Genomic DNA, 124,102 nt, shown 5'->3' with positions numbered 1-124,102 from the left:
CTAGGGGAAACAAATTGGACCAGGTGTTACTAACTGTTGAAGTTGAGTGACGATTACACATAATGGTTCATTAAACATTTTCTCAACTTTTGTGTATGTTAAAAATTTCCCATAATGTAAAGTTTTAAAAACGGACAAAAAGCACTGTCCAGTATTCTCTAAAGCTATAAGAACCTCTGAGGAGTTGTAAGAAACCTTGATTGGGGTATGGGTGGTGGGTGGCAGGAACCAGCCAGGAACCTCTGGAGTGGGCAGATCTATGGAGGGTACCGCTGTGGGGAAGCCCTAGCTGAGTTGTGATCGAGACCTAGCTGTAGAATGTGTCTTCCTGAGCACTTCTTAGCTAGGCAAGTGTCAGAATAAATAACGTTCAAGGTCCAGTTTTTAATACTTTGCTAAACCAGTCCCCACACAAACAAATCCACCTAATTTTTCCATTTCCAGAACACTAATCCAAGTCTCGACCATCCTACAAGAACCAGTTCAAGTCTGTTTCTTTTTGGGGGGGGTGGGGGGCACCTAGCGCAGCTTGTGGGACCCCTTGGCAGTGAAAGCACAGGGTCCTAAGCACTGGACTGCCAGGGTTTTCCCTAACCCTTTCTTAACTGAGTGATCTCCCTATTTCTACCGTCTTATCACTCCTTTTGGCTTCTCTTTTGTTCCCTCATATTGTTAGTGGCTCCCTGATACCTCTTTTCCCAACCTCAGTGTATGCTCCTAAAACCAGGGGCCATGACATACTTAAAAAACTCTCTCGGGCTTCCCTGGTGGCGCAGTGGTTGAGAGTCCGCCTGCCGATGCAGGGGACACGGGTTCGTGCCCCGGTCCGGGAGGATCCCACATTCCGCGGAGCGGCTGGGCCCGTGAGCCATGGCCGCTGAGCCTGCGCGTCCGGAGCCTGTGCTCTGCAACGGGAGAGGCCACAACAGTGAGAGGCCTGCGTACTGCAAAAAAAAAAAAAAACAGGGCTTCCCTGGTGGCGCAGTGGTTGAGAGTCCGCCTGCCGATGCAGGGGACACGGGTTCGTGCCCCGGTGTGGGAGGATCCCACATGCCGCGGAGCGGCTGGGCCCGTGAGCCATGGCCACTGAGCCTGCGCGTCCGGAGCCTGTTGCTCCGCAACGGGAGAGGCCACAGCAGTGAGAGGCCCGCGTACCGCAAAAAAAAAAAAAAAAAAAAAAAAAACAACAAAAAACTCAGCCCCAAAAATAATACTATTCACAAAGTCGGAGCTCAATTAACACTTGAATAAATAAAAGCTTTGAAGAGGTCCAAAAGTAAATGATCTAATGGTTTATTGAGCAAAGCAGTCGGGGTCGGGGGGTGGGGGGGAGAGGATGGGATCTTGATCCCTCTATCCAGGTAGTTTTAAAAACCTCACATCCACAGCACTTCTATTCCTGTTATGAAGCTGTTGGATACTTTGACCACTTTGAGCATGTGAGCAAATACCAGTGCATCTAGCACTGCATAGGAGCATGAAATTTTAAAATTATTATTATTTTTTTCGCCTGCGTTGGGTCTTCGTTGCGGTGTGCAGGCTTCTCCTTGCAGTGGCTTCTCTTGTTCCAGAGCACAGGCTCTAGGTGCACGGGTTTCTGTAGTTGTGGCACGTGGGCTCAGTAGTTGTGGCTCATAGGCTCTAGAGTGCAGGTTCAGTAGGTGTGGCACATGGGCTTAGTTGCTCTTCAGCATGTGGGATCCTCCTGGGCCAGGTCTCGAACCCGTGTCCCCTGCATTGGCAGGGGGAATCTTAACCACTGTGCCACCAGGGAAGTCCCAAGCCTGAAATTTTGAAAATTGGGATTTAAATCAATGAGTGTTTTCCCCGTGGTTTGTAGTTACTACACGCAGTTTAGGCCCCGGCTCTTCACTCGCGCGTCCAGCAGGCAATGCTGTGCGTTCACTAAGTGAACACACCTGCGACGCTCGTGCGTGCACAGCACAGGCCGCTTCAGATTTTCAGCAAACATTCCCACAGCACAGGCAGCTTCAGATTTTCAGCAAACATTCCGCTGTATACCTGGAATAGCAAAGTGAAATGGAGCGGAGACTCAGGATCTATAGTAACGCTGCTATGAACTCTGATTCTAAGGCAGCGCAAGCTTACACTTTCAGATTTAGTGATTAAGATAGAACGATTCATCCCCACGAAAGAACAGACTTTACACAAAGATATGCCAGAGCAAAGCATCTGGGTGAACACTCTTGTTTGAAAACATTACACGGAAAACAAAAGGCTGAACCGTATATGTTTTTCACCTTGGGGGCTCTGGTCCTCACGGGTTACCGCCACCATCGAACCCAGCGCGCTGGTGCGGGCGACTGAAGGAGAGGGAGTCCCACTGCAGCACAGAGCGGATGCCCGGGGCCGCTGCCTAGCCTCCAGGCGCGGTTGAGCTCCGGCAGGAACCACCGAGCGCGGACCTCCGGCGCTTCCTAGAGCGGCCTCACGTGGGCACGGCCGGCGGCGCACTTCCGCCCGCGCGCGTCGTGTCCCCGTGGACGGCTGGCCCTCGCTGCGGGCCTGCGCCTCCCTCGGCTCTTGCCGCGGGTCTCGGGGAGTGGGTGAGTGGGGCAGGGTGCGCCGGAGGGGGGCGGGCCAGGGTCTGAGCCGCTGAGGCCCCCCACGCGCCCGCCGAGGTGGCTGAGGGCGCGCTTCCTGCGGACTCGCGGGCCGGGACCGGAGCAGAGGACCCAGGCCCGGGAGCGCCGGGGAAGAGCACGCGCCTTGTCCACCTCCACCCCCAGACGGGGGCCTCAGTTGCCCGGCGCTCCTGCCGACGCCCACCCCTCCTTTTGCTACACTGATGCTGAATTGGAGGAGAGGCTTGGCTGGCCAACGGTTGGAGACCTGGCCTCTGGCCCTGGCTCTGCCTTGGCCGCTCACTCATCTCGGGGGTCACGCTTTTTTCATCTCTAAAATGGAGGCTGGCAGTATCTGCCCTACCTGCACCACTGGGTGATGGCAGGGTTGGCACTGCCTGCCTAGAAACTCGTTCTGAACCCGGCAGCCTTTAGAATCTTCTGGGAAGCCTTCCAAGTGCTGAGGCCCCAGAATCACCAGGTGTTCGTGATATGGAGCCGGGACTGAGAACCACTGGCCCAGAGTGTCAAGTGACAGTTCTGCGATCGATCGTGTGCTGTGTTCTCGCCCGGAATGTGCACTTCCTCCAAAGTGGTTCTTAGTCATGAAAAAGCAAGCGGCTGGGTTTTTTTGGGTTTTTTTGTCCAAAAAGACAGGGATCAAAATCTGGTTTGGTCACTTATTTCCTAGTGCTTAGAATGGTGCATGTCACAAAACATGCACCATTGATTAAATAAATTAACTTCTGATTACTTCCGACCTAGTGGAAGAGTTGATTATTTGGCTTGTTTTTCAACTTTTTATTATGGAAACTTTCAAATATATACAAAAATAGAATCATGTACTGAATGTACCAACTCACAGTCAGTTTCATCTGGTACCTTCACCCCCACTGGATTATTTTAAAGTAAATCTAAATGTACCGTTTCATCCATTAAATACTTGTTTATAGAACACAGTAACTCCTTAAATATAAAACCATCATCAATCTCATAAGAATTTCATGTTAACCCTCTATCCAGTGAAAGTTTACATATCCCCTGTTGTCTCTTTTTTTTTCTCCCATTGTCCAAATCAGGAGTCAAACAAGCTACACATGCTACACTTGGTTGACGGCTCATATCTCTTCATCTCCTCCCTTTTTTTTTTTTTTTTTTTTTTTTTTGCTGTATGCGGGCCTCTCACTGTTGCGGCCTCTCCCATTGCGGAGCATAGGCTCCGGATGCGCAGGCTCAGCGGCCATGGCTCACGGGCCCAGCCGCTCCGCAGCATGTGGGATCCTCCCAGACCGGGGCACGAATCTGTGTCCCCTGCATCGGCAGGCGGACTCTCAACCACTGCGCCACCAGGGAAGCCCCTTCCTCCCTCTTTATTATTGTTTTTCCTTGTATTTCATTTGTTGAAGAAGCCAAGTCATTTGTCCTGTAATGTTTCATACATACTGAATTTTGCTTTTTCCGTCCCTGTGGTGTCCTTTAATAAACTGGTATTGAGATAACAGCTTTTCCAGATGCAGGTTATACTTTTTGGCAAGAAAACCTCCTAAATTACTGTGTACTTCATATTACATCGCATCAGGAGTTGGATTAGGTCTTGTCTCTCTTTGTGGTGTCAAGATTGATCACTGGACCTTTTCCGTACAAATTGGGTGACTAGTTGATCAGGGAATTACTAAAGGATGATAGCTAATAACTACAGAAGGAATGAGAGAATATCAGCTAATGAAATAATTGGTCCTGGAAATGATCATTAGTGGCTGTTAACGTCAGAAAAAGAGAGACAGCCAGACAGCATGTGCTCCCTGATGGAAGTACCCAATAATACCACTTGTCAAGTATTCTTAGACGATGGGTGAGGGATAAAGATGAAACAGGATTGACCGTGAGTTGATAATTGTTGAAGCTCGGTGATGGGTATGTGACAGTGCATTATATTAATCTGTGTTTGAAATTTTTCCTAACAAAAGTTTTTTTTAAAAAAGATTGACTAGTGAGCTCACGTCAGCCCGATCCATCCATTATAGTTCTCCATTAGCCTTTCACTAAGTGATTCTCAAAACTGACTGCATGTTAGAATCACAGGGGAAGAATTTTTTTTTTTTAATTCTAATACACACGTTTTTTGCAGAATTTCCTGTTTAATTGTTCTGGGATGGAGCCCAATCATTGATATGTTTTAAAAGCTCTCTAGGTGATTCTAATACTCTCATACTCTCCAGGGTTCTGTACCACTGGCTTAGATCTATTATTTGTTACACATGCAAAGTGATTATATTCTATTATACTTTCTGCATTTATTACTTTAAATTTTCAACTTTCTACATTCTGTGTATTCTTCCGCCTCTTGCAAACTGCAATCCAATGAGAAAGCCTCTGCAAATATTATCAGAGGAAGTCTTGATCTTGGAAGTGAAAATGTGGAGTGACACATGGAAAGGACACTAGCAGTAACCTCTAGGCTTGTGTGGGGGGTGGAGAGATGTACCACCCACCTGATGTGTGAGGTGACTGTATCCCCAAATGGAAAGGGAGATCAGGTGATATGTAGTTAGAAGAGCATGTTCAGCATTATGACACATTTCTTAAAAATCATCAATATTAAGTAAATTAAATATAAAATAAATTAAAATCAAATAAATAAATGAAATGCTGCTTATTGCAACCAAAAACAATTCAAAGATTTAAAAGAAAAGTTAATCTCCACTATCACCACCATCATTTTAATCACCCCTGAGATAACCAATATTAGCAATATGGTGTATATTCTTCCTCACCAGACTGTCTTGTATAATGTAGGGGTTTGGGCATTGTTATAAAAATGAGATTATGCCATAGCCATCTGTAACTTTTCTCACTGTCTTCCCTTCAGGACAAGAGTTACAGACCTGACTGAACTGTAGAATAAATAGTTCATGAAATGAATATACAATAAAATATTCAGTTGTTTCCCTATTGAGATATATATATATATATGTTCAGATGGTTTCCAAATTTTAGCCACCTTAAAAGTAGCACAATAAACATCATTGTACCCAGATCCTTTATTTCTGTAAGGTCGATTTCCAAAACTGGGATTGCTGGGTTAAAGTATATTGCTATTAGCAGCATCATTATTACTGGTAATATATATTGCCAGATTACTCTCCCAGAACATAATAGCAATTCATACTAAACACCACTAGTAAAATGCAGGTACCCATTTTCCCTTGTCTTGGTTAGCACTGGATAGCATTAATATTTGCCAGCTGATGTGTGGAAAATAATGTCTCTTTTCCTTTAATTTGCATTTCTTCTGACTACAGGGTGACTGAGCACTTTTCATGCTTATTGGCTGTTTGGATTTCTGCTGTGAATTTCCTGTGTATATTCATTGCTTATTTTTCTATTTTATCAGTTTTTTTTGTTCTTATTAATGCACTTACTTGGACCATTTCTTAGGGGCATTAACCCTTTATCATACAATACAGTTTTCTCCAGGTGTTTTTTTTGGTCCTTTGACTTTAAGAATCTTGATATATGAAAGTTTTTATGTAGTAAAAATGTCGTTTTAAAAAATTTCTGGGTTTCATGTCAGTAAGGACTTTCTCATCCCCAAAGTTATATACATATTTTCCTAATTTTTTGAGCATATTTTTTGGACCTTTCACATTTATATTTCTAAACCATATGGAATATATTTTTATATACAATGCAAAATAAGAATCTTGCTTTACTTTCTTCTGCAGAAGTAGCCAATTATGTCAGTGCTGTTCATTAAAAAAGCCACCCTTTTTATACTTTTGTTGTATATTGATCTCTGTACGTACCTGAGTTTATTTCTGGACTGTCCCTTCTCTGTCACTTCTATTTTTGTGCCAATATTATTCTGTTTTCTTTATGCCTGATTAGTAAGTGTTAATATCTAGAAAAGTTAAGTCACTACTCAATGCTTTGTGTACTTTTCTTGCCCATTCTCAGACATGTATTTTTTCTTCCATGTGATCTTTGGGTTGCTTTTGTTCCAAGATAAATCCCACTGGAAATCTGATAGAATTTACATTAAATATATATACATTAATTATGAAAAGGTAGACATTTCTGTGATAGTATATCTTCCTATCAGGGAAGCGAATGTGTATCTCTTTGGGTCTTTTAGGGTCTATTCCTTTCCTATTAACTTTCTAGTTATTTTATAAGGCTTAGTTTTCTCTTGTGAGTGAGGGGTTTATTCCTTATTTTTATTTTTATCTGGCTATTGCTAGGACTGAGAAAAGTTTTTGATAGATTTTTTTCCCCTATAGATGATATATTTATCCAGCTCGCTGCCAAATTTTCTTGTTTTAGTAGTTTTTCTTAAACTTAATATGTTTGTTTTCTTCCCTGCCATCAATGTGGATGCTCTATAATTGGTTATACTGATATATAAGTTTGAGTTTGTGCTTATTTTATTTGATGCATATCTCCTATCACAGAAGTATATGAGAGATAGATGTGCCCAAAAGTAGTAAAAGGAAAAAGAGATCTCAGGAGTTGGCAGAAATCTACACACTCAACAGGTTATTGCTGATCACTTATAAGATCAGAAGCCCAGGTGCTAACCCCTCATGGACTCTATTATTATGGGAATGAGCCGTTCACTCAGCATTACTGTGTGGTATTAGCATTACTGTAGAGTGTTGTAGAGCATTGCTGTGGTTTATGATGTTTCAGAGAAAGGGCTGCTCACCACGGGCACCAGAGATATCACTTAGTGAGCATAATTAAATTCCAGCTCTTGCCCAGAATCTCACTAGAGTTGTTTATTTATTAGAAAGACTTTTTAAAAAAATTAATAAGCAGAAAGTACAGAGTTCTTATATACCCACTCCTTCCCCCAATTTCCACTAATATTAACATCTTACATTAGTGTGGTAGTGATGAGCCAATATTGATACATTATTTTTTTTTAATATTTACTTATTTATTTATTTGGTTGCACTGGGTCTAAGTTGCGGCAGGCAGGCTCCTTAGTTGCAGCTCGTGGGCTCCTTAGTTGCGGCATGCATGTGGGATCCGGTTCCCTGATACATTATTATTAACTAAAGTTTACATTAGGGTTCATTCACTCTTTGTGTTGTATATTCTATGGGTTTTGACCAATGTACAATGACGTGTGTCTGTCTTTACTGTATCATACAGAATAGTTTTGCTAAAAAATCCCATGTGCTAAATCCCATGTCCTAAAAATCCCGTGTGCTCCACCTATTCATCCCTCCCTCCCTTCCCCCAAACCACTGTCCTTTTTTTTTTAACAACAGAAATTTATTTTTGTACAATTCTAGAGGCTAGACATCTGAAACTAAGGTGTCGCCTGGACCTTTGTTATGGATAATGAAGCTACAACATAAGGAATGCTTAAGACAGAAGGTGACATGATAGAGTTGCCCTGGAGCTAGTGTCCTGGCGTCTGAATCCTAGCTCTGCCACTTACTAGCCGTGGGACCCTAGGCAAGTCATTACCTCTCTGTGCCTCAGCCTCCCCATCTCTAAAATGGGGATGATGGGGCTTCCCTGGTGGCGCAGTGGTTGAGAGTCTGCCTGCCGATGAAGGGGACACGGGTTTGTGCCCCGGTCCTGGAAGATCCCACATGCTGCGGAGCAGCTGGGCCCATGAGCCACGGCCGCTGGGCCTGCGCGTCGGGAGCCTGTGCTCCGCGAGCCTGTGCTCCGCAGCAGGAGAGGCCACAACAGTGAGAGGCCCGCATACCGCAAAAATAAATAAATAAAATAAAATAAAATGGGGATGATGATATAGTACCCACCTTGTAGAGTCAAACCACTGTGTTTTTACCATTCCCGTAGTTTGGCCTTTACCAGAATGTCATATAGTTGGAATTCAATTATAGTTATTAATTGACTGGGTTTGGCTTTTTTAACATTTATTTTTGTTTGTGTGAGCAGTCATACAAGGTTTGGTAATTTGTGGTTTTAACTGATTAAGAGTTACTAAAATCTTTCTTTGGATTTCTGTGGAAAACTATTAGAGAACAGGAATCCAAGCTATTCTTAATAACCAAAACATAGGTAATAGTAAAACTCACAAGAACCTGTTTTTGGTGATTTTGAGCAGCGATGTGTAATAATCCCTAAGGGCTCTTCTCGTTCCAGGGTGGAAGATGTCTATGGATGTGACATTTCTGGGGACAGGCGCAGCATACCCATCCCCAACCCGGGGTGCCTCTGCTCTGGTCCTTCGGTGTGAAGGCGAGTGCTGGCTCTTTGACTGTGGGGAGGGAACCCAGACACAGCTTATGAAAAGCCAACTTAAAGCAGGTCAGTGTGCATTCAGCTCTCTCATTAAGGCTGTCTCTTGTTCTGCTTCATTTTCTTGGCTCTCCTTGGGCCTTTTGCTTAGAAAAGCCCTGACAGTTGCACTCCATTTCAGTGCTGGAGCCCTGGCAATACTTGGAAGGTGCTGAGGTATCTGGCCACACCCACTAAACTATCTTCCTTCCTTCCTTCCTTCCTTCCTTCCTTCCTTCCTTCCTTCCTTCCTTCCTCCCTCCCTTCCTTCCTTCCCTCCTCCCTCCCTCCCTTCCTTCCTTCCTTCCTTATTTATGTATTTACTTTTCATTCTTCCTGTAAATGTTGAGAGCAAGGATTTCTATAGGCTTAGGGCATGGAGGATGGAGTGGGTTACATCAGACATATTAAATAAACACTGCCCAAGCAAAGGAACATACTTATTTCCACCAGGAGATAGGTATAAGTATCATGAGAGAATACAAAGGGTGGTAGATGTTCTGGGGAGTGAAATGTTCTTTTCCACTTGGGGTCATTCTCAGAGAAGGTGACCTGTGAGTTGTTAAAGGAGGAGGAAGGGTTCCCTGGGCTGGGGAGAAGAAGGGCATTCCAGCCATAGGGAACAGAGTGAGCTTAGCACCAGGCAGACTGAAGAGTACCATGTTCACCAGAGCCTTGGCCCAGAGTCAGGCAGACCAGGGTTCCAGTCCCAGCGGTGTCTTGGCTTATTACCTGAGCAGGTCAGCCAATTAAGCTTTACTTTGCTCACCTTTCAAATGGGCTTAAAAACTCAACTTAGAAGGGGTTGTGAGAATTGTATACAATAATCCCTTCTCTGTGTGGTTGTCTCCTTCTCATCAGTTAAATCTTAGCTCAAATGCTGTCTTCTCAAAGGCTGAACCTCTGGGGTTAAGTAATTTCTCCTCACCCCAGGCATTCTACTATTTTGTGCTGTTTTTATTGACTTCTTAGCATCATCAATATCTAAAATTATGTTATTTAAATAGTTGTTTCTGTGGTCACTGTTTATTTCCCTGTACAATAAAGTAAACTCAGTGATCACTTACATACCTAGTAGATGCCTAGTAATATCTGTTCAGTTAATGCATGAATAAGATGTTCAACACTTAGCACAGTGCCTCTCACTTGTTAGGTCTTGATAAATGGTAGTTACTGAAATTCCTACCACTCATCACAGTACCTAGCATTTGATGACTAAAGGAAGTATAGTTCTATCATCCAAGGATTCCTTGGTCTAGTGATGAAAACTGACATGCAAACAGTCATGGTGTAATTTGCTAAGTAAGAATAATGGAGGTGTTTTCTAACTACTTTTGAAGCACTAAGGAGGGGGGGCACTAACTGTATCTGTGTGTTCAGGGAAAGCAACCTAGAGATGGTAACAGTTGAGCTAGGATGTAAGAGATGAATAGAAGTTTCTCTGGGGAGAGAAGTAGGGATGGACCTTCAAGGAACAGACAACAAAGTGAGCAAGAGTTTCTAGGAGAGAAATGACATGTTTGGGGAATATTAAGCTATCCAGAACTTTGAGTACTTGGCTGGATAGATGAGAGATAAGAATGCTTAAGGAAGTAAGTAAGGGCAGACTATGAGGACTCCTGTGGTATTCTAAGGTATCTGCACCTTATTCTATTGGCAGCAAAGAATCATTAAAACATTTTAAGCCGAAAAAAAAAAAGAATTAAGCTGAGCAATGACACGGTCTGATTTGTGTTTTAGGACAGTTTTCCAATGGCAAATATATTGGGAGAGAGAGATTGGCATCAGGAGACCAGTTCCAAGGCAGTGGCATTCACCTGAGAGAGAGAGAGAAGATGAAGATGTTGAAGCAGGAAGTAGGGATAAGGATGAAGATGAGAGACTCAAAGAGATACTTATAGAGCCATCAGCAGGTGGTGACTGAGTAAATTCCTAGTCTGTGAAGAAGTGAAGAATTATTACAAGTTACAGGTGATGATGTCCCAGACCAAGATTGGGAGTTAGGAAAAGAGCTGTTGGAAGAAGGAACTAATGCACTTGGGACACGTGGCCTTGAGGTGTACACAGTTCAACCCTGATTATATACTGTCTTATGTTGAAACCCTGAGGTCAGAGCAGGTATTGTGCTTTACTTCCCTTGGATCACACAGGGGTTCCTTTCACGAGAACATGCCTCCACATGCCAGAGTGGAGGCTGCAATATTTAACAGTTTAGAGAGTAGGGGTTAAGGTGGCAGGGTGATTAAAATAGAAACAAGTAACTGTTGTGTTAAGAGGTTTGGGTGTAGGGTAAGTCTTCACTTTTTATTTAGTACCTGTATCAGTTATGTAATGCTGCATAGCAGATTATAAATTTAGTGGGTTATTTGCATTTATTATCTCATCGTTTCTGTGGGTCAGGGAGTTCGGGCCTGGCTTAGCTGGATTCTCTGCTTCAGGGTCTCACTAGGCTGCAATCCAGGTCTTGGCCAGGGCTGCGGTCTCATCAGAGTCTCCACTAGGGGAAGAATCTGTTTTCAGTGCTCACTCAGGTTGTCAGCAGAATCCTTGTAGTTGTAGGACTGAGGCTGCCTGCGGCAACTAGAGGCCTCCTGTAGTTCCTCGTCATGGGGGTTTCTGCTTCAGGGTGGCTTGCTCGATTACTGCCAGCAAGGGAGAGAGATTCCAGAGCAAGTCTGCCAGCAAGATGGAGTCTTGTAAATGACATAATCGTATTGCATCCTTGTGCCATATTTTACTGGTTAGGAGTAAGTCCCCAGTCCCACCCACACTCAAGGGGAAGGAATTATAGAAGGATATGAACAGCAGGAGGCAGGGGCCATGGTGGTACCCATGTACCACCTTAACTCTATCTGCCACAATGCCTTTCTCTAGTGTTTTATATTTTACAGCTATTTAATATATTTTTTTAAACAATGCACAAAGCTCGAGCTTTTTAAAATAAAAGTTTGGCAAAAAATAATAATAAAATAAAATCTAAGGGAACCTTTAGTTTACAAAATTTTGTTGACTTAAGAAAAAATTTTCTGGCTTCAGAGAGGAGGGTGATATGGTAATCCCAGAACATTAGCTGAGACACTCTAGCGCTTCAAAAGCCCCTGTCTCAACCTGGAATGCATCACCCTCAAAACATCTTGGTTTCTCTCAATAACCCAATATGGACCTATCGCTATTGGAGCCATTGAAGCCCTTTTAGCTTATACTACCTCCTGGGGTAATGGGTTTCATAAGGAAGTATTTTCTGTTTCTCTAGATATACTTCTTGCAAGTTTCCTTGGTCCTAATATGCAAGCATCTGATTAAAAAGTGTAGGTTTGGGCTTCCCTGGTGGCGCAGTGGTTGAGAGTTCGCCTGCTGACGTGGGGGACGTGGGTTCGTGCCCCGGTCTGGGAGGATCCCATGTGCCGCGGAGCGGCTGGGCCCGTGAGCCGTGGCCGCTGGGCCTGCGCGTCCGGAGTCTGTGCTCCGCAACGGGAGAGGCCACAACAGTGAGGAGCCCGCGTACCAAAAAAAAAAAAAAAAAAAAGTGTAGGTTTGCCATAGCTACTTTTTTCATAATTTTAAAGAGTGAGCTTAAGCCTTTTTTTCCTCTAAAATGATTACAAAAAGTATTATAAAAGATAAGCTTAAAAATGATTATAATAAGTATACATGCTCGTTGTAAAAGTTCAAACAAAGCAGAAAAATATAAATAAGAAGCCTAAATCCCCCTCTCTTTGGTGAATTTTCTATACATGTAGATATGGTAATGGTGTAGGTATATTTGTGTGTGTGTATAATTTTGCATAAATGGAATCAAACTATACTTGGTGTGACCTGCTTTTTTTCAACTGAATATTACGTATGAACGATGTATTGCAGACATTTTCCTACGGCACTAAATATCACTGCATTATCCCTTAGAGGATGCTTAGTATTCTGCTCCTATATGGATGACATTTTCCCTGGTAACTTTCGTGATCTTAAGTGAAAGGGAACTCATGCATTTTTCTCTTTTCATTTGATAGCTTCCTCTTACCTTTGATAATTGTGGTTGCCATTCCTTCTCCCTCTGAAATCAACTTTCTTGAAAAATGAAATGTTTGTCTTCCCTGAAACTGTGATATCTGTGGGAAGTACCTTTTCTTACTTAATTTATCTCACTTGCTTTGAGTTCACAGATTGTTTTGGTGTTCAGTTTTGGCTGTGTTTTGCAGTAGATAGGGAGAGGCCCAGAAAGTCTGATTTGGCAGTTTTGAGGTCAGCGTGAGACTCAACAACTGTTGTAGTTCTTTTGTCTCTTGAGTCCTCAGGTCACACTTGGGGGCGTGTTGGCAGCCCAGACAGCAGGAAGGGGGCAAGGAAAGGGTTCCAGAAGTCAAAAAACTGCAAAAACGAGGACTAAAAAGAGAAAACAAAAAGGAGTATGTTGAGGAAACTTCTAGCGTGCCTCCTGGCGATTTTCAAGGTTCAAGATCAGCCTCTGCCCAGTCTGTTCTCTGCCACAGGGGCCTGGCTTGGTGTAGTAACACTGGGAACACTCGCTTGGAGAACACTGTTACCTAGATGTCACAGGACAAATCCCATCACAATAAACTATTCCTGTTCTTTTATGGCATTGATAAACTGTTCCTGTTCTTTTATGGTTTCAAATGTTTGAAATGGGTGGGCCATGAGCTAGGACTGGAAGCCACTGTTATACTAAAAATGTGTTAATTGTGATTGTTGCTTTTAAAAGGCCTTGTGGTGCATCTGAGAAAAATGTTGATGTGGCATCCTGCCACATACCAGGAGTAAATTCAGTTTACCAATGGCTAAATCAAGTTACAACCTAAGTCAGTATGCACTGGAAAAGCTGTTGTATTAGTTCAGATTGAGAGAAAGGGAGGGGCCCACATGCCTTTACGTAGCACCGTGGGGGATCTACCCTCTAAACTGCACTCTGCATCTATTGCCCACTTCCTCCCCCTCGGTTCTTCACCCCACTCCCTTTCCACCTCCCTCCTTCTCCCTCCTTCCTTTCCTCTCCCTCCCTCATCCCCCTTCCTTTTTCTCCTTCTTCGGCCTCACCCAGACAAGCAGGCTCTGGCTTGGTTAGTTAATCTCTGTCCAGTGTGGAGTCCTTAAAAGGCAATTTTGAATTCAGGCACTGGTCCAGTCCGTTGGAGCCAGGGGAACATTTTTATGCTGGAAGTACTGTTCATATTTGCTGTTCTCAGAGGGAGCAGTAGGGGACAGTGTAACTGCCAGATGTTTTTAACACTTGTGGCCTATCTGGTAACTTATGTGAATCATTTTGGTACACTTTATCCTTTTTTTTTTTTTTTTCCCCAGTAAGAGGATGTGTAGGAAAGTACTCTTAAAACTGTAACACTGTGTAATTTGAAGATGTTTTATGAAAAAAAGTTATATCTTATTAAAACCATCTAGTGAAATAATACCTGTCTTTCTTGCTTCTAGAATCATGTAGAAGAATATAAAGAAATAAGTTTATGGTGATAAGTAGAACTTCTAAATTCATTTTATTGCTTTCTATGTAAGTTGTTATGCATGTTTCAAGTAGCTTTGTATGGGTTTTGTTTCTGAAAAATTCCCAAATTTATTTCTCTGCCTCAATCAAAAGGGAGAATTACTAAGATCTTCATCACGCATCTTCATGGAGACCATTTCTTTGGCCTTCCTGGCCTCCTCTGCACAATCAGCCTGCAGAGTGGCTCCATGGTCACCAAACAGCCAATCGAAATCTATGGCCCTGCGGGGCTTCGGGACTTCATCTGGCAAACCATGGAACTTTCTCACACGGAGTTGGTCTTCCCTTATGTGGTCCATGAGCTGGTGCCTACAGCGGATCAGTGTCCTACAGAAGAACTGAAAGAATTTGTACACGTGAATAAAGCAGACAACCCTCCCAAAGACGGACAGGGAAGAACTATCGTGTTAGACTCAGAAGAAAACTCATACCTCCTGGTTGATGATGAACAGTTTGTTGTGAAAGCATTTCGCCTCTTTCATCGAATACCCTCCTTTGGATTTTCAGTTGTGGAGAAGAAACGCCCAGGTAAACTCAATGCACAGAAACTGAAAGATCTTGGTAAGTGTTTTTTTTCCTTTCTCGTCAATCGAGTTGTTGTTAACCAGAGCAGTTAGAAGTGTCATAGAAACCTTCTTTTCTTGTCTCCCAGGCCTAAAACTGACATTTTCTCTACTTCCTTTGCCCAAAGTTTATTTATTAAGGGAAATTCTTGAGGCCAAAATATGCTATACAGAGCAAAAACCAAGTATCTATTTGAATTCTCTCTTCAGCTCCCTAGATGCACATTCTTGATCTGTCTTATCTTCAGCTTTTACTATCTTGGTTGGTGGAGTAGACCTGTTGTCTCAGGTCTAGGCTTTTATTTTTTCATGTCATGTTTTTGAAATATGTTTTCAGTGACATCTTTGGCCAGAGACTTTTTGCCATAGTTCTTAACCTTGCAACTCCAACCAACTGCTTTCTGGGTTTTCCTTCTTTATTGACTTTGCCTAGTCAATCAACCTTGATTAAGTTAATTTGGTGTTTAGAACACTGCCTTAACCAGTTTTACATACCTGGGTTCATCACACTCGGAAGCAAGCATCCAATGATTGGCTTGGGGCCCATCAAAGGCTTCATACCTCCTCCATGCTAGGCCATCATGTGCGAGAGTTCTTCAGCGCCTCTCCCAAAGCAGTGTCCGGGTACATCATTCCTCTAGCATACCACCTTCCTTGGCATGGCTACAACAGAGCCTGTGAAAACATGGTGATGGTGATGGTTTTTTTGTGTGTCTTTTCTTTACTTACGCAATGTCTTCTTTCTTTTCCAACTAAAACAAAATGCTAAGTAATGAGGAAAAGTGCCTTAGGCCAAAGGTATTTTTATTATCTAAAAACCTGTGAAAATACTGTTGTATTGGGAAACTTTAAACATGATCTATGTTAGAATTAGTGAACACATTCTGTTTGTTTGTATGTGTTGCCCAGAGTGATGATTAGGTGTTATTCTCGATTAATATGAGATTTAAGCCCAGTTTGGTAAACATGGAACTGCCCCTGTCTACAAAGAAGATTGATTATTTATAACTGCCTGAAATTCTGCTTGATCTTGTGATCCAGACAATCCCCTCTAACAGTTTTTTTTTATGATGTTAGTTTGTTGGTACCTTGTCATTTAAATGGGCTCTTTAATTTTACCCAAAGATGAGCTTATTAAATACAGCACTCTCAAATAATGTTATTCCCATGCACAGCAGAGAATCAAGGCTGATATCTTGACTGTAATAAGGTTTTAGTGGGACTTAAGAGCTTAAAACTCATCTGACACGTGCGCTTGGAAATGTTTTAAGCACTCGGGCATTGCTAATATCAATAGCCAACAGTGAACTTTTAAAAATGTATAAATATTCCAGTTTTCCACAAGTAATAAAATATTTATAACAATTATGAAAAGAATTGGATGCCTTTTCCACTTGCTATTTGCTGTGCTGTTGAAACAGACTCTCTTAACAAGTCATAAATGCCATTCCCATGACGTGATGTTATCTGCCTCTGTCATTAGGTGTTCCGCCAGGTCCTGCCTATGGGAAGCTGAAAAATGGAATTTCTGTTGTTCTGGAAAATGGAGTTACAATTTCTCCCCAAGATGTCTTAAAAAAGCCTATTGTTGGAAGAAAAATCTGCATTTTGGGTGACTGTTCTGGGGTTGTGGATGATGGAGGAGTGAAGCTGTGCTTTGAAGCAGACCTGTTGATCCATGAAGCAACCCTGGATGACACCCAGATGGACAAAGCAAAAGAACACGGCCACAGCACGCCACACATGGCAGCAGCATTTGCAAAGCTGTGCCAAGCAAAGAGGCTTGTTCTGACTCACTTCAGTCAGAGGTACAAACCAGTTGCCTTGGCCAGAGAAGGAGAAACAGATGGGATCGTAGAGCTTAAAAAGCAAGCTGAATCAGTGTTAGATCTCCAAGAAGTGACTCTAGCAGAAGATTTTATGGTGATTGGCATTCCAATCAAGAAATGAAGCCAGTGTTCCTGAATGCATTCTGGTGTGTCTGTGAATATGTTACTGAATGAACAGTCAAGTTTGTTTTGTTGTCGTCGTCGTCGTTTTGGTCTAAAATTATTTGGGTCCTAACAATCCTAACAAGGATGGAGCTGCATTGCTGAACTGACTCAGCATTGAGAAGGGAGCAAGCTTTGTGATAATAGGTCACTTTAAAAAGAATAAAGCCAGAATCCTTCTTCGAGTCCACACTTGACAAAATGATAGACTGCTCAGGTGTACACGTTTTGTGGCTGCTGCCTCAGAGGGTAGCCAGTATGCCATGCAATCCTGGGCTTAGCTTCTGCCCGGCTTTATTGCTGTTGTTGGCAAAGCAGTAGCAGGGCTTGGCCCTCCTGGCTAAAAATGGTATTTTGGCATTTTGTGTTGAATCTGTTCATGTTATTAACAGAATAGAGAGAAATGTAATGAGACATTGGATATGAAGGATTGAAGCTGGCACGTTAAGTCTTGAATTCTTTGCTTGAATACTGAGTGCAGAGTCAGGCTAGGTGTTTATCCTCCAATTAATATTTTATTGAACTTTCCAGTTTGCTTTAAACCTGTGGTTCTCAGTTGGAGGTGATACTCTCCCTTAGATGGAGTTTTGAAATTGTGGGGATGTCTCTTGTCAAAACTAGGGGTGGTTACTACTGGTATTTAGTCAGTAGGGGCCAGGATGCTAGATCCTACAAAGTTCGGTCAGTCCTAAACAGTGAAGAATTATCTCATCCCAAAATGCATATTGCAGGCCTGTTGAGATACAGCAAGTTAAAACTTATACTCCCACTGTGAATATACTTTATAAAAATTAGTGACATACTGAACTGAACTACGAGGTAAGTCAAATTCTACAACAAATCCTAAAAAGCTAGCTAAGGGAATATGTTGGAATTGGAACATCTTATCAAATATTATTTGTCATAAATGAGCTATGAGCTGGAGCTTATGAATCTGGAGGTTAAAAAATGATACCTGTCCAACTTGCGTTTACGCTTTCCAATAAATAATTCTTTGAGCACAGTTTTAGTAAATGTTCTTTCTAGAATAGCTTTTCTTCCTGAGTTGCCTTCCACCTCCCTTCTGTCTTTCATGGGGTATCTCGGACTCATTTTCCCACAGTATTTCTCAAAATGTGTCAATGGAGAGGTAGTCTCAAGTACTGATTCAGTCAAAAGGCTTCCCTCATCAAATCAGTTTGGGAAACCCTGTATGCTATGTGTCCCTCCGGCAGAGTTCTGGTTCCCATAAGTACATTAAAAACAGCACTGCTTCAGGGATCACCAGCCAGTCTTTGGTGCCAGAAGGACCTGGTTCCAGAGTCCCATTCTTTACCTCATGATGGTCCTGTGTGCTCTGGAGCAGATGACTTACTCTCTGAGCTTTAGCTGCTCATCTCTAAAAATGGGAAAAATAAGAATAAGACAGTGAGAAATTGTCACTGAAAAATAAGGCAGGGAAAAACTTAAATAAGACAGTGTATAAAAGGAGCATAGGGCTTCCCTGGTGGCGCAGTGGTTGGGAGTCCGCCTGCCGGTGCAGGGGACACGGGTTCGTGCCCCGGTCCGGGAAGATCCCGCATGCCGCGGAGCGGCTGGGCCCGTGAGCCATGGCCGCTGAGCCTGCGTGTCCGGAGCCTGTGCTCCGCAACGGGAGAGGCCACAGCAGTGAGAGGCCCGCATACCGCAAAAAAAAAAAAAAAAAAAAAAAGGAGCATAGCACATTGCTTCAGGGCATAAAGTACAGAGGCCTGTCAACTCTACTGAACCCCTTTCTGAGTCATATTTCACCGTATACTATCTATTAACATCTCAAGAACCTCTGAGTTTATTGTACACTTATTCAGAAAGACTGTCATGGTGTATACTGTTAAACTTCTTTGGGTCCTGGAGCTTTTCTAGTAAAAATTGACTCCTGGATGGGTCTGGAATCCCTAGAGTAGTGATAATCAAGATGGGTCTAGTTACTCAATATCTCAGTCATTCTGAAGCAGTCTCCAGAGTGGTCTGACTCAGCCCTGCTCTAGGCTCCCGGCCTGCCAAGTACCAAAGTTGACCAGACCTAAAGTGTATCTTGACTTCTGAACTCAATTCAAACAAGCATTTATTAGATACCAGCGGTGTGCCAAAACCTGTACAGGAGGGAATGGCTAGTACTAGTACCTCTAATGCCTGGAGCTCTTGTGGGTAAAGATTGTATCTTAGTCACCTCTGCATTTTTGGAAATACCCACCTGTAGTAGGCACTCAGAAATATTTATTGAATGAAATGAGGCCTTGATGTCATGAATGCACAAAATTTATGACCTAAAGTTTAGAACCTGTGCCTAGCCCATTTTATGACTGTATTTGTCCAAACATTTTAGCTGCCTGATTGGTGGTACCCCGTTCACTGCGTTGGGAGTACATAAATGAATATAAGGCAGAATTTCAAGCTCACTGTGTAAGTGCTGAAGACTGATAGGTAAATATCAGTAAATATGCAGTTCCTTCAAGTGTTTCTGATTTTATAGCCTACCACTCCATTTTGCTGTTCCTGAGCATTCCTTGAGAGCTGACTTGAGCTCAAGCCCTTAGAATCAGGCTCTATTACTATGTGTGGGCTAAGCCCTCAGAGAACATGATGTGGAACGAATTGATATGTTGGATTAAGTGTAGGGTATCAGTTCATGGTGAGAGTTCTTTCTTGGACTCTCTTCTGGCCTAGAATTTGTTCTTAATGGTAGAACACATTCTAAGAATTTGTGGAGCTAGAATTAAGAGTGAATCTTAAATTGGATTTCCTAGAGCTTGTAATTTGTTCATGGTTATGTGACTCCAGATGGAATTAGAATATGTGGTGTTCCCCAAATTTATTTGATCACTGAATCCTCTTTTGCCAAGGAGCATCTTGGAACACTGAGAAATGCTGTTTCTTAATACTTCTGAAAAGTATTATATTTATAATTTTTACCTGGACAATTTATTGAAGTAATAAGTTCCATATCTACACCGAGTATAGTATTTTCTTTGTCTTAAACTGACTTTCCAGTTGTCAGGAATTCATAGGTTCCTGCTTATTTTAAATAAATATGCACTTTCTGTTTCTCTAAAGGTATTTAGACTTGCCCAAATATACCCCAAATCATCTTTGTTTTCAAATACCCATGCCTCATTAATATACTTTTAATAAACTTTTAAACATAAAAGCAGCATATGCTCAGTAGTTAATTTTTTTTAAAGGTTCAAGAAAAGAAGATGATTACTCATAATTCCACCATCCAGAGAGCTACCGCCTTGGTCCAGTGATCCTCAAACTGAGATGTGAGTCAGTATAACTCAAGGTAGTACATAGGTGGACAAGGGTGCGTAGGTAGCCAGAGATCCTTGGGCTCTGATTCCAAAGACTCTAATTCAGTAGGTCTGGGGTGGAACCCAAGAATCTGCATTTTTAAAAAACCACCCCCAGGTGATTCTGAAGTATATGAGTGGTAGAACACATGAGGAGAAAAAGCTGTCTTTATTTATGCACTTTGAAAAATTGAGGTGTGTATAAATATTTTATGTATATTTAAACATGCTTATAGATCTATGTATATTACACACATGCATATTTTTACATGTAGGTTGACCTCAACTATTTTTCTCATTTAACATGAACATTTCCTCACAGTATTAACTGTTCTTTGAAAGCATGAATTTAATGGTTTTATATTATTCCCTTCTATAGAGGTAATATAATTTATCTGTTTTCCTACTTTTGGGGCATTGAGATTGTTTTCCATTATTATAAATAATACTATCATGAATATTCTTGGGCATAAATCTTTGTATCTCTGAGTATTTCCTTAGGATTGATTTCTCTGAAGGTCAAAACATCTGACTTACTGTTTTGGACTCTGGGTAAGAATCTCCCACTTGTTTTCCAACTCAAACCGCAGTAGCATGAGAGAGGCCTGTTTCACTACTCCATTGACAGATGATATTGAATATCATCAATTAATGACTTTTCTAACACTTCTCTTCCAAGACATTTGTCTTATAAAGATAATTTTTGCCTTCTAGTGAAAATAACTTTATTATGTCTTTCAACCACCACATATAATTCAACTGTGATTTCCTTGAATATTTTTATGCCACCTTAAAATCTGACCGTTCTTTCTTAAAGGGGTAAACATCCTTCCTGCTTCAAATATGTTCATGACAGATGTAACAGTGAAGGTAACTTTTGTCTTCACAAAGATATAAATTTATGGTGAAATGTACTGATTCTGTCCTTACTTACCGATGGATTTTTTAGGTACTGAAGGAGTCAAGAGTTATTTTGTTTGTTTTTATGGGGAGAATAAAAAGGAAACGCTGGTGATGTTCACTCTTTGGCAGGATAAGAATAGAGTTTAAGGTGGGGTGCGGTGGGACATGGGGTAAGATTGAGAAATTCTTTTCTTCCATAGTACGAAGTAAAAAATAAAGAGTACTTTAACCATATTATGTTTTTTAAAAAGGGGCAGGTGGCAGTAAATACTGGGTGAATAAGAGTGGAGGATCCTTAGCGAAAGGTGCAAGGGATGTGGGGAGGGACAGGCAGAGGACTGTTTTATATAAGCCTAAGAGCCCTAGTACTATTTGGTATTTGGAACTACTTATGTGTGTATGTGTGTGTCCTTTAGTTTAAAAGTTACATCAAAACACATAAACATAGATAAGACCCTGCTCCAAATAATTGTCAGTTGGTGTCTCCAGATGGGTGCCCCAGGCAGCTAACAGTTCCTTTCAAGACTTTTTAACATTCCGATCCATCCTCCATACCACAGAGAGATTTTTTTCAAAATGCAGATCAGATTTTATGCGCGCAGATTTTAACGTTCTTGCCTTGCCCTCCCTTCCCAGCTAACCTTACTGAACGGCGCCACTCGTTTGTGCGGCCCCAGCCACGTGGGCCTTCAGTCCTTTGTCAGAGGCTCCTGTTGTTGCTCAGTCTTGGCATGGACTGCTCCCTCAGCCTGGAGCGCTCTTCCTCCTCTCCCCAAGTTAACCCTTGCTGGGCCTTCTGCTCACAGCTCTGCAGTCACATGCTCCTGGAAGCCTTCCCAGACTTCCCCACTAGGTCGCATGTGACTCTCAACAGTACCGGCACCCCACATTCCTGTTGCCTGTCACTTCATATTTTCAATTTGTTCCTGTGAATATTCTGTTGATGCTTCTCTTTCCCACTAGCACTGTAAGCTTCACAGGAGCAGAACTGTGTCTGACTTTGTTTCCCTTTGTGCCCTAGCGCCTAGCTCAGCCCCTGGAACAAATTAGGCATTCAATAAGTAGTGGTGACTGGTTCAAGTTTCCTTGCCATCCTGTTATTCTATAAGATGCAATACCTTGTTCTCCTAGGGATTTTTCCTGATTAATATTAAAAGCAAAAAAAAGCAAAAATCCCTACCCTTAATCTCTGAACTAAAAATAGAGAGGAAGACAGTGGTTGCCTATGACCTTAAAATGAGGCAAATCTTTATAAATACTAATTCTAAAGCTTTAGCTTGGTGTCCTAAGATATGCAGACAGATAACCTAGAGTCGGGAAAGGGCTGGAAAAAGGAGTTTCTCTGCCTGAGAAAGTGGGATGTTGGCCTTCGCTATGCATAGGAAACTCAGAACAAAGGTATAAAGAATGAGGGGAGAAGGCCAAGCCCCATGCGGGAGTCTGGGGCCCCATGCAGGGTAGGGAAACGGTGGAAGAACCTTAAGAACACAGAGGACTGATGTTCAATTTTATGGTGGCTGCGTTGCGTTAAAGTAAGTCCCTCCATTTCCCGCAGACTTTCTTTGAAGTCTGCTGGACACATAGGATTTGGGGATCTCTCCTCAACACTTCACACCACCAAACTAGAACACGTTCTGAATTCCATGACTGGGTTGACCTGGGTGGGAAAAGGACAGCAGGAGTGAAAGAATGAGACAATCCCAAACTAATACAGTTCAGAAGGAGCACAGTCAGAGGTGTGACCACCAGAACCTTCTCCCAGGAATTTTCAGAAGGTGGTAAGGAGGGCACTGACCTTTACATAACCCATGGAATGGGGAGGTAATAGAGGGTTGAGCCAATTTCACGTATACCTTAAAGGACAGGGTAGCTCTAGCTGACACCTGGACACAGATATTTAGGTGCCCTCGACAGACATTTTTTTTTTTTTTTTTTTTTTTGCGGTACACGGGCCTCTCACTGTCGTGGCCTCTCCCGTTGCGGAGCACAGGCTCCAGACGCGCAGGCTCAGCGGCCATGGCTCACGGGCCCAGCCGCTCCGCGGCATGTGGGATCTTCCCGGACAGGGGCACGAACCCATGTCCCCTGCATCGGCAGGCGGACTCTCAACCACTGCGCCACCAGGGAAGCCCGACAGACATATTTTTAAGGATTAAAAAGCTGTCACATCGAGGATAAGGAAGTTGAAGGGGGTGCCTAAGTTTATCCAAAGTAAAGAATATTTCTGCTCCTAAATAAAGCTAGCTGAGAAACACTGTGGCTCTGATGTCAGCATGCTAACCATACAGCAGGTACAAAGACTAAATTCGCCCACAAAAAAGTAAAAGGGGAAAGGCGAAGGATCAAGTTTCCCGGCTATATAAATCCCCCTGTAACTGCCAGAAACTCTTCAGGCAGACTCAGGTAGAGCTAAGCAACACTGAGTTCAGTGTCACGAAATGTAACCAAGGCTATTTTGTCTAGGTTGTTCTCCTCATTGTTGTGGCTTCCAGATCATAGGCTTGTCTGAATGACACCATATCTCCATCAAACATCCTGGACTGGAGTTGACCTTGTAGACATATCCATGTCTGGGGCATCTGGGGCAGCAATCCAAGTGTTGCTCCTAACTGGCTTACAAAGGGTCTTGCGTGGAACACATCTTCACACAGCTAGTAGCTACTGGAATGTCATCGATTTTCTCCCCCATACACCTACACTGAAAGGTAGTATAGCCTACTGCAAGTGGTCTTCAAACTAGGGTATCTGTACCCCTGGAGATATGCAAAAACTTTTCTAAGGGTATACAGGCATGCTTTCATATGAAATATTTCCTAAAATCAATCTTTCTGAGAACTAGCATAGGCAAAGTGTCTTACTGGGTCAATTGTACAATGCTCCAGGATACCAAAGAAGGGGATAATTGAATTATTGGTATTGGGGTGAAAACATGAATGACTGGGTAACACATTCTTTTCAAGTTGGGTAGTTTCCAGTGTGTTGCTTTGAATAAAACTGAAGGAGGATCTAACCAAGTTCAGATCAAGGAGTAGCTAATCTGTCCAATGATAGATTTTAATTGCTTTATTGAGATATAATTCACATACCATACAATTCAGTGGGTTTTCATATATTCATGGGGTCGTGCAACTATCACCACTATCAATTTTAGAACTTTTCAGTTATCCCCAGAAGAAACTCTGTACCCTTTGGTAGTCACTCTCACTTTCTTCCCAAACCCCATGGCCCTAAGCTACTTTCTACCACTAATCTACTTTTACCTACTAATCTACTTTCTGTCTCAATAGATTTGTCTATTCTGGACATTTCATACAAGTTGAATCATATAATATGTGGTCCTTTGTGACTGGCTTTTTTCACTTAGCTTAATGTTCTCAAGATGTAATCCATGTTGTAGCTTATATCACTACTTCATCCTTTTTATGGCCAAATAATATTTTATTGTGGAGACATACCACATTTTATTTATCCATTCATCAGTTATCCAATGATAGATTATTAAAAGTATTTTTTACAATATACTTATATCAGGAATGCAAAATGAGACATGGCTACAGATCTTTTAATAAGTTAAAAGAAGATGATATAAATAACTTTAATTTTAAAGTAAATTACTAAAACAGCTTCCTTAAAAAACACAATTTGCTAGAACTGACACAAGAAAAAACATAGGACGATTCACTTTTCTATTTATTAAGGAAACTGAATTTGTGATTAAACCCTTCTTATAAAAAAACAAAACTCCAGGCCCAGATGGTTTTGCTAGTGAATCATTCTAAACAATTAAGGAAAAAATATACCTTTCTTCCACAGACACTTGCAGGAAACAGAAAATGAGTTAGGAAATGTTCCCTCTTTTTCTGTTACTTTTTCTAAGTAACCTTGATACCACAACTTAAGGACATCAAAAGACAGGAAAATTACAGGCTAATTTCTCTCACAAAAACTCTTAAAATAATTAGCTAATTGAATCCAGTGACATGTAAAAAGAATAAGACATTTGACAAAGGGAGTTTATTTAAGAATGCCAGTTTTGTTTAACATTTAAAAATCAATATTATTCACCACATTAACAAAAACTACTGGGCATATACCCAGAGAAAACCATAATTCAAAAAGACACATGCACCCCAATGTTCATTGCAGCACTGTTTACAATAGCCATAACGTGGAAGCAACCTAAATGTCCATCGACAGATGAATGGATAAAGAAGATGTGGCACATATATACAATGGAATATTACTCAGCCATAAAAAGAAACGAAATTGAGTTATTTGTAATGAGGTGGATGGACCTAAAATCTGTCATACAGAGTGAAGTAAGTCAGAAAGAGAAAAACAAATATTGTATATTAACGCATATATGTGGAATCTAGAAAACAGGACTTCAGTCCTACAGCTGCAAGGAGCTTAATTCTCCCAACAGCAAGAATGAAACATGCTTCCCCAGAGCCTCCAGATAAGAGCCCAGCCCCTGTTAACACCTTAATTTTGGGATTGTGAGACCCTAAGCAGAAAACTCAGTCAACAACTACAAACCCCCTCCCTCACAATGGACTTCTCATCTACAAAATTGTGAGATAATAAATATATGGTATTTTAAGCTGCTAATTTTGTTGGTATTTTGTTATGCAACAATAGAAAATGAATATAGTCACTATGTAATTTTCAAACACGGTTTTATTGAGATATAATTTACATACCTCACAATTTATTCAAGTGTACAATTCAATGAATTTCAGTATATTCACAGAGTTGTACAATCACCATCATTAATTTTGGAACATTTTCATCACTCAGAAAAGAAACCCCTTATTCTTTAACTATCACCCCTCAGCTTCCCATCCCCCTAGCCCTAGGCAAGCACCAATTTACTTTCTGTCTCTGTGGATTTGCCTATTCTGGACATTTCATATAAATGGAATCATACAATACATGATCTTCTGGTTTCTTTCACTTAGCATAATGTTTCAAGGTTCATCCAAGTTTATGTCCATGTATCAGAACGTCATTCCTTTTTATGGCTGAATAATAAATAGTCCGTTGTGTGGATATACCATATTTTGTTTAGCTGTTCATCAGTTGATGGATCAGGCTTGACTCTTTTTTTCTGTAATTGTGGTTAAAAAACCCCACAAAAAACCCACATAATATAAATTTACCCTAACAATTTTCAAGTGTATATTACAGTATTGTTAACTATATACATATTGTTGTACAGTGGATCTCAAGTACTTCTTCATCTTGCATGACTGAAACTTTATACCCATTGAACAACAACCCCCTGCTTCCCCGTCCCCCCAGCCTCTGGCAATCACCAATTGCTATGTAATTTTGGGTACACAATTTGGACAGGGTTCGAAAACTTGAGTAACATTATTATTACAAAGTTATTTTCATCCCCATTTACTCACTTATAAAACAAGATTCTCAGGGCTCACATCTATAAAAATGAAAACTAGAGATAGTATGGGTACTGAACCTGGTCATGCTTTAGCGTTAAGTAATATTTATCAATGGTCTTGGGCTGCACTACACAGGCCTACAAGGCCTGTGCTTGCCCAGCTTCAAGACCAATAAAAGAGCCCGGAGTCAGCAACAGAGACATCAGTGGTTTAATGGATGGAGCTTACACGTCTGAAGCAAGGTCCTGGAGCGACACCCCATCCTGTGTGGTGGCCAGCAGTCAGGACATGGTGGCTGTCTTCGTCTCTGGGGGAAGGGGAGATTACCAGTTATAGGGGAATTAATGTCAGGTGGACTCATTAGTTACCAGGGAACCCAGTAGAGGGGCATGCCCCTCACTGTGCCTTTGATAAGAACAATCACCAGCTGGGGCCTGGACCAAATACATAGAAAGGTCAGTCATGTGCGTAGGGTTTTGGTAAAGCAGGCATTGATCTAGCACAGGATGTACAACAGCCATCTTAAGTGGCCTGACCATAAAAATGGGCACAGAACTGATTGTAAAAAAAGGAAAAAAAAAAGACTCATTGATCTCACTTAAGAAATGTATTTCCGGGGCTTCCCTGATGGTGCAGTGGTTAGGAATCCGCCTGCCAATGCAGGGGACACGAGTTTGAGCCCTGTTTCAGAAGATCCCACATGCTGCAGAGCAGCTAGGCCCGTGCGCCACAACTACTGAGCCTGTGCTCTAGAGCCCGCGCACCCAGAGCTGGTGCTCCAAGACGAGAGAGGCCACCGCAATGAGAGGCCCGCGCACGGCAATGAAGAGTAGCCCCCGCTCACCGCAACTAAAAAGGAAGCCCACACACAGCACAGAAGACCCAACGCAGCCAAAAATAAATTAAAAAAAAAAGAAATGTATTTCCAATAAAATTTAACTTTTCATATTAGTAACTTGTAATTAGGTTATTTTGATAAATTATAACTACTTATAATTTTAATGATAAGTCAATCCATAAGAAATTTTTTGGCCACAAGAAATATAAAAAAATTGTTTTCAATATATTCAGATTTTTGTTACAGAAAAATATGATAGAGTGATCAATAAAAGTATGCAAAAAAGTATAAAAGGGCTTCCCTGGTGGTGCAGTGGTTGGGAGTCCGCCTGCCGATGCAGGGGACACAGGTTCGTGCCCCGGTCCGGAAGGATCCCACGTGCCGCGGAGCGGCTGGGCCCGTGAGCCATGGCCACTGAGCGTGCGCGTCCGGAGCCTGTGCTCCGCAACTGGAGAGGCCACAATGGTGAGAGGCCCTCGTACCGCAAAAAAAAAAAAAAAAAAAAAAAAAAGCATAAGAATACTATTAATAAAGGTAAGTAGAATGGAGCACAATCAAAAGGAGAACAGGAATGATGAAATATTTTACCAGGAGGACCACTGGTGTAGTAGATGGGAGCACAGACTCTGAAGTAAAACTGCAGTGTGGTCTTGAATAAATTATTTCATCTCTCTTTTGCCTTAGTTTCTTCATCTGTAAATCTGGAATGGTAATAGGATTGCCATGAATAAACTGTTATGAAGATTAAATGATTTAACGTAGATAAACAATTAAAACCGAAAGTACTATATACAAGTTAGACATTATCATTGTCAAACCTCAGATCTGAGCCCAGGGTGTTCCCTCATCATTCACTTCAGCTTTAACTCCCATGGAGTTTGGAAACTGCCCTCAGAGCACTCCACCAGCCCAGAGGGTGGGTAGGGAGTACCCACACCCCCCCAGTTTAGGAAGGTTGGGTCCAGGACACATTGCTTTGAATCTGTTTAGGCCACTAGCCACATGGGCTACTGAGCATCTGAAATGTGACTAGTCCAAACCAAGATGTACTATAAGTGGAAAATATTCCCTGGATTTCACACAATATGAGAAAAAGAATATAAAATATTTCAATCATTTTTTACACTGATTATGTGTTGAAATGATATTTTGGACATATTATGTTAAATAAAATGTATCATTAAAATTAATCTCACCTGTCACTTGACTTTTTTAATGTGCCTACCAAACAATTTAAAATGACATATGTGGTTCTCCTTGTATTTCAACTGTACAGTTCTTCTTTACACAGTCCGCCTCAAGGTCAGCAGTCAGAGTGATCCTTTAGAAAGATAATTAAGGTCACATCACTACCCTGCTCAAAATTCCCCAGTAATATTGCGTCTCACTCAAGAGTAAAGGTCAAAATCCCAACCAAGTTCTACCAGGTCCTAAATGATCAGCCCTATCCAATGCCACCTCCAATCTCCCTGGTCTAGGGTGGGACCCAGATTTTGCCAAACCTGAGGCTTACACCATAGGTGAACAGGAGGGAAAGGAAAGAGGAACGTGGTTCCTTGCTAAGGAAAAGAATGCAAACTACAAATATAAAATTAGTTACAGAATTGATGTTAATTTAGAATTAGAAAATAAATCTCAACAATTTAATTCAAATCCCTTTCTTCTGATATCACTTTAGGCAATTTGTCAGACGTGCTTACACAGAGATTCTTCCAGATTGCAGCCTGGCTCCACCACCCCATCTAGAACTCTCCACAACTCCCAAAATTCCCCTCAGGAACAGAGGTCCAGGCAAGTGTCATTGGCTTCGTGGTAAATCTCACTCTGCTCCAATCTCATCTCCTATCACCCTCTGCTCTTTCTGTCACCTCGCTGTTCCTCACACCAAGCGTGTGCCCACCTTAGGGCTTTTCTACTTACTGTTTCCTGAGTTTGAAACATTCCATCCCCAGCTACATTCATAGCTCGCCCTCTCATTTCCTTCGGGTCTCTGCTCAAATGTCATCTCATCAGAGCAGCCTGACCTAGATAGACACTCAAAAACCTCTGTTGAATGAATGAATGTATATAAACTGAATGACAGGGAGACCCTATCAGTTTTCAATATGATATCATTTCTTCAAGGAAATAATTCACTCTGTACCCCCAGCCCATATCCTCATAGTAAATATGAAGTGAAGTCATAGGACATTCTATTCCTTTCTATCTATGTCTTTCTAGAAGAGCAGTTTAGCATGGTGGCTAAGAGTGCGATGTTTGAAATCCTAGCTCTGTCAGTAGCATGTGACCTTGGGCAAGGTCACTTAGTTTCTATGAGATTCAGTGTCTTCCTCTGTAAACTGGATAATATAACAGTATCTATCTCACAGGGGTGTTGGGAGGATTAAATGGGTTAATATGAGTAAAACACTAAAAATAGTGCCTGGCATATAGTAAGTTCTCAAAAAATGTTGGTAAACAATAGCATATGTAAATTATATAGACTATAAACTCCTCAAAAGCAGGAGCCCTGCATTCTTTGTAGCTCAGCTAACATGTAGAGCCCACTCAAGATTTTTCTCCTGGTTTGGCTCAGCGGTATTAATTTATTAACACATGCAGGCATTGTCTTGCTTGCTGGTTTCTCCATCTGCTCTAAATTTAGTACTAAATAAAGACAGTTGTGGGGTGGAGGAGATTTTAGAGATCTCTGGTCCAAATCCATTGGGCTTTTGTTTTGTTCAAAAGCTGTAATCTAGACAGAATTTAGAAATATCTGCTGAAGACTGTTTTTAGGCATGTGTTGCAGAAATTTGTAGCATCTATTTACGTTGTTATGTGTATCCATACTTTGAATCTTCAACCATTTGCATATGGCAATATCCTGATATTCCAAATTTGATGTTACTCTGTATATGAGCCCACATAATTCCTAACTCATTATAATGTATGGCTATTAAATAAATTGATTTATGAGAAGCAATCCACTTTTTCAATCTTAGAAGTAGAATAGTCACAATTCTACAATCCCAGGTTTAAATAAAGATGTCTAGGAGTAGGGTTCCATTATTAAATTTTACATTTGTTTTAGTGCATAATAATACCTTATGTCTGTATACCTTATTTAATGTTTACAATCACCCAGTAAGGTAGGCAGGTAGGGAAGTATCATGAATCTCATTTTATAGATGAAGAAATTAGAACCAAGAGGTGTTAACTGACTTGCCTAAGTTTACTAAGTGGTAATAAATGGCAGAGCCAAGACTATATTCAGTTTTCTGACTATTAGCCAGTGTCCTTTTCCACTCTTCGGGCAGAGGGAAAAGTTAGGAATTCTTCCACCAAGTTTTACAGCCAGACTGTATGAAGGACCTGACAGTACTCACCAACGGTGGTCTGTGTGTAAAGGCTCCTTTGGTCAGTCCCAGTTTGTAATGCTATAGGCCCATCCCCTTGGCAATGAAGATTTATACCAGGAAAATGTTGCAGATAACCGTGTTTAACTGCATCTGCTAGAACTGAGAAACTTTGGGATTGAAAGATCAAAAACAATCATTGAAGAACTAACTTGAATAGTGGCGGGGAATCTTCCAATCAAGTACTCAACCTCTTTGCTCCTTACTTCAAGCTAAAGATGCCTATGAAACCCCACATAATGTGGCAGCAGACGATATTTTTGTAGACAGAACTTTGAATAAAAGCAATCATAGTTTTGAAGAGTCTGTTTTCACTGGAAGAGAGCCACCACCCCAGAATTTCTTGTCACTAAATAGTTAGGAGGGAACAGGATCAGAAGTAGAAAGAGAAGTAGCCTGAACATACAGCTGATGGGGACGGACTCTACTTGGTTTATGATGTAAAGGAGTTAGCGTGAGTGGTAGAGACAGAATGACTAAAATCTCCATGCAGTTAGCGTATATATTCTGATCAGATGAGTGTAAACTGGCATAGACAAGTATGAAACATTTGATGTTGGACACAGAAAGGGGTGAAGAGAAAGCCAGACAATGTAAGGGATCTATTCCACATAACACTCCAGTATGATAGCTAGGAGCCTTTATATTTCAGAGGACTGAATACCCATTCAATGAGCTTGAACAATAACAGAATTTATCGGTTTCTGATAAGTCCAAAGAACAGGGATGGTACCAGCATCAGATGCAACTGGTTCCAGAGCTCAGAGGAATCAGAGTTTTCCCTCTCTCTCCTTCTAACTTTTAACTCTGCTCTCCTCTGTTTGTTATCCCCTTTCCTACTGCAGATGGGCTTCCTCCGTGTAGTCAGAGATGGTTGCCAGCAAAGGCAGGCCAATGATCCATCCTAGCATAGCCATCCCAGCACAAAGAAAAAGCACGGCTTCCATGTATAAATTCACAGAGAAGGATTGTGATTGGCCAGTGTGAGCCATATATCCACCCATGGATCAGTCTCAAACACTCAGGTGAGTTCCAGGATTCATCAATCCTTGGTCATGTCTCCACATGCAAATCAAAGCAAGCAGATGGGGTCTGTCCCCAGAAAATTGGTGATGAGGAATTTGGCTGGGCTATCACAATCCACTATAGTAGTAGTTCCAAAATTTGTCTGAAGGTAAAAATCACCTGGACCTTTGTTAGAAAACAGATTCCTGGGCTTCCCACTCAGACCAATGGAATCAGAATTTACAGGGGAGAAGAATGGTAATTTGTACATTTAACAAATAACCCAGGTGTATTAGTTTACTACTGCTGCTGTAACTAATTACCAAAATCCTTAGTGACTTAAAACAACTTAAATTTATGTTACAGCTCTGGAGATGAGAAGTCCAGAATCAGTTTCAATGGATGAATGTCAGAGTGTGGAAAGGACGGGTTTCTTCAGTAGACTCTGAGGGGAAAATTAATTTTTTGCCTTTTTCAGCTCCTAGTGGCTTTCTAACAACAAGGCTTTTTTTTTTTTTTTTTTTCCTTTTTATCTTTGGCTGCGTTGGGTCTTTGTTGCTGCATGTGGGCTTTCTCTAGCTGCGGCGAGCAGGGGCTACTCTTCGTTGCGGTGTGCGGGCTTCTCATTGTGGTGGCTTCTCGTTGCGGAGCATGGGCTCTAGGCCCACGGGCTTCAGTAGATGTGGCATGTGGGCTCAGTAGTTGTGGCTCACGGGCTCTAGAGCGCAGGCTCAGTAGTTGTGGCACACAGGCTTAGTTACTCTGCGGCATGTGGGATCTTCCTGGACTAGGGATCAAACCTGTGTGCCCTGCATTGGCAGGCAGATTCTTAACCACTGCGCCACCAGGGAAGTCCCTCATAGTGGCTTTCTAGTGATATTCCTTGCCTTGTGGCTCCATTTTCCATCTTCAAAGTGCACCACTTCAACTTCTGGTTGCAACGTCACATTGCTTTCCCTTTGACTCCAAATCCTCCTGTGTCTCATTAGTCAGGATTATTATGATTACATAAGGCCCACCCAGATAATCCAGGATAATCTCTCCACCTCAATATCCTAATTTAATCACATCCGAAAAGTCCCTTTTGCCATATAAGGTAATATTCATAGGTTCCAGAGATTAGGACATGGACACAGTTGGGCCATCATTCAGTCTATTGCACCAGGTAATTCTTATTATCAGGCAAGGCTGAGAAATACCACAAGGAATGGTTAGTTAACATAAGAACTGCAACATAAATATTCCAAACTATAAATACTGTAGAAGAATAACTAATTATTTAACTGTATATAATATATAGATGCCCAAATTGGGCATCCCAACCACCATGTTTTGGCAGGTACCAATAATTCATGATATTTTATTGTTGTATAGTGGATCATTGAATGAATTTACCACAATCTGTTTGTACATTCACCTGTGGATGGACATTTGGGTTATTTCCAGTTTTTGGCTATTTTGAATAAAGATGCTATGAATATTTGTGTACAGGTCCTTGTGAAGATATATATTTTCAACTTGGGGCAGTGGGATAAACATCTAAGAGTGGAATTTCTGGGTCATATGGTAAATGTATATTTAATTTTTTTTTTTTTTTTTTTTGTGGTACGCGGGCCTCTCACTGTTGTGGCCCCTCCCATTGTGGAGCACAGGCTCCGGATGCGCAGGCTCAGCGGCCGTGGCTCACGGGCCCAGCCGCTCCGCGGTATGTGGGATCTTCCCGGACCGGGGCATGAACCCGTGTCCCCTGCATCGGCAGGCGGACTCTCAACCACTGCGCCACCAGGGAAACCCTATATTTAATTTTTTAAGATACTGCCAAACTGCTTTCCAAAGTGACTGTCCCATTTTACACACCTACCAGCATTCCAGGCACTCCACACCCTTGTTAGCTCTTGGCATGGCAAGTCATTTTAATTTTATCTACCCTAGTAGGCATAAAGAGGTGTCTCACTGTAGTTTTAATTTGCATTTCACTGATGACTATTACTATTGAGCCTCTTTTCAATAGTATATTTTTGCCATTTGTACATTTTCTTTAGGCATTTTGTTTTCTTTGTCTTATTTCTCTCCCATCACTCTTTCCTGATTTTTTTTTTTTTTTTTAAGATCCTGCTAATGCAAATGCCCTTAAAGTAGCAGTGGTGGCTTCATCCGTGGTGGTTTCTGCTAAGTGAGGCCTTGGAAGGAAGTGATGATGGTAGATGAGATTGAGGAGGTGGGTCTGGTGTGGTCAATGCTGAGGGCAGAGTGGGGAGGAGCTGTGAGCGGTTACAGATCAGGAAAAGCTAGGACAAGAGCAGCTGTAGTTTGGGCAGAAATGAAAGCCTTCCCCATCACCTTAGGGCTTTCCTCCCTCAGTTGTTCCTGTCGAAGTTTTATTATTTGCAACCAAAAGAGTAGTAACTAATATAACCTAACAGGTCACTGTGCTCCCTAGCCATCTGATCCAATATAAATCCTGACAATCCTGAGTAGTAGCTATGAGACTTCTTTGGATTTTTATCTTCTGAGCCTTTGTTTCCTTATCTATAAAAAAAAGAGTTAATGGCCATCATCAAAAAGTCTACAAATAAATGCTGGAGAGGGCGTGGAGAAAAGGGAACCCTCCTACACTGTTGGTGGGAATGTAGATTGGTGCAGCCACTGTGGAGAACAGTATGAAGGTTCCTTAAAAAACTAAAAATAGAACTACCATGTGATCCTGCAATACCACTCCTGGGCATATATCCGGAAAAGAAGAAAACTCTAATTCGAAAAGATACACGCACCCCAATGTTCATAGAGGCACTATTTACAAAAGCCAGCCTAAGTGTCCATTGACAGATGAATGGATAAAGAAGATGTGGTATATATATATATACAGTGGAATATTACTAAGCCATAGAAAATAATGAAATAATGCCATTTGCAGCAACACAAATGGATGTAGAGATGATCATACTAAGTGAAGTCAGACAAAGACAAATATTATATGATATCACTTATATGTGGAATATAAAAATTAGTACAAATGAACCTATTTATAAAACAGAAACAGACTTACAGACATAGAAAACAAACTTATGGTTACCAAAGGGGAAGGGGCAGGGATAAATTGGGAGTATGGGATTAACAGATGCACACTACCATATATAAAAGAGGTAAACAGGGCTTCCCTGGTGGCGCAGTGGTTGGGAGTCCGCCTGCTGATGCAGGGAACACGGGTTCGTGCCCTGGTCCGGGAAGATCCCACATGCCGTGGAGCGGCTGGGCCCGTGAGCCATGGCCGCTGAGCCTGCATGCCCAGAGCCTGTGCTCCGCAATGGGAGAGGCCACAATAGTGAGAGGCCTGCGTACCACACACACAAAAAAAAGATAAACAACAATAATTTACTGTATAGCACAGGGACCTATATTCAGTATCTTGTAATAAACTGTAATGGAAAATAATACAGATATATACATATATAAGCATAACCGAATCACTTTGCTGTACACCTGCAACTAATAAAATATTGTAAATCAACTATATTTCAATTAAAAAAAATTTTTTTTTATTTAATAAATTAATTTAAAATGTTAATGGCACCTTCCTCACAGAATTATTGAATAGCTGACATGAGATCACACGTGCAAAAATGCTTAGCAAATTTTTAAGTGCCCAAAGGGTGTAAAGTGTTGTTGCTCCTATGATTGTTAACCAGGAAGTGACTGACAAGTGCTGGCAATCAGTCATCTTGTGAAAGGGTATTCCCTTTCTAGTTCCCTTTTGCCAACTTCATTACGTACATCCAGGTGAAAAAGTCTGAGGGCCACTTGGAAATAAGAGTTTGCCAAAAAGGGATGGGGCAAAAGAACTAATCTTTGATTCCTGAATGTAGCTCATTTGATTCTCACAACAACCTTAAGTTTCTTTTGAGGATAAGCGCAGGAGTGGAACTGCTGGGGTTTAGGGCTACCCAGCCTTATCCTCACGCAGTAATGCCCAGGGCTCTCCTGAATGACCACGCCAGGAGCAGTCACTTACAGTCTCATCGGGAGCACCTTAAGCGTCCTGTCACTCCACCCACTGCCAGCAGTTAATGGCATCTGATTTCCTTTTCTCCAATCTGAGAGGTGTAAAATGGTATTTAGTTTTGATTTACATTTCACTGATTACTAATGAGGTTAAACATCTCTTAGTAGACTTATTAGTCATTCAGGTTTCTCCTGTGAATTGCCTCTTCGTATCCTATGCTCATTTAGTTTTCTGTCAGATTCCCTGTCTTTTCCTTAAAGCTATCTTTATACTTACCAGGTGTTTTTTTGGTTTTTGTTTTTTTTTTCGGTACACGGGCCTCTCACTGTTGTGGCCTCTCCCGTTGCGGAGCACAGGCTCCGGACACACAGGCTCAGTGGCCATGGCTCAGGGCCTAGCCGCTCCGTGGCATGTGGGATCTTCCCAGACCGGGGCACGAACCCACGTCCCCTGCATCGGCAGGCAGACTCTCAACCACTGCGCCACCAGGGAAGCCCTTCCTTAAAGCTATCTTAAAGGAATTTTTTTGAATATTATAAGTATTTATTTTGTGTTAATTTTGAATATTACAAATAACTTTTCCCAATTGACCACTTGTCTGTTAGTTCCATTTATGATGGCCTCCATAGGACAGAAATGTTTAATTTTGATTTCATCAAGTCTATGGATTTTTTTCCCCTTAAAATTTGTGCATTTGGCCTCTTTTTAAATTTTATTTTATTTATTTTTGGCTGTGTTGGGTCTTCGTTACTGTGCATGGGCTTTTTTCTCTAGCTGCGGCAAGCCGGGGCTACTCTTTCATTGTGGTGCACGGGCTTCTCATTGCAGTGGCTTCTCTTGTTGCGGAGCACGGACTCTAGGCGCACAGGCTTCAGTAGTTGTGGCACGGGGGCTCAGTAGTTGTGGCTCACAGGGGCTCAGTAGTTGTGGCTCACGGGCTCTAGAGCGCAGGCTCAGTAGTTGTGGTGCACGGGCTTAGTTGCTCTGCAGCATGTGGGATCTTCCCGGACCAGGGCTCGAACCCGTGTCCCCTGCAATGGCAGGTGGATTCTTAACCACTGTGCCACCAGGGAAGCCCCACATACTTTCAATTCAAGTTCAGAAGTATGTAACCTCATCCATCTTACATGTATATCTCCTTTCTGCCATGTCAAAATCTCAGTTCTCAATGACACCAATATGCTCATTTCCTTTATCCTTCTTTTCAACAAATTATTTTTTGATTTTGCTATTCATATTTATTGCTTTTCTTTCCTCTCCCCCACCATCATCAAATATCATTGATTTTTGCCCTTATCTTTATGGGCTTTTGCACTGAACGCTTAGCTCCTTTGGTTTCAATATTTCTTGTTTGTTAAGTAAATGCATACGGCACTATAAATCCCTTTTAAGGACTACCTTACATATACTTTGACACGTGGTGTTTCATTTTTATGTAATTTTCCTTATTTTAATATCTTTATTCTGGTATTTAATAGTATTTTTTGCATTTTCAGATTTTTAGGAATTTTAAGCTATCCTTTTGTTATTGATTTCTAAATTTATTGCATTCTTCATTAGAGAACATGGGCTGTATGATGTTAACTCTTTGGAATTTATTGAGGTGCGTGACTAGTACATGACTGATCTTTGAGACTATTCCATATATTCTTGGAAAGAATATATATCCTTTATTTGTTGAGTATAAAGCTCTCTATTAGACTGAGCTTACTAATTGAGTCATTAAAATATGTTTTACAGGGGCTTCCCTGGTGGTGCAGTAGTTAAAAATCCACCTGCCAATGCAGGGGACACAGTTTTGAGCCCTGTTCCGGGAAGGTCACACACGCCATGGAGCAACTAAGCCCGTGCGCCACAACTACTGAGCCTGCTCTCTAAAACCCGCAAGCCACAACTACTGACCCCGTGCGCCTAGAGCCAGTGCTCCGCAACATGAGAAGCCACCTCAATGAGAAGCCAATGCACCACAACGAAGACCCAACGCAGCCAAAAATAAATAAGTAAATAAATAAAATAAATTTATTTTAAAAAAATATATATTTTTTATCTTCACTTAAAAAAAAAAACTATTTGATCTATCAGTTTCTAAGGTAATACACACAGTCCCTGACCTATGATGGTTCAGCTTAAGATTTTTCAAATATACGATGATGGGAAAGCTATACAGTTTCAGTAGAAACTGTACTTTGAATTTTGAACTTTGATCTTTTCCTGGGCTATCGACATGCAGTACAATACTCTCTCCTGATGCTGGGCAGTGGCAGCGAATCATAGTTCCCAGTCAGCCACAAGATCACCAGGGTGAACAACTGATACATATACAACCATTCTGTACCCATACAACCACTTTGTTTTTCACTTTCAGTATGGTATTCAATAAATTACATGAAATATTCAACACTTTATTATATAAAATAGGCTTTGTGTTAGATAATTTGACCCAACTGTTGGCTAATGTTAAGTGTTCTGAACTTGCTTAAGGTAGGCTAGGCTAAGCTATGATCAATAGTTTAGGTGTATTAAACGTGTTTTCAACTTTTTATCAGGATATAACCCCATAGTAAGCTAAGGAAGAGCTCTATATTAAATGTCCAAGTACGGTTGTTGATTCTTCTATCAGTTGTTGCTTTATATTTTTTTGAAGTGATATTGTTAGGTGCATATAGTTTATAATCTTTATAGCTTCTCAGTCTATACTGCATATGAAGTCCTCTTTGTCCCTTATGATGTTTTCTACTTTTAGGTCTATATTGAGTGATATTAAATGGAGTTCTTTTGGTTCATATTTACCCTGTATCTCTTTTTCCATCTCTTAATATTCAAATAACGATTCACTGGGCACTTCCCTAAGCAGTGTTGTATAATAGCATGGCAAGCATCAGGATGCCCCTGAGTCCAAGTTCAGCTCCTAAGGTTGCAATCCTGCACTGCACCCTGCTCATTTTCTTATTATTTTTCTCTCCCACGACTGTCTTGTTCATTATTATATCCCTATCTTGGAGCACTGTAGCTGACACCTAGTAGGCACTCAGTAAATATTTGTTCAATATGAATGCCCTCAACAGCATACAGCCTTAATAGGAAAATGAGATCCCTTCAAGAATAATTTATGGAGCACTTACTACATGCTAAATCTTTCCCACACGTATTACCTCTTTGATCTTATCTCCATCCTTGCTCCTCTCTCTTACCCTGTCCTATCTGCACTGATCCTACTGTTGTTACATTAACACACTAGGCTCATTTCTACTTCAGGATCTTTATACCTGCTCTCCCCAGATTTTTGCATAGCTCACTCCTTTACACCTCAGGTCTGCTCAGATGTCACCTCTTCAGACAACCTTCCCTAATCACCCTATTTAAAATACTACTCCACCCTCTCTCCAAATCTGGTTATTCTCTATGCTCTTTTTGAAAAAAAAAATCACTATTTAATATTATATTATTTGTTTGGCTACATGTTTACTGTCTGTAGAATGTAAGCACTTTAAAGACAGAATTTGTCTTATACACCACTACATCCCCATCTAGAGCAGTGCCTGGCAAACAGTAGACACAAAAAATTTTTGTTGGAGAGAATTTTCAGTTAATTCTCAGGGAAAAAATGTTAAAGAAGTATGATGATACTTATTTTTACAGATGAAGTAACTAAAGCTGAGAAGATTCAGTAACTTGCCTAGGAACACAGTGATGGAGAAGGATTTGAACATAGGTCCCTTTGACTCCAAAGCTCATCCATAATGCCCACCGCTATTTTATTGTCTCCTAATGAAGGAGAATGCAAACACACAAGATGGTAGGAAATCAGGTGCCAGTTGGGGGCTTGTGGTTTTTTGGATGAGATCAGCTGAGACAGAGTCACTGGTAGACAAAGGGTTGGGCCCTACGGATGACTGAGCGTTGGAAAAGTGGGGAAGGGAGGGAGGCAAACCCTAGGCCTGGCCTGTGATTGCCCACTGTGGCTTTTTCCTTTGCTGAAGAATCAGTTCTGATTTGCTCCCTGGGGGAGCAGTTAGGGCAGGCTGTAGGGGAGGAGGGCATGAGCCTGCCTTCCAGGGCCTTTGGGTCAAACCCTCCAACAAAGAACCCTATCCCAGGGGACTTTGTGGACTGTGGTTAGGATAGGATTTAGGACCTGCATTCTAACTAACTGGCGTAGCCTCAGGCAAGTTCAGACCAGAAAGCCCCCCTGCAAAGCCATTTATCTATGTGCTGGGGAGGGCAGATGGGCATCCAGGCTGGAGGGGGCTTCTGAGCCAGGGCATCTTTTTTAGAGAGGATAGGTGTTATTGTTGAACCAGGTAGGAGCTGACCTGATAACCAGCATCCCTGAAAAGGAGAGAGAGGAAACAGCTCTGACCACCAGTGGCTTCCAGGGCCTTCTCATTTCCTTGGCGATTAAAGATACGTATACGGATATGCAGGTACCCAGCAATGGATGAGTCTTGCGCGGCCTCAGAAAGGGCTGTGCCCACTCTGGAGAACAGTATGGTGGTTCCTTGAAAATCTAAAAACAGAGCTACCAAGCTACAGACCTACTAGAGAATGGACTTGAGGATGTGGAGAGGGGGAAGGGTAAGCTGGGACAAAGTGAGAGAGTGGCATGGACATATATACACTACCAAACGTAAAATACATAGCTAGTGGGAAGCAGCTGCATGGCACAGGGAGATCAGCTCGGTGCTTTGTGACCACCTAGAGGGGCGGGATAGGGAGGGTGGGAGGGAGGGAGACGCAAGAGGGAAGAGGTATGGGAACATATGTATATGTATAACTGATTCACTTTGTTATAAAGCAGAAACTAACACACCATTGTAAAGCAATTATACTCCAATAAAGATGTTAAAAAAATAAAAAAATAAAAAAATAAAAAAAAAGAAAGGGCTGTGCCCCCCTCGCAACTTAGGAGCAGACCCTGGATCCTGCAGTGCTTCTCCACCAGGTTCACCTTGCAGGCCAGGCTCCGGCAAGCTCTGGGTAGCCATAGGCAGGGAGGGAGTGGAGGGCAGGAAGTGTGGGGACAGTTAAAAGGTAGCAGCTGAGCTGCATGAGCTGCTTGTATATTTTGGAGAAAACCATAATTCAAAAAGTCATGTACCACAATGTTCATTGTAGCTCTACTTACAATAGCCAGGACATGGAAGCAACCTAAGTGTCCATCAACAGGTGAATGGATAAAGAAGATGTGGCACATATATACAATGCAATATTACTCAGCCATAAAAGGAAACAAAATTGAGTTATTTGTAATGAGGTAGATGGGCCTAGAGACTGTCATACAGAGTGAAGTAAGTCAGAAAGAAAAACCAATACCATATGCTAACACATATATATGGAATCTAAAAAAAAAAAAGGTTCTGAAGAACCTAGGAGCAGGACAGGAATAAAGATGCAGCCGTAGATAATGGACTTGAGGACACGGGGAGGGGGAAGGGTAAGCTGGGACGAAGTGAGAGAGTGGCATGGACATATATACACTACCAAATGTAAAATAGCTAGCTAGTGGGAAGCAGCCACATAGCACAGGGAGATCAGCTTGGTGCTTTGTGACCACCTAGAGGGGTGGGATAGGGAGGGTGGGAGGAAGACACAAGAGCACGGGGAAACGGGGATATATGTATATGTATAGCTGATTCACTTTATGATACAGCAGAAACTAACGCACCATTGTAAAGCAATTATACTCCAATAAAGATGTTAAAAAAAAAAAAAAAAAAGGCAGCAGCTGGGTGCAGCTTAGCAGAAGTGCCAGGGAAGTGAAAGTCAGCCAGGCAAAGGAAAGGGGAAGAAGCAAAAGCAGAGAGGCAGCAGCTGCCACTGGGAAAAAGGGAAAGAAAACGCTCAGAGCGTGGCAAGTGTTCTGGGAGCCTCAGAGAGGTGAGGGCTCTGCCGGCCTTCTTTTCTTGGAAGAGGGGGACTGAAGGGCTGAGTCTTGGAACCAGGTGTCCTTACCCTTCACACGGCTCCTTCCTGAGGGTTAGCTGTGGGGTGTGTGCTGCTGAGATGCTCACAGCATCCTTCTTCTCCTTCAAGTACCTCCCCTCTAAAAGGTGCCACTTGATTATCCTCAAATCGCTAAGAAAATAGTAACTGTAGTTTTGGTTCAAGGTAAAGCTAATGATTTTCCTCAAGGTTGTCTCCCAGGAAAAATGCTTCAAAAATAAAAGACGTTGGCGATGTTAAGGTATAACAGTTTCCCCCTTAGAGCTGAAAGCTACAATCCCTTTGTACAAATATTCATTATAAAATTCTTACATCCCTAAAATGATACCATAGCACAAATGCCAACTCTTTTTTTGTTTGTTTGTTTTTGCTTTTGATGATATCATCGTTTCTAGCACTCCCTGCCTGCAATGTTCCCTCTTGTGCCTGTGACTTGAGGACATGGGGAGGGGGAAGGGTAAGCTGGGACGAAGTGAGAGAGTGGCATGGACATATATATACTACCGAATGTAAAACAGATAGCTAGTGGGAAGCAGCTGCATAGCACAGGGAGATCAGCTCGGTGCTTTGTGAGACTGTTAGATGCCAAGTTCACTTGTTGGACTAAAAACTGTCTAGATTTAAGGCTGATTTGGAGTCTCCTAGGGAAGGGGAAAGACTGGATAAATTATAACCCTTTCAGTTAATGTTCATCACCATTCAATTCCTTACTCTGAAGTATGGCATCCAGTAGGCTCACTCTGCATGTACATTGAATGAAAGGATGTTTGAAAAAAGAAAGCTGACCTTATGATTGAAAACCATTTGAAGTGCATAGAATCACAACTGCGGACTGTCTCCTAAATGTTCCTTACCATTATTCCCCTCCCCAATAAAATTTGCATTTTATTTTATTTTATTATTATTTTATTTATTTATTTATTTAGCGGTACGCAGGCCTCTCACTGTTGTGGCCTCTCCCGTTGCGGAGCACAGGCTCCAGACGCACAGGCTCAGCGGCCACGGCTCACGGGCCCAGCCGCTCCGCGGCATGTGGGATCTTCCCGGACCGGGGCACGAACCTGTGTCCCCTGCGTCAGCAGGTGCACTCCCAACCACTGCACCACCAGGGAAGCCCTAAAATTTGCATTTTAGACCCTATAGTTCTGGGCCCTAGAGTCTACCTTGCCTCTGGAACTCTGATCCAGGGAGCAGCAGTATCAGCCTCACCTGGGAACTTGTTAGAAATGTAGACACTCCAGCCCCACCTGGGATCCACTGAATCAGAATTTGCACTATCACAAGATCCCCAAGTGATTTGTGTGCATGTTAAAAGTTGGAGAAACACTGCTCTAAAGCACCTGGGCCACCTTCTTCCTAAGGCACCTGGTCAGGAGGCCCTCCGAGGCCCTGGCTTCAGCTTATAACTATAAGGGTCACCGGGCAGCTCCATACAGTACAGTGTGTGGCAGGCTGGAGGCTACAGAGGGTTCAAATTCCAGCTCTGCTGCTAAAGGAACTTTATCACATGGGCAAGTGGCTTAAAAAATTCAACTTACAGAAAACTTGCAAGAATAGTACAAAGAACTTCTGTATACCTTTATCCCTATTCACCAATTATAATGTTAACATTTTGCCACATATACTTTAATATTTTCTCTCTCTACCTATATAAATATTATTAATGTTTCTGAACTCTTGGAGGGTTAGTTGCATACATTGGTATGCCTTCCCCCTTAATACTTCAGTGTGTACTTCCTAAGAACAAGGACATTCTCTTACATCATCACAACACCAGGTCCAGATCCAGGGGGAGGCAAGCAAGGCCTGGGAGTGAGTGATCCCAAGGGGGGCTTCCTTAAATTTTGCACCCTAGGAGCCTTGCTTGCCACACCTAGTCCTGGCCCTACACACTACAGTCATCAAAATCAGGAAATCTAACATTGATTCTGTTGCCCATATTACAATTTTGTCAATTGTCCCAATAATGTCCTCGATAGCAATTTTTTCCCCACACCCAATTCAGAATCACGCGTAGAGTTTAGCTGTCATGTCTATTGAGTCTCCTTCAATCTAGAACCGTTCTTTAGTCTGTCATGACATTGACATTTTTGAAAAATAAAGATCAGTTCTCGGGCTTCCCAGGTGGCACAGTGGTTGAGAGTCTACCTGCCGATGCAGGGGATACGGGTTCGTGTCCTGGTCTGGGAAGATCCCACATGCCGCGGAGCGGCTGGGCCCATGAGCCATAGCCACTGAGCCTGCGCATCTGGAGCCTGTGCTCCGCAAGGGGAGAGGCCACAACAGTGAGAGGCCCGCATACCACAAAAAAAAAAAAAAAAAAAAGATCAGTTCTCTTACAGAATGTCCCTCAACATGGGGACAAGTTTTTTAAATCTCCTGATGGTTCAGTTTAACCACCTGTAGATTGAGACTTGAGACAGGACAGGTGTGGGTGGATTAAAAAGTAGCTATTACGGGCTTCCCTGGTGGCGCAGTGGTTGAGAGTCCGCCTGCCGATGCAGGGGACGCGGGTTCGTGCCCCGGTCTGGGAGGATCCCACGTGCCGCGGAGCGGCTGGGCCCGCGAGCCATGGCCGCTGGGCCTGCGCGTCCGGAGCCTGTCCTCCGCAACGGGAGAGGCCACAACAGTGAGAGGCCCGCGTAACGCATAAAAAAAAAAAAAAAAAAGTAGCTATTACTGATTAGGAGCTTGTCGGTACCATGCTAAGTGCTTTACATGCATTATCTCATTAAGTCCTCCCTACAGCTCTGTGACAAAGGCTGTCTTTTTACCCCCGTTTCACAGATGAAGAAACTGAGGCTTGGAATAATTTGTCCAATGTAAGGAGTGAAATGGGGACCTGAACCAAGTCAGTCTGCCTCCAAGGACTATTTGCTTAGTAACCATGCTAGTGATGCTTACCTAAATTTATGTAACATAAAATTCACCCTTTTGGGAATTCCCTGGCTGTCCAGTGGTTAGGATTCAGCACTTCCGCTACTGGGGCCCCGGGTTCAATCCCTGGCGGGGGAACTAAGATCCCACAAGCTGCTCGGCGTGGCCAAAAAAAAAAAAAGAAAATTCACCATTTTATTTTCCCCCCACATTTACTGAGATATAATTGATATATAACATCATTTAAGTTTCAAGTGTACAAAGTGATGATTTGATACATGTATATATCACAAAATGATTACCATTATAAGGTTAATAAATCTATCATCTCACATAATTACATTGTTTTTTCTTTTGTGGTGAGAACATGTAAGATCTACTCTCTTAGCAACTTTTAAGTATACAATACAGTATTGTTAACAATAGTCAGCATATACTATTAGGTCCCCAGAACTTATTCATCTTATAATTAGAAACTGGTACTTTTGGCCAACATCTCCCTACTTCCCCTGCCTCCCAGCCCCTGTCAACCACCACTTTACTCTCTGTTTCTATGAGTTTTAATATTTTAAAGTGTACAATTCAGTGTCTTTTAGTACAGTCACAATTTTGTACAACCATCAGCACCATCTAATGCCAGAACATTTCCATCACCCCGAAAAGAAACCATATATCTCCCAATTCCCCTCTCTCCTATCCCCAGACAACCACTAATCTACTTTCTGTTTCTATGGATTTGCATATACATACAATATAATACTACTGAACAGTAAAAAGGAACTAACTACTGATACACACAATAACATTTTGGATCTCCAAAACAACTGAGTGAAAGAATCCAGATACAAAAATCTGCATACTCTTAAGATTTCATTTATATGAGATTCTAGAAAAACCAAAACCTTAGCAACAGGAGGCATGTCAGTGGTTACCTGGGGTCTGGAGTACGGAGGTGAGGATTGACTGCAGAGGGACAGAAGGGAACATTTTGGAGTGATGAAAGTGTTCTAAAACTGGATTGTGGTGGAGGTTAGACGATGTATGCGTTTACCCAAATTCATCTCTCTACCTAAAAAAGTTTGTAAATGTAAAATTATACCTCAATAAAACTGTAAAAAAAAAAAACCCAAACATACCTGTCTTCCATTGTTCAACTCATCAACATGTCTTCCTTCATAGGCTGGCCCCGAATCTATCTTCCCAGCCTCATCTCCCACCTGTCCCCTCCGTGCATTCACTCAACAAATATTCTAACATGCAAGGCCCAGTGTTAGGCACTCTGGAGGGAGTGAGAGAAGAGAACCTCTGTCCTCAGGGAACTCACAGCCTAGTCTGGGAGCAGAAAGAAAGGGTGCTCAACCTTGAAAAACATCAGGGGTCCTAGAGGATCACTGAGTCTTATAGGAGAGGAAGAAGAAGATACGTTCCAGTCGCTTTCAATTTCAAGTTGCAAACAAGTTTCAATTTAATTTTTTGAATAGGGAATACATTCACATGGTTCAAAAACAAAAGAAAGTGTACGGTGAAAACTTTCCTCCCACCCATGCCCCATCTGCCCACTTCCCACTCCATTCCACACAACCACAGCTGTCATAAATACACATTACTTTCTCTCCTTTTTAACAGAAAAGATAGCATAATATACACATTGTCCTGGGCCTTGATTTGTCATTTGGTAGTAAACCTCGGAGATCTTTCCATACAGGTATAGCAAAAAACTTTACTCTGACAGTTATACAGTGTTCCTTTGTATGGATGTGCCATAATTTATTTATCCAGCCTCCTTTTGGTAAGCATTTGCGTTATTCCCAACAGCCTGTTACGGCAAACAATGCCACAGTAAGTAACCTCTTATAAGTAGTATATTATGTTTTGTTTTGTATATGGCCAAATATATCTGTGGCTACATATTGAAATTTCTTTAAATCATTTACAAACACACCAACCACTTCCACATCTCTAGGCTGTTTTCTCTGCCTTGAAATTCCCCACTCAATCCCTTTCTACTGGCAAACTCCTGCTTTATCTCAAGATCTAGCTCAAATGTCACTGTCTTGTGAAGATTTCTGAACTCCCGCAGGCAAGATGGGGTTGCTCTTACTCTTTTCTCTCACGTATTCCATCCCCACATCACCAGAATTGTCTACTAACACTTCACTCTTCCCCCACTTGACTGGGAGGTACTCAAGGGCACGTGCTATAGTAGATTTATCTCAGAAGCCCTTAGAACTCGGTACCTGGTAGATATTGAATAAAACATTCATCGCATGAACGGTTAGGACTGACAAAGACGGCTCACATTGCTCCTGTCCCTCACTTTCAGCTGCCTCCCAGCCTCTGTTAATACTTAGAGGACTGCCACCAGACAAAGGTGGGCCGTGATTTCCCTTCCCCTCCCACCTGATTCCTTCCTTCCTGCCTTCACCCCTTTCCCGCCTCGGGAATCTGTCCACAGCTGCCCTTGTGGCCCTTGCTGGATCCAGCTATTACGGTGGGGAAGGAAGGAAGAAAGGAAGGAAGGAAGGAAGGAAGGAAGGGAGGGAGGGAGGGAGTGAGGGAGGGAGGGAGGGAAGGAGGAGGGAGGAGGGAGGGGGGAGGGAGGGAGGGAAGGAGGAGGGAGGAGGGAGGGGGGAGGGAGGGAGGGAAGGAGGAGGGAGGGAGGGAGGGGGGAGGGAGGGAGGGAAGGAAGGAAGGGGAGAAAGAAAAGAAAGCGAAAGAAAAGAAAGAGAGAGAAAAGAAAAGAAAAGGAAGGAAAAGAAAGAAAGAGCAAAAGCAAGCAAGGAACTGGAGCCTTGGCTCCACCCATCTTCTCCCTTCCTCATCAAGCCTGGCTTTGGCCGCCTCTAAAGCTAAAACAACAAATCACCTGATAGTCAAATGCACATCAGTCAGCCTCAAGCATAACTTCCTACACTTTAAGCCAGAGGAGATGACAGAGTTTACTATAGTGCTTTTAGGAATGTGGGAAACACAGTGTTCAGGTTAATCAATGTTAAGTGATCATCAAAGGCAACTTGGATAATTGTAAAAAAAAAACCAAAACACTGGGTTAACCCCAAAATGATCACGTACTACCTCTTGCCTGGGGCTGTTAATTGCTATGTCATTTCCACAAGAATACTGTATATTATTCTATTCCTTCCTAGGTGGGCAGTACAGGAGGTGAGAGCTCTCTGTCTCCATCTCTGGGATGAAAAGGTTAAAACTCTGTATTCTCCTCACCCTGGGGAAGCTCCAGTTCACCGGAGGTGGAGCCATCAAAGAAAACAAAAGGGAAAGAAAGCTTTCAAGCCTTTGCCTGCCCAGGACAGAGATGGATCTGGGAATTGAGACGTTTCACCCAGGGAGGTCTCAGGAAAGGTGGTAGCTTGGATCCTTTGGGGGCTGTGGTCTTCAAAATTTCTTGCTTACCTCCTAAAAGAAATTTGACAAACTATGTTTCTTCTTGTATTTTTAAAGGTCATATGTAAAATGTTTCATCTTAAGTTTAAATAATGGCAAAGTTTGTTATTTTTGGCATATTATAGGTACTGGTATTTAAAAATAAGATTGTTACATCATTCTTTAAGTGTATCCAAGGGAATCTAAATATCACGATGCATCTATCATCCATTTAAAAAATACATAAAAAGCATTTCTTTAAAAGAAGTTTAACATCATTCTTTATCTCTTTATCTTATATTTCCATTCCACTTGCCCCGGAACATTTTAATGTAATATTTTAGGCTGGAAAGTCTTTTATTGATCAGCCTATTTTATTTCCCTATAAAAATAAAAATTAAAAAAACTTTGAGTCTCTAAGTTTAAAACATTTATCTCAATTGTATTACCAATATAATTTTGTTATTCTTTTGGTTCAATTTTGAATATCTAATTTATCTAAATTACATACTATGAATTTTGATCAACCATTAAAGTGTAGAATATTTTTGCCAGAATAAAATAGGGTTCAGAGTCAACTCTATTTCTCATTTCCACTTGTATGGATAGAAGCATGAAACACCTTGTTCATTCATTCAACAAATATTTATTGAGCACCTCCTATATGTCAATAGGAACTCTAAGCACTTGGGATAACTTAGTAAACACTACAGATAAATCCCTGCTCTTGTGGAGCTTTCATTCTAGGGGGAGATGAGAGACAATAAGCACTAAGCATAACACATGAGTAAATAAGACAGTATGTTAGAAGATAAGAGCTATGGGAAAAGATAGAGCAGGGTAAGCGTGATCTGGGGTGTAGAATGAGGGTTCAGAATAGGTTGTGATTTCAGAAAGGTCAGGGTGGGCCTCACGGAGAAGATGACATTTGACTAAAGTAAGTGAGGGAATTAGCAATGCAGATATCTGGGGAAACGTGTGTTCCAGGCAGAGGAAACAGCTAATGCAAAGGTCCTACCTTGGGAACCTGGCTGGTGTCTTCTAGGGTCAGCTAGGAGGTCAGTAAGTCTACAGCAGAGTCACCCAGGAGAAGAGTAACAGGAGATGCGATTAGAGAGGTAATGATCAGAAGGGTTGTGACGGTGTAGATCTCATAGAACCCTGGAGACTATTTTAAGGATACAGACTTTTACTCTGAGTGAAATGAGGAGCCATTGCAGGGATTTAAGCAGAGGAATGATATGATCTGACTTGTATTTTAGGAGGATCACTCTGGCCGTTATGTTGAGAATAGACTCTAAGGGGCAAGCATGAAAGCAGGGAGAGCTTTTAGAAGACTAACCCAAGCATGAGATGATGGTGGAACAGACCAGGGGAAGCAGTGGAGGTGGTGAGGAATATTCTGACTCTGGACTAGACATGGGATGTATAAGAAAGAGGGAAGTCCAGCATGACTCCAGGGCTTTTGATCTGAGCAACTTGAAGCGTGGACTTGTCATCAACTGAGACAGGGAGGTTGTTGGGCTGAACAGATTTGAGGGAGGAGATGTGCAGTAGGCTGCTGGGTATCACAATCTGGAATTTAAATGAGAGGTCTGAGCTGAAGATATAAATTTGGGAGTTGTCATCATATATGATGATCTCATGTATCTTAGATGGTACTGAAAGTCAGGAGGCCTGATTAGATCACCAGTGAAAGGTGAGTAGAGATAGAAAAGAGAAGAAATCCAAGGAATGAGCCCTGAGTCATTACAAGGTCTGGGAGAAGAGATGGAATCAACAAAGAAGAAAGAAGTAAGGGAATGAGGGATCTGATGAAGTGACGAGGAAGAAAACCAAGAGGGTGTAGTTAAAAAAAAAAAAAAAAAGGTGAATCAAGTGGTTAGCTGTATCAGTTGTTACAAAGAGGTCAATTTAAGATGATAATTGAGAATAGGTCATTGGACTTAGGCAATGTGAAGTTCATTGTTGACCTTGACAAGAACAGTTTTGATAAAGTGATAAGGATGAAAGCATGAATGGAGTGGGTTTAAGAGAGGGTGGGAGACCCTCTCAGCTGAAGACCTAAAATATGCCACATATGTAATCTCATGTGTGTTGTTTTGATTCTATTACCTATGTATGTAGTCTTAACATATACATCATATTTGGCATGTTTTTCAACTTTATATTAAATGTATCATATGTTATGTATTTTGTTGCTCTAGAATGGGAGAAGAACTAGAGACAGCACAGAAAGCTCTTTTAGGAGTTTCGTTGCAAAGGAAGCAGAGAAATGGGCAGTTACTGCCAGTGGAAGTGGGTCAAAGAGAAGATTTCGTAGGACTGGAGAAATAACAGCTGCTTATAAAAGTTTATGGGAATCACCCAGTAGAGAGGGAAACATTGATAAGATAGAGGAGGGAGGATAATTGGTGGAGTGATGGTGACACCCTTGATTAAGCAAGATGATATTGGGGTCTATTGCCTTAGCAGAGGGACTGGCTTTAGCTGGCAGCATGGAAAATTCACCTACGTAATGGAAGGGAAGGTGGAGAAGAGGTTACAGATGCTGGTATGTGGGTATGGGTAGATGAGATGGCGAGATTCTGTGTAAGTTTTCGTGTCATTGCTTCAACTTTCTCACTGGAATAGGAAACAAGGTTATGAATCAAAAACAAGGATGAGAGGGAAGGAGGTACAGGTTGGAGGACAGAGAGGTATGACATCCAGAAGAATGGAGGAGGGAAGTAGAATTCCTGGGCAGCACTAAGGACCCACTTGAAGTTCCAGGTGATGAAATTAAAGTGAAACTAGCCAGCGTGATTGTGTTTTTCTTTAGCCACATCCAGATGTACGGGGGCTGATGTGAAGTAGATGGAGAGCTGGCTTGAATCAGCTTGTGGTTTTGCCCAGTAAGCACGGCAAAGGGGGAAGAGGAAAGGGGGTTGAGGGTGTGGTGTGCCAGGGAGTGATTGTAATGACTGACCAGGAGTGTAAGCTGGGTAAGGATGGGAGAGAGGATAAGTGGATCGCAGAGTTGTTGGAGTTCGAGTACTACAGGGAAATATGGAAATAGGAGGGGCTGTTCAGAGTGTGAGGGGTTTGAAACTGTGAAGAAGTTATTGAGTTTGATGAGGCTCTCGTGATTATGCCAAGTGAATAAGTGGCTGAGTTAGGGTAGGACAAGATCCTTGGAGGAGACGTCAAGGAACTGAGAGGGCAGGGAATGGGGATGATTATCGGGTATATATTACGACCGCTTAGGATTAAGACTGAAATGGTACTGGAGTGACTGACAAGAGCAAATGATGAAAAAATGAAGAGGAATGAGAGCAATGATGAGGGATACTGAACGACAAGATTCAAAGCTGCAGGTTAATGGGGAGGAGAGAGAGGGATGGTCTGGAAGCATTGTGGAGGAGCAAGCAGGAGGCCTACCTCACCTCCAGGCCCAGTCCATGAGGCTCATGGTTGAAAAAACAGGACCTACGACTTGAGAGGGGGAGGGGAAGCAGTGCCCCAGGGGAAAGTCAGGTTTCCCTTAAACTAGGAGGCAACGGAACCTGAAGAAATTCTGAGGAGGTTGAGCTTATAGGAATTGTCCTTTGAATAAATAAATATGGCCCCATATAATGTGGCCCCATATGATCCTGCCTCCACGTGTTCATGTCCTGTGTGGTCTCCTTCCCCTGAGTGGGGGTGGGACTTGTGATTTGCTTCTGGCCAACAGAGTACGGCAAAGTTGACAAGATGCATATGTATAGATAATTGCGAGAGATAGGAATGGAAGTTCAGATATAGCAATGTTATCAATTCTTTTAACTCCTTCTGAGGTATACTGCCAAATATCACATGTTGATCTATTATCAAATCACATAGTTAGGTTTTCCTTCAATTTTGTTGATAGCAAATAACTGAAAACCACCTGACTTGCAAGATAACTTATAACCATTCGCTTTGAGTCATTCACTTTCTCAGCACAGTCACCAATTTCTGACTTGTTCCTCTGAATTGTCCTGGAGGTTTTTTACATCTTGGATCGATGCGCCTTAGTAATGGGTGAGAGTTTTTACTTTGGTTGGATGGCGGGAGTAGAACAGTTTTGAAAGGGGGATGCTGTGTCTTCAGGTGCTTTCTCAAGCTGAGCAATTTTTTTTTTTTCTAAATCTTTGCCCGCATGTGGCATGCGGGATCTCAGTTCCCCCACCAGGGATCGAACCCGTGCCCCCTGCATTCGGAGCATGGAGTGTTAACCACTGGACTGCCAGGGAAGTCCCAAGCTGAGCAATTTTAAACTATAGTACACATTGCAGTGAGGCATCTGGAAATGAATTCCCTTAAAACTAGTCTTGGAAAGTCTTCATAAACCCCAGGGAACACCAGGTTGAAGACACAGTTTTAGAGGCTGTCGTGCAGAAGAAGAAAGAGCCCAAGCTGTGAAAGAGAGGACAGCATGGGATTAGGGTGGGGGAATAGACAGTTTCTGGGCGACAAGACTTAAGACATGACTTTAGAGCCTTCCGACAGTAATTAGTCTTGGTGGGACCCCAACAGAAATATTTCCTGGTTGGTGAAAAAATATATATGTAATTAGTATGTGTTTTCTGAAATTTTAAAAATATCAAATAAATGCATTCATCCTGTAAAATTTTCAAATAAAAGAAGTATAAAGTCAAGAGCAGAGTTTACACCTTTCCCTACCCAGCTGGTAACCTAGTTAACAGGTGTCTTGTAGGACCTTGACAGTCCCTTCCAACTCCGAGGTCTGACTAAATCTCTTCCAACAGGAACCACCGACTTTTCGTAACACCTGTCCAGGCTCTCAAATCTATGGTTCCATGATTGGCCTGCGCACCTTTTCAACCTAAGAAGGCATCTCAAGAGTTTAAACACCTTTGGATCTTGTGACCCAGGGCTGCAGTCATCCTAGTCTCTTTCCAAAGTACTAAACCGCCACAACCACCTTCTCCCCAGAGCAAGCTATTAAAGTCTAATTTTTGTGCCCACGCGGGTCCTCATAAACGAGGCCCTTTTGATCGCTATTTATAAACTTACTGGACACCCACTACACGCCGAGTTCTCCCGCGCTGCTTGGGTACTTTTTGGCAAAGGGACGCCCATTTGTCTGATGACCACTCCCCCCAAGCAGCCTTTCCCCCGACCTTTGCGGGAAGCGCCCTCGGCCAGGGCGATCCCAGGTTGGGACTCGGGGCTCCCCGCCGACTGTGCTGCCCCGCGGGCGCCTGCGCAGAACGACCCTCGTCACTCCGGCTGGAGGCGGGGGCAGCCAAGAGAAAGGAAAGCTGAGGGAGAAAAGGGCCAAACCCTGAAATTACCCGGATGTGGTCTCTGCGCGCGCATGCTCAGTGTCCTCTCGACAAGTTGGCAGCAACAACACGGCCCTGGTCGTCGTCGCCGCTGCGGTAACGGAGTGGCTCGGGTGGCGGAGCCCGCGTTCGCGGCCGCCCGCTCTCCTCCGGAGGCCCTTCCCGCCCTCCCCTCGGCTGCACGGCCGCCCAGGGAGCGGGAGCGGGTGCGGGGAGCCGGGCGCCCCGCGAGAGGGGCTCCCTGCCGCGGGGCGGCCCGGGAGCTCGAGGCGGCCCGGCCCGCGCGGGCAGCGGCGCGGCGCCGAGGAGGGGCGGCCTGGCCCGGACGCCTCAGCGCGGGGGCCGAGGAGCGCTCCGGGCCGCCGGGGGAGGGACGGGGCCGGCGCCCCCGCGGACGAGAGCGGACGCCCCTCGCCGTCGCCCGAGCCCAGGTAACGCGCCATGTCCCTCCCCTTCTCCCGACCGGGCCCGCGCACCCCGCCCGCGGCTTCCCCGCCCCGGGGCGGGCTCCCGGCGGCGGCGGCGGCGGCGTGTAGCGCGCGGGAGGCCGGCGGGCCGGCCCGGAGAACCAGCGCGGCCGCCTGACGGGCCGACGGCCCCGGCGCGGGTCGGACCGAGCCGTGGTGCCTCGCGTCCGTCGGTCTCCGGGGTCGGTCCTCCGGCCCCGAACTCCCTTCGCAGTTTGTCGCGGAATCAAGTTGAACTCGGACTGGGACTCCTGCAGCGGCCGCCGCTGCTCTTTGTTGTTCTGAGTAGTTTCAGTGTCCCTCCTGGCCGAGCGAGTCGGGTCGGAGTGTACTGCCTTAGGTCTAAATGAAAGTTGTAAATGGTTTGTCTTAATTTCTTTTCTCAAACAAATTTTTGTTTTCTCTTTGTCCCTTATTTTCTCTTCCTGGTTGAGTCATTCCAGTTATGTTTCTGGCTTTGGTTTGTGTACTTATTTTTTGAGTATTGTGGGTGATGGCGGTATGCAGGAAACATTCTTAGCAGCTGACACCCGCCCGCCGCACTCCTAATGAAAAATAAAAGACATAGTTTATCTTATTGCTAGGACTACAAGTACTGAGCGTGAAATTTGTGTGGGGTGTGTAGGGCGGTGGCTCCATCACATGCCCCAAACTGCTGTTACGATTTCTTAAGCTAGATTTTTAAAGATTTTCAAAGAAATTGGTGTGTTTTGTTAACTTGAACGGTTTTTTTTTGGGGGGGGGGAATAGAGAGGTTTAAAAAAAACCCTATTGAAAATTGATAGTTATTCCCCCCCTCGAACACCCTAGTAAAATTAAAAAATATATTTGCCTATTTTCAAATAGTTTATTTTGAATTTAGTTTCTTAACGTCTTTAGTTTTTGGACTGTAGTTTAAGGTGAAACTGCCAGTTATTTAGGAATAATAAGTATAAGATAAAGGGGAATCATTTTAATTAGCCTCAATTGGCTTTGTGAAAGCATGTTGTCTTGGCTGATTTTTAACAACATTTGAGTTTTGCAAGAATTAGCATCCTTTTAGTCCCAGTAGCAGTTTGACTATTCGGGTGTTAATTAGATTTAGAACGTTGCACTTGAATAGTTTTTATTGTAGTTTTCATAAATTGTCTTTGCTAAGTTGTTCTTAGACTATATTTCAGCTGAAATATAGCCTGGGGAGTTCTAATGTGCAGTTTTTCTTTTTCTGCTAAAGACTTATTTTCTCTTTTGCAAAGTTCTGATATGGTTAGTACGTGACATTTCAAGTTGTAAATGATTGATATAATTAACATCTTAAAATATGATTTTTTAGTTACAATGTTTCTCCCATAATGTTATGATTTTGAGTTTGTTACAGTACAAGTGTAATACAGGTAGGCCAAGCGTTTAAAATTTGGAGTATCTTTAGGTCTAAGGGTGGTGATGAATTATGTAGGTATAAGTTGTTGGAATTAAAACTAAGAGTTGTTCTAGAGAAAATTTATATAACATTTTGTGAGTCTATTAATAGAAGTGACTTTTTCTTTGCTTTCCAGGTTTTTGGGTGAGGTTGCTTTAAGGAGGTATTGCATCTTAATTTTTTTATTTTTGAAGTGGGAGTGCCTAAGTAGAAACTTCTATGTTTAGCTAAGTTTCTTCGATATGAGCGAGTGTAGAAAAAACTGCAAGCCCGTTTCAGATTTAATGAAAACTTGTGCTGAGAAAGTCACTTTGAAATTTTTCGGAGTAAGTTTTGTATGCATCATTGACCTTTTCCGAAGTGTTTGCTGCTCAAAGCAATTCTACTTATGCTAGGAAGCAGCAAATCTTATTTCTAAAAACCTATACTTCACTTTCTTAAGCTACATTTTAGTTGAGCTGTTTCACCATTTGTGTGTGAATTAATTTTTCTGCATTCCCCTTCAGATTTTCCCCCCCAAATTAAAGAGCAAGTATTAAACTAATTTATGCTGTCCAGTCACACTCCAGCTCTCTGGCTTTGAAGCTGTTTTTTCTGATTGAGCCGGTGTTATAGTAACATCATTCGACACTATTCTAATTGAGCTGTGAAGTGCTGAGGCCTCTACTAGGGCAATTAACCCTACAGGATCTGCCTCACTCATTACAATTAAAATGCATATTTAGTCTCATCTAAAATTTTGTCTCTTTTGGTGAGAACATACATTATTTTTCCTATGTTTAAGCTTTACTTATTTCAGTTCTGTTGTGTCACCTTCTAGCTTATACCTAACTTTTTTTTCATTTTTTTATTCAGTGATTTTAGAGTGAATCGTTCTTTAAACACGTTAGCCGTTTCCCTGCTCGTTGTATATGTTTGGATTTCCTTTTTTTCCCCTAGAAGATAGTGTAGTTAGGCAGAAATTTTTGTTTTGTTTCAGTAATGATTAAAGGTGAGGTGACAATCATGTATAAAAGTAATTGACTGAAATGAGTTTGATTGATTTCATTATTTTCTACACTAAAGTTAAAGGAGTTAGATCAGCATAACACAGAATTTAATACCACTTTGTCAAATTATCAAATTTTGGGTTTTTTGTTCCACAGTTGATGAAAATTCAATTGTTTTAAAAAGAGAAATTCAAACAGTTGACAAATATGTCTCGATATTATTCATTTGAGCAACCTTTAGTATGGTACTATTAGCATCATAATATGCCAAAACATATGCTTAATAATGAGTCAGATTTAGAATTTTTGGATTTTTTTTCTCATCCTAATATGTGTAATTTTGGTGATAGGAAATGTGGCTAAATTCCAGTTTCTAAAACAAGATATTTTAGGTTGTGTCACCTTGACACTATTACGTGGTGTACTTGGCATCCAGGAAAATTTGTTTTAACCATGACAGTGGATAAAAACTAGGGTAGTACTTACTTACGTAAAACTAAGATGATAGGTCATCAGAATCTTATAATTTAAGTCTTGATTTTTACTACTGCAGATTATAGGTCAGATAGCTACTAGAGATTGTAAAGAGTGCCTGTTTTTACATCTTAATTTAAAGTTGGTGATAATTGTAAATACCTTTAAGCTTAAAGACTGTACTTCATTATTTACATTTTAAATGAGAATTGTTTGCGGTTTGGAAAACTTGTAACTGTGTGGGGTTCGTCTTTTTATTGCTTTTTCACTCCCAAGGTTTAGGGCAGTGGTTCTCAACCTCGGCTACATTTTGAAATCTCTTGGGGAGCTTTACAAAATACCGATGGCTGGAACCCACCTCCAGAAATTGTGACTCAAATGGCTTGGGGTGCAGCCAGATCAGAGTTCCGAAATTGTTGAGCTATTAGGGTCCTCTAACTTCTTTTTTTTTTTTTTTTTTAACTGTTTCATTTGTGTCAGCTTTACATTCTTTAATACAGTGATATACACATGCGTGATATAATTATCTCACTTCCGACTTAATGGGTTCCTTGAAGGTATTGCTACATTTGTTTTGTTTCCAAATCTGTCCCTCTGTCTCTCTCCTCTTTGAATCTCTTTCTTCATTTTTCAATTAATTTGAATTGTCTGGTGGCAAGTTATAGGAAGCTATATCTCTCCTGATGCGAAGTTGGTTTATCATTGCTATCCCAAATAGGAAGTTGATATTTTGACATATTCTAAAATGCTTATTTGGGTTCCTTTTAAAGACTAAAGACTTTGTTTAGGTGCCAAACTTTGCATCTAAACTCCCAGTGAGAATTTGATCTTCCTAGAGGTTAATCTGCTTGGAAACCATCACATTTTCTAGGCATCAATTGACTGGTCACTTTGCTGGTTCCTGAGAAGCAGGTTGCATTGATTTAGGTTTTACTATCAGAGGTTAACTTACACACTGTGAGACAGTTGCTCAACAAGCCCAACTAGTTAGCAGTTCTTTAGAGATCATCTAGAGGGGCATGTTCAGTTCCCCCTTTATCAATGTATTACTTGAAGTAGTTCATAAGTGCTGGTCTACAAGTAGTTGCATCTGCGTCTCTGGAAGAGCTATTTAAAAAAAATAGAACAAAATATTCTTTGTCCCATTCCAAAACACACAGATTCAGGATGCGAATGGAGTGCAGGAGGCATGGGAATCTGTATTGTTAAAAAAAAAAAAGACCTCTTGATTTTAAAGCCTTTGGATATTTTAGTGTGCTTATCTTTATTGCTTCATTTGTTTTGATACAGTACAAGCTTTACTTTGCAATCATTGGTGCGCTGGAGTAATTTACTTAAAATTCATTGGGGTTCATCAAACCCCAATCTGCATGTTTAGAATGCAAATCTTATTTATGATGTCAAAAAAAAAGACTTCTACTGAATATTTTGTCTTTGGTGTGTAGTAAGGTATGATTTTTGTATCTTAATGTATGTAATTCAGGTCTTTTTCAAGTCAAAATGTATTTCTAAACGTTAAGACTGGATTAAGGTTATTTATCAGTGGTATTCACTAGTGAATTCTGGAGCATTTGATATCAGTATGTGGCCAGTCATTGAATCATCTGGTGAAAGGATTACTGTACATAAGCACACTAGGTGCATCTGTGTCATAGAGGTCTCCTATCAAAACTAGTTGAAGGAAGAATTTTATGTGTATAGTTGTTGAAATTAAGCAGCTGGCTAATAGTAAGAAAAATGGCATAACTTTTATGTAATTAATCTTTTAAATTAGTTTCATATATTCTTGACATTGCAATTTGTTTCACTATCTTTTTGGTAATTCGTAAAGTGAAGCATGTGGAGTAGCATAGACTACGTCAGTGCTTTGTAAAACTGACAACAACTCAGACTCCCAGGGTGCTTTTTAAAGGTAGGGCCCCACTCAATATATATTTAGTAGGCCTGAGCCTATTGCAGGGGGAAGTCTGATACAGCCCCTTTTGAAAGAATAAGCTAGATGACTTGATAGTCTTCTTCATTTAGAAGGTTTTATGAAATGTATTTTTCAGTTATTAAAATTCATCCTACTTCACAATCTTTTAAAACGGTATTTTCCAAAGTGTGGTCCATGGACTCTTGGGGGCCCCCATGACCCTTATCTTCTAGGGGTTCATGAAATCAAAATTATTCACATAATAAAATTGAGACATTATGTGCCCTTGTACTGTGTTGACATTTGCACTGATGGTAGGGAAGCAGTGGTGGGTAAACTGCTGGCACTTTAGCTTGAGTCAAGGCAGTGGCACCAAACACACGTTAAGCATTTGAAAAAATGCCAGTTTCAGGGGCTTCCCTGGTAGCGCAGTGGTTGAGGGTCCGCCTGCCGATGCGGGCACGTGGGTTCGTGCCCCAGTCCGGGAAGATCCCACATGCCGCGGAGCGGCTAGGCCCGTGAGCCATGGCCGCTGAGCCTGCGTGTCCGGAGCCTGTGCTCTGCGGCGGGAGAGGCCGCGACGGTGAGAGGCCCGCGTACCGCCAAAAAAAAAAAAAAAAAAAAGAAAAAATGCCAGTTTCTCTTAAGAATATCCTTGGTGAAGCAGTAAAAAGTTTTAATTTTTAAAATATCTACCCTGGTGTGCATGTCTTTTCAGTATTCGGTGTGATTAAATGGAAGTGTGCATAAAGTTCTTCTGCAATCAGCGTACAAGGTTCATCTCTAGGAAAAGCACTTGTGTGATTGAGCTGCACGCTAAACTATCTGCTTTTTTATTTTTGCTTAAAAGAATGACTGATAGGTAAACTGTAGTTACTTAGAGTTGGATATTTGGCAGACATTTCCTTGAAAATAAGTGAAGTGAGCCTGCCACTCAAGGAAAATAACTATTTGTTGCCAATGATAAAAATATGATCTTTCAAGTGAAAATTAGATTTTTGGAAAACTAGTATCTGCCACCATGGGCTTGCCAGCTTCCCAGTACTTAAAGATTTTTCTGATGAGATTGGTGATGAGATTTAGCAATGTGATTTTTAAAAATACATTGTGTAAAGAAATGTATCAACATTGGGAAGGTCCGTATAAATCATTGAACCAGTGTTTTTCCAGATGACCAATGCATGATGTTACAAATCATGCATGGGTAGGAGATCCATTCAAAGCACAATATAGACCAATGGATTTTTATATAGCAGAGCCAAGAAGTTCACTGATACAGTTTCAGATTCCACATTGCAGCTAACCTTTAGGAATTGCCATTTGTTGCATTTTGGTGTTGAATGAAAGAAGAATATCCATCATTATCTAAAAGGGCCATTAAAATAGTCTTTTCTTTTCCAATTATCTGTGTGAGGCATATTTTCTTCATAAGCGTTAACCAAAACAACGTGTATCACAATGATTGAATGCAGAAGCAGATATGAGAATTCAGCTGGCTTCTCTTAAGCTGGACGTTAAAGAAATTTGCAAAAATGGAAAACAGTGTCACTCTGAATACTGACTTTTAAAAAATTTTTATTTTATTTTTGGCTGCGTTGGGTCTTTACTGCTGTGCGTGGGCTTTCTCTAGTTCTGGTGAGCGGGAGCTACTCTTAGTTGTGATGCACGGGCTTCTCAGTGCAGTGGCCACTCCTGTTGCAGAGCACGGGCTCTAGGTGCGCGGGCTTCAGTAGTTGTGGCACGTGAGCTCAGTAGTTGTGGCTCACGTGGGCTCAGTAGTTGTGGCTCACGGGCTCTAGAGCGCAGGCTCAGTAGTTGTGGGGCACAGGCTTAGTTGCTCCATGGCATGTGGGATCTTCCTGGACCAGGGCTTGAACCCTGTCCCCTGCATTGGCAGGCAGATTCTTAACCACTGTGCCACCAGGGAAGCCCCTGAATACTGACTTTTTTATTTGTTTTAGAAAATAGTTATTTTTCATAAAATTTATTAATATGTAATCGGTTTATTTAAAATTAATTTAATAGAGTAAATAAACATTTGTTTTAATTTGTGATATGATAAATATTAATAGATGTAACTCATATAAGCAAAGGCTATTTGGAATTCTCAATAATTAAGAATGTAGGTAAGTGGACTGGAGACCAGAGAGTTTGGCAACTGCTATTTTATTTTATTTATTATTATTAATATCTTTATTGGAGTATAATTGCTTTACAATGGTGTGTTAGTTTCTGCTTTATAACAAAGTGAATCAGTTATACATATATCCCTGTATCTCTTCCCACTTGTGTCTCCCTCCCATCCCCCCTCCCTATCCAACCCGTCTAGGGGGTCATAAAACACCAAGCTGATCTCCCTGTGCTATGCGGCTGCTTCCCACTAGCTATCTATTTTACACTTGGTAGTGTATATGTCCATGCCACTCTCTCACTTTGTCCCAGCTTACCCTTCCCCCTCCCCATATCCTCAAGTCCATTCTCTAGTAGGTCTGCATTTTTATTCCCATCTTGCCCTTAGATTCTTCATGACTATTTTTTTTTGGTTTTTTAGATTCCATATATATGTGTTAGCATATGGTATTGGTTTTTCTCTTTCTGACTTACTTCACTCTGTATGACAGACTCTAGGTCCCTCCACCTCACTACAGATAACTCAATTTCGTTTCTTTTTATGGCTGAGTAATATTCCATTGTATATATGTGCCACATCTTCTTTATCCATTCATCTGTTGATGGGCCCTTAGGTTGCTTCCATGTCCTGGCTATTGTAAATAGAGCTGCAATGAACACTGTGGTACATGACACTTTCTGAATTATGATTTTCTCAGGGTATATACCCAGTAGTGAGATTGCTGGGTCATATGGTAGTTCTATTGTTAGTTTTTAAGGAACCTCCATACTGTTTTCCATAGTGGCTGTATCAGTTTACATTCCCAGCAACAGTGCAAGAGGGTTCCCATTTCTCCACACCCTCTCCAGCATTTATTGTTTGTAGATTTTTTGATGATGGCCATTCTGACTGGTGTGAGGTGATACCTCACTGTAGTTTTGATTTGCATTTCTCTAATGATTAGTGATGTTGAGCATCCTTTCATGTGTTCGTCGGCAATCTGTATATCTTCTTTGGAGAAATGTCTATTTAGGTCTTCTGACCATTTTTGGATTGGGTTGTTTGTTTCTTTGATATTGAGATACATGTAAATTTTGCAGATTAATCCTTTGTCAGTTGCTTCATTTGCAAATATTTTCTCCCACTCTGAGGGTTGTCTTTTCCTCTTGTTCATGGTTTCCTTTGTTGTGAAAAAGCTTTTAGGTTTCATCAGTTCCCATTTATTTTTGTTTTTATTTCCATTTCTCTAGGAGGTGGGTCAAAAAGGATCTTGCTGTGATTTATGTCATAGAGTGTTCTGCCTATGTTTTCCTCTAAGAGTTTTATAGTGTCTGGCCTTACAATTAGGTCTTTAATCCATTTTGAGTTTATTTTTGTGTATGGTGTAAAGGAGTGTTCTAATTTCATTCTTTTACATGTAGCTGTCCAGTTTTTCCAGCACCACTTATTGAAGAGGCTGTCTTTTCTCCACTGTATATTCTTTCCTCCTTTATCAAAGACAGGGTGACCATATGTGTGTGGGTTTATCTTGGGGCTTTCTATCCTGTTCCATTGATCTATATTTCTGTTTTTTGTGCCAGTACGATACTGTCTTGATTACTGTAGCTTTGTAGTATAGTCTGAAGTCAGGGAGCCTGACTCTTCCGGCTCCGTTTTTCTTTTTCAACATTGCTTTGGTTATTTGGGATCTCTTGTGTTTCCATACAAATTGTGAATTTGTTTCTTCTAGTTCTGAGAAAAATGCCAGTGGTAGTTTGATAGGGATTGCATTGAATCTATAGATTGCTTTGAGTAGTACAGTCATTTTCACAATGTTGATTCTTCCATTCCAAGAATATGGTATATCTCACCATCTGTTTGTATCATCTTATTATTTATTTATTTTTTTACATCTTTATTGGAGTATAATTGCTTTACAATGGTGTGTTACTTTCTGCTTTATAACAAAGTGAATCAGTTATACATATGTTCCCATATCTTTTCCCTCTTGTGTCTCCCTCCCTCCCACCCTCCCTATCCCACCCCTCTAGCAACTGCTATTTTAAAGTAACTCATTATCTGTATTATTGAGAAGATTACGGGTTGGTTCCATTGTTTATATATGTGGTTTGTATTATATTGCTGCTGTTTCTGAGAATATTAACTCAGTTTTTTAGAAATTGAAGTATATGGTTGATTTACAATGTCATGTTAGTTTTAGGTGTGCAGCACAGTGATTCAGATATGTATATATGGATGAGATATATAGATAATATATATATTCTTTTTCAGATTATTTTCCCCTTATCGGTTATTACATAATGTTGAGTGTAGTTCCTTGTGCTATACCGTAGGCCCTTGATTAGCTCAACTTTTGTTCAGTTATGTACTGGGAAATATGTAGCAGTCAAGTTAAGTAAAAAGGGAATTCATTGGCTTCGTCTGGAATCAGAGCTGGCCTCAGAGTGCTGGATCCAGGGTCACAAGAAGCCAGTATCATCAGGATTCTATCTCTTGGCTTTGCTTTGCTTTCTGTTACTTTAAGTCTCAGATAGGTTCCAGACTAACTACTCTCAGCTTCAAGTTCAAGCCCAGCAAAGAGCTCCCCCCCACCCCACCTCTGTAGTTCCAACAAAAGTCCTGGAGCTGTGTTATTAGCCTGACTTGGGTCCTCTCCCATCTTTGAAACAGCTAATGTACCTAAGAGGTAGCTCTGGTTAGTCAGGATTGGGATTGTCCCACCTGTCCAGATTGGGAGATTCTCCTTGGGAAATCAGAGTACTGTTATAGAAGGGGAATTATATGCTGGCAGACAAAAAACAGATGTCAACTAGAGGACTTTGTTGATTCTTCTTTTAACAACCTTTAATTTATTCATTCAGAAAAATGTTAATTTTTAAATAAGATTATTTAAGGTGAAATTGCTGTACCAGTATGACATTTAAATCTAATCCCAGTGGGTAAACAAGAAGCACATCTCTAAATTTGTCCCTGTAGTTCATCTTAAAAGTTACCACAAAAAAAAGTTCTTTTTGTTTCTTTGATTGTGTTATTCCCATCTCAGATCTTTATAATCATTAATACCTGCACATGTAATTCTTTATGCTCTTGGAGGTTCTCCTCCAATTGCACTTATTTTGACAAAGCTCAATCTAGGCTGTAACTTGTACTGCACGCAGTTGAACTAATCCTGTGCACCGAACCCTGCCCCCTGCCCCAGCTTGTAAGCCTATGCTTAGAATTTCTTTCTAGTGATACTCTTCACCAGGCCAGGCTTTTTTTTTTTTTCCTTGTTAAGCACTCTCAAATATTCCCTTTTTCTTTTTTTTTTTTTTGCGGTACGCGGGCCTCTCACTGCTGTGGCCTCTCCGGTTGCGGAGCACAGGCTCTGGACGCTCAGGCTCAGCGGCCATGGCTCACGGGCCTAGCTGCTCCGCAGCATGTGGGATCTTCCCTGACTGGGGCACGAACCCGCGGCCCCTGCATCGGCAGGCAGACTCTCAACCACTGCGCCACCAGGGAGGCCCAAATATTCCCATATTTGATCCTTGACCAAAGTATCTATAACTTCTAGAAAATATACCTGTTTGTTTCACATAGTGTAGTCAATAATCCAAAAGTAAACATACATCCAAGAAATTTTAAAATGTCAACATTCATTAAAGTTTATGAATTTCTGTGAGAGCCTCTCAGGTCAGTACTCAGCCTTTTTAATTTTAGAGAGTATTTGAATTATTTTGGCTTTGTAGCCCATGGAGTTGCTTTTAGACCTATGGTCAACTTCAGGTGACAGCTTATGTTTAACAGCAAGGCTAGAGACAAAACACAAAATAGGTAGATATAAGAACAGACCTCTGTTCCTTTTGCTGACTTCCTGCCTCCCGTTACCCCATCACTGTGGGATGGCTTGTTCTATTACAGCGATTTTATCTAATACCTGTGTGTTGGAGACTTTTAAGTAACCCTAACTTCTCTAATGAGCTCTTCAAACTCAGCATATTTAAAGCTGAATTTGTTACTTAATCTCTTTTAAATCTTTTTCTTCTTTCTTTATCATTCTGTTAACCTATCTAGGAAATAGGCCATCTTTTGACTCTCTTCTTTTTACTCCTTATACTTAGTTGACTAAAATATCTAGTCTGTTCTACCTAGAAACGTCTTACTGGTTCCCCTTTTGTTTCCATTGCCCATGCCCCTAATCTAGGCCCTGTTACTCTTCTGATCTGATCTGTCTCTTGACTGGTTTTCTGTTCCTCTTTGCAAAGCTCTTCTCCATGCTCTCACTATAGTTTTCTTTCTAATACAGATCTAATGCTGTTATTCCTCCCCCTCTCTACCAGAAACCTGCTCTAGACAAAACATCTGCACTCTTGTCCCTCTGCTTTTTCCTATGATTTTCCTTCAGCCTGGGAAATTCTTATTCACATGTGGTAGTTGTAAGTACTCTCCCGTCCATATTCTGATGGCTCTCTTCTGGCACGTTAATATTTACTTCTCTGTGTCCCTCCCCCACCTTGAAATTAGGCATGGTCCTGGGTTCTTAGCTTGGGCACTAGTGACATTTGGGGCCAGATCATCCTTTGTTGGAGGGGCTGTCCTGTATGTTGTAGGATGTTTAGCAGCGGCCCTGGCCTCCACCCACTAGATACCGGTGTACTGCTCTGCCTTCCACCTCCCCCTTCCAGTTGTGGCAGTCAGCATTGTCTCTAGACATTGCCAAATGTCCCTGGAGGGACAGAGTTGCCCTGGTTGAGAACCACTGGCATGGCCGTGTGACTTGGTCCATCCATTGTGAACAGAAGTGATAGTCAACGTTTAAAAGCCAGTGCATGAGTTACCTATCTTTTCCCCTGCCATTTAAGGACATATGTAGAAATGGAGACTTTGTTAGCCTAATCCATGAGAGATGACAATGAGCAGTGATGGACAGTGCTGTTATGGGCATGTATCTGTGATTGACATATAGTTTATGCAGAAAACAAATCTTTGTTTTAGGCTACTGATATTTGGGAGTTGGTTGTCACTGTGACATAGACTAGCTTAGCCTGTTACATCATGCTAAGACTTAGCTTACCTGTGGATTTTCCATGCATTCCTATTTCCAGGTCACTTTAATTCCTACCTCTTTTAGGCATCTGTTACTTAGTGTAATGATATGTTGGATCGTCTGGATCAGTGGTTCTCAGTGGAGTAAGTACTGCCTCTTTAAGAGATGTTGTGGAAGTTACTGGGAGGGGCTTTGGTGGGGGGGGGGGGGGCCCGGCTAGGGATGCCATCCTGCACGTGAGAGACTGTGAAGAATTTTTTGCATACCACAACACTTTTAAATGCCCAGAATATTCATGTAGGAGGAAAACGTATAATTAGCCTAGAACCTAACTCCATGTTAATATATATTCAGTTTTTGGGAATTAAGTTTCTCTTAATTCATTTCTTTTTAATTTTTTTTAATTATTATTATTTATTTTATTTTATTTTTTGTGGTACGCGGGCCTCTCACTGTTGTGGCCCCTCCCGTTGCAGAGCACAGGCTCTGGACACACAGGCTCAGCGGCCATGGCTCATGGGCCCAGCCGGTCCGTGGCATGTTGGATCTTCCCGGACCGGGGCACGAACCCGTGTCCCCTGCATCGGCAGGCGGACTCTCAACCACTGCACCACCAGGGAAGCCCTGTTTGTTTTTTAAATTAATTTTTATTGGCGTATAGGTGATTTACAATGTTGTATTAGTTTCTTCTGTACAGCAAAGTGAATCAGTTATACATATACATATATCCACTCTTTTTTAGATTCTTTTCCCATATAGGTCATTACAGAGTACTGAATAGAGTTTCCTGTGCTATACAATAGGTTCTTATTAGTTATCTATTTTATATATGTATAGTAGTGTGTACATGTCAATCCCATTAATTCAGTTTAATTGAAGTTTTTTTTGTTTGGCACTTTATTGACAGTTAACTATTTTGGAAAATCCACCTCACCAACTGCAATGCCATTGTGCCAAAACAACACACCTGTCTTGGAAGGTCTGAATTTGTAGTTGTCATGTTTATGGTGATTTACTGTATCAGTTCAGGCATCCAACCTCTTTATTATACTTTCTGATTTTGTTGATATGCCTGAGCATTTTTATTGAAATACACACTTCATTATATATTAATCTTTTCCCCCTTTATATTATAATTAGGGCATTGTTAAAGTTTTTAAAAAGCGTAAATAGGTTAGAACTTTGTTTCCGGAGAGCTAATGGGGTGATATAAATTATTTGTTATTAAAAATGGGGTGGGGCTTCCCTGGTGGCGCAGGGGTTGAGAGTCCGCCTGCCGATTCAGGGGACGCGGGTTCGTGCCTCGGTCCAGGAGGATCCCACGTGCCACAGAGCGGCTGGGCCCGTGAGCCATGGCCACTGAGCCTGCATGTCCGGAGCCTGTGCTCCGCAACGGGAGAGGCCACAACAGTGAGAGGCCCTCGTACCGCAAAAAAAAAAAAAAAAGGGGGTATTCTCAAAAGCAGGGGTCCCCAGCCCCCTGGGCCGCACAGCAGGAGGTAAGTGGCAGGTGAGGGTGGGTAGCTTCATCTGCCGCTCTCCATCGCCTCTCCATCGCACGCATTACAGCCTGAACCATTCCCTCCCCTCCCCCGTGCATGGAAAAATTGTTTTCCACGAAACCGGTCCCTGGTGCCAAAAAGGTTGGGGAGGGCTGCTGGGTAGCGTTGAGAACCACTTTCTGATTATGTGCTACTTGTTTTTTTATCTGTAGTGCTTTGCTCCTAGCGGATACAGTGTTTGCTGAATTGGCCAATTTATGGTCCCCAGATTGCTTTTATATCCTGTTGCATTTGATCACCATAGCCAGTCTATAAACTTGGCAAGGCAGATATTGTTTCCATTTTATAGATAAGAGAACTGAAAGAGATGTTAACTTGCCTAATCATGCTGCTAGAGCTTTGATTAGAATATATAATTTTGTTTATACCAGTCCAGTGCCCTTGTCTACTATCATTCCATACCACTCTTTACAAAATTATAATCTAGAGCTATTTAATGTAGAACAACACCTATATACCCCTGCGGGTATTATTTTTTATACAAGGAACTTTTTTTTTTATTATTACAAGGAACTTTTAAATTATGTTTCAGACACTTGTGGTCATAGGAATATTTCCACTAGTGTTCAAAGAAATGTGCAATTAAAACAGTTTCTGAGAAACTGTTAGGGCCAAAAATAGCTTAAATTTTAGAGATGATAACATCCAACAGGGAGATTGTGATGAAATAGTTACAAACACTTTAATTACGTTATAAATTGGAACAAATCTTTTGGAATATAATATCAGAAAATGATTTCAACGACATAAGCATTTGCATTCTTCAAAATTTGTTGCAAGGAAATGACACCAAATAAAAAAGCTGTAGTCAACTTGCAAGCATTTGCCTGGTATATGAAAGGAACTGTGCACTGTACTAGGAATTTTTAGATGGGAAGGTGTTGCTGTTTTCTTCTAAACTTATAGCAACAGGGTGTGAAACAAATACATAATCAAACAACTATAATATAATGTGTTGTAGTTGGGGTGTGTTTTTAATTTGATGGAGGCATCAGGTAATATACTAGGGTACACAGTAAACACACCAGGGAAGTAATTCTCCTTCAGGATTGTGGGGAGAGGAGACTGTGTTAGGGGAAACTCTTGGAGAAATTGAGACATTTAAGCTGCACTTTGAAGAATGGCTAGGACTTCACCAAGTAGATAAAATAGGACTGGATATTTTAGGCAAAAGAAATAGCCTGAGCATGAATCTGAAAACACATGTAGAAATGCATTCATTTAACAATAAGAAACAGTTATATGTCCTAGGAATTGGGCATATAATGATGACTAAGACGAGTACAGTCCCTGTCCCTGAAAGCTTTTGAAGTCTAGAAATTATAGTTCTGAGATTTCAAACTGGTGATTTTCTTGGGCCAGATGTGAGTTGAAGGTGTGTTTGGTTTGGCGTACACAGTGGTTGTTCTTTCTCCTTCCTTCCTTCCCTTTCCCTACAGGTGTGTTGCCAATACTTATTTTTGACATATAAATAGGCATTGAAGATGTGGCAGCTCAAATGCCACTTCTGCCGGAAGTGAGTAGCAGCTATTCACTTTATTTATTTATATGGCTGTGCCGGGTCTTAGTTGTGGCATTTGGGATCTTTTTTAGTTGTGGCATGTGGGATCTAGTTCCCCTGACCAGGAATTGAACCCGGGCCCCCTGCATTGATTTTTTTGTCAAATTTTCTTTGACAAATTTTAATAAGAGAAAATGCAGAAAAATACATAATGTGTTTTAGGAAAATCTCTTTTTAAAACAATTAAAATAAACATTTTAGTATTCAGAGAGTAGCTGCTTTTTACTAAACATTAATATAGATTTTTCACTTTGTATGCTCTCCTTTTAATCCATGTTCAGAGAGAATTCAAGTAACTTAATTTGTCCCACTGCTTAGTGTGAGAGCTGGGATTCTAATCCAGATCTCTTAACTCCAAAACCTACCAGGCAGGTAATCTTTGGTTATCTGGAAAGTGTACCCTCAGCATGTGGGCAAGTGGTTAAGTATTCAAAGGTATAAGAAAAACTGCTTTTTCTCTGCCTAGGGCAGGCATTTATGTAAAACAGATAACAATAGAGGGGAACACGTGTTAAATAGCAAGTGATATAAATTTAAAGGAAGCCCAAAACTACAGCAGTGTCTGGTAGAATAGAAATTGATAGAAATGACTAAGATAAAGAATCATGTAACTTTGTGAGAGAATGTAGGGGGTAGTCAAAGAAAGAGGTAGGTCAAAGATGATTTACCATGCTTTCCAACGCTGGGTAATTGAGTGGCGTTTAAGCTGTACAAGTAAAGGTCGTCAGAAGAGGAACAGGTTTTGGTAGGGACTGATGAGTTAGTTTCATTAATTTGGTCGTGGAGGGTAGGCTTTTAAAACTCAAGTAAATGGCCGAAGAAAATAAAAGCAAAATAAGCATGGAATGCAACACCATCAACAAACAAATGAAAAACAACCTGGCGTAAGTACAGCCTCCACTCCTGCTTTATCTCGTTTATTCTTAGGCTGATAGCCTTTTCTTATTCCATGTGAGATTTTGAGGTTAGATAAGTTAGTTTGTATTATGAATGTTGAATGGATTTTTAATTAATATTCATTTTCTATATTTTAATTTTTTTGAAAATAATTTACGCTGTTGCTTTTATGGGTAAAATCTTTTGAGGAATTTAGTGGTCTCTCTTTTTTAAAAATAATACCTATTGATATATAATTCACATACTATAAAATTCACTCTTTTAGAGTGTATGATTTGATGGTTTTCACTATAGCGACAGAGTTGTACAACCATCCATTTTAGAACATTTTCATCACTCCCAAAAGAAACTCCATGCCCATTAGCAGTCACTCCTCCTCTCCCCCACCAGCCTTTGGCAACCACTAATTTACTTTTTGTTTTGGTCATTTGCCTGTTCTGAATATTTTATATAAATGGGATTATACAACACGTGGCCTTTTGTGACTGGCTTCTTTCACCTAACATGTTTTCCAGGTTCATCCATGTTGAAGCAAATATCAGTACTTCATTCATTTTTATGACTGGATAATATTGCATTGTATAGACATGCTCATTTATACATCCATCAGTTGAGGGGCATTTGGGTTATATTTACTTTTTGGCTATTATAAGATACTGCTGTGAACATAGGTTTCTGGTAATTTTGGATGGAATTACTAAGGGTGGGATTGCTGGGTTATGTGGTAACTCGGTGTTTAACATTTCGAGGAATTGCCAGACTACTTTCCAAGGTGGCTGTACCATTTTGCAGTCCCACCAGAAACATATGAGGGTTCCATTTTCTCCACTTTCTGGCCAATAGTTTTTTTTTAAAAAAATATTTATTTATTGGCTGTGTTGGGTCTTAGTTGCGGCACGCGGGATCTTTCGTTGCAGTGAGTGGGCTTTTCGTTGTGGCGTGCAGGCTTCTCTCTAGCTGTGACGCGGGTTCCAGAGCGTGTGGTCTCTGTAGTTGTGGCACTTGAGCTCTCTAGTTGTGACGTGCATGCTAAGTTGCCCTGCAGCATGTGGGATCTTGGTTCCCCGACCAGGGATTGAACCGGTGTTCCCTGCATTGCAAGACGGATTCTTAACCACTGGACCACTAGGGAAGTCCCTCGCCAATACTTTTTGTCTATTCTTTTGATTTATCCAACCTAGTGGATGTGAAGTGGTATCTCTTTGTAGTTTCTATTTGCAATTCAGTAATGACTAATGATACTGAGTACCTTTCATGTGCTTATTGGCCATTCTTCTTTGGAGAAATGAGTATTAGAATCCTTTGCCCATTTAAAAATTATTCATCTTTTTATTGTTGTCAGTGGTCTCTTATAACAAAGTTGTGTGCTGTTAACTGATAAACAGTATTTGGTACCAGATGATGGTGAATTTTTCATGTGCAGTGATAGACTTAGGTTTAGCTAGTTGTTGATCAAGAATATTTTAAAGTGCTGGTCTTCATAAGTAATCTTTTTAAGAAGTTGTGTTAAGATTTTACTTTAGGGTGTAGTACAGTCGACAGGACTTGATTGAACATACTTCTATAATAATGAAAAGGCCTAACTTTAACATTTTGGGAATGTCAAAAACAGCAACGTTTTAATTAAGTCATTTAAAATGCTAAGCACCACATTTTAATTACGTCCATTCAGTCTTTGACTTAACTGGAGCAATTCCATCTTTTCCTGAGAAATTGAATCTAGTTTGTGAAATGTGTTCTAATATCTGTCTTTCTCTTTTTTTTTTTTTTAGGTTATCCTGAATACCACATGTCTAATAATTTTCATTGCAACGTTAGCCGTTGTTTTTCACTGCCTCCAAAAGATCAAAATTGCTCCGGAAATTGGAAACGTATTTGATTTAAAAGAAATAACTAACAAATGGACAATATGTCTATTACGAATACACCAACAAGTAATGATGCCTGTCTGAGCATTGTACATAGTTTGATGTGCCATAGACAAGGTGGAGAGAGTGAAACATTTGCAAAAAGAGCAATTGAAAGTTTGGTAAAGAAACTGAAGGAGAAAAAAGATGAATTGGATTCTTTAATAACAGCTATAACTACAAATGGAGCTCACCCTAGCAAATGTGTTACCATACAGAGAACATTGGATGGAAGGCTTCAGGTTAGTCTTGTTCTAGAGGCTTTTCTGTATCTTCGGTAGTGGCAGATTTTTACAAATTCTTTTTTCCTCTTAAGTTACTATGGGAAATCTAATGCTTGCTCCGTCTCTTTAGATATCATAGTACATCCTGTACCAGTACATATTATGGGAATATATGGAAGAATGTATCTTTCATACAACAGAGATATAGCTTAAAAGTTTTTATATGTTTTGACTAAAAAAAAAGTTCTGTGTAGAAAATTTGGAAAATAAAAATCAGAAGAAAAGCCACATCTTTAGTAACTTGGTATTCATCCTTGTATCTTTTTTTTTTTGGTATTATATGCACATTTTAAAAACTGAGTTACACTCAGTTCTTTTATAATTTAGAAATCTGATATTGTATGTTTGGTACTTTTCATATGAAAAGCAATCCAAGAATTCAAGCATACTTTTAACACTTGCGGGGTTAAAAACTTACGTTTACAAATTTTCTTTACCTTTTATTTTCACTGATCAGATTTTTCATATAGAACTACATAATACATCTCCTGTATTTAATAGTTTTAAAGAAACATATAGAAAGCTTATATTGTTAGATTTAAAATTTTTATTTCTAGATTTTAGGCATGGTTTCTTCTTCAAACTTGTACTTTTTTTTGCATTTTTAAAACCTGAGCATAAGCCTTGAAATCATACCTACGTTTATTGCTTTGTGACCATGGCCAAGTAAGTTATTTTGAGCTTTAGTTTTTCTCATTTAAGAAATGGGGATTATAATACTGACTCTGTAGGACTGTAAGGATTAAATGAGAACATATAAAGTGCCTTGTATAACATGTGCTGTATAACTGATGCTCAATAAATGTTCATTTATTTTTCTTAGGTGGCTGGTCGGAAAGGATTTCCTCATGTGATCTATGCCCGTCTCTGGAGGTGGCCTGATCTTCACAAAAACGAATTAAAACATGTTAAATATTGTCAGTATGCATTTGACTTAAAATGTGATAGTGTCTGTGTGAATCCATATCACTATGAACGAGTTGTATCACCTGGAATTGGTAAGTAGACTTTGCTGTTATGCTTAGAAGCACAAAGGGAAAAGATCTCAATAGTGTTTTAATTTTTCTAAGTTAAATTACAGATTTGGAGATAGCCCAGGACTTCAACTAAGGTTAAAGAATCAGACATTTTTAATGAAATACAAATACTTAAATTTGAATTCAGAACAAACTTGTATTTTGACTGCTAAAACTAAGTATGCATAGTTGATATTTTGCCCACTTAGAACATTGTTTTTGAAAAATAAGATGGAAAGCATTTATGCATTGTTAGATAGCATTTATACTACTATTCTTGAATTGAAATTGTTCATGGAATTTTTGAATCCCTGGCTTAAATTTACGTTATGTTATTTTAAATATAATGGAAATTATTTTCATGCTAATGATTAATGTTTTATTTTCTTTTCTCCTTTAAAAATTTAAGATCTCTCAGGATTAACACTGCAGAGTAATGGTAGGTAATTCGTTTCTTGTAACTTTCTCTTTTCTTTTACCCCATCCCCTTTATTCTTTATTGACCCAGAACTAGTTTGTGTGGGTGCTGGTAACATTGACAAGAAAAAAACTTACTGCTTTGGAAATGTAGATTTGGGGGGGGGCATTCATCAGCATTTAAAACTGGATTTAAATAGGCTGTTGGCTCTTTGGCTTTGAACTGCTGTTTATGACCGAAAGTAGTCTAAAAAATATGATAGGGGAACATAAAACATACAAAAGAAGAATAGTTTTTGAATTGGTAAAAACTGGCTATTTTGGAAGAAAATCTCACAGAGCCAGTTTATTTTTTTATTTTTTTGAAAATCCTCAAATATTTATTTTAATTTAAATGGGTATAAATAACCTCTGATAATTTAGAATCATGTGTAATATAGTTTAAAAACACCAAAATTGTCATTTTTCTTCATTTCAGCCCAACTTATTTTTATGAATGGTAATTTTATGAAGGACTTAAAACTGTGTACTATATTAATTTTTTTCAGTCTTGTTACATTTTGAGTAAATAAAACAAGGCTACTTTAAAGTATCTGCCAATCACAGATGTTCTAATCCTATATTTAAAAGGAAAGAGTGTTTTGAGGCGGGGAAATGTAACATATGGGAGGTGTTTTTTGTGTGTAATATTTGAGAACAGAGGTCTGTTAAAACTCTGTTTTTTTAGCTCTGTTTCTTGGAACATGTTAATGAACTGAAATTTCTGTAAGAACTAATTAATTTGCAGAGAAATTCTAATAAAAGAGCCACTGTCATCTTAGTAAGGTGTGCCATTGTTTTGAAGGCAAAGTAGTGGCTCAGCACCTCTTTTGTTGCAGAATCTTAAGAGATGGGTCAGAAATATCTGACATTAAAATTTAGGAAGAGCATGGAAGTCTACTTGTTTTTATTCTCCACTTCTCTTCCATGTCAGTAATAATAAAGGAAGACTCTAGTGCCTTTTCATACTTGTTAAGGGTTAGTTGGTTTCTGAGAACAGTGGGCTGATAAGGGAAGCTGTTGTGGTGGTCTGAGAAGGGTAGCTTTAAGATTGATTGGGTAAAACCCAGTCTCTTCACCACACAGACGTTGATATCATATCACCTCTTTTTGAAAGTAAACACCCTTCAGATTTTCACCATTCTTCATCTGTGTTTTTGGAGAATGAAAGCTTTTAGCTCAGTGGGTGTTAGGGGTTGGGCAGCTGTAGTGATAACTATATCAGAATCTTCCTAGGGGTGTGGTTGTGAGGAGATCTGATTCTGAAGACTCATTACACTGCTTCCTGTCCTAAAATACTGCTGTTAGCAGTACCTGTTATTGATGGGCTTGTATGGGTTGATAGCCCCTTTTAGTTGCTCTAGCCCTATATTCAGCCTTAGGGATCCCCCTGGTGGTGGCTATGTAAAGCTGGCTTCAGTGACTTCTTTCCTCAGAAAACAACAGGTGTTTCCCACAGGGCCTTTTAGATTTGGACAAAGAAATAATATAAGGCCAAGGTAGTTAAAAGTTAAGCAAATGGGATAATTCCTTCACTTTTGAGTTGGGATCTTGGTGGTAATCATTTCCAGCCTGTCTCATCTCTCGTGAAACTTTCCATGACCACATTGACTTGTGTGTTGATTTTAACAAATATTTAATGAGCATGTATTGCCTGGTACTGTGTTAGGTTCCAGGGATGATAAGATAAATAAGGTATGTTTTTTCCCCTTGAGGGAGCTCATAGTCTAGTGGAGGAAAGAAAAGGTAAATAAGACAGTGACAGTACCATCAGACAAGCTGTGACCTGCTTGCTGGTGCTAATAAAGAACAGAGACCTAGGATGAGCTCAGTGTCTTCAGCTTTTCTGTCTGCTATGTGTTCTTTACTCCTCACAGAACATTTTACAATCTCTGTATACACGTATGTCTGCTTTAAGGGTATGGTTAAATCATAATAGCTAACACTTTCTAAGTATTTATTTTGTGTCAAAATAATTTACAAATATTGTGTCATCATTCTCATAATACTCCTACATGGTAGATGGCATTATTTACATTTTATCAGATGTAGAGACTGGTGCCTGGAGGGGTCAAGGAACTTGCCCAAGATTAGACAGCTAGGAGGGGCTGGAGTAATTTAAACAATAGAAAAATATCATAAAAGACTGTAAGCTCTGTGAGGGCAGTGATCTTTCTTTTGTTTACTGTTGTATCCCAAGTGCTAGAACAGTACCTGGAACATAGGTGCTCAATAAATACTTTTTCAGTGAATTAATTTGTTGAATGCTAGTCCATAAAGAGAAATACTTAATAGTTTGGTGTCTGTTTCCTGGACTTTAAAAATATATACTATATGTTTTTTTCAATCTTATTTTTTTGAATAGGCAATACATGGTCCATAAATCAAAATACTATAAAAAGGTATACAGTGAAAAGAAGTGCTCCCACCCCTGTCCCCATTCCCCCCTACCTCAGGTAATCACTTTTTTTAGTTTCTGGTGTTTCCTTCCAGGGTTTATTTGTGCAAAAATACATGTATTATTTCCCTTCTTTCTTACACAAAAAGCGTATTTGTGCACTGTACTGGACCTTGCTTTTTCACTTATATGATTTTTTAAACATGAGTATGATCATAGTGTACAGTGGTGTTTTATAACCTACCTTTTTTCTCTTGGCAAAAGTATATTGCAGACATCTATCCTTGTTGATAGCCAGTTTTACCTAAGAAACTTATGTTTTAAGTTATTTGATTAAAGAGACCTGTAGACTGGTAGAAGTCCCAAACTTACACTTGGGAAGGTTTAACCAACATATTAGGCAAGAAAAAGTTATGAAGCATAACTGTTTAAAAGCAGGATTCAGTTGTTATTTTCAAATCTTTCTTTTTTTTTTTTTTGAGGGGTGTGCTGCGTCATGTGGCTTGTGGAATCTTAGTTCCCGACCAGGGATTGATTGAACCCGGGCCACAGCAGTGAAAGCACCGAGTCCTAACCACTGGACCACCAGGGAATGCCCAGAATTCAGTTGTTATGATTGCCCATTAAGCCAAAACGTCAACTGAAAAGCAGAAATAATGAGTATCAAGTTGACCAGCTATATCCTCAAATCAGTAACTTTCTCCTTATGTACTAGCAATACTGTTATCTTGGTCAAAAGATCCCAGTCGCTATAAACAGCAAAGAACCCTAAAATTTCCAAGAATCCCTAGAGATGTCAGGATCTATGTGCAGAAAATCATAGGACTTTGTTGAAGAGTATATATTTTTTTTTGAAGAGTATAATTTTTAAGAAATTGAATAAATACAGTCATACCCGCTTTATGTCTCAAATGAATTTTTCTTTGCATTTTTATAATTTGGCCAACATTAGTGGTGAGTGGTTAGATCCACTTTTTTTACTGACATATAATGATATGTTAAGCTCCTTTTGGTTATCTCTTTGTTTCCATAGAATTTTCTAAAGAGAAACTCTTTGTAGTGGAATTTATGGGTCTTAAAAATATCAGCATCTTCATTACTTTTGATGCATGAAAAAACCCTTTAAGAGATTGTATGTGGAAGTCTGAACAATAGATTATTATTACCTCTTTGAAATATTCTCAGTTTAATAAAAAAGTAGCTGTGTAACTAGTTAGTATTTATGTGTAATGGATTTTTTCAAAGATTAACATAGAGAAAGATAAGGAGCATTATATGCTGATTCTCAATGGAAAAGAGAATGTCTTTTTGTGGACTGTTAACTGCTCTAAGAAAAGAACCTAGTGTTAGAGTTCAACGGATTATAAAATTCTAGGGTAGTGTTAGTTCAGATGCAGTAAAGCGTTGTTTGCTAAAGATAAAAAGCAAACCCCAAAACTATAGCCTAAAAAGAAATGGGGAGGTTCTGGGCAAGAGAACCATTGATTATTATAAATGCAGCTTCAATTTTCCTTTTTTTCCTCACAACAAAGCCAACTAATTATTCCCTGGTTTGTTCAAGAAAAGGTGTTGTATCAGCTAGAGCCTAGCTTTGCTTATTAAGGTGTAACCACATAGGTGAAAGATGTTGTTTATCGAGTTTTTTCACACTACATATTCATCAAACATCATTATTTGGATTGGGTTTCTAGAAGGAAATTTCAGTTTGACTTACCATTTGGGATTTTTCTGCTCATTCTGATCTTTTAGGGGACATTCAGTATACTTCACTTTCAAATAATATGTTACTAAACAGTAATTCTAGATCTGGAATTGGATAGCTGTCAGATCCCACTCATATTTTTACACCGTGAAATTAGCAAAAAGATTTTAAAAAGTAATTACTTGATCTCAATTTGGTCGTCTTAACTAGGTAAATATTTTCCCCAGCCACTTGATTTTTTGTCTACTTTATTCTATGTATTTAAGGTTTTGATTACTTTTAGATTATTAATCAAGAAACTAAAAATACCTCTTTAGGACCATTGCTGGAGGTTGTTGGAATATGGTCTACCTTCAGATTTCAAGGAGTCAGTCAGATTGAGCTGATGCCACTACCTCTAAATAAATAGCTTTTGCTGATAGGATAGTATGCTTTAAAAATAGTACTGGAAAATTCTGAGTTAGACTGATATACACTATAGTTGATTTAAGGTGTTATATTAGTTATAAGATTTTTTTTTCTGGGAATAGAAGCTTATAACATTTTAAAATATGTTTGCTTTTCTGTATAGCTCCACCTAGTATGTTGGTGAAGGATGAATATGTTCATGACTTTGAGGGACAGCCATCATTATCCACTGAAGGGCATTCAATTCAAACCATCCAGCATCCACCAAGTAATCGTGCATCGACGGAGACCTACAGCACCCCAGCTCTCTTAGCCCCATCTGAGTCTAACGCTACCAGCACCACCAACTTTCCCAACATTCCTGTGGCTTCCACAAGTGAGTTGTAGAGTCAGATGTAGTCAGCAAGATGAATTTTCCTAACCATTATATATTTATAGGTAGCCACTTGGAGGAAACCTCCAAGTAAGTGAAAATTAAAAGTACTCTGGTATCTTTCATAGGTAAACAAGCATTAAATAGGTTTTTGAGTTGTCCTGGAAAAAAATGGTGTTTGTAATTTATTTAAATGTTCTTATGTTGATGTACAGTCACTTGGAATTTAAGTAATGATTTAAATTAATGGTGTAATTTGTACCTTATTACACGCAGAAGTAAGAAGTCTCTTAAGCTTTCAGATCTACTTTAGAGAAATATTTAAGTTACCGACAAGTAGTTTTGAACCAAGAGGTTTATAAAAATCTTTGTTAATGGAATTGCAAGCTTTCCTCTAATCGGTATTTTTATTTTGCTTTATCTGGCAGAATATTACTTTATAATAGTCATCTCAGTCTCCAGTTGTGCAAACTTAGAAAAAGGAATCTTGACAAATTTGTTAGTAACAAACATATAACCCTCAAGATAGATGTTAAGTATTTTAGTCAACTTTGAAATAAAGCTAAATTCTGTGTATCTAACTTTATTTTATTTTTTTTCTAACAAGTCTATTTTCAAAAGATTCTTCCCATTAAAGAGGTACTCACCTTCTCTGCCATGTCATGGAGGCAGAGTGCTATTAGGTTCAGATTTTCTTGGGGCCTGGTCAAGGAAATAATGACCTTATTTTCATAGCCACCAAAGGTTGGACAGTTTTCAACTTGGCAAGTTGAGTGGCCTTTTTTTTGTTTTTAAATTAATCACAGAACAGGATCTTCGCATTTGTATTGTGTTATTTGTACCTGCTTGCTAAGGAGATTGTATCTAAGCCCACATCAGCAGTGAATTGTTGATAGATCTGGACTGATACTTGTTAGTTGATATCAAAGGAAGCATTATTCTGTTTAATATCAGATCAGATTCAGCATAGAAAGTTGATCTTTGGAATAAATGGAGGACTGATTTCTACAATTGAATTTCAAATAAAGTATACCAAATTTCCCCCTCTTTAATTCATTTTACCTCTTCACACAATATCTTTTGGATTTGCTACATGAGATGACAGTCTCACTATAGACAGCATATTCCAAGTGGGCCATATAGGTTAAACACAAACTTGAGAACCTGAACCTTTAACCACTTGCTGCTTCTGTTATCTGTCTACTCTTTATTCACTAATTTGGGAATATAGTTGACAAACAGAGTGGGTAGGGAAGGAGAATAAAAGAAGGTACGTTACAGCCACTTGAGCATAGATTAGTGCCACTTAACCTCTGTTGATACTACCTGGAGGTTGAATTTGCATGCCTTTGTTGATGCTTGCTAAAGTGACTTCATTTTAACTGTTACGTTCCCTGGGGCTGAGTCCTATTCAAATAAAGTGATATGAATGAAATGTGGATAATTTTGTCTTGGTGTTTTTTGGATATATTTTCGCAATGAGTAATGATTACCATAAGTTTTAGAATTTGTTGCAGAATGTTTCCTTAGATCTCAAAAAGTGTATTTATAAAATTAGAAGAAAGAAAAGAAATTGGACTAAAATAGGGGAATTGGAAGACTATGTGAGCTGATTTAGTTGTTTAATTTCATTTTATGTACTTGGAATTGTGTAATGGAAATACTCAGTACAGATAACTGCAGTGGGCTTTATGTTCATTTGGTACCTGAATATCTTCAGGGTTTCTTTCTAAATATCTGTAGTAAATTAAAATAATTTAATTTCTTCTGCATAGTGACAGTTTTTGTAAGATAGCTAAAAGTATGCACCATGTACAGTCGTTAAAAAGCAAGAGTAAAAATTTAATTAACCTTTAAAGATGAAAAAATTTGAGGGGGATGAATAGGATGGGAGGTAGCTGAAAACATCCTCTTAAAAAAAAATAGGGAGTATTGAAGTAGTCTCTTTAGCTTTTAATTTTATAATCTTAGCCTTAAGGAAGAGTTGTAGAGAGGAGAAAGATGTTCCTTTTTCTTCATACTTTGAGCTGTTCATTGCATATTCGAGCAATGGTGTCATTTACTCTCTTCTATCTGATTATACTCCCACATAGATGAGAAAAGATTGAGGTAATGACAGTAACAAATAACAATTATGGAATTTCATTGCTTTCCAAGTGAGATGCACAGTTGACTTAATTAATTCTTGCTTGAAGAAATTAAGCTTTTTCTGTACAAAAAATAAAGCCTTAAAAATGTAAGCAATTTCTTAGAATGGTTTTGAATAGAATAGTTCTCCTGGTATATTACATACAGAGAGAGCAACTAATTTCTTGTGAATCCAGGAGTATGATAGTGTTCTTAGAGGCAATTCTTGATTTTTAAAAGCACATGAAAAAATTTCAAAATAGACTGATTTTTTGTTTTGTTTTGTTTTAACTAGCAGATGCTGTGTTGATTGGACAGTGGAGCTTACCTTTTTTTTTTTTTAACCTTCTCACCTTACCCATCACATTCCATTTAAAATATTTGCCTGCTCTCCTTTTCTTTGATCACCCTCTAGCATTCTGCCATTACTAGTACCCGTGCTGATAATAATGAACTTTCTAGTTTTCAACATTTTCTTGAGCCTGGACTTTTGGAGTCCTAGTCAGAAAGGTCCAGAGCTAGATGGAGTGGCTGGGAGTGAGCTGATGTGCTTCTGAAGAAGTTATTATGATAGGCTAGACCTATAGTGGGGTTTTGCTGGCATTTGAAGAATATTTGTGAAGAAATGGGCCAATAAAATTAGCTAGATATTACTTAAAGGTAGAATAATTTTGAACTTCTTCAAGTTAAGGTTTGCCTTTATAGATGACTCTAGGGTTTTTTTATTATATAGGCCATGGATGAATTCTACTTTTTGCTCATCTTTGTAATTGTGACCATCAGATATAATTGATCCTTCATTTACTGTATAAAACCATAGGATTGCCTCTATAAATGTACCATATTAATGTCTTCTTGTTCCTCTAGGTCAGCCTGCCAGTATACTGGCAGGCAGCCATAGTGAAGGATTGTTGCAGATAGCTTCAGGGCCTCAGCCAGGACAGCAGCAGAATGGATTTACTGGTCAGCCAGCTACTTACCATCATAGTATGTATATGCTTTTTAAAATCTTCTAAGTAGTTGAGAAAAAATAGGCAGAGTTTATAAAAGCAAATTAATCCATGTGGGCCTTAATTTTTAGACAGCACTACCACCTGGACTGGAAGTAGAACTGCACCATACACACCTAATTTGCCTCACCATCAAAACGGCCATCTTCAGCACCACCCGCCTATGCCGCCCCATCCCGGACATTACTGTAAGCTCTTGTTTTTGTTGTAAGGGCCTTTTCTTTTTGAGAACTTTGTTTTCTTTCTATTTTTTTAAAAATGTTTTTACATCTTTTAGTCATCTTACAATTTGGTTTCATTAAATGATTAGTGCTTTTCAGTATTTTTGGTAAACAGTTTTATTTTTCATAGTTATGTTATCATACCTTTGTTTTAGAGGATTGATATTTACAGAATACTTTTATTTCTTTGTTGCTGATATTTCATTAACACCACATTGATTGCCATTCATTTGTTTGTTTGTTTTGTGTATGTTGTTAGATCTCATGTGTATCTGTATATCCACCCTAAGTGTATTGAAACTCCATGAGTGTCAAGATCTCAAGGTTTCTCTCACCACAGAGTTCAGCATACCATAGACACTCAGATGTTGAATCTGTCATTCCTCTACTCTGTGCAGGCTTGATTGGGAGGGATACCCTACTGATAACCATAGCTTGTAGTTTCAGGCAGAACAGGAACATTGTTCATTTGGCCTAGTAAAATCAAGAGTATAAATCTTTCATATATATTAAATCCCTTTTCCTCCATTATAAGATTAATAATACCAAAGAAAACTTGGAAAATACACAGAGGAGTAAATAAGAAAATAAAAGTTATCCAGAATCCTACTACCCAGAGATATCTACTTCTAATACTTTGTCACATTTTTCCTTCCAGTCATATAGTCGGGTATATATATAAATTTGGGGGGAGGAGGACATCAGACTGTGACTATGTTGTTGTACCCTGCTTTTTTACTGTTATGTTACTATTTTTCCATGTCTTAAGAGAATGTAGTTTTTAATGGCTGCCTGGGCCAGCATAGTTGGTTGTTACGGGTTTGGACCCTTAACTGGCTGTGTGACCACTGGCAAATTATTTAACCTCCCTAAGACTTAAGGGTAGTAATAGTAGTATCTGTCTCAGGGATGTTGTAAGAAGTAAATGTAATAATTCATGTGAGGTGTTTAGCACAATGTCTTAACACATAATAATCTCTCAGTTATGTTAGCTACTGTGCCATTTTGTAAATATTCTTAATTTAATAAACGATAAACACTTGTTTTAAAATGGACCTCACAATTTGAATTATTATTATATATTACATTATGAATTGTACTGTATTACATGGATAATTTATAATTACATTAAATTTTGCATGTACAACTATCGTAAATTGTTTAACAGTTGATATACAGCTCTAAAATGTTGGCTATTAAATGGCTACAAAAGTAATTCAAGAGTATTTGCTTATTATAATTATAAAGTAAACTAAGCTTTTACATTCTTAGACATTGCATAAGCTTGATCTAAACAGTTCCTAAGGTATGATAGTTATATTTAAGGTTTATTAAAAGTTTCAGCATTGGAAAACTTTTAATAAATGAAAATGGGATTTTTATTGTCTTTTCTTTAGGGCCGCCAGTTCACAATGAGCTTGCATTCCAGCCTCCCATTTCTAACCATCCTGGTAAGTGTATTTCAAAATTAATTCCTTACATTTAGCTTTTCTTTATGGCAATTGAAACACATACACACAGAGAGATTTTAATATAACTCCAGAGTAACTTAACTTTTCAGATAAGTACAATACTCATTATGGCATTAGTTAATCAACAGTTTATGAGTAACCAATATAAGCACACATAAACTGTCCATATTTGATTTTTTTTAACTGTCTCTGAAAGAAAAGACAAGAACTGCATTTTCGGCTAAAATATAAAGTACCAAAATACCAGTTTTAAGATGCATGTAATACATAAATATGCAGTAGAAGAAACTAGGTTTCAAAATAGAACAGCTGTAAAACTGTAGCTTAAAAAGCCAGGAAGAATCTGAAGTAGATGCTGAACAGAAAAATAATACACCGTATCTGTCTTAGAAGGTAGATTCAGGAATCTCTGGTTAACTGCAATTTAGAAACTATTTGCACTAAATTATGTTCAAAAGAGTAGATGAAATAGCTAAGTAAACTATAGAAATAATAAAAGAGAAAGTTTGGAAATAAAAGAAAATATTGAAGGCTTCTTAACATAAACAGTGGATTTTGATTTGCTTTTCTTCCCTCCGTCCTATCCTATCTGTTTTTCTTAGCTTAGAAAGATGCAGCTATATAATTTCAGTTCATCACCTTAATTTTCCCCCTAGTTCTACAAAAATTTTATTATGGAGAATTTCAACATATACCAAATACAAGTACAGAAATTGTACTCATTCCTCAGTTTCAGCTATTATCAACTAATGGCCAATCTTGTTTCATTTATACCCTCACCTACTTTTCATATCCTTACCTATTATTTTGATGGAAATACTATATAATCATTTGATACATAAATATTTCAGTATATATTTCCATTGAAGATTTTTTAAAAATATAACTACAGTAACCATAATGGTCAATTTAAAGAGTAACTTATAGTTCCTCAAATAGATAAATAATTTTCTTAAACAGTGTTCTGCTATTTATTATTTATGTTGGTTCTAACTTTTCTTCTAGCTGTTAAAGAAAAATAACATTGAGGGTAAGATCTTTATGCTTATAATTCTTCTCATATTTCAGTTTCGGGAATTTGAAGAATTTCTGGATCAAAAGGCCACATTGCTTTAGTGATCACATCAGAGTATGAGAACCAGTTTTATCATGCTCACCAGCAGTAGATGTGATACTTCAATTAACTTTTACTGATTTAGGAGGCAAATATTTGTTTTGATAAGGAGAAAAATGCTGCTGGTGGGACAGAAATATTTTTTAACAATACATATTTACTAGTTACATGTTTACATTTTTTAACATATTTTTTAATCATACATATTACTAGTTAAATTATCCTCTTAAGTGGATTTTCTGTACGTCATTTGCATATTTTTGTGGTTTTAAACATTTTTTGTGGGTCAAGGGGTCTTGCCTTTCTATAAACATTTTTATTAAGAAATGTAATAAACAGAACGTACATAAAACCAGTATACATACAGTCTGATGAATAACATTAAAGCCAAAACATGTGTAACCAACACCCAGACTGAAAATTAAAACTTTGCAGCACCCTCAGAAATTTTCCCTCCCCATGCATTTTGTCTCAGTCAAAAACTTTTCATCTCCTCCTGCAGAGATAACCACTATCCTGCTTTTTATGGATTTAATTTTTTTGCTCTTTGAAAACGATGAATGCATCCCTAAACAATCCAGTAGTTTGGTTTTACTGCTTTTTGAAATTATATAAATGAAATCATTGTATCAGAATCTTAATTCATGTTAATAAGCATATTGTGATAAAAGGGGGAAATCTGGAGTCTTAAGAATGAGAATTTTGCTGGCTTCAAGGCAGCATCATTGACAATCAGTAGTGACCCCTGGCAAATTGGGGGGTGTGGTTCTCAGTGTTCATATGGCTTGGCAGAAGGTGGTCCACAGGAGTAGGGATAATCAGGGCTCTAAAGAAAGATCTACCGTGGATGAATAGTGGAGTGGGGTTGGGAATGGTGGCATTTAGCTAGTTATTTGGACTCCGTTTTGGATTCAGCAGTTGCTTTGGCCTCTTGATGGATGTAGTTCATTCTCATGGTAGAACTCATGTTGAGGCCTAACAGCTCCTGGTGGTTAGGGAATAGCATTCACTAGTTTTGAGGATATGCATCTGTAGGACCCTGCACTGGCATTAAAGCCTCTGTTTTTGAGTAGAACGGGAAGTGACTTAATGGCGAGGATGATACTGAAAGGTCTTTGTCCACGTGGTTGCGGGAGGGGTCAGCTCTGCGCCTGTACCATTAATGGAGTCAGCTTGTTGGAGCCCAGCTGGCTGTGAACTCTCTGCCTGTGAATACGGATGGGCCCCAGAAGAGTTCTACCTCACAGCTGTTCTTCATTTCTCCTCTTGCACTGGTAAGAGAATATGCTGACTGGTCTTCCTAATGGGACAGCTTCCAGTCATAGTGCCCTCCTCCCTACCATTTAATCTCTACTGCTACTCAGTATTTCTTTTAAAATTTGAATCTAGTTATGTTATTTCTCTGTTGAAGAACTTGCACTGACTTCCCTACTTATTGCTTAGCCTATAGGATAAAGTCCAGATTCCTTAGCTGGGCAGAAAAGAATCTCTGATCCGGGACCCTGCATACTTCTCTAGCTTCATCTCTTCATACCTTAACCATCCTGAACTGCTTACCCAAGCTTGCTTGACTATATCATCCCTCTGTACTTTTTTTGTGCATGGTGTTCTCTGCCAGATATGTTATATACTCTGTATTAGTTGTCTGTTGTTTGCTCTGGCTCATAGTCTCTTGAGCTTGCAGTCAAGTTGTTGGCTCAGGCTGCCACCATCTGAAAGCTTTTCTGGGGTTGGAGAATTCACTTTCATGGTGGCTTACCACTTATCTGGCAAGTTAGTGGTATTGTGGGCAGGAAGTTCCAGTTTCTTTCTGCATGGACCTCTCTGCAGAGTTTCTTGAGTGTCTTCACATGGCAGCTTGCTTCCTCCAAAGTTGAGTGATCTAGAGAAAGCAAGACAGAACCTCGGGGTCTTTTAAGACTTAACCTCATAAATCACATCTTCATTTTTTTAAGATCCTATTTTGTAGAGAGGGGACTATACAAGAATGTGAATATCAGGAGGTGAGAATCATTGGGGCCATACCTCACACCCCTACCCTCTTAAGTGTGGTGACCTCTTTTAAAGTCACACCACAGTTGTGAAGAAGCATTCCCTAATCCCTCGTGTCCCCTGTTATCTAGTGCTTTGTAAGTCCTAGCTAGTAGTTTACAAGATCTGCTATCCTTTTTGTTTCATGAACAAATAGAAAAGGAAACCAAAGTAAAAATATTTTGTATTAGGTGTATGGTTAATGCAGCCCTTTAAGGTTTGATTAAGAAATGCTAAAATATTCTACCACTGACTTAGGACTGTATAGATGGGAAATATGCATATCTGAATACGTAAAATATTTTTAATAATTAAAAATCATCAATAATATATAGTATATCTGTTTTGATAAAGTATTTTTGAATATAATTGCATGTATGTCTTAGGAAATATAAGTAATATAAATTGTTGAAAGTGAAAAAACGTTAGTATTGGTCTTTACCTTGGTATAAAAGATTTCAGACAGGACATATACTTGGTGATTTCTAGGCTTTGATAACTAAGTTGAAAAATATTTTTGGAAAAAGTTAATCATTTCATTTTTAATCATTTCTTTTTATGGACTAACACTCTTGCTTTTTTGTAAAGCTGAGATATATTCATTAAATTAAATATTGATTGCAAATTAAAGCGAAGAGTTTCCTCAGCGTCTTTGAGATTGTTTTGGTCACTGATAAATGAATACAGAATTCACAGATTTTCAAATTCAGGTTGTGTTCTAGTACTTTGGAACTAACTACCATTTAAGAGAGTACCTTTATATTTTCATGAGAGATTCTCATAGGGCATCTCATTCAGATATAAATAATAAAAGGAATAATTCATAATGAGTTATTTAGGTGCTTCAACCAAATTTCTAACTTTTTCTTGAATGACTCTTGTTTCAGAAATTAAAGATAATACCTTGGAGACTTACATTTTCTATTATAATTGAATAACAGTTTTTTGATAAAGCTGTGCTTTGTAATATGTTTTCTCATTACAAAAACTATTTAGCTGAGTTTTTATATTAAAAAAAATTCATGTTCTTAACTCGTCTTTCAAAACCTTTCCTCTGGTCCATGATGAGCAAGCAGCCCATAGACTTCATGGGACCAGTTCAACCTCACTAACTTAAGGAACAAGAAACTAAAAATAGCAACGTCAGCAAGCACATAACAATCCCACTCGCTTTCAAGTGAGTTAGGACGTTAAGAAAGCTCTCTTGGAAATGAGTAAATTCTGTCTTGCTGTTGATACTAGTTTTGAGAGGCTGCAGACTTGTCACTTATGTGGCATTTGGTCCTTGGAGCAAAAGAGCACAGAGAGACCTAGAAAGGCTTAATGAGTGTTTCCTGTTACCTTCTCCTGTTTTAAAAATAAGAATGTTCCCTCCTCGTTGTATAACAAATTTAGAGTGCACTCTAAACCTTTAGAACCATTTCTAAACCTTTAGAAAAGGTTTTCACATGGTATTTTGTATCCCAGCACCACTAACTTCTCTGGATTACCTATTAGGTTACCTCTAGCCCTGTCTCTCCTCACAGATAGTAACCCCCTTCCTTCTGCTTTCCTGGGCCTTAATAATCCTTTTAATTAGAAGGTCATTTTTCATCCCTGGTCCGTGGTGCAACTCTGATGTCACTTTCCTTTTATACTCAGCTTGCCAAATGCAGCTTTATGTAACCATCATTGTTGTATGCTGTCTGAAATATTAGGCAAACAAAAACCCCTTTGGTGACTGGGAAATAATAACATAATGTTTAAGTGTAGTTGCAGATGTTGCAATTTATGATGATAAAAGTTATTTTTCTTATTTAAACATGGAGATTATACAGCTCTCCTTTTCCCCCTCAATTGACTCTCAGAAAAAAGATTGCTTGCCATGGAACTTTACTTGTAAATAGTATTCTTCAGTATGAACTAGGAAATGCATGTACTTGGATCTCATTTTTTTAACCAGCGTTGAAAACATTCGTGACTTCAGGATATTATTTGTAACAAAATTTACTGTTTGGGCTGATTGTTAAAGACCTTATTAAAGTGCTGTTACTGTTTATTGCTGCCAAAACATTGGGTAATTGTTATCTTGTCTTAAACAACCTCTTTAGTTTTAGCTTCAACCAGTATACCTGCCTGTTATGTTGGCTGAAGCTTCTTGTCCATAGCATAATGTGATGCCTTTAATAAAGAATTTTACTATAAGGAACAGCTTCATAAATATTTCAAAACTAGCTTAAGAAGGCACTTCAGTATATTGCTAGTTTTCATGTTCTCATGGTAATAAAAATAAAATATTTATTTTTATAAATATTATATTTTATTATTATATATTATTACATATTATATATTATTTTATTATTTATATTTGATTATAAATAAAAATATTTAAAGGAGTGTTTGTGATTAGTTGGTCATTCTGTATGGCAAAACATTTGAATTATTAAGTTTTTGAATCATCCAGTTTTCAGGTGGTCTCTTTTATTAATACTTCATTGGAAAGTCCTTTTTTCCTTGACAACATTTTGAAAAGCAATTAGATACATAGACTTTACAGGATTTTTGTTTTTAATATATTTTAAGCATTAATTATACTTCATTTTAACATCTTTTGGGAGGTTTGAAGAAATGTATTTTTTTATCATTCTATCTTTTTATATTGTTGAAAATTCTAGGTCAGCCAGAGTTCATAAATGGCACAGTGAGATGCAGATAAATAATTGGTTTATCATAGAAAACTTTCAATCTCTAATAAATGGCACTGGCCTTTATTCCCCCCTTATGTCAGACCCCTTTCTGCTCTAGGGCTTTTGCATTTGCTTTCCTCTTGAGCTGTTCATTCACAGTCTCCACATAGATACATGGTCTTTCAGGTCTGACTTTTTTGGGTAGGATGTGCCCCTACTGTCTAGTCTGAAGTACCTTTCCACTCATCTTCTGTCCCATGCCCTGTTTTATTTTCTTCACCGTGTTTATCATTACCTGAGTTGTCTTGTTCATTTATTTGATTACTTGTCTGCCTCTGCACCTCCATGAAAATAGGACAATAGCTGCCTTGTTTACTGCTGTGTGTGCCTACAGTGATTCTTATGTACCCCATAAATACCTGTTATTTAAAAAAGGAAACTCAAATAATTTGCATGTATGTGGGCTCTATGTAATAACTGTATTCACACAAAAATTAGAAATACTTGATCAACGATATTTGCAAACCAAACCTAGTAGTGGCTCTCTTTTGCCCAATTATTTAAAATCATTTATTGAAGTTCAAATGAATACATTCAACACATTTTCAGAGTTAAAATTGTAGTAGTTTTGACTTATTTGTAGTGAGGTGGATGGACCTAGAGACTGTCATACAGAGTGAAGTAAGTCAGAAAGAGAAAAACAAATACCGTATGCTAACACATATATATGGAATCGAAAAAAAAAAAAGGTTCTCAAGAACCTAGGGGCAGGACAGGAATAAAGACACAAACATAGAGAATGGACTTGAGGACATGGGGAGGGGGAAGGGTAAGCTGAGATGAAGTGAGAGAGTGGCTTGGACATATGTACACTATCAAATGTAAAATAGATAGCTAGTGGGAAGCAGCTGTGTAGTACAGGGAGATCAGCTCGGTGCTTTGTGACCACCTAGAGGGGTGGGATAGGGAGAGTAGGAGGGAGACACAAGAGGGAGGAGAGATGGGGATGTATGTATATGTATAGCTGATTCACTTTGCTATACAGCAGAAACTAACACACCATTGTAAAGCAATTATACTCCAATAAAGAGGTTTAAAAACCAGTTTTAGAGAGGGCAGACAGCAGAAGCAAGAAGAACTACAATCCTGCAGCCTGTGGAATTAAAACCACGTTCACAGAAAGACAGCCCTCTGCCTTTTGATCTCGTCTATGTACCAGATGAAGGAACAAGATAAAACCCTAGAAAAACAACTAAATGAAGTAGAGTTAGGCAGCCTTCCAGAAAAGGAATTCAGATTGATGATAGTGAAGGTGATCCAGGACCTCAGAAAAAGAATGGAGGCAAAGATTGAGAAGATGTAAGAAATGTTTAACAAAGACCTAGAAGAATTAAAAAACAAACAAACAGGTGAGCAATACAGTAACTGAAGTGAAAAATACACTAGAAGGAATCAATAGCAGAATAACTGAGGCAGAATGGATAGGTGACCTGGAAGACAGAATCGTGGAATTTATGGCTGCAGAACAGAATTTTAAAAAAAAGAAAGAAAAGAAATGAAGGCAGCCTAAGAGACCTCTGGGACAATATTAAACGCAACAACATTCGCATTATAGGGGTCCCAGGAGAAGAGAGAGAGAAAGGACCTGAGAAAATATTTGAAGAGATTGTAGTCGAAAACTTCCCTAACATGGGAAAGGAAATAGCCACCCAAGTCCAGGAACCGCAGAGAGTCCCATACAGGATAAACCCAAGGAGAAACACACCAAGACACATAGTAATCAAATTGGCAAAATTTAAAGACAAAGAAAAATTATTCAAAGCAGCAAGGGAAAAACGACATATAACATACAAGGGAACTCCCATAAGGTTAACAGCTGATTTCTCAGCAGAAACTCTACAAGCCAGAAGGGAGTGGCATGACATATTTAAAGTGATGAAAGGGAAGAACCTACAACCAAGATTACACTAGCGGGCAAGGATCTCATTCAGATTTGATGGAGAAATCAGAAACTTTACAGACAAGCAAAAGCTATGGAGAAATCAAAGGCTTTACAGACAAGCAAAAGCTAAGAGAATTCAGCACCACCAAACCAGCTCTACAATAAATGCTAAAGGAACTTCTCTAAGTGGGAAACACAAGAGAAGAAAACAACCTACAAAAACAAACCCAAAACAAGAAAATGGTATTAGGAACATACATATCTATAATTACCTTAAACGTGAATGGATTAAATGCTCCAACCAAAAGACACAGGCTCGCTGAATGGATACAAGAACAAGACCCATATATATGCTGTCTACAAAAGACCCATTTAAGACCTAGGGACACATACAGACCGAAAGTGAGGGGATGGAAAAAGATACTCCATGAAAATGGAAATCAAAAGAAAGCTGGAGTAGCAATACTCATATCAGATAAAATGGACTTTAAAGTACAGAAGGTTACAAGAGACAAGGAAGGATACTGCAGAATGATCAAGGGGTCAATCCAAGAAGAAGATATAACAATTATATATGCACCCAACATAGGAGCACCTCAATACATAAGGCAACTGCTAACAGCTCTAAAAGAGGAAATCGACAGTAACACAATAATAGTGGGGGACTTTAACACCTCACTTACACCAATGGACAGATCATCCAAACAGAAGATTAATAAGGAAACACAAGCCTTAAATGACACAATAGACTAGATAGATTTAATTGATATTTATAGAACATTCCATCCCAAAACAGCATGCTGATTACGGTTTCTTCTCAGGTGCACACAGAAAGTTCTCCAGGATAGATCACATCTTGGGTCACAAATCAAGCCTCAGTAAATTTAAGAAAATTGAAATCATATCAAGCATCTTTTCTGACCACAACGCTATGAGATTAGAAATCAGTTACAGGGAAAAAAACGTAAAAAACACAAACACATGGAGGCTAAACCATACGTTACTAAATAACCAAGAGATCACTGAAGAAATCAAAGAGAAAATCAAAAAATACCTAGAGACAAATGACAATGAAAACACGACGATCCAAAACCTATGGGATGTGGCAAAAGCAGTTCTAAGAGGGAAGTTTATAGCAATACAATCCTACCTCAAGAAACAACAAACATCTCAAACAATCTAACCTTACACTTAAAGGAACTAGAGAAAGAAGAACAAACAAAACCCAAAGTTAGTAGAAGGAAAGAAATCATAAAGATCAGAGCAGAAATAGAAACAAAACTGTAGCAAAAATCAATAAAGCAAAAAGCTGGTTCTTTGAGAAGATAAAATTGATAAACCATTAGCCAGGCTCATCAAGAAGAAGAGGGAGTAGACTCAAATCAATAAAATTAGAAATGAAAAAGGAGAGGTTACAACAGACACCGCAGAAATACAAAGCATCCTAAGAGACTACTACAAGCAACTCTGCTAATAAAATGGACAAGCTGGAAGAAATGGACAAATTCTTAGAAAGGTATAACCTTCCAAGACTGAAACAGGAAGAAATAGAAAATATGAACAGACCATCGCAAGCAATGAAATTGAAACTGTGATTAAAAATCTCCCAACAAACAGAAGTCCGGGACCAGATGGCTTCACAGGTGAATTCTATCAAACATTTTGAGAAGAGCTAACACCCATCCTTCTCAAACTCTTCCAAAAAACTGCAGAGGAAGGAACACTCCCAAACTCATTCTATGAAGCCACCATCACCCTGATACCAAAACCAGACAAAGATACTACAAAAAAAGAAAATTATAGACCAATATCACTGATGAATATAGATGCAAACATCCTCAAGAAAATACTAGCAAACAGAATCCAACAACACATTAAAAGGATAATACACCATGATCAAGTGGGATTTATCCCAGGCATTCAAGGATTCTTCAATATATGCAAATCAGTGTGATAACACCATATTAACAAATTGAAGAATAAAAACCATATGATCATCTCAGTAGATGCAGAAAAAGCTTTTGACAAAATTCATCACCTATTTATGATAAAAACTCTCCAGAAAGTGGGCATAGAGGGAACCTACCTCAACAAAATTAAGGCCATATATGACAAACCCACAACAAACATTCTCAGTGGTGAAAAAGTGAATGCATTTCCTCTAAGATCAGGAACAAGACAAGGATGTCCACTCTCACCACTGTTACTCAACATAATTTTGGAAGTCCTAGCCAACTCAATCAGAGAAGAAAGAGAAGTAAAAGGAATACAGATTGGAAAAGAAGTAAAACTATCACTGTTTGCAGATGACATGATACTATACATAGAGAATCCTAAAGATGCTACCAGAAAACTACTAGAGCTAATCAATGAATTTGGTAAAGTTGCAGGATACAAAATTAATGTACAGAAATCTCTTGCATTCCTATACACTGATGATGACAAATCTGAAAGAGAAATTAAGGAAACACTCCCATTTACCACTGCAACAAAAAGAATAAATTACCTAGGAATAAACCTACCTAGAGAGACAAAAGACCTGTATACAGAAAACTATAAAACACTGATGAAAGAAATTAAAGATGATACCAACAGATGGAGAGATACATCATGTTCTTGGATTGGAAGAATCAATATTGTGAAAATGACTCTACTACCCAAAGCAATCTACAGATTCAGTGCAATCCCTATCAAATTACCAATGTCATTTTTTGCAGAACTAGAACAAAAAGTCTTAAAATTTGTATGGAATCACAAAAGACCCCGAATAGCCAAAGGACTCTTGAGGGAAAAAAGAGCTGGAGGAATCAGGCTCCCTGACTTTGGGCTATACTACAAAGGTACAGTAATCAAGACATTATGGTACTGGCACAAAAACAGAAACATAGATCAATGGAACAAGATAGAAAGCCCAGAGATAAACCCATGCACCTATGCTCAACTAATCTATGACAAAGGAGACAAGGATATACAATGGAGAAAAGACAGTCTCTTCAATAAGTGGTGCTGGGAAAACTGGACAGCTACATGTAAAAGAATGAAATTAGAACACTCCCTGACACCATACACAAAAATAAACTCAAAATGGATTAGAGACCTAAATGTAAGACCAGACACTATAAGTCTCTTAGAGGAAAACATAGGAAGAACACTCTTTGACGTAAATCACAGCAAGATCTTTTTTGGTCCACCTCCTATAGTAATGGAAATAAAAACAAAAATAAACAATTGGGACCTAACTTAACTGTAACTTAAAACTGTTTGCACAGCTAAGGAAACTACAAAGAAGACCAAAAGACAATCCTCAGAATGGGAGAAAATATTTGCAAATGAATCAACGGACAAAGGATTAATCTCCAAAATATATAAACAGCTCATGCAGCTCAATATTAAAAAAAACAACCCAATCCAAAAATGGGCAGAAAACCTAAATAGACATTTCTCCAAAGAAGACATACAGATGGCCAAGAAGCACATGAAAAGCTGCTCAACATCACTAATTATTAGAGAAATGCGAATCAAAACTACAATGAAGTATCACCTCACACCAGTTAGAATGGGCATCATCAGAAAATCTACAAACAATAAATGCTGGAGGGGATGTGGAGAAAAGGGAACCCTCTTGCACTGTTGGTGGGAATGTAAATTGATACAGCCACTATGGAGAACAGTATGAAGGTTCCTTAAAAAACTAAAAATAGAACTGCCATATGACCTAGCAATCCCACTACTGGGCATATACCCAGAGAAAACCATAATTCAAAAAGACACATGCACCGCAGTGTTCACTGCAGCACTATCTACAATAGCCAGGACACGGAAGCAACCTAAATGCCCATTGACAGATGAATGGATAAAGAAGATGTGGTATATATATATATATATATATACAGTGGAATATTGCTCAGCCATAAAAAGGAACAAATTGGGTCATTAGTAGAAACGTGGTTGGATCTAGAGACTCTCATACAGAGTGAAGTAAGTCAGAAAGAGAAAAACAAATATTGTATATTAACGCATATATGTGGAACCTAGAAAAATGGTACAGATGAACCAGTTAGCAGGGCAGAAATTGAGACGCAGATGTAGAGAACAGACGTATGGACACCAAGGGGGGAAAGCGGTTGGGGGGAGAGCAGTGTGATGAATTGGGAGATTGGGATTGACATGTCGACACTGATGTATATAAAATGGATGACTAATAACCTGCTATGTAAAAAAGTAATTTAAAAAAATTATAGTAGTTAACATGAATGGACTTCACTAAAAATACAGATGGGACAAATGACCTTTCATCCAAGAGACAACTGAAAAATCCTGCTCATAGAAACTGTGTAGTTGGAGTGTAATTAACCTTGACTCTTGTCTGTGATGTCTGACTTGGTTATGCCCTCTCTTTCATTTAGGGATCTATAAATATATACCATAGATTGATGTTATTCAAGAACACTTCTCTGAAATACGTATTAGAATCAGTGTGCTTTAAAAAAAATAAAAGTTCAGACTACATAGAAAATATTATGTGCAGTTAGATGAAACATCATGGTAAAAAAATTTATGTTTCTAATTATTTCCGGTCTTTAAATTCCCTGTTGATTGGGTACTTTCAGGTAAGAACCAAATTCCAGATTTTAAAAATGACTTTTTTTAAGTTTCAAGAATGTTAGATAGTAAGCTGAAAAGTAGAAGTCATGGCAGTGCGTACTTTATAATGCATTATAAATTCTTTTGGGTGCTCTCCCTTTCCTTCACCCTTTAAGAAAAGCTTTGTCATATGGAGTGAAAGTGAAAGCCTTAAATCTTTCTCACATGATTGGCTGTTCTCTCCCATTTATCTCCTATAGCTCCTGAGTATTGGTGTTCCATTGCTTACTTTGAAATGGATGTTCAAGTAGGAGAGACATTTAAGGTTCCTTCAAGCTGTCCTGTTGTTACTGTTGATGGTTATGTAGACCCTTCTGGAGGAGATCGCTTTTGCTTGGGTCAACTCTCCAATGTCCACAGGACAGAAGCCATTGAGAGAGCAAGGTATTGATTGTATAGATAGATAGTTAATTTTAAAAATTGAACATAATACATTGTCTTTTATTCAGAGATATCTTTCAATGTAAATTATGTTTTCAAATATAGATAAAAGAATAAAGATTGTCTTGAAAATTCAGAATTTGTAAGCATTTCATTTGAATTGTAGATGTTTGTTATTTAAAAGATGATAAAATACAGTCTTTTTTTAAAAGTTAGTGAGGTTTCTGTGTTTTGAATCGTAACTAGACCTTTTGGAACCCGGTTTGAAAACTAGTTTTTATTTCCTCTGATTGTATGATATTTCTCCAAATTTATTGAGAGGAAATACCATAAAATGAAGACATGTTTCCACAGGTGATATTTATAATGGAAGACTGATAATAAAAGGTAAATGGTTAAGTAAATTTTAATACACTTTCATTTTTATGCAGTCATTAAAATATAAAAAGTTTACATAATCAAATGTAAATACTTAAGATGAAATATTACAGGAAAGCATACACAATTTTAGGTACTGTGTGATCTCAACTCTTTAAGGAAACGTGTGTGTGCATAAGCACATAATCTTGGCTCTATCCCTAGCTGTGTGATTTTGGCAAATTATCTACTCTCTAAGCCAGTGCTGTCTAATAGAATTTTCTGTGATGAAGGAAATGGTTTATATCTGTGCTGTCCAGTATAGTAACTTCTAGCCACATGTAGCTGTTGAGCAGTTAAAATTTGGCTCATGTGATTAACTGAATTTTTAAATTAATTTAAATTGAATTGTGAAGGTTAAGTGAGAATTTATATTGAATGTTCCTGATACATAATAAGCATTATGTGAATGTTCATCATTATTACATATGAATAGGATACTAAAAAAAATAAAGAAACATACAGAAATGTTAACAGTGGCTATCTTTTGGTTATGGTGTTATATAATGTCCTTTATTCTTTAAAATTTTTCAATATTGGGTATGCTATATAATCTGAACTAAAATTTATTTTTAAATACTTATCAAAATGAAATGTGATTCACTTTTTCTTCCTAAGGTTGCACATAGGCAAAGGTGTGCAGTTGGAATGTAAAGGTGAAGGTGATGTTTGGGTCAGGTGCCTTAGTGACCATGCAGTCTTTGTACAGAGCTACTACTTAGACAGAGAAGCTGGGCGTGCACCTGGAGACGCTGTTCATAAGATCTACCCAAGTGCATATATAAAGGTTAGTTGCAATTTTACTCAAATATTTTAGACTTGGAAAGCTCTGTTTGTTGTTTAAAGAATTGAGATGGAGGTGGGAGGAGTGTAAAAATGTCTCTTTATGTATTAAATAATCAAATTATGTTTGTATATAAAACACATTTCCTGGGCACTTTTTTTTTTTTTTTTTTTTTTTGTTGTGGTACGCGGGCCTCTCACAGTTGTGGCCTCTCCCGTTGAGGAGCACAGGCTCCGGACGTGCAGGCTCAGCGGCCATGGCTCACGGGCCCAGCCGCTCCGCGGCATGTGGGATCCTCCCGGACCGGGGCACGAACCCGTATCCCCTGCATCAGCAGGCGGACTCTCAACCACTGCGCCACCAGGGAAGTCCCTCTGGGCACTTTTATTGATATGATTGGTTATTTAGTTTTGTGGATGCATTCATGCCCTATTGTTTTATTAGCAAATTTGTTAAATGTTTTAGGGTAATACACAGGCTCTTGAAAATACTGAGTGAAACCTCCAAATTTCCTTTGATATAAAATATGTAAAACTCAGACTCTGAAATTGCATCTTAGCCAACCTTTAGAATTTTATGGAAGGGAATTCTAAAAGTATAGCTTTTCACATTAAGAACTGAGAAATGAAAAATTCTTCAGTACCACTTTTTTTAAGGTTATTTTGTGCATTAAATAGTTTTATTTACTATATTATATATATACTATATATATACTATAATTTTGCAAATTAAGCCTGAGGTATTTTTCATTAATTATTACATATTCAACCTATTTTAATTTTAATTTATAACATACACTGTTTTTGAAAGTGGAAGATGGTAATTAGATACCCTAAATATATTTCTAATTTCAGATTTTTCACCGTCATCCTCAGCATGTTTAAGATTAGCTATTGTAAGTTAGTGGAATTAACTCTGCCTCATCACTTAGTCCTGGGAAATTGCTTAGCACACAAATAGAATTATCTTTATTTGTGTTTTCTAATTTTTCCACAAGGAATTTTGCTTATTTGTGCTTTGTTATTATTTTTAAGTGGTGCTGTGTTTCCTCGTACGCTTTGTAGTCTGTTTAATATTTGTTGGCAAGTTTTTCTCAAGAGATTTTTTAATTTTTTCCTTCCCGTCATTGCTTCTCCCTGTAGGGCAGTTTTGCCTTAGTCTGGCACCCTGGGATCCACATCTCAGGACCAATTCTTATATTTAGAAGGTAGAGGAATTTCTGTCCCTTGAGGAAATTGAGTTCCAATCCCCAGGTATGCTCAGGGCCTAATTTCCTGTTGCATAGATTTCTCTGATGCTTACCTATGCCATGGACAAGAATTTTATTCCTAGTTGCATTTCTGAATTAACTGTCAAACTGTTTTACCAGCACTTGATTTATGGGCAGGTGCCCAGTTGTAGCCCTCGGAGAGCCTGTTTTCTCATTCCATATCACTCTGAGAAGTCAAATTCCTGTCCTCTACACCTGTTTGGTGCTGGTACCCCAGGTACCTTCTGTCTTTCGTCCTTGCTCTCCACTGTGGATTTTGTTTATCCATCATAAGTTAATGGACATGAGTTGTGTCTACTTTTTGGCTATTATGAATAATGCTGCTATGAATAGTCATGTATAAGTTTTTAGGTAGATGTTTTTTTTCATTTTCTTGGATATATGCCTAGGAGTGGAGTTGCTGGATCATAAGATAACTCTATGTCTGACTTTTTGAGGGACTGCCAGACTGTTCTCCAGAATGGTAGTGCTGTTTTACATTTCCACCAGCAATGTATATGGAGGGTTTCTGTTTCTCTATATTCTCACCAACACTTGTTATTATCTGCCTTTTTTATTTTAGCCATCCTAGTGGATATGAAGTGGTATCTGCCTCATTGTGGTTTTGATTTGCATTTCCTTAATGGCTAATAATGTTGAACTTCTTTTTGTGTATTTATTGGCCATTTGTGTTTCTTCTTTGGAGAAATGTCTGTTCAGATCTTTTCCCATTTTTTAATTGGATTTTTTAGTCTTTTTATTATTGTTATAAGCATTCTTTATATATTCTGGGTATCAGTCCTTTATCAAATACATGATTTGCAAATATTTTCTTCCATTCTTTGGCTCGTCTTTCACTTTTTACATGATAATGATTTGCAGCACAAAAGTTTTAAAATTTAGTATAGTCTGTCTATTCTTTGGTTGCTTGTGCTTTTGGTGTCATATCTAAGAAACCATTGCCTAAGGCAAGGTCATGAAGATTTATGCCTATGTTTTCTTCTAAGTGTTTTATACTTTTAGGTCTTATATTTAGGTCTATGATCCATTTTGAGTGAATTTTTGTGTATGGTGTAGGGAAAGGATCCCACTTTGTTCTTTTGTATGAGAACCAGTTGTTCCAGCAACCATTTGTTCAAAAGTCTGTTCTTTCCCTTATTGAATTATCTTGACACCCTGTTGAAAACTCAATTGACCTTAAGTGATAAAGGTTTTTTTTCTGGGACATCAATTCTATTTCGTTGCTGTATATATCTATCCTTGTGACAGTACTACCCTTTCTTGATTGCTATAGCTTTGTAGGAAGTTTTGAAATTGGGGAGTGTGAGCTTTCCACCTTTGTAATTTTTCAGGATTATTTTGGCTATTGCCAGCCCCTTGGATTTCCACATGAATTTTATGATTGACTTGGAAGATATCTATTTTTAATAGTTTTTCTAGCCTTTGTATATGTTTGGAGCAGAGAGCAGAGGTGATTATGCATAACTATGCATCCATCTTGACTACAAGTCTCTGGATTACTTGTGCAATTAGAAGTGAATGGACAGAGGACTACAGTGTTGAATATATACTTTGTGCCAGACAGTAGTTATGAACTTAACGGATATGAGGTAGTATTTAAAACATTTAAGCTTAAAAAATGTGGAATCTTGTATAATTAATTTCTAGGATTGTCAAATAATGTAGTATCTCTATTTTGGTACAAATGGTCCTTGAAAAGCCACCCAGGTATGAGACGTGTCATCACTTGATAAACCACTGTCATGGATAGATTTTTATAGCAATCTCAGACTTTTGCCTTGAACAATAAATAACTCTCTTGTGGTACATTTTAGTGGAGTAAAAAAAATCCCATTTTTGTTATATTAACTAAGATTTAAAAATAGTTATTTCTGTTTACTAAGTATATTGTTCTTCAGAAGAGTCTTCTTATTAGCCAGAAAGAGATGCCAAATTTATCCTAAATCTAACCATTGGCCTTTTCTTCATTTACTAATTTTTTTGGCCGCAGTAACTAAAGTTTAGGTTGTCAGGTAGATTATCACCAGAGATCGTGTTACTGGGGTGAACTGCATACAGATACATGAACCCTTGGAAGGAGTGCCCTTACATTGGGGAGTCCACATGGGGGAATCCATCCCTACCCCCAATACACATACATACACACAAACACATTTTTTTCTTTTTAGTTAAAATGAGGAAAACATAGGTTTGAAGAACCATTCTTTCATTTTATAAACCAAGAAGCTAGGACTAAATTGTATTTTTTTTTCTCCTAAGATGTTGATTTTTTTTTTCCTGCTTCTCTCATGATATAGCAGTCACCTTATATTTATGAAAATCTGATGTAACAAAATGGCATTTTACAAGCTTTAAATGGAGCAAATGTTTGAATTCTGTTTGAGTGGCATTGCTCTTTTGCTTTCAAAAGTAAGATCTGTTTTGTTTGTGTTGCTTAAGCAGTAGACACTCAGGTTTTTTAAGAGCTTTTTTGAGATACTGAGATAATTCACATACCATATAATTCACCCATTAAAAGAGTACAATTGAGTGATTTTTAGTATATTCACAGAGTTGTGCAACCATCACCACAATCAATTTTAGAACATTTTCTTCACCCCAGAAAGAAACCTTGTACTCTTTAGCTGTTACCTCCCAACAACCTATTTCCGCCAGCTCTAGACAACCACTAATCTACTTTTTCTCTCTATAGATTTGCCTACTCTGAACAATTTTTATAAATGGAATCATATAATGTGGTCTTTTGTGACTTCTTTCACTAAGCATAATGTTTTCAAGCTTCATCCATGTAGCATATATCTGTACTTCATTCCTTTTAGGACTGAATAATATTTCATATACCACATTTTGTTTATCCATTCATCAGTTGATGGACATATGAGTTTCTACTTTTTGGCTATATTATGAATAATACCACTATGAACATTCACGTACAGATTTTTGTGCGAACATACGTCTTCATTTCTCTTGCATATACCAAGGAGTGGAATTGCTGGATCATAAAATAACTCTGTGTAACTTTTTAAGGGACTGCCAAACTGTTTTCCAAAGTGGCTGTAGCATTTTATATTTACAGCAGCAGTATATGAAGTTTCTGATTTCTCTACAGTCTCATGAATACTTGCTGTTATCTGTGTTTTTGATTTTAGTCATCCTAGAGGGTGTGAAGTGGTATCTCACTGTGGTGGTTTTTGATATGCATTTCTCCTGTGATGATGAGTCAGTTTGTTTTTGAACACATATATGTTAGGGGCAGGGGGCAGGCTGTGTTTCTAAACCACAGCTGGACTAGGTTGAAGGTTATTATGATCCCACTTAAGTTTATTCCCACTTACTATATATCATGATTCTTACCTCCAGGTCAGATTACTTAGCAAGTCCTTAAAGCAGTCTTATATTCAGATGCCCAGTATACCACCAACACAATTATCTGTTTCTCTTTCTGGATTACTATTTCTTGGTGTTGATTTAAACAGAGTACTGTAACTGAGCCTTATAAAGAAGAATGCCAAAATTTGACTCCTGGTTGAAAGAGAATATCCTGAAGATGTTGACAGTGATCTTTATAAGACACTCACCTTTGTTAAATAATAAGTTTGTAATAAACTTATATGAGAGTAACCACAGGAAATGTGTTTAAATAAATGAAATCAGAGGTAAATTGTTGATTAGCCCAGGGGTGGTGATGAAATATGTTTTGGATCTGAGCCAAAAAGAATATTTAAAACCTTTGGTTACTTTGAATTGTTTTTATCAACAACTCAGTCAAATTTTGAAAGGAAGATGGTTGCATTTCAATGAAAGCCTTAATTTTGCTATCCAGTATAACAGATGAGACCTGTTATGGTATAGACAGAGTATACAGTGGGGAAGCAGCCTGAGTTTTAGTTAGCAGTATAGCCAATAATATGTCTTTTGGTGTGGGTGCTGTAATTACATAAATAACCCACGTGGAAAGAAGGTTTGCTGAGGTGCTTAATGAATCATTTTTACTACATCTGCAGATAAAAGTTTTAAAATTTCATCTCTGTGGTTAATATGTGCTCCTGGTGTTAGCATAGATTTAGATTAAGACAATCGAAATTATGATTGTTTATAACATATTGTAAAGAACCTATGTGTGAATATCTCTTGGTTATTTTTAATAACTCATGGTGGAGGTGGGGATATGTTGAGAACATATTGAACCCTGGGAATTTATAAGTAAGCTGTATTCCCTCCTCCTGGGCCATACTAGGATAATGATGGTTAAAAAAAAATTTTTTTAAGTGGTTGTAAAGACCTAAATGTAAAACATAAACCTCTTAGAGGATAACATAGGAGATGACCTTGGGTATGGCAGTGACTTTTTAGATACAACATCAAAGGCAGGATCCATGAAAGAAACAGTTGATAGGCTGGACTTCATTAAAATTAAAAATGTCTGCTCTACGAAGGACAGTGTCAAGAGAATGAGATGATTAGCCACAGACTGGGAGAATATATTTACGAAAGACACATCTGTTAAAGGACTGTTATCGAAAATATAGAAAACACTTAAAACTTAACAGTAAGAAAACACCCTGATTAAAAAATGGGCAAAAGACCTGAATAGATGCTTCAGTGAAGAGGATACATTGATAGCAAGTAAGCATATGAATAGATGTTCAAGTTCATATGTCATTAGGGAATTGTGAATTAAAACAACAGTGAGATACCACTACATACTGGTAGAATGGCTAAGATCCAAAACACTGACAAAACCAAATGCTGGCCAGGATGTGGAGCAACAGGAACTCTCATTCATTACTGGTGGAAATGCAAAATGGTACAGCTACTTTGGAAGACAGTTTGGTAGTTTCTTACATAGCTAAATGTATTCTAACCATATGATCCATCAGTCACACTCCTTAATATCTACCCAAATGATTTGAAAACGTATGTCCACACGAAAACCTACACACGGATGTTTACAGCAGCTTTATTCACAGCTGCCAAAAACTTAGAAACAACCAACATGTCCTTCAGTAGGTGAATGGGTAAATAAACTGTGGTACATCCACAGAGTGGAATGTTATTCAGCACTAAAAAGAAATGAGCTATTAAGTCATGAAGAGACATGGAGGAACCTAAAATGCACATTACTAAGTGAAAGAAGCCAATCTGAAAAGGCTACATGCATGTTGTATGACTCCAACTCTGTGACATTCTGGAAAAGGTAAAACTATGGAGACGGTAAGAAGATGAGTGGTTTCCAGGGATAGAGAGGAGGGAAGAACTCATAGGCAGTGCGCATAGGATTTTTAGGGTAGTGAAAGTACTCTGTATGGCACTACAGCGTTGGATATGTGTCGTTATACATTTGTCTAAACCCATAGAATTATAAAACCAAGAGTGAACCCTAATGTAGCCTGTGATTTGGGGTGATAACAGTGTGTCAGGGTAGGTTCATCGATGTAGCAGGGGCACCACTGTGGTGCGGGGCGTTGACGGTGAGGGAGGCTGTGATTGAGTAGGGAGGCAGAGCTCACTTTACTTTTTACCCAGTTTTATCGTGAGCCTAAAACTGCTCTAAAAAATAAGGTTTGTTAGTTTCTTTCTTTAAAAAAAAGTGGTTGTAGAGCTATTTGGCATTTCAAATATTTGAGTCCCACTTTGTACTGTGCTAGGTGATGCCTTCTAAGAGGTCAGAGAGCCCAGTGGAAAATTTCAGAATCTAATGGACTCTTGGGAATCTTGAAAAAACAGTGGGTTTTGTTCTGGGCATTGCGGGATTTCTGATTTCCAGACCTGACTTTGTCATACTTTCTGTCCTGAAGCCTTTTAGGACTGATAGTTTGGTCAGGTAATAAATACATCTATTTGTGACAAATTTCTATCTCTTCAGAGAATGGGATAGTCTAAGTTTTGTCCGTCATTGATGCTGGAAGATTGGCATTGAGTAGAGAAATAAGTAAATAGGAATGTGGTTTGCTGTTTGGAGAGGGTTCTCTTGTTTATTGTTGTTGTATGCTCTTATGTTTCATGTAAATACCATGGCTAAAGACAGAATTTTTCAGGCATCTGAAAACTAATGGTTTGGGTTCCAAACCTGTTGTTTATCTGATAAAGTACTATGTTATGCATTCTTTGATTTTTTTTTTTTTATTGTCAAGGATAATTATGCTTGCTTACATTTGGGTTTTGTGCATACTAGAAGGATTTTTTTAATGTAATTTACTCTTGACAAAGGAATATAGTCACATGGTTCAGAAATTAAAATGATATAAAAAAAGTGCATTGAGCAGTCTTGCTTCTACTCTGTCCTTGTTTTCCTTTCTTGCGACTTCTAAGATGATCACTCTGCTTGTGTAATCTTCCAGTGCTTTAAAAAATGCCAGCCCTTGGCATGGCTGATAAAGAACATTGAAATTACTTATGAACTCCTTAACTTATCCTGAAAGGTCAATGGCTACATGGGAGACCAAAACTAAAATAAAATATAATAAGTAACATTTATTGACAGCTTACTGTATACTATGCCAAGTTTATAACAACCTTATAAAAAAGCATGTACACTTAGCATTCCCATTTTATAGATAAGAAAATTGAGGCCTCAAGAGAGGTTAAGAAATTTAACCCATGTAGGTAGCAGGTATCAGTGATAGGATTCAAAGCTAAGCATTTTTTTTTTTATCACGAGCATACAGAAAGTAATGAGAAACTAGTTAATGAAATCCCATGTGTCTATCACTGAGATTCAGTAGTTGTTAAGATTTTACATTTACTTGATCTATTCTTTCTCCTCTGTTTCTAAAGTATTTTAAAACAAGTCCTAAATATCATGTTATTTTGCTCCTATGGATTAAAGTGTGCATCTCTGAGAAATGTAGTTGTTTTCTTATATAGTGACAGTGCCTTTTATTCACTCCTCCAAATAGAATGATAAAGAAAAGAAGTTGGCCGTGTGATCTAGGCCATGGATTCAGCCTAAAGAAAACTCTCAGCAATTTGGTTATGAAAGGGAGGGATGATTTCTTAACTGTTCATTTTACACAGTGGTGTGCTTTTTCACAAGGACAATAATGGCTGCCCCACACTGAACTCTAGATAAAGGATACAGAGAGCTGTGGCAGCCAAAGCTGTCCTCATAGTGAAATGTGCCTCTTGGTGAGCTTCAAGCCACCTTTCCTAAGAACTACATATACATAAAAAATTAAAATTTTGAATTCTTTAATTCTGAGAGCTAAATTAAGCTATGAGTTTTAAATAAATTGTGCATTGGTTTTTGATGTATGGAATATTTTCTGCTGGACTCATGGCATGAGACTTATACTTTTCTTTAAGGTCTTTGATTTGCGTCAGTGTCATCGTCAGATGCAACAACAGGCAGCTACTGCACAAGCTGCAGCAGCTGCCCAGGCAGCAGCCGTGGCAGGAAACATCCCTGGCCCCGGATCAGTAGGTGGAATAGCCCCAGCTATCAGTAAGTATACTTTTGATTTTTTTTTTTTAAAGTGCAATAGTTGGCGTTTTATCTTGATTGACTCAGTTGATTAGTTAATTTCAGCAATAATAGAAATTAAAGTTCTTTTTACTGGGATAACATTTTTGAATTTGTAAACAAAAAAAAGAGAACTGTTCTTCTGTAATAGTTGCCCTTTGTTTAGGACCCTGTGTTCATTCTTTTTGTATCAAAAAAGGGAGTATGGGATAAAGGAGAAAGGGGGCTATTATATTATATTGATCAGTCTCCCCTTTTTTTTGCTGATGCTTTTAATTCTTGCCTCACCAGCCAGGGTGGGTTGAGATCACCGACATGCTTTGCTTTATTCTAGAAGGAAAGCATATTTCAGTTTCAGAGTTAGGCACCTCTCCAGTTTTTTCTTAAGTATGCTAAGCATGGAGAGAAAACTAAGTGAGGGTGGTATTTTGGTAACTTGTAGACTTTTTTTTAATTTTAGGGTAAAATTGAACTGTGTGCCAGGTTTCACACTGATGGGGAATTTTTTACTGCAGAGTTAAACTCCTGACTATAGACTTTTATGATGGAAACACGTGGCACCCATCTTCCACGTCTGAAGGCATAACTAGTGATTCATTCAACCCCTGTTCTTAACCTCTTCAGTGTGGTAAGCAAATCACACTGGCTAAGAAAACTGCAGTGGCCCTGCAGGTTTCTCTACAGTACATAACAAATTCCTCCCATTAGTTTCATTGTAATATTGATGAATGCAGATTGACTATATGACTGTATGTTCTGACTGGAAAATTAGATGCAGAGTCTCCGTTGTGGCTTATGTTCAGGAGTTTACAATTTAGAGGTAGATAAGGCATACTCATTTAGAGAATTTTATTTTTTAAAAGATTTGGGCATCTAAACCATTAATTTGCTAGTTTTGATGTTATAAACATGCTTTTACTAAAGAATCCAGATCTATTATTAAATTTTTCATTCTCATCTACTGCCCCCTGTTGAGTAATTACATATTATCTCCGTTACATTGTGAAACTGAGAGACAGACATCATCTGGGTCATCCAAGAAGTCTTAGTGGAACCAGGACTGTTAACTGTCTCATTATTAGTCATGTCTTACTCTGAACTAGACTGTTTAGACAGACAGTAAGGTTCTTAGAACCAACCTGTAGACATGCACTACCTCTTAAAAACAAGTTGTTTTTTATTCCTTCACCTCCACTTCTAAAGAGAAAAACAGGTGGGGTGTTGGTGGATTGTGGTAATTCATAATTGATGGTAGCTAGAAGACCCATGTGGAATGTAGGTGGTCTTTACCAAAAGTTTTCAGTCCCTGTTGATAAAGTATAGATCTACACTTACTTTTTGGCACCTTGACAGAGAAGTTATATGCTGGGGAGAATGAAGTAAAGAAAGCTAATCACCTTATTAATGTAAGATTTAGGGAGGATGGGAAGAGATCAGCTGTCCCTCTGACGTCATCTAAATCTTTTCTGTTAGGTTTGTCAGCTGCTGCTGGAATCGGTGTTGATGACCTTCGTCGTTTATGCATACTCAGGATGAGTTTTGTGAAAGGCTGGGGGCCTGATTACCCAAGACAGAGCATCAAGGAAACACCTTGCTGGATTGAGATTCACTTACACCGGGCCCTCCAGCTCCTAGATGAAGTACTTCACACCATGCCTATTGCCGACCCACAGCCTTTAGACTGAGGTCTTTTAACTTAATGTTGGGGCCCTTAACATTATCAGGATGGTGGACTATAAAATGCAATCCTGTTTATAATCTGAAGATATATTTCACTTTTGTTCTGCTTTATCTTTTCATAAGGGGTTGAAAAATGTGTTTGCTGCCTTGCTCCTAGCAGACAGAAACTGGATTAAACAATTTTTTTTTCCTATTTAGAACTTTTCAGGCATGGCTCAGAGCTTGAAGATCAGGAAAAACACATTCTTATTAAATCTTCACCAGTTATGTATGAAGGAATCATTCCAATGCTGGAAAATTTAGCCCTTTAAAATGTTTTAGAGCCTTTTATATGCAGAACATTGATATGTGTGTTATTCTATAGAATAAATTCAATATTGCTGATTTTAAAGGCAGAGAAGTTCTCAAAGTTAATTCACCTATGTTATCTTGTGTGTGAGTTGTTATTGTTGAACATACTTTACTCCAAAATATTGTGCCATGCGGGTGAGTTAATTTTACCAAGAGCAACTTTACTCTGTGTTTAAAAAAGAAGATAGTAATGTATTATAACCTTTTATGCAAATGTTTTTTTCAAGTTAAACTAGTGAAGATGATTTCAATTCAGATTGTCTTGTGACTTCAATTTTTCTTTTGCCAAGGCAAAACACTAATCTCTGTATATTGAGAATTCCTTAAAATTACCAAAGGAATATCATTTAAAATTACATTTGTTATCTTTGTTGGATAACTGTTTATCACGAAATCTACTTTAGCCCTGTTAAACAGTAGATGTATTCTATATTTCTAGGCACAGGGTTGGTTACTAAGAAGCCTAGAGGAGGAATTTCTTTCCTTCATTAACATAGGGAAAGGTTTTGTATTTTTAAAAACACTAAAAGCAGTGTCACTCCATCTAATATCTTAACCATTCTGCAAAGGTGGCAGTGCTTAAACTAAATAATGAATATTTTGGGAATTGCTAAATTCTGTGTTAAATACAGTGCAGAATAAGGGAAACATTACCGTTCATAATAGGTAGTTTGGATATTTTTGTACTTCATTTGATGTGTGACTTTTTTTTCGTATACTGTTTAAATCATGTATGTTATGACATTGTTTAAAATTCAGTTTTTGTATCTTGGGGCAAGACTGCAAACTTTTTTATACTTTTTGGTTATTCTAAGCCCTTTGCCATCAATGATCATATGAATTGGCAGTGACTTTGTATAGAGAATTTAAGTAGAAAAGTTGCAAATGTATTGACTGTACCACAGATACAATATGTATGCTTTTTACTTAGCTAGTAGCATAAATAAAACTGAATCTCAACCTGCAAAGTTGAATTCTAGGTTTGATTTTTAAGTTTTTTTTCTTTTGCACTTTTGAGTCCAACCTTAGTGGCGAGACACCTTCTACTAAGTGACAGGCAAACAGCCAGTACTATTGGGCAGCTTTGGTTTTTTTCTCCCACTCTACCAGGACTTCCCTATGGACATTATGTATCAAGTGTAGGGTTGGTTATTTTTTTAACTTTTATTTTACTGTAGCAAAACTAGGCCTGATTGTCTATAAGATAAGTAGGTTGTCTACAGGATAAATAGTGTGAAATAAATCAAGGATTATCTTTCAGCTGTTTTTGCTTTCTTCATGGAGGGCCTTTCTAAGTGTAATAAGATTATTTCAGGTGTGTTACAAGTTTGAGACATGAGAAACACTTAATGCATGATAGTCATCCTTATATCAACTTAAATCAACAAATCTTCTACTTCTTTGCTTAGGTCTTCTTAGTAAGACCATCCTAGAAACCACTGAGTTTGCTTATTGCTGTGATTTAAACATATCTTGATCCAAGCTACTTGTATTTTGTTTTTTAAAATAACATTTCTACCAACTCATTTATACTCTTGAGTACTTACAGATACTTCTGTTAAAGACCTAATCTTAATCTGTAAAGTTTGGTGATTTTACGTTTTATTGGCAGATTTTTTAAAAGGTATCTTCATTCTCTAGAAATTTTTTACTTAGGTCTGTTTTATTGTGAATGAAGAATAGGAGCAAGAGGAGAGAGTTTTAGAATAACAGATTTTAAAAATTGAGGATGTTAGATTAGAACCACAAGCATGCTATGATATAATCCATTGCCTCCTATTCTACTTTAAAGAAGGTTTACATGTTTAATCATCTAGGGAAAGTATTGTGGAAAATATTTGCTAAGTAGTCTGTCTTTCAGGCCAAGCCACCCACTTTGGTTTCCTTTTGCAAAGAGCCATAAAAATACAAGTACATAGAAGTACTTCTAGTTATTAATTGCTTTATACTTGTGCCTAGGTTCAGTCACATGCTTTTGAGAAAACATCTAATATATTATAATCAGTTATTTCTGAGGGCTTATAGTTGTTGAACAGTATTTACGTTTCTTAGAGGTAGTCATCTTTGATGAGTAAGACTAAAAGAATCACAGTGTTTAAGATTTTATGGCTATTTTAAGAGTAGAATAGTGTCCACAGTTCTTGGAATCTGATTGCTCTGAGTATATGGTTCTGGGTGTGTTTTCTCTAGCTAGTTCATATCTCAGAGACTCTCAGAATATTGAATTTCAGTGGAAGCTGAGAGAGAGATGAACCAGGTTTGTACCTTTATAATCAATCCAGTATGAGGCCCATTCCACTTTTGTCTAGTGCCTTTCAGTGCATTATCAAAGGGAAATCCTTAAATCCAAAATGGTGTTGCCTTTATTTTCCAGGGAGTAGATTCTTTTGTGGGATATAGTCTGTCATTTTTTATAGTATACTACCCCTGGTATACAAAGATAATGATAATAAATCACTGCCGTATAACCTTGTTTTTCTAGAAGCATGGCTCGTTTGTATTGACCTAATAGGCAAATAGGTTGCCTGTCCCATTCCTCCTGTAAACATCGTAGGTTTACAGGTTGAGTGACCTGGCTTAGGGATAACCATACTCAGAATACCCAAATAAAATGAACACATATGAGCTGTGTTGTATTTCAAAGTTAAAAATCCACTTTCGTGTGGAAGGGTGTAGTGTAGAGAGGGGGTATTTGTAATAGAACATTGAAGGCAAAATAAAATGTCCTGTCTTCAGATGATAAATATCTTATTTCGAAAGTTTATTGCAGTTGTCTTTTTGACCATGCCCATCTGAAGAAGGGAAATTTTACATGTTCCATGGTGCTCCTTAAGTATATGTGGAGATTAAAGAATATATGGTGAAGTATTTCGATTCCTGGTTTGGTGGTAACTAGTTAGTAGTTACTAGCTATTATGCAAAATCAGATTAGTTCAGAACCTCTTTGAGAGCCTTTTGGAAGAAGAAGTTTTATTCTCAGTGAGGCAGAATAATCCTTTTTGTTGATAGTTTCTATGGGTTGCTCCCTCCATCACTGAGTCATTTTACTGGCATTTAATAATAGCAGATTGGGAAAATGGTGAATTTTAGGTTACTGGGGTAAATGAGTATATGAAAGCAATTACCTGTATGTAAAGTCAGTTAACAACTCTTTTGTGGATGGGGTTTGGCTAAGACTAGCAGATAGAAAAAATGCTTTTTTTTTTTTCCTTCCTAAAGGCAGAACCCATTGTTGCGGATAGCTATCTGTAAATAATCACCTAAGTCCTCCTTTGCAAGATTATTGAAGATGGGGTATGAGAATCTTGTGTGCAACCTTTCTATTTTTTCCTCACAACTAGATAATTTCTTTTCTCCTAAGATATATCAGGAAGGATGTAAAAAGTTAGTGGCCTTATTCATAGCATCCTCAGGCCCAGCCTTGTCTGTAAGCACTTGTCCCAGTGTTGCTAGGTTGTTTATCTTATTTATCTGGTATCACTGTGGAATGGAATTTTCTGCATAATCCAAACTTGCCTTATTTAAGCAGTAAAACTTTTTTTACTTTGGCCATTTTTTTGGGTGGAGTTATTTGATATGTATATTAGAGAACATACTAGATACAGTGTTTCTTTTGTGCCTCCTGTCTTGTAGACTTTAGAGGCTGCTAAGACATGTGGGACTGTTTTACCTGCACTGAATGGTCGCAGACTCCTATGGTTTGGAATGTTTGGTTTTGTTACACTCCCCCCGCCCCTTTAATGATAGCAGCCACTTCCTGTGTGTTACTAGTATACCTCCCCTTAGTTCCTTCTTCCCTTTCTGATTCATTTTCCCGACTGGGCAAGGAAGCCAGATAACCATACTTATTAGAACTTTCTTTAAAACACCAGGGCAAACTGGGACAGGACCCAAGGAAGCTTCCTGTAAAGTATTGAAAAGAACTTCACTGCTTTGGCATTTGATATCAGTTTGACTGCTTAGTGTGCTTCCTGATTCTTGCTGAGTTTCAGGTAGTTCAGATAGAGAGAAATGAGTCATATTCATAATTTTCCCCTTTGAAAGGTTTAGTTGCTTCCACTTGAATGCTGCTCAAACAAATACTGAGGTTACAAGGGTTGGTTACTAAGTTAGCATCAACAGCCAGAGGCAATACCATTACCTAGAGGACACCAGCAAAAAGAAAAGAACAGCAAAAAAAACAAAAACCTTGGAAAATGAGGGGGTCATTTTTGTTTTGTTTTGTTTTGGTGTCCCCTTTTTGAGTCCTATCTTCTGGCCTTCCTCCTCTACAGATATTTTTGACCTTTAGGTGCCTTTATGAGAATTGAGGGTCTGATATCCTGCCCCAAGGAGTAGCTAAAGTGATTGCTGATGTTTTCAGGGATTTTAACATCAGACTTGAATGAACCTTTTTTTCTTTTCCTTTCTTCATCATCTTTTTTTTTTTTTTTTTAATGTAGGAAGAACTAAGGAGAAAACTCTAGTGAAGACAATCATTTCTCTCTATTGATGCGGATAATTTTCAGTTTATTTCAGATGCTTTCTCAATAGGTCTCAGAACTAGTGTTCTTGTTCAACCTGAAACTAGTAGTGGCTCTGGGCTGGGGCCAGACAGTTGCACTCTCTAGTTTGCGCTCTGCCACTAATTTGATGTATGACCTTGGGCAAGTCATTTACCTTCTTTGGGCCTCAGTTGCCTCATCTGTAAAATGAGGGAGTTGGACTAGATGAGTTCTTCCAGCTCTGAAGTTTAAGTGACCTTGCCTACCTTGCAGCAGTTTTTGATTTCTTCCTTACCTTTGGTCTGCTGTCTGAGGGGGCTTTTTACTTATTTCCACATTATTCAAATGAGACTAGGCTTGATATTTTATTACTGTTCTGTGGACAAGAAGTTACATAATATGTCCTTAAAACTTAAATTCAACCAAAGGCCTAGCACCGCCTTGGGGGCTGCAATAAATACTTAAAAAAAAAAAATGGAGAAAAGCCTTTATCTTATTTTCCCATCATCTCTATTCAAGGTGTATTAAGGCTTTTTTTGCTGTCATGATATTCTACCTTTTGGGTTGGTATGTGTGTGACACCATCCTCTTAAGTACTGTGTGCTGGTAATTTTTTTTTTAAACTAAAATGGATTGAAAACTTACTGTAAATGCCTAATGGTTATTAGAGGTCATTGCTTTGGGTCTTTGGTTTCTTAACTCTTCTATTCTGAAAACAGGGAAATTCCCTTGAACTGTGTCAATTAAAATGGTTTATATGACTCAAGAAATCAATACCAGTGGATGATTATTCACTTTATTTTTGGCTCTTTTTAGGTCCATTTTGATTAGAAGACTTTTGGCTGGAGCATTTCTTTCAGAGTTCTCTTCCAGCCTATCCTTGGATGAGTGTAATTAATGGACTTGGCTTTTTCAAGGACCTTGAGAACCTTCCTTGGGGGGTGGGTCAAGGGTAGGGGATTGGGGAGTCCTGGTAGAGGCCAGCTGTGTGGTGGCTGGAAAGGAAGGAATGAAACCAGCTGCTGTTGCTGTGGCTGCTTGTCATTGATAGAAGGACTCATGGGCTTGGATTGGTTAAAAGGCCAAACATAGAGTCAGCAAACTTCTTCCAAGTTGGGTTCTGGCCGATGCCTTGGACATGTGATTTAAGGGAAAAGTGTGAAAGCTCCTGGATGATGAAAACCTGGTGAGCTGCAGAACCATTTGGAGGAGGTGACTAGGGGTTGGGAACAGATTTGGTGATAGTATTTCCCAACTCTGTCTCCTTCTCTGAAGTCAGAGGAATGCAGCTATGCCAAAACTCACAGAAGAGCCACATTTAACCTCTGCTTTTGGGAAAACTGGTTAGCTAAGGCTGGTAGTTCTTTTGTGGCTTTTTGTATACTTTTGCCTGGTTGAAGTCTGTGGCTAAAAAATAGTTGAACCTTTCCTGAGAACTCTGTAACAAAGTATGTTTTTGATTAAAAGAGAAAGCCAATTAAATCATTATGTGCTCATTCTTTTTCTTAAAGCCTGTGGATGTTTTAGATCTAGAAAGAATTTCTAATCACGTAGCGAATTCTCAGACTTGAGGACATTTTCCTTCATTGCTTTGTGGCAATTGAAATGGGAACTACAGCATTTCAAATATGACCATGGGAGAACAGTCCCCATTCTTTTCTCATTTCTAAAAGGAGAGAGTGGAATTGATGGTGGTTGAAGAGGTGGGTACTAGGGAATTATGAGAACCAAGATGCTTAAAGGAGAGACAGAAATTGGAAATTGGAGACTGACCCTATCATTGCCCATCTAAGGATAAAGAAAGCTATCCCCCCCTAGCTGCCTCCTTTATGAAATGAGGGGTCAGTGTGGGGCAGGGGGTGGTCAGGTAAGGTGTTTCTTTGGCAATGGCTTGTAAAAAAAAAAAAAAAATCACGACCAAATCAGAATTTTCTTTCTCGTCTTGCTGATGTGAGTTCCAGAGACATTTATCAGGCCGAGAGACTCATTCTCGCCTGACCTAAAATTTACAGTATTTTAAGCTGGACTTGGAGAGGGTTGTTGATTGGCATGCTGTTGAGGGGAAAAAACAAAACACAAAAAGCATTCCTTTGTGGAACTCTTCAGGAGTAAGGGCAGTTTTGTATATTCTTCATCTCTCTCTGCCCTCTGCTTTTGACCCTTGATTCTTTGTGCTTTATTCCATCTCCTGCCTTATCACAGCTCCCACAAATGACAACCTGAAAAGTCCCAACTCCTCTTCAAACCCTTCTCACCCTGTCTTCTCACTGTGATAAATTGTAGTGCCCTTTACCCTCAGCCCTTTCTGTTCTAAAAGAACAATTCTTTTAGTTCTGGCCCTACTTTGGGAATGGCGTCTACTTCTTTATTTTGATGTAGTCCTTTTGGGCCAGGCAGATGGACAGGATGGGTTCAGGGAATTTGTCACCAGCAGACCTACCCTAAAAGAATGATGCTTAAAGGAGTTTCTCTAAACAGAAAGGAAATGATAAAAGAAGAAAGGTAATATCAAGAAGAAATTTAAAATATGGTAAGCAAAATAATATATATGGTAAGCAAAAATATGTGTTAATACATAAATCTTATCTTGAGTTTTCTAAATTATGTTTGCTAGTTGAAGCAAAAATTGCAATACTACCTAAGGTGATTCTAAATGTATACAGAGTAAACATTTAAAACTATGAAAAAGCTAACCAAAGAGATAAACTCAGAAATACTATAGATAAATCAAAATGGAATTCTAAAACATGTTCAGGTAACTCACAATGAGGCAGGGCGGAAAAGAAAACAAGCAAAAAAACAGAACAAAGAGAAAATGTTTTTTTAAAATGTCAGACTTACTATCTAACATATTAATGATTATATTAAATGTAAATGGTTTAAATATACTAATTAAAAGACATATTGGTAGACTGTATTAAGAAACATGACCCAACTATATACTGTCTACAAGAAACTTCAAGTATAACAATATAGGCAATCTGAAAGAAAAAGGTTTATAGGAAAATATATATTAGGTAAACAGTCAAAGAAAAGCAAGATTGGCTATGTTAGTATCAGATAAAGTAGATTTAAGAGCAAAGAAAAATGCCAGAGATAGAGAGGGACAGTATGTAATGATAGTTAATTCATCAAGGCACAGTTAATCCTAAGTGTGTATACACCAAGCAACAGAGCAGAAAATGGGAAGCAAAAAATGATAGAATTGAATGGAGAAATATATCCACAACCATAGTTGGGGACTTCAACATAGCTTTTTAAACAGTTGATAGAATAGTTAAAATCATCAAGGATATAGAAGAACTCAACACCACCATCAACCAATATGATCTAACTGACATAGAACAAGTCATCCAAAAACAGCAAAATACTGTGCTTTTCAAGTGCAAACAGAACATATACTAAGATAGACTCAAAACTTAATGAATTTAAAAGAATTGAAATCATATAAAGTGTTCTCCAACCACAGTGGAATCAAACTAGAAATAAGTAATAGAGAGATAACAGGAAAATCTCCAAGCACTTAGAAACTAAACAGTGTATTTCTAAACCATGGGTTAAAGAGGAAGTCTCAAGGGAAATTTTTCAAAAATACACTGAACTGAATGAGAAATGAAAACATCAACATCTGTGGGATTCAGTTAAAGCAGTGCTGAAAGGGAAATTTATAGCCCTAAATGCAAACATTAGAGAAAAAGAAAAAAAATCTCAAATCAGTACTTTAAAGCTTCCACTTCAAACACTTAGAAAAACCCAAAGCAAGCAGAAGGAAGGAAATAAATTTGGAGCAGAAATCAGTACAATTGAAACAAAACCAACAGAGAAAATCAGTGAAACAAAGAACAGGTTCTTTGGAAAGATCAGTAATATCAACAAACCACTACCAAGACTGACAGAAAAAGACAAGACACAAATTACCAATATGGGGAATAAAATGGGATATCACTACAGCCACTATAGACATCAAAAGGATAAGAAGGGAATACTACAGATAACTTTACACACATAAATTTGACACCTTAGATGAAATTGACCAATTTGTTGAAAAACACAAATTACCAGAACTCACCCAACATGAAATCGATTATTTCATAGCCTTATAGCTATTAAGGAAATGGAAATAATTTTAAAATCCCTGAAAAGAAATCTCCAGTCCCCAGATGGTTTCACTGAAGATTCTACCAAAGAAGAGTTAATACCAATTACACAATATTATCCAGAAAATAGAAGAGAATGCTTCCCCATTCATTTTATGAAGCTAGTATTACCCTGATCCAAAACCAAACAAAGATGATACCAAAAAAAAAAAAACAGACCAATATCCCTCGTGAATATATATGCAAAAATCCTTAACAAAATATTAGCAAATAGAATTCAGCAACATACAAAAAATTATACACCATGACAAAATGGAGTTTATTTTAGGAATGCCAGCCTGGTTCAGTATTTGAAAATCAATCTAACTACCACATTATCAGGCTAAAGAAGAAAAATATCATCCTACACCCATTCATGATAAAAACTCAGAAAATAGGAACAGAGGGGAAATTCCTCATTTTAATAAAGCACATCTACAAAAAAACCTACAGCTAACATAATACTAAATGGTGAGAAACAATGCTTTCCACCTAGGATCGGGAACAAATCAAGGATGTCTACTCTCATAACTCTTATTCAGCACAGTGGTGAAAGTTTTAGCCAGTGTAATAAAGCAAGAAAAAGAAATAAAAGGCATACAGATTGGGAAGGAAGAAGTAAAACAATCCCTATTTGTAGATGACATGATTGTCTACGTAGATATTCCCAAGGAGTGTATTTAAAAACTAGAACTAGGGCTTCCCTGGTTGCACAGTGGTTGAGAGTCCGCCTGCCGATGCAGGGGACGCAGGTTCGTGTCCCGGTCCGGGAAGATCCCACATGCCGCGGAGCGGCTAGGCCCGTGAGCCATGGCCGCTGAGCCTGCGCGTCTGGAGCCTGTGCTCCGCAAGGGGAGAGGCCACAACAGTGAGAGGCCCGCATACCGCAAAAAACAAAAACAAAAACTAGAACTAATAAGTGAGTCTACTGAGGTCACTGAATACTAGATTTACGTACGAAAGTCAACGGTAGTTTTATCATAAGCAATGACCATGTGGATGCTGAAATTAAAATACAATACTGTTTACAGTCACTTGAAAAAGAAAGGTGTAATCTAACAAAACTTGTATAGGACTTGTATGCTGGAAACTACAAATGCTGATGAAATAAATTGAAGAACGTCTAATTAAATGGAGGAACATGCTGTGTGTTCATGGATTGGAACACTCAATAGAGTAAATATGTCAGTTATCCCTAGATTGATATACAGGTTTAATGCAGTTCCTGTCAAAATCCCAGCAAGATTTTTTTTCGTAGATATAGGTAAGATTATTCTAAAATGCACATGGAAAGGCAAACCAGAAGGTAAGGCAATTTTGATAAAAGAATAAAGTAGGAAGAGTTAGTTTACTCAAATTCAAGACATTAAAAATATAGTGTATGTGTGTGTGTGTATATATATATATATATATATATATATGATTACTGTATATTGATTACTGTAGTGGAGACTGTGGTATTGGAGGGACAGACACACAAATCAATAAGATGGAATAGAGAACCCAGAAGTAGACCCACAGAAATATGCACAACTGACTTTTAACAAAGGTGCAAAAGCAATTCAATGGAGAAATGATAGTTTTTTCACCAAATGGTGATGGAGAAGCTGGACACACATAGACAAGGAAACAGACCTTGACCCAAGTTTTATACTTTATATGTAAATTAACTAAAAATGAATCACAGACTTAACATGTAAAACCTAAAATTATAAACCTTTTAGAAAAAAATCTTTGGGATCTAGGATTAAGCAAGAAGTTCTTAGACTTGACACCAAAATCAAAATCCATAAATGGAAAATTTGATAAATTGGATTCTGTCAAGATTAAAAATATTTGCTCTGTGAAAGACCTTGTTAAGAGAATGAAATGACAATATCTAGACTATATAAAGAATTCTCAAAACTCAGTAATAAAAAATACAATCCCATTAGAAAATGGGCATAAGACATGAGACATTTCACTGAAGAGGATATAAGGTGGCATATAAGTATATGAAAAGATACTCAACATCACCAGCCATTAGAGAAATGCAAATTAAAACCACAATGAGATATCGTTATACACCTGTAATGGGTAAAATAAAAGTACATCATATGCTAACGGGGATGCAGAGAAAGTGGACCACACATACATTGCTGGTGGGGATGTAAAATGTTACAACCGCTCTGGAAAACACTTGGGCAGTTTCTCTTTAAAAAACCGAACATGCAACTAATCACAAATTCCACCAACTGCACTCCTGGGCATTTATCCCAGAGAACTGAAAAGTCATGTTCACACAAAAAAACCTGTACCTGAATGTTTATAGCTGCGTTATTTGTAATAGCTGAAAACTGGAAACAACCCAGATGTCCTTCAAGAGACAAATGGTTAAACAAACTGTGATACATCTACACCATGGAATACTACTCAGCAATAAAAAGGAAAAGACGGTACGTGCACATCTAGATGGAGCTCCAGAGTATGCTGCTGAGTAAAAAAAGACAATTCCTCCACATTACAAATTATTCCAATTATAGAACATTCTTTTTTTTTTTTTTTTTTTTTTTTGCGGTACACGGGCCTTTCACTCTTGTGGCCTCTCCCGTTGCGGAGCACAGGCTCTGGACGCGCAGGCCCAGCGGCCATGGCCCATGGGCCCAGCTGCTCCGCGGCATGCGGGATCCTCCCGGACCGGGGCACGAACCCGCGTCCCCTGCATCGGCAGACGGACTCTCAACCACTGCGTCACCAGGGAAGCCCTATAGAACATTCTTGAAATGACAGAAGTACAGAAATGAAGAGCAGATTAGTGGTTGCTAGAGGCCAAGGTTGGAGGTCAGTGCGTATACAGCAGAAAGGTAACAGAGGGATCCTTGTAGTGATGGAAATGTGTATCTTGACTATACAGTTGACCTTGGACAACCCGGGGGGCAAGGGGTGCCGACCCTTTAGCAGTGGAAAATTTGTGTATCACTTTACTGTCCCCACAAGTTCCGCACCTGTGCATTCAATCAACTGCATGTAAGTGGACCAGCGCAGGTTAACCTGTGTTGTTCAAGGGTCAACTGTATTAATGTGGATAACCCGGTGTGGAATTGCTCTATAATTTAGCAAAATGTTACTGCTGAGGAATCTCTGTATCATTTCTTTTTTTTTTTTTTTGCAGTACACAGGCCTCTCACTGTTGTGGCCTCTCCCGTTGCGGAGCACAGGCTCTGGACGCGCAGGCTCAGCGGCCATGGCTCACGGGCCCAGCCGCTCCGTGGCATGTGGGATCTTCCCGGACCGGGGCACGAACCCGTGTCCCCTGCATCGGCAGGCGGACTCTCAACCACTGCGCCACCAGGGAAGCCCTCTGTATCATTTCTTACAACTGCATGTGACTATAATTTTCTCAAAATCAAAAGTTTAATCTTAAAAAAAGTCATACTATGAGGCTTACAATGAAAGACAGGATCTCTCTTTCTCAAACCCTAACCCTAACCCTCACCCCTCTCTACTCCCATTCCTGTTTCTTAGCTTTTTTTCTGGGTTTACCTCCATCTTTCTAAATCGCATACTTGCGTTGCCATTTCTTGGTTTAAAAAAAATTTTTTTAGACATCCACTGACTTCCTAGTCTGAAAAATGAGGATTTGGCTCTCTCACACTATCACTACCACCATTATTTCCCATTCACTGATAGAATTAAGTCATAACTTTGATTAATTCAGTATTCATAGCTGAGACACTTGGTGTGTATTTTCTTTCTTGGATAATTTATTTTTGGCTTTTGCTTTTTTCCTGGAAATTAATTGCCTCAGTATTTTAATGTGCACATTTGCTTAGTCTGTGTGTCTCTTACTTTAGCCTCCAACTTTGCAAAAGAACGATGAAATTCCTTTTATTATGGTCAGTCACATCAGATAACCTTTTAGTTCCATTAATTAGTTGCTTTTCTGGAGGTGGCCTGTTTTACTGCTCCAGTGTGAACGAGGCCTGACCCCACTGCTAGTGTCATCCATGGACATCTTTTCACTGTTAGCGATAGGATTCTTGAGGATTACTTGGAACCAGAAGGTGAAGGTAGGAGGAGGGGGATATGACACTGTAGTGAGTTGCTGGTGAAAACCCTAGAGAAGTGGGCAAAGCTGAAGTCACCCCTCACACAGACGCTTAACAGAATATGCAGGATGGGATTTAGAATAGGTCAGGCAGCCACACAGCTAGCTGATGGGACAGGGATGCAAGGGTTCCAGGAGGAATGGAATCCATCCCACTGGTCCTGGCAGCAGTGACAGCTGGCATCATCAGCTTGGAATCAGAGCAGCCTGGTGTGGCATCTAACCCAGCCTCAAACCAGAAGTCAGGACTGCCACCCACGCACGGTCCACGGCACACTGTCCAGTGCTTACTAGTTGTGTGCTTCCCAAGACACGTTAGAACTTTGCAAACATCCCCATTTGCTATAGTTCTTGGCAGTAAAACTTTTAAGTAAATTAAAGCAGTACCATGTACTTATTCAATCAATGAAAAGGAATGAACATAATATACAAGATACATGGAGTATAATGAGAAAATGAACACCCACAAACTCACTCCCCACATTCAGAACTAGCACAGTTGTGTCGGGAACAACCTTTTACAAATCTCATATGAGGTTGGGTGCCCAGGGCTGCGGGGACCTTGGGGAAAACTTCAGTTGAGGCGAAACTTGCAGGATTGCCGTGGCACACAGCCAGCTGCCGCAGCTGCCATCTCAGGCAGCTCGGGTCACAGAAACAGGACGAGGGCAGGGCCGGGACACCTGCGACTGCTGCCGTACCCTCTGGTGTCCCATAGAACACAGCCCGAGGAAGCCCACCTTGGCTGTGCAGCATCCCTTCAGACCTCCCGTTTGCTAGAGGGGACTGTCCTCAGGTGAGCTGGAGGTCTCTCCCGCCACACTGGGTTCTCACACTTTACACTTCGTGTTCCACACCCGAAATCTAGCCCTCAGCCGTATGTTTTAGGTGCTCAGTGAGATGTGTTGATTGGTGGACTGCCAATCATAAGGGATAAGGGATAAGCTGGGATAAGCTGCATCCCTCTCAGTTCTGTGCTGCTTTCATTCGAGGCTGATCTCCAGGAACTAGAACTTGCTCCTCTGGGGCTGTTCTCCCTGAATGATGTTATCAGCAGGTTCTTCAGGACACTCTAGAACTGCTTGGGGAGTGAACCCTGAGAAGCTGTCCTCCAAGTCCACCGCATCTCATCACGGTGCTGCCCGGAGGCTCTGGCTCTGAAGAGAAAGGGATGCTCTGATATGTTCCTCCAGACCGTGAGTAATCCTGGGAAACAGAGTGTCCCGGGGCCTGCAGGTCTCACAGCCCTGTGGCTATGGGGCAGGGCACCCCTCACTTCCTACCTTTATGATGGCTCTTCCATGCTAAGCCTCTCTTCTGAAAACCCCTCAATCACTGAGCAATCTCTCTCGCTCTGAGCCTCTAGTTTATTCTACCCAGTTTAACACTTGTGTAATACTATCTTCTTTGTTCCCTCTTGTTTCAGGGAATCTATGTAAGCATCTTGTCTAGAGTGTGAATTCCTTAAGGACCTGGTTTATCTAGTAAGCAAAGAAACCAGCTCTGGTTAATTTAAGCGGAAAGGGAATTTGTTAAAAGGATCCAGCTTGGTAATTAGAATCCTAACTAGAGCAGGAGATGTGGGCTTGGAATCCACAGAGCCAGGCACTGCCTGTGTCACATTGCAGAACTTGTCTGCTGGGCCCTGAAACAGCAGCGAGCTTTGACTTCACTGCCCCTGCTGGCCTGATGTCGTTACTGCCTCTGGATCCTGGAGGGAACTGCCTCTGCAGTTCCAGCCACCCTTGCCAGCACGGATTCTGCACCGTCCCCAGGTCTTCTGTCGGTAGCCTACCAAGTGAAGTCTGAGTCAAGAACACATAATTGGAGAGCCTAGATCATCAGGTCCACATCTTGGCTGCAGGAGAGGCTGGGAGGGCAAGTATTTGGCAGGTTCTCCTTTTATAACGGGAGGTGGGCTCTGCCTGACAGGCGGGAATTCCTTAAGACTAGAGAGCTCAGAGGCTAAGGCAGGGACCATGACTTCCACTGCTTTGTGTGCTCTGTAGTGCCTAGAACGGTACCCATCATATGTAATCAGTAGGTTGTTGTGACTGGGGTGTGACTCGGCTAAAATCTTGCCCAGGAATGAGCCACAGAGCAATAGAGGGTTCATGCATTTATCACTATTTCTGGTTTTCAATTTAATTGGTTCTTTATTGAACCAGCACACCTGGAGGCATTTCAGAATGTCAGAAACCTAATATCTTGGCAAAACGTCAAGGTTGTTTTAGGTTTTCCCTATTATGCCTCAGGCTGCTATGAACATTAATGTTCAAGTTTTTGGATGGATATCTGTTTTTATTTCTCTTGAGTAAACACCTAAGAGTGAAACTTCTTGCCTGTATGCACATATTTTAAGAAAGTACCAGGGCTTCCCTGGTGGCACAGTGGTTGAGAGTCCGCGTGCCGATGCAGGAGGCACAGGTTCGTGCCCTGGTCCGGGAAGATCCCACATGCCACGGAGCAGCTGGGCCCGTGAGCCATGGACGCTGAGCCTGCGCATCCGGAGCTTGTGCTCCGCAACGGGAGAGGCCACAGCAGTGAGAGGCCCGCATACCGCAAAAAAAAAAAAAAAAAAAAAGAAAGTACCAAACTCTTTTTCAAAGTGTTGACATCATTTTACTTTCCTACTAGAAAAGTGTGAAAATTTCAGTTCTCCACATCCTCACCAACACTTGGTATTATGAGTCTTTTTAATTTAACCCATGCTAGTGAGTATATAGTGGTCTCTCATTGTGGTTTTAGTTTGCATTTCCTTGATGACTAATGATGCTGAGCATTTTTTCATGTACTTATTGTCCATTTATATATTTTTCTGTGAGTCTGTTTAAATCTTTTGCCATTTAAAAATCAGATTATTTGCCTTCTGATTGAACTGTAAGATTTTAAAATATATTCTGTAGAAAGATCTATATCAGATATATGTATGGTGACTATTTTCTCCCAACCTGCAACTCGCCTTTTCATGTTCTTAATAGTGTCTTTCAAAGAGCAGTTCAAAATTTTGATTACATCAAAGTTATTGTTTTTCATTTATTGTTTATTTGTGTCCTAAGAATTCTTTGCCTACCTCATAATCATGAAGATTTTCTCTTTTCTTGTAGAAGTTTTATAGTTTTAGTTTTTACATTTAGGTATGTGATACATTTCAAGTTGATCTTTATGTGTGCTGTAAGGTAAGGGTCAAGGTTTTTCCCTATAAGAATATCCAATTGTCCAAGCACCACTTATTGAAAAGTCTTTCTGTTTCACCCATTAAATTATTTTGACATCTTTGTAAAAAATTAATTAACTTTACAGTAGAGAAACCTGACAAATTTTACCGCAGCCCAGTGATCAAGGTTCATGTAAACAGTGATAAAATCATGTTGATACTCTGTGCCCTTGACATAATGTGATGAAAATGGTACTTTACATCTTTGATCTTCTTCCCAGTCTCATGATGAGAAAAACATCAGAAATCCCAACTGAGGTACATTCTACAAAATACCAGTACTCTGCAAAACTGTCAAGGTCATCAAAAACAAGGAAAGTCTGAGAAACAGTCACAACCAAGAGGAGCCTAAGAATACATTATGAGTAAATAGAATGTGGGATCCTGGG

General features: G+C 39.3%; 3 protein-coding genes across 5 annotated transcripts; 2 read left to right on the top strand and 1 right to left on the bottom strand.

Moving 5' to 3' along the window:
* The first annotated feature begins 2,463 nt into the window (after positions 1-2,463).
* Positions 2,464-17,912, top strand: ELAC1 (elaC ribonuclease Z 1). The gene is made up of 4 exons (XM_032653838.1): positions 2,464-2,567; positions 8,712-8,876; positions 14,449-14,916; positions 16,402-17,912. Exons 2-4 carry the CDS (start codon positions 8,720-8,722, stop codon positions 16,866-16,868), a joined length of 1,092 nt encoding a protein of 363 aa, XP_032509729.1. The 5' UTR covers positions 2,464-2,567; positions 8,712-8,719; the 3' UTR covers positions 16,869-17,912.
* Positions 17,913-18,051: 139 nt separating this feature from the next.
* Positions 18,052-57,915, bottom strand: LOC116764985 (translation initiation factor IF-2-like). The gene is made up of 5 exons (XM_032654036.1): positions 57,905-57,915; positions 53,283-54,082; positions 27,952-28,064; positions 26,754-26,832; positions 18,052-18,287 (listed from the first exon to the last, which is right to left on the bottom strand). Coding segments are annotated over exons 1-5 (1,005 nt in total). The 3' UTR covers positions 18,052-18,285.
* Positions 53,360-113,758, top strand: SMAD4 (SMAD family member 4). Of its 3 annotated transcripts, XR_004353073.1 has the most exons (13): positions 53,360-53,704; positions 71,446-71,822; positions 72,688-72,862; positions 73,290-73,319; positions 78,008-78,220; positions 81,212-81,331; positions 81,426-81,542; positions 82,973-83,026; positions 95,645-95,828; positions 96,861-97,029; positions 105,602-105,740; positions 106,274-106,386; positions 107,232-113,758. XR_004353073.1 is itself a non-coding variant. In XM_032653835.1 (12 exons), exons 2-12 carry the CDS (start codon positions 71,574-71,576, stop codon positions 107,441-107,443), a joined length of 1,662 nt encoding a protein of 553 aa, XP_032509726.1. In that variant the 5' UTR covers positions 53,360-53,704; positions 71,446-71,573; the 3' UTR covers positions 107,444-113,758. The 3 variants fall into 3 exon arrangements, 2 of the variants coding, with proteins under 2 accessions (XP_032509726.1, XP_032509727.1); XM_032653835.1 differs by lacking the exon at positions 106,274-106,386; XM_032653836.1 differs by lacking the exons at positions 53,360-53,704; positions 106,274-106,386 and adding an exon at positions 53,801-54,102.
* The last annotated feature ends 10,344 nt before the right edge of the window (positions 113,759-124,102 follow it).

The sequence above is a fragment of the Phocoena sinus genome, chromosome 14, assembly GCF_008692025.1.
Source record: "Phocoena sinus isolate mPhoSin1 chromosome 14, mPhoSin1.pri, whole genome shotgun sequence".
Taxonomy (NCBI): domain Eukaryota; kingdom Metazoa; phylum Chordata; class Mammalia; order Artiodactyla; family Phocoenidae; genus Phocoena; species Phocoena sinus.
The sequence above is the reverse complement of the archived record's forward strand: the minus strand, read 5'-3'. Positions and strand labels throughout refer to the sequence as shown.

What these genes read in the sequence shown, in the direction of transcription:
- ELAC1 (XM_032653838.1), top strand. Translation starts at nt 8,720, where the DNA reads ATGTCTATGGATGTGACATTTCTGGGGACAGGCGCAGCATACCCATCC. An exon ending in GAAAAGCCAACTTAAAGCAG is followed by an intron (nt 8,877 to 14,448) that starts GTCAGTGTGCAT and finishes CTCAATCAAAAG; the next exon opens with GGAGAATTACTAAGATCTTC. An exon ending in ACAGAAACTGAAAGATCTTG is followed by an intron (nt 14,917 to 16,401) that starts GTAAGTGTTTTT and finishes CTCTGTCATTAG; the next exon opens with GTGTTCCGCCAGGTCCTGCC.
- SMAD4 (XM_032653835.1), top strand. Translation starts at nt 71,574, where the DNA reads ATGGACAATATGTCTATTACGAATACACCAACAAGTAATGATGCCTGT. An exon ending in CATTGGATGGAAGGCTTCAG is followed by an intron (nt 71,823 to 72,687) that starts GTTAGTCTTGTT and finishes TATTTTTCTTAG; the next exon opens with GTGGCTGGTCGGAAAGGATT. An exon ending in TCCCATTTCTAACCATCCTG is followed by an intron (nt 83,027 to 95,644) that starts GTAAGTGTATTT and finishes TATCTCCTATAG; the next exon opens with CTCCTGAGTATTGGTGTTCC.
- LOC116764985 (XM_032654036.1), bottom strand. An exon ending in CGCGCAGAGACCACATCCGG is followed by an intron (nt 28,065 to 53,282) that starts GTAATTTCAGGG and finishes TTACCATTCCAG; the next exon opens with ATTTACAGATGAAGAAACTA. An exon ending in CTACACCAGTGGTCCTCCTG is followed by an intron (nt 26,833 to 27,951) that starts GTAAAATATTTC and finishes CCCTTCCCCCAG; the next exon opens with AGACGAAGACAGCCACCATG.